This window comes from Melopsittacus undulatus, chromosome 3, assembly GCF_012275295.1.
Source record: "Melopsittacus undulatus isolate bMelUnd1 chromosome 3, bMelUnd1.mat.Z, whole genome shotgun sequence".
In the NCBI taxonomy this organism is placed as follows: Eukaryota; Metazoa; Chordata; class Aves; order Psittaciformes; family Psittaculidae; genus Melopsittacus; species Melopsittacus undulatus.
The window spans coordinates 4,018,482-4,149,210 of record NC_047529.1 but is presented as its reverse complement, the minus strand read 5'-3'; the positions used below and the strand labels follow the sequence as shown (position 1 = coordinate 4,149,210).

The following is a 130,729-nucleotide window of genomic DNA, read 5'->3' as shown; positions in this document are numbered from 1 at the left end:
CAACAAACAAACAAATAAATAATACAATCTATGACCTCTTATTATGATTGTCAAGGAATGTTTATGTCAAAATTATACAAAACAACTTCTGGTAGCTGAATCCTGAGGTGTGTTGTCCCCAAACACACTGCTTATAGTACAGAACCATAGAATGAATGGTTTGGGTTGGAAAGGACCTTAAGATCATCCAGTTCCAACCCCCCTGCCATGGGCACGGACACCTCACACTAAACCATGTCCCCCAAGGCTCTGTCCAACCTGGCCTTGAATATATAGCAAAGTCATTACAGATTATTAATTATAAATTTTATTTGGCTACCGTTCATCTGCAGCTGCTATCCCCTTACCCAGATCCCACCATCCCTGTACCTGACTGGTATCCCTGAGGGAGAATTGCCAGAGAGTGCAAGAATATGTATAAGCAGCATAAAAGTGTTTTAGACCATGTGGAAAATGTCCAAATGAGAATGTAAAAGCTGTAAGTACATTTTTATCAGTTGGAAGTCTTGATTGTAACAGTGCTATTTAAAATAAGTATGGGTCAATTCTGTCAAGTACAGTGCTACTCTGAAACAGTACTTGTATAGCAAACAGCCTCTGCTTACTGTGCAGAATTATACCATTTTCACATTCAAAGGCAACTTTACCCAGGAAAACCTTAACACTGCTTTATTCTTGGTAGTCCTATAGAGCAAGAATGGCCTAGGAAGAAAGACCTCTCTTTTTGTGCATGGACCAACAGAAGACAATGGTTCTATTCAGGTGTGAAGTTAAGCACTTGCATAAATACTCATCTCATTAAAGACTGCCTTCTACCAAATTACAGCTGATCAATCTTGCTTGGTGAAATAATTCATGTTACTGAGAGATGAGTTTGAGGAAAGTGACACCTATCATAACTGTGGATTTACAACTTTCATTAAAGTGACAATACACAATCAGGGAACAACCTGTCTGACTGTCAAGTGTCAGCTAAGCCTACAGGTATAGGAAAGTGAAGACACTTAACAGACATTACTGAGAGGTAGATACTGAAGCTTGTGCTGCTCTTTCTAGTGAGAGAATGAGCAATTACAATTAATGTCTTAGTGTCACCTTTTTTCCACCTGTCAAGAGAACCTTTATACCCAGGTTTTACACGCAGTGAAAATAATACCTCAATAGTATCAACATCCAGTGGCTTCTGAGTCCTCACTGTTGCATTAGGAGAGCCAGAATCATACACCAGCTCCACATATTGTAAGTGTTCAGGGAACAGATTCTCTCCTAATTTCAATTCTACATTGGGTGGGATATTTGTAATCCATTCTATAACACCTGTAAGAGAAAGCATAACAAATTATATTGCTTGACAGAAAAGAAGTCCATAGGTTCATTTCATAGGTGTTGACAACTGCATTGCTGGTTACCTTTGGTTACATTTCATATTATTTTGGCATTTTAAGCTAAAATACCAGCTCTCTTAAAGTCCCCTTATGTACACTGCAGAAGTGTATTGATGCGCTTTTAAAACCACACAATCCCACTTTTCCCAGTGTATTCCCACTCTGCAACAGTGTCTCCAGAATTAAAAACCTTGGCAAAATTTACACTGAATTTTCCACCATTTTCTGCAAATAACTTTTGGCTGCAAAACTTTTTTTCACATTTAGTGTGAGAGTGTAATCAAAATGTAATCAAAGTCAAGGAATGGAATCAAAATAAGCGAGAGGCTGGTCAGGATTATATGGGATCAGTGTCAGTATCATCCAAACACAAGGGTATTTCCTAATTCTTACTTGAACCTATCAAGTGTATAGAATTCAGTGTGAATCTGGATTCAAGCGTGTTGTAGTTTAAATGCTGACTTTGGTACAGAATGGTGAGTGTATGATCCTTCCTTTAATCTGTTCCTAGATGTACAGAACCCTGCAACATGAAAAATGCAGCCTAAGAATCAATTTTAATGTGGTTTCCTGAAACCATGCATGTAGGAACTGTTGTCTCCAATACATGGAAACTTGTTATTTGTAGTTATCATGATTCATATTGGACTCACTATCATTCCAGTAGTGAATGTACTACTTGTTTGGTTAAACACCAAATCAGTGTTTGGACGTGCATTTGAAATGGATTCTGTTAAGCCATCCAGTGTGGTGCTATGGGCGATTTCATTCAAGTTACCTCACTCATATTATCAACATACTTATGCTGATGAAACAACACTTACCTTCTCACAGAACACATTATCTGGATTGCACACCTGTAATCCTCTCTCCCTCTTTCCTGAACATCCCAAAGATTTTCCCCAAGCCTCAGGAAATTTGCTATCTGTATTTGTTTCTTATGCTACTGGGTTTGTACTCCATCACTATTAATTTAGACTAGTAAACCCGTTCTGTAACAGTCCCATCTCTGATGTTCACATACAGACTTGTGGTCTTGGTCCCCAAGTGCGTGAAGGGAGGGAACCTTGTCTTCTTCCAACAGCAGGGAGTGTCTGGAATGCTGTCAGCTACCAGCCCAAAGATACTGGTCTCTAATGACATGTAAGGAGAAAGTCCAGGCAAAGGGCAGTGAGCACAGAATAACTTGTCTGAGTGTTCCTGAAGGGAATGTTTTCACCATAACATTTAATGCCTTGCCTTACGTGATCATTGTGTATACACTTATAGAGAGGCAAGTCAAATCCTGGTTGCAGGGCTGTCTCTAGCAGTGTAGCCACAGACAGCCTGACCCTTTAGCTAACAATAGTAACTTCTCTGGTTAGTGCTGGGAGGAAAAGGAGGATGGAGTTATCCTCTGGACTTCTTTTGCAATGTAAATAACAAAACCACTTCTGCACTGAGCTTTCCAGCAGTCATTGGACTTCCCTCAGTGTGGGATTCAGCCTCCAAGGCACAATCACATTTTGCCAGCTAGGCTAAAGAAGGCTACAAAATGTGGGGATAAATTAATGTTAACCCTGTCAGGCTGCACAAATTAAATAATCATTAGAATAATACAGAGTGTGCTACGTTAACAAAGTGATGTAGGGCAGAAACTGCAAATACATTGACTGGCTAGCACTGATCCTGTAATTCCCTGCCCCGCAAGACTGCTTGTTCTGCTGCACTCCACCTGCTCCAACAGAACAAACAGTTGGCATTCAGATTGGCTCCAGTCTGGAGTGGAGCAAAGCTCTGGAGGCAGAGGAGGGCTGTGGTGGCACTGATTCCTCCTTATGTAGGAGGGAAGGAAGATGTCAGCTCTTGTGGACTGACTGGACAAGGTGAACTGTAGACATCAAAACTTTCTGCACTTGTTTCCTTTCCCTTTGCCTGCTCTGTCTGTTCAGGCACTGAGACCCTTGGATCAGGGAGTTTTGGGGCTTATATTTATTTGTTTGAATAGGACGTGGAGCAAGCTGCTCTAGTGGAAGGTGTCCCTGCCCATGGCATGGTGTTAGAACTGGATGAGCTCTAAGGTCCCTTCCAACCCAAACCATTCTATGATGACTGTGGCCAGCAGCATTCCATGATTCTCCTAATCAGTATGCCATATAAGCAGCTGCTGCATCCAGCCATGAAGCCTATTGTGAATTAATTAATAATACAGATTCATTATAAAATACACCAACTGTGTGAAGCATTGGTGTACGACAAACATTAGGGAGCAAATCAGACAGCTCTAGCATAGTATCATGATTTTTACCTGTAAATTCATCCAAAAAGCCTGTCAGTGTGAGCTCTGCAGGGACTGTGTCACAATCTATAGTTGTGATTCCTAAAGAGAAAAGGAAAAGTCATGTACAAACAACAGTGGGACTGGTGCCAGAAGTAGTGCAAGGTAAAAAAGCTTATGATTTATATAAAATCAGATGCACACAGATCAAATGAAGCTGAAAGACATCCATCATGGTGGCACCTTGACATGATTTCCAGGGTTTAATGCAATACATTACACAGAAATGGTAAACATCAGTGTCTTACACCCAATCTATCTTTGCCTGGAGAAGTCCTACAAAGAAGAACATCACAGCTTAAAAAGAGGATGTGGAAACGTCTGGCTGCAGAATTGTCCTTCCTTTGTACCCTGACCAGGCTGAAACTTGGAGTTGATTGCCTAACAATAATGAACCACTCTTGGTTCATTTCCTGCTGAACCATCCGTGGAAATCGTAATCGAAACTACTTTTGCACCCTGGCCTTGCAAGTGTTTTCTGCTCCCAAGAGCCCTGTAAACAGAAAGCTATTCATCACTGAAATGATAGCAAGAATCCGAGAGCTAAGGGTAAAGGCACAGAGACAGATTTAACTGAAATGTACTCTCCTTACAGTGTACAGAAGTTGGCACTTTGGAAATACAGGCTTTTTTCCTGGGAAGTGGCTTTCATACATGGACCATTGCACCTCAGTGTCCTCTCTCCACATTTTCTCTGTGACAAAAAGGGACTTTCCCCCTAGATCTGCTAACTCTAAACACAGAAATCCAGAAACACACCAGATTTTTCCTTCCTTCCCTGACCATAATTACTCAGCAAAGCTGCCATAGTGCAATCTGTGCTCTTATGGATACCTGTGCAACTTCCGCAGTCTCCTGTGGCTTTGCACCAATGCTGAGGGTGTCCCCACTCTTCTCCTTGCCCTCCTTACTGCATATTCAAAGCAGCAGTTGGTAAAACAAGTAGGGGGTTATTTTTACTTGGTTAAGCAGGTGCCTTCATGTTTGCATCACTCCATAGGACCTCATTTGTAAGTGAGCAGTGGACAGATCTGTACACAAGTGATGGAACAAAACCCTAGAGAATACTTTTATAGTCGACAGCTGCTGGTGATGGATCTAATTCACTGCATCCATCTTCGAGTGTTCAAAAGCTTACATTGAAAAGCAGGATTGTTAAAAAAGATGAATAAAAATGGGAAGTTGGGACTGGTTGGAATGTCACAATTAAATAAGGAAATTCAGTCATTAAATAAAACCCTTGTTGCTTTTTTCCCCAAAGAAAAGATTTCCCTCAGCCATTTCCTGGTGATCCTCTGAACCTATCACAGGCAAAGGGAATGCGCTTGAGCCTCTTCACTGTTATGAAGATCCTCTAGGAAGGCTGAAAGGCCAAAATGATATTAATGCCTCAAGTTTAGGAATGCAGATACCTTTCTACTCCCAGAATCAGCTGATGGATAGCACAGTGTTCACTTTTGGAAGAAGAACTTTTAATGGAGTTCTTACCACTCCAACAAATACCAGATGTAAAATTGCAACTAATCCAATGTAATTTAGCAGAATAACAGCAGCAAGGAATTCAAGTGATCCCAACTTTGAAACTGTAAAGCCTCAGACTCAACTATTTAGTGTCTGCTGCAGATATAAAACCACCGAACCTGAAAAAGTTCAAGGAGAACTTGTAAAACCCACTGTACATATAAGAGCAGTGGTTTTCAGCTTGTGATCAATGAGTCCCTCAAAATCCACAGATGACATCCATTGGCACTATATTGCTTGCTTAGATATTATTTTATCAGTCAACACATCAACATACTTCAATCTTCTAGGACTGTGATTTACATGAATTTAATAAATCTGTTCAATTTCAATAAAAGCAGGAACAGACTCACAAGCAGCTGTAATAATGACACTACTTACGTTGAGCGTCAAGACCGATGAACGTAATCCAAGTGATCAAAGCAAAAACCAGAGATACAGAAAGTGCCATGAATACTCCAGAAGAAATATCCTACTGAAAACAGGATGGTCACTTCTCATGTGTAACACTTGTAAAGGATCATTTCATCCGTCATATAAGTCTGTTGTTATCTTGATAAATGCTTCAGTGAGGACAAGGCAAAAGATTGGAATGAGCCTTCGACAGCAATCCACAAACTATATAACATGTTTATCATTTTCAGCTTGTGGGATCAAAGTCCTTTTGGGGCAATAAAAAGAGCCAACAAGGAAATACAACTTTTTATGCTATAGTGCAGATAAAGTCTATTTTTAATATTTAACATAATGATAATAAATAAATTAGCAGGGTGTCCTGACCAGTAGAAGAGAAACCTATATACTGCCTGGTAAAGGAAACTAAAAGGGTGTCAAAAGGCAAAGGGATCAGCATTGCCCCTTTTGATCTCATAAGGATGCAGAGAATCTTCTCGTAACTCTGTTCCACAAGAAATAAGTACAGAATTCCTGCTGCAAAACCAGCAGAGACTATTTGATGTAATGGAAACAAACACCTCTGAAGCATGCCTAGTATTTAACAGGTTGTATACACTGAAAATAGGTTTAGCAGGCAGTTAAAACGTTTTACTTCAATGAAGTTTCCTCACCAAAACCCAAAAGACACTAAAAGCTTGCAGAGACCTTACAAAGACTACAAATGATACTGCTTATCATGCAGCTTGTTTCAATCATTTAGAGGTAAATACACCTTTAATTCAAAAGAGCAACTGATGACACAGTAAGGCAGCTGCTGCCAGACCAAGGTCTTTTCATGTTTGTGCTAGCATGTTTTGTCACTATGGATACTAAAGTAATTACTACAGCTTGAATGAAAATGCGAACTATAATGAAATTGCATATAATAACTGAAAATTAAATTTTCATTGGCTTTCCCAGCCTTACGTTATTGAAATGGAAATGTGGGAGCAATTGAAGCAGAAGTGATTAAAAATGTATTAAAAGAAGTTCAATCACGAGCACCAGCTCTTTAGAACAAAGGCCACATCCAGCCAAGAGTATGCATCTGGTGGCATTACTACTAGAGGCAATTCAGGCTGTTATCTTTCCTCCCCTGTTTGATTGTTCCCTGTGTCCACAATGGCCAGGCCTTTGTAAGTTTATGTAGCAAAATACAGAAGAGAGATCCATGCACAATATACCTCCTGGGAAGAGGAAAAGGGAGAAGTTTCCTGATGTGCATCCTGAACAGCATCACACACCTCTGTGCTATCACAGCCAGGATAGAGGCTATATAAGCTGACATTTGTACCAAAAAGTTCTTCTAGCAACTAAGCCCCTTGACCACTGGAAATATTTATGTGCTGGAATCTTCATCCACTAATGAGGATCTACTTTTTTGGGTACTCCAATTCACAAGCAAAGCAGCTTCAACATTTTCTGGAACTTCTTTTAGCTGAAAGTGATAAGAAGTGGCATGAGACCTTAGAGGATAAAACTCCTTCGTTGTCTAAGTTCAGGCAGCCTAGAAGTTGAAGGAGACAGGCCATTAGTGTAGACAAACCCCAAACCAGATGTAAGTTAAAGATCACCTCCAGGCAGGTGTGGAATGAAAACTGCTGCTTGGATGCAACTTAATGCTGTTACCCACTCTTTATAAACTTCCATCTTTCTATTCTTCCTTCTGGCTTGGTTAGTGTTCTCAGGGATCAGCACTCCAAACCCAAAGACAAGCATCACAACAGTCTCAGCCATTGCCACCTGTGTCCCATAATGGAGTCAGGCCCAGAACAGAGTTCAGATGAAGTTAATTTGTTTTCTACACTTAGGAGACAGGGAAAGAGGAGAATGGAGGTGAGATGATCTGCAAAACCAGACGAGGTGTAGAACAGACAGGAGCACAACCCAGCAAGGTTGGGGTGGTGGAAACAGTGACTTTTTTCAACTGACACTGAACACCATTAATCAAAATATATCATCCCAGCCGTCAGCTGTATCACCAAGGACAGCATTGCTTGCTGAGCATGCAGGGCACAACAGTGGAAATCAGCAGGACACACACTTCTACAAGTGACAGGCATCTACTAAAGGCTCTGTGGGAGTGCACAGTCCTCCCCAGACTGGGGATGCTGCCCACTTGCAATAGCACATATCAAATCAGTATTCAAAGCTCTTGTCATTCCCAAAGTAGAGGAGCTCATGCAGTCCTGTGCAGCTGTCTGTTGCTGTAGCCTCCAGACTGGCTGATGGTTCCCCAGCAACCTTACCATCATGATGCTCAAAGACAGTATGAGATATTAACCTCAGGGGGACAGCCAGTCTGGGCTGTCACTTGGCCTGAAGCCTGGAAAAGCCTTTGGCTGGTTTTATTTATAGCTATAGCCACAAGGGGATTCAACAGTAAATCTATTTCTGTAGCGAGATAAATTTTACATAAGTGAAATCTTCTTTACTTCCTAATTAACAAGACATAGAGAAAAAAGCCCCTCAGAACATAGTGGTACAGCTCATACAGATTAGATTTCACCAAGAACAGCTGCAGGAGGAATGTCTTCAGTGTATGTTTATGCATACTGTTCTCTTGGATGTAAGTAGTAACTTAGGGTTTTAAATTTGCTTTGAGGGAAGTGCCTAAATGGAAAAAGGGAACTTCATGTATGGCTCAAGCATTTGATGCACAGAAGCAGTTTCCCAACACAACACAGTGTGTCCATACACTCAATAAGAAGAGAAAGCAATGCTTTTCAGAAAATTGATTCCCTTCTGGCAAAGGGAAGTGTCCTCTCAGGGACATCAAATATGCCCATGCTATTCATAGATTTATGTTTGCAGACTGGGGCAACTGTATTGTCATATTTCTCCTAACACATTGTCTCTTTCTCTTGGAGCTATTACTGAACTTAAGATTCCAGCTCTTTCTCCAAGATTTCTGGATACCAAGCAAACAGACACAGCTCCACTGTGCAGCAAGTGACAACAGGATGTCCAGTGTAGCCTTCCCAGCATACCAACTGCACATATACAGGACATCAATATAGCAATTTCTAGAAACAGAATCATGGAAACTAATCTTACTGATAGATTTAACAACTTGCTTAAATGGTATGATCAGCACTGTGGCAGTGGAAGGCAAAGTTAAACATGCTTTTAACATGGCTTAGTTTGGTATTTTGCATACTTGGGTCATCTGTAGGGCAGCTCACTCATGAACTTTTAATCCAGCTTCAAAACTCAATGCAGATAAAAATTCCTTTGAGATCTTGTAGATTTGGAGTAGCTCTGCATACAATATCCTGTCCTCGACAGGTAAAAAGCCTGCACTGTGATGCTGCAATTCAATCAGAAATACAGATGATTGAGACCAGAATCTGGACAATAGTACTGAGAAAACACTCACACACTTGTTAAATTAACAACATTTATTTCCATTAAACCAAGACAGATGTTCAAAATTAATACAAGATAAAAACTCAAGGTGGTTGGCAAGGCATGAGAAGAATGAACATCATGTATGTTACTTTTATATGCACAAAAATATTTCTGAATAAAACAATACTGGCACATTGAACTGGCACTTTCCCACAGAATAGAACCTGCAGAATTGTCCCTTCTCCTCTATTCAGTAGTTTTAGGCAAACTAAACACACACACACATGCAGGCTGTGACTTTCACAGCAAAGCTTACCATGGGAGTTTGGAACAATCCTCTATGAGAAGCCACAGAATGTAGCAAAACACTTGTTCTACTGCATTTTCATACCTGGTTGATGTTATAATACTTCTTCTTTCAACAAACAAGTTTTCCAGTGGTTACTGTAAGTGCTTAAAGCTGCATTACTACTTGCAAACAGGCCTGAGGTATTAATAAAGCCTTATCTGATAAAGATTAAAGCACTCCCGCGAAGTTACCACTCTCGTCCGAACTCAAAGCCATTGAAATGCAGCTTTGTCAATTGAGTTTGCTACAGCATTGGACAAAACACACAATAAACAACATTCATTTGTAATTGTTTCAATAAAACCCTTCTACCTTGGATGCTGTATTTTCAAGTATTGCTATCCTACGTCTTCTAATGCCTACTGAAAATCCTCAAGAAACAAGACAAAAAGAGCCTGAATGGAGAGAAGAGTGCATTTAAACAATGATCTCCCTCTCCTTACCCTATTGCCACCCTCCCACCCAGGATCTTGCTGACTTGATTCCAAACTCACAATTTATTGTACAGCTGTGGCCTGGAATAAGCTTTCCCTGAGCACTCTTTCTACCTGTTTCAAAAAGTCAGAATATGTTTACTTGAATTCAACCATTATTATTGCCATTATTGCCACTTTCTTTGCTAATGTGAAGTATTTTCTAGACGAGTTATTTCATTTTGGTAGCCTTGGATTTTACACATATACAAACTTGTATTCTATTGCTCCAAATACAGGACTTGAAAGTGCATCTGACTTCTAAACAGTATTATTCAGGCAGGTTTCAGAAAGTAACTAGACCCAAAAGATCTACATGCATAAGTCTTCATAATGAAACATCTCCATGGAAAGATGCAGAATTAACAGCATATCTGGTTGAAAATTTAGAGACATGGCATAATTAAAAGGGAGAGAACTGCTTCTTATCCTAGATATTAGAAGGAAACAACACATTGTATTGTGCAAGAGATATTGGATATGGAATGGGAATGAGTATTAATTTCACAAGCAAGTAAGCAAGCATTTCATGTGCAAGATGCAGTACTGCATCATCGTGGCATTTCTAGAATCTTTGGAGGTCTAGTCTCTACCTGCTACCCACCTTCACACCAATGGGAGTTGAGTGAGATACAGAAGGAAGCCTCAGAATTGCATTAAGATTTTGTTTAAACTACTCCAAGGTACTGTCACAGACTTTAAATGCAAATCCCCAGAGGGCTGATCTGAAATGTACCACCAAATACTACAGGATATAAATACATTAGGTAACTTGTGTTCATGCTGCTGACTGCATTCACAATTCAGTAGTCTTGCCTTTTTCCCTTTTCAGTATTTCTAGCATACTAAAAGAAATATTTATGTCTTCCCCCATAAATAAAGTTAGTCTGATAATTTAACTTTGTAGGTTTATAAAGTATTTTCTATGCAACTTAACACAAAACCCAAAAAAAGCAATTAAATTTAAGAAATAGTATATTTACAATTAAAATAAGTACAGACCTTATTGGATTTGCATTCATGTATCACACAAAATAATTTACAAGGCTTAAAGTAATAAATAAGTCACTGAAAAGCTTTCAAGGGTGTGCATTTCCCATACAGAGTGCAGTAGTTTCAGGAAGCAGTAATGAATTCTGGCCAAAGGTTGTTTCATGAGTCCTTATGTTGGGCGGCCTTGACCAAAACGGGATTTTGACCTGGATTAAGAACACATAAGAAACACATGGACATTATTACTGCTAGAATTGTAAGTTATTGTCCAGCCAGCCCCATCTAGTACAGTATTTGAATTTACTTTCACATTAAAATATTCTCATTTTCAAAATCTATTGCTGAGAAAGTTGCCTTTCTGCTGGGATTCCTGTATCCACAAACTACATATTCATACAGAGGTACACAGCTGAAAGAACTGTGATGTCAAATATCTTCTTTTGAAGTCACCAATTCTACAGAAACCAAGCCACATACTTTTTATTGACAGAAATAAGACCTGTGAGAAATTCCCCTGACATATTTGAAGCTTCCAGCCCATCCCTTAAAAGGTGGTCAGCAGCTCAAGAGGCTCACCTGCTAGCCAAATTGTGGCCACTTCTAGGCTCCACAACTGCATGAGATGTGCCAGCTTCTCAGTTAATTTTTGTGATACCCATTTAAGGCATAGCAAACCAATAGGCAGTCATGTAAGTTTTTTGGTGTTTGGAGTATTTTTAGGTTTGGTTTTTGGAAAAAAGGTAAAGAATAGGCTAAAGAATCTTGGCTAACATTTTTCCAGTTATCAATAATTCCAGTTATCCTTTTTATCAGTGACTGTAGTGACAAGTCGAAGAGTTTAAACTGAAACAGAAGTTGAAGTTGGAGATAAGGAAGGGTAGTGAGGGTAGTGAGAGCTGGCCACAGAGTGCCCAGAGAAGCTGTGGCTGCCCCACCCCTGGCAGTGTTCAAGGCCAGGCTGGACAGAGCCTTGGGTGACATAGCCTAGTGTGAGGCATCCCTGCCCATGCCAGTGGCTATAAAGCATTTCTGCCAGCATGGATGAAAGAGTTTCGTTGTCTCAGCTCTAGTTTAATTTGACAAAGGAAGCTTTCACATTATATATCTTTAACCTGCTAGAAGGGATGCTGATTCAAAAAAAGTGTATGAAACAAGACAGGTTTTTCTTTAAACACCCACCCCCAACCTGAAATCCATGTTTTGCTTTCTCAATTTAAAATCTTACCTGGCATTCTTCTCAGCATTGCTTTGTCGTGTGCTGACCTGTGCTGAGGCCTTTATCTGTGCTTCAAGTCTGGAATAAATGCCTCCTGCATACTGTAATCCACAAAAAACAAAACCAAATCAACAACAATCAAGTTTTGACACTAATCCAACGAATCAGTGACTCTTCATTAAAATAATTACTAATATTCAGCAGAACCTGTGGCATATTTTGTGTCATTATCACAACCCATCACTAAACCTTTTAAACCCATCCTGTTTTCCACACCCAGTTCTTAAAAGCAGTGAACTTTAACTATTAAATTATTTTCCCCAAAAAATATCATGCTTAGAACAAAGTGAAGACTGATAAAACTCAGTTTTGTAGCTTAAGTGTTGAATAGATGTTTTGTTAACAAAACAAGGCTTACTTCAATTCTGTAAACACTACATTGTGACAGGACAAATCTTACTTCTTTGCTGTCTTTTGACTTGGCTCGATCAAGGTCTCCCAGTCTCATTTTTATTAAGTGCCCTGTGATCTCAGACATTCTTCTCTGGTCTGTCAGAAATAAGAATATTTAGAACAGAGGTTTTCCTTGCTACTGAATACAAAGTCAGAAGAATGACAGGCACACTTTTGTGATGCTGTATTTCTAAAGTTAGCTTCCTTTTCAGTTCATATAGAAATCTTGAACAACCAAGGTCCTAGATCCTGACACAGACGGTAAATGCAAATGTTATTGGCAGATGGCAGAATGAGCCTGAGGCATTTCACTGAGATGAAAAATCTATGGTTTTCAAATCAGCAAAAATGAACAAGAGTCTCCTGAGAGATTAAAGAAGGTGGAACAAACTAATAGAATTCTCAATACTTTTAGTCAGAAAGACTGGGAAAGAAAGAAGTGAATGTTTATCTCTGTTTATCTGCACAGACAACATGGCACAGGGATGCAGGGAATGTTATTCGCATACTTATACAGTTATCAGATGACACAACTTCCATCTCTGCAGGTTATGTGCTGACATTACAAAGAAAGAACATAAACCACAAAAACATACACTTAGGATGCACATTTTCTTTTTCTCCTGCACATTTTGACCTCCTTTCCAGTGTTTTCCAAGAGATTAGGCTCAAAGCTGCCCATTTATTTTTCAATCTGTGTGCAAGACTACAATGTATAGTTTCATATGGTACCACAAATATTTTTTTCTCATGTAGAATAGATGAGATTGCTAATAAATGCCAATCAAGCACTAAAAGAACATTTTCAAAAGGAGCTCCTTGCTGTATGAATGTGCAGTTTGGAAGAGCCTGAGATTACTGTGTGGTTTGGATACAGATGATGAGTATTAACCTCGTCAAAATTTGTTCTATTCCAAATGAGGAGCAACTCTCAGTAAAAAAAGTAATAAAATACCCAAACCCCACTGCTATATCTGAGATTAAATTCAACCTAATGGTTTCTTAGTGGCTCTATTTTAAGCAAATTAGCCATTTCTTATATGAAAGAACCATTTTCTTTGCATAATATTAACTTTATGAAAGCTGAACTCATGCAAGAACAGACCATCTTCTCTTTGAGCATCTTGGTTGAATCTTAGTGACCTTGAGGCATCCCATTTGTTCTGCTGCATACTCACGCTGGTTAGAAAAGAAAGATGCACACCATGTTATCAGTCACAGTTTACAAAAAGGGATATACTTGAATATGTTCTCAAGGATTTTGAGAATTACTTACATGAATGGAGATGCATCTCGGGAACTTGACTATTGAGGAAAGAAAAGCCATGTTAAGTATGTTTCAAGGTCAAGTCCAAAACTTAAGAATAGACCTTGTTATTCAAGACAACCTTCACAGCTGTGATTTTACCTTGTCAGATGGCTTCTCTTTTTTCTGAACACTAGGTGAAGAAATCACTTTCTTTGGATGCTTGTAGGACTTCTTTAATTTCTCCTTTCTCCCTGCTAATTGAAAAAAACATCTACTCCTACCATCACAGACACTTGGAATTTCTCAGCTACACAAGGATTTTCCCCCCTCTCTTTTCCTTTACAGAATAAATGAACAGGCTGTTTTCCTTTTGTTGCTTGCAGGCAAGCTAATATACACAGATTGCTCAAACACTTTCCTATGAGAAGCATACAGGAGCTCAAGTACATATTTAAGATGCAGAGTGGTTACACTGTAAGTTTAAACGTACACATAGAAGCGACATCATCTTTGGATGCATTAATTCAATCACCAAGCTGAGTGATATGACACTAAACAAGTTTGATTCAAACTACAAAACACCAAAAATGTTCATTCTTATTTTAAACAAACTGGTACACTCCAAACCCTTTGAGTCAAGGCCAAACACAGAACTGCCTCTGTTCAAGTGACTCATTAGTAGGGTGGAAAGCAGAATCTAGGAGGCAGAAAAAGAACAATCTTTTGAGGTCATAGAGAGCTTATCTTCAAAGCAGACACAGTTCTAGCCACATTCACCATTCATTCCAGTATGTAACCAGAAAAGTATTCTGCAAAAACATCATTGTGTAGTTATGTGAAACTTCATAAAAGCACTTGATAGTGTTTCCTGCAAAATTCACCCTTAAGCTACTCTGAGGCCATCTGGGACATGAACAGTTGCAGCCTGCCTTGTTTGCCAGTGATTTTGATGGCATTGAGCAGTGGGGTAATTTGTATCCAAACATGGAAACACTAGAAACAAAAATCAAGTAACATTTCTTTCAAAAATGCCTTATGTTTAAGATCTGCTTCCAGAAGAATTCTGCTGCCTTGAATCCCTATCTCTAAACTTCCAGGGGGATGACTGGAGACACTTGCTGTACCTGGTTTCCTGCATATTTCTTCTTCATCTCCCACTTCATCCTCAGTGACCTCTGAGCCAGTGGTGTACTCCTCTTCTTCAGATAACAATGACTGCTGTTTCTAATTGACAGGAAGAGAGGGCCACAAATTATAAGTGACGCTTGATTCCTATTAAATTACACGTTAGATCTGTCTTGAAGGAGCAAACTTCCAGCACACTTAGGTCAGAGAATGTGATTCTCAAATGTTTAGAGGGTGCTTTCAAACCTTTGATTAGTATCATAGAATAGTTTGGGCTGGAAAAGAACTTAAGATCATCGAGTTCCAACCCCCTGCCATGGGCAGGGACACCTCACACTAGACCATGTCACCCAAGACTCTGTCCAACCTGGCCTTGAACACTGCCAGGGATGGATCATTTACCACTTCTTTGGGCAACCTATGCCAGCGCCTCACTTTTATTTATGTTTCTTCCAAGTAGTCAAACATTGGAAAAGGTGGCCCAGGGAGGCTGCACAATCTCCATCTTCAGATATTCAAGATTTGAGTGGATATAACACTAAGAAAAGTAGTATAGCTTTGAAGTTGAGTCTAACTTCAAAGCCCTGCTTTGATTTTGAGGGAATACTTAAGATGACCACCAGAGATCCCTTCCACCCTGTATTATTGTGTGAATCCGTGGTTAATACCCAATGCATTGCTGGCTATACTATTTCCCTAATTAATAAGAAAATTTCTGGTAGCAAATGTCTGAGCTAGCCACATATTCATAGAACACAGGAAACTACAAGTTTATGAAAGTAAGAAAATACATTTCCAACCCCAACTATTGTATGATTCTATGATTTTCCACCAAATCCACTAGAAAACAAGGCAAAAAAACCAAACTAGATCACTACTAAGTGCAGAAGAGCAAATATTTAAGAACAAAATATTTTACTAACCAGCTGTAAAGTCCAGTTCTTCAGAGAAAGAAACTGTAGTCACGGAGAGAGAAAGACACAGTAAGTTAAAGAACTAATAATAATCTGAATAGAAGAAAGTAACTGGAATTCTAAAAATAGGACTGGTGTGTTACAGTACAGCAAGCTACACTTGTAACCCTCAAAAGGCCTAATCCCATCTTTAACCAGGAATGTTGGTGGAATGACTAACCTCAATCAGGTTGTGAAACACTAACTGGTTAAATGCAGTGAATTCAGAGTCATGTTTTCATGTATCAAACCTTAGCACTAGAAATATTTACAGCTTGTTTTAATCCAAAAGCAGTCCAGGGCAGGGAGGGACAGTTATGTGCCAGACTGCCATGGAGCTCAAATTTAACAGCCTCCCACATTTGTTGCAGGAAAGCTTCAGATAGCCTGAAATTCTCATGGAATCAGCAGCGTTGTGCTACCATCCAGATAATTGAGCTATGATAGGTGGAGAACTTCAAGAACTTATGTTTGCATGAAAGCTCTCTTTAAACCAGAGGTAGTATTATAAACAGCCTTCTTAAACTTGCCTTAGAGAGTACCTCTGTTGATCTGATATACACATGTCAACATACAGGCATCATAGCTCTGGAAAGTAAAGTCTTTCACATCTTGTGGGGCAGGGAGAAACCAAATCCAAACCCAAAAAACCCAAACAACCAAAACACAATCCAAGTTACTGTTTCATTTATGGACTTGCAGGAGTCATGTGGACATCCCCAGCTACATCAGCAGACACAACAAAGGCAGCAATTATTTAAATATTGCCATGTGATGTATTTTAAAGCATGACTGAATCTTTTTTATCAAAAGCTGCCTAATGAATCCTTCAAAGTACCTTTGAAAGAATCCTAATTATTAAAAAAAAAGGGGGAAGGAAAAAAACCCCAACATTAGCACTCACAGCATTGATTTCTCCAGTTTTGGGACCCCACGGCGTGTTTGGTTCTACAAGCACATCACATTCAATGCTTTTTTCATCACCAAGACCAATCCCAGAATCACTTAAAGAGAAAGATGTGAAATCAAAACAAATCTTGCACTTTAGAATCAGTCTCTATTTACTCATCATGCATGAAAAGAGAAGACAGACCTCCAAGTTAGCCACAGAATATTCTTATAGCAATCCATTAAAATATAAAGAGAAGACTGAATGCTTATGGAGGATGAGTGACCAAAAGCCTGCATAACATGTCAACAGAAAAAATGTTTGTTCTTCTCTTCCCACTTTCTAACAAAGCAATCAAAACTAATTTACCTTTACAAAGCCCTATATCCTGTTTTAAAATAGGAGAGAAATCAAATGTGATGTGCATGTGTTAAGTGTTGAAGGCTGTTATTTCAGAAACACAACACAGTGTTCTTACCTATTCTCATCCTTAGTGAAAGGAACAACAATAACATCTCTATGTTGAAGCAGGTCATTCAATATTTTAGTAGTCTGAGATAGCAAAGCATCCCCATCTCCTTTTTCTGAAGGTAAATCAACCATGTGATCCCTCACTTTGCAGCCCTGCAATACACATACACATATACTTAATGGGAAGAACTGCTTTCATAAGTGCAATTAAAAGAAGTTCAGCTTTTTAACTCTTGCGTCCCAAGGTCCCAGCCTGCAACAATTTACAATGCTTATTTTGGAGAGGATCTATTTTCATAACACACAGTTTCCCCTCTCCCCTCCATGCCTTATGCTCTTTTCAAAGTGAATTAGTACTGAAGTACCTTTGGGAGAGTTGTAGGATCAAATCGAAGTACTTTTTGGTTACAACAGGGATATACTCCTGTCCCAGTTGAGCCCAGAGCGCTTGCTACACCTGGATAAAGAACTGACTGCGAATGGTACTGGCAATGGGAGAATTCAGTACACAGGAAAGACTGCATTAGAATAAAAGGAGAGATAAAGAGAGGTGAGATTACCTATGGAAGTCAGTTTTGCACTATAAAGAACATATACCAAGTTTTATTGCCATATATTTTCCAAACTGCTTTAGTCCCTGCCTCACCCCACACCAAACCATCCACAAACAAGTCAAAGTGGAAAATGTACTAACTTGGTTACATCTTGAGCAAGTCAACCAATTGACAGTCCCCCACAGCCGCCAGTAAACATCCCTCCAAGATTTCAATTCCTCATGAAGGCCAATTAAATACTCATGGACTTCCCAGGTTTTGTCTCTGAAAAAGCAAGAGGTCAGGTTGCATATGGAGTCATAACTCTGTTGTGAACCTGCATCAGAAAGGTGAGGTGGAAAAGGAACAGAACAACACGAGCTCCACTGGTGAATAGCAACAGAAGATTTTAGAATAGGAAGGATACAATGTGGGACAATCATTATTAAATTCACACCCTGACGAAGAGCCTAAATTGTTTGACAGCACCCTAAACTTACCAATAAGAAAAGAATTATAGCTTGATTCATCTCAAGCTCCATATACTGCAAATTTATAAGCTAAGATAAGTATTAAGCTTTTTGGAAATCAGGAGAACCCTTAAACCAGAGGAAAGCCCAACACAGAGAGTCAAAGATATCAAAATATGCACACACAGGCAAGTTCAGTCAAACTGCAGCTTTTTGTCTTTAAAGTAATAAATATGTTGTGCAGCAGAGGTAAAGTACTGCAATTTATATATTTTAAAAGCCAACATAACCTGTTTCTATGTACCTGCAACACAAAAGCAATTACTCAGTGAAGAAGTTTGAAAACACAAGACCAAGTCTTTTTGATAAATATATGTATCTGAGACTTCTAGTCTTAAATATATAGACTTTGTTCCTAGTGATTAAATGATACATGCTTCTTTGGAGAAGGTGCACTTGCACTGGTGCATATTATCTTCAGAAAGAGCAGAATCTCTTTTCCTACAGTTTTAAGCCCTGGCCTGAACTGATTTTTATTATACATACATCTATCCTAAGACAAAGCAAGCAGTACTTCCAATGGAATTTAGTTCCAGGCTCCACTAGAGGACCAATAAACATAAACCTACTTTCAGAATCATTAAAAATAGGCATGTATTAGCTCATAAGCCTGAATTCATTAGCGGCCAAAGTCACTTCATTCAAGAAATGGTAAAAGGATTCTGTGTAGAAAAGCAGTCACAAGTACCACAAGGCAAGCAATTAGAACTTAAATATTCCTCTGACTAACTTTAAACCCTGTATATTTATATGCTAGGCATTGAACAGCAGCTACATACAGTCAGCTTAACTGAAGTAATACAATTAATGACTTTTACGTGGATAATCACCAGTGATCCTGATAAGGCAGGGCAGGGCCACAAGATGTGGTTCTGTTTAGGCTGGTTAGGCAGAACTAAGTCCACACCTTGGAACTGCTGGTGGAGATAACACTAAATACATGTTACTTGGGGAGCTGATACTGAACTGTGCATTGTTCTGAATGAAATGGATCAGATTAAAAAGGTCTCTTGTTACTGATTTCCCCTCATCCTTCCTTAAAGGCGGTATGTAAGGACGGAGGGAACTGCAGCTGATCACACACTGATCTTTGTTAAGAAGAGAATCCAGCCGTTCACAAACATGGATCAAACAGAATTGAATTAAACACTTGTGCCAAGTGAATTTGCCATACATGCAGAATAGGTCCTTGAAAGCTTCTCTGACAAACACTTTAGAACTGGCAAAGTTTATTTATAGTAGTCTTCAAGCAGGCTGAGTATTTGATTTGACAGCATAAAATCAGTCTAGAAAGTACTCTCCAGCCTTTCTTTTGTGGCAGAGGTGGATCTCTCATTCAATAATAAGCCTTGCAGATATGCAGCCTTTAATTTAATTTATCTGTCATCAGTTACACATATTTTAAACCCCTTTGATGAAGGAATTAGCTGCGTATTTTCTGTTTAAGGCAGTACAATCTAAAACAGCCCTACCAGTAATCATGGCTGTAGTTTCTCCACTTCCATTCTATCTGTGACTTCCTTTTGTAATATATCTGGTAACTCCTAAACAGAGTTTTGTAAAGTCACACAGCAAAATCATAGAGTTGAAGAAACATGTTTTGCAATATACATTTATTCACTACCTTATATGAACATAGACAATATTCCCGTGTTGATCTATGTTGATTTTTCCTGGTACACAAGGAATTCTTCTTTCAGTTTCTTTAGTTAGCAGCTTTTTACATAAACAACACCTAGATTATAAAAAACAAAAGTAAGTGCTGGAGTAAGAGCAGGATTTCAAAAACATGGGGACTGCCTTTGCAACTGAAGTAGCAATATAAAAAGGCCTCACCTGTACAATGTTGCTGCATTGCCTCGAGAATCTGGATTTACATACTCTGGATCAAAGAGCCTCTCAATCTTCTTGCAGAAAAGTTTACTATTAATGACAGTAACACAGCTTACCCATTAGAAAACACTGAAGGTTGTCTTATGTAGAGTGAGACTAACAAATACATTCTGATGATAAGAAAAGTCACCATATTTCTCTCAGAATAATAATCTCTTTTAATACAATTTTCCTTTAAACTAATCTGTGTGGATAACTGGTTGCTGGCCTGTCATCTCCTATTTTCACACAGATGTGAAGAATAAGATCCCTTTTTTTCCTTTTATTATGTTGTTTGCCCATAAAAAATTGCCAGCTTCTACTTTAACTAAAAGACCTTTTATTAATGAATGTTTCTGTGAAATTACACTTAACTTTAATGCTAAAAATTATAATGTCTTTATCCCTGCTGATTAAAATAATTTCTTACTTTCACCTTGCTTGCCTGCCAGTCTGTGCTCCAAGAACTGGCCCTTACCTTGGTACTAAGCTGGAGCCCTTACATATGAAATAGTACACCGTCACAGCTACTCAGCCTTCCAGCCACCCTAAATTCTAAGTCTAAACATCAGGCTTCACTGGGTGCTGAAGCCAAACCATTCTCTACAAAATAGGAGCATGTCATCCCATAAAGAGTTCCTTACCCTAATCCTGGCTCCCATGCAAGAGTTCATGAATAATTTGTCCATGCCACACTCTTAGTGTGGCCTTTCCTTTTGCTCATAATTTTAATATGCAATTACAAAGTTACTTCAAAATACTGTGTGTATCACAGGGAAAATGTTACCTCTTAAATTTGTCTCTTTTGTCCTTCAGCTCTTCCACTTCATTGTGCGTGAAGAGATCAGCAATGTGAGTAACAAGATTAGCATTGATACAATTCATGTTGCATGGTGTGGCTACAATAGCATTCATATTTTTGTGACAATAATGAATACATTTTTCTACCTAGGAAAAATAGAAACATTATATCTAATGTTAAAGAATTCCAGATAAATCTCTCCCAGAAGGATTTACCAATTGCTTCAAGACTTTCAGGTTATAGAGTGTGGTGTTTTGGAAAACTATTTTAGTTCAATTTATACATAAGAAACAGATCTCAGGTTTGTCTAAAGGAAACTCTGAATTAACAGGACTCTGAGTTAGTTTATATTGTCCTCCAAAAGGTTTTTACAGACCAAAACACAACTCAACAAATGTTTCATCCTCAACAAGTGGCACTTTCCAACATCTTGCAAAGAGAGAAGCACAGCACACATCATATGTAGTATTGCCTGTATCTCAGCTATGTTTACTGTGTATTTAATTGTGGTTCACCCCAGTAAGAGAACTTCTGACAAACATTTTAACAAGCAAGTCAGTAGATATTACTTGTAGAGAGCTGGAGAACTAGATCCTAAAAGGCAGACATGTCTTCAGTGTGAAAAGGATATAACCCAAAAGTATTCACTGATTTAATAATCTTTTTTGATAGAACATATCAGAAGTCGGATACTGATGTGACTTTAGATCAGTCGTCAAAAAGCAAACCCAAGACCCACTCTCACATCTGGATACACATACAGTGTAAGTCTTTCTGCATTGAGAATCTGCAAATATCAGACTGCTGCACTTAACTAGAAAGGTAGTAGAAAAATCTGAAAATGTTCTCATTGCATCAACTCTTTCTGTAACAGCCAAAGCAAAAGAAACAAGTTCTTCAGATACCTCTTAATTAACTGTGTCCTTATGGCAGAGAATCTTTCTTAATACTTACTAATGAATCCATCTTCAAAAACTCAGAAGAAATAAGAATTGAGATGACATTTGATGGTTCTAAAAGCCAACAAAAAAAAAGGGGGGGGTTTACATTAGTTCTTTTGATAACTTCATATCACATCCCTCCCTCTGCATATTTAGTATCTGTTTTAAGTATTATTTTACTGATCAACCTGCCATTCCCACTATGTAGAGGATTTTCTATCTTAAGAAACATAGTTTTGGCTTGTCAATTTGGTGGCCAGAGTACAACTGTAGCAAATTGGAATTTATAAAAACTGTAAAAGGTGGTTCCATAAGTATATAATGACTAAACAATTACACTATTAGACTACCTTCCTTCTATAGCCATCATACCCAGCTAAGATTTTGCTTAACATGCCTTTTGCATTGCAAGGCGTAACTCTATTCTCATTTGTTTGTAAGCTTAAAAATAGTAGCAAAGGCTCCTAAAAAGATTTAAAACTTGCTTCAAACTCATAAAGGCAAAAGTCCTACCATGGTATCAGACTGCATTGAAATGTTAGACAATATTGCAACCGTATCAATGGGGAGCAGCAGGGAAACAAAACCAAACCCAACCATCACCAGTATTTTAAAACTGCTATTCTGTTGTTGTTCAGAAGAGGTCTAAAGAAGCTTAATTAAACCCTCACATCCCAAAACATATTAGACCTTTTTCACTGCTACAACTATCAGGATATTTCCTCAGAACTACCAGTGATGACAAGTTGGAGACATCTATTCTTATGACCAGAGGATCTCTGTTGCAACACTTCCCTAACAAAGGACAAGCTTCAGTGCAACAGTCAGAAAACAAATAGGCTGAGGCTGAACTGTACAAAAAACATTAATTTTCCATGACCTATACATTTCCTTTTACCTAAAGTGGGCATTTCATTAGCTTCAGAATCCTTAGTGTTCCTTTTAACGTATCTTATCAACCAGTCAAAGATGTGAACATCACAGTGCACTGAAATGTCCACCTCTTCCCAGCGTTGGGCATCCACAGACAGATATTCAGCAAAGTATTTCATTTCTGAAATCAAAAGGTCACGAGGACACACAAAATCTTCTTTGAGGTTTTTTGCTTCGTCACACACATGGATCACCATATTTGGCCTCAAAAAGAAAACAAACCACAAACCAAATTAGGACCATTAGCCAATTAGACCACCAAAACCCATCAACAAAGATCTCATCTCCAAATCTGTATCACACACTGCAACACTGATGTCACTAACAGGTTTTTTTAACAGAAGGAAAACAAATTACAGTTATTAACTACTAACACAAAATATTGACAGGAGCTTTGTCTGATGGCATTGTCAGGTGAAAAACACAGATGCATATCATCCGACACATAATCAGAGTGATTTAATTGTTAAGGGACCAGAGAAGGCAAATTTTCAGCTTTAAGCCCCAGTTTTGTCACCAGTTTGTTATGGGATACTACCTGAATTACATGGAGAATTTATTTGTTCCACCTTTTTAATTTTCCTGTGAAAAAAAGGCAGATATATATGCCTAAGTTACTGAGGTACCAAGGACAATAACAGCATACAATAGCAATTCACATCTGTGGCAATTAAAACTGTTTTATTGTATACTAAAATGCCTATTTCTTACAAAAAGGTCAAAGCTAGAATCAGTAAATGCTGTCTCTAGAGGAAGATGGTTACCATTAGGTTTCAAACACACACTTTATTCTATGTGTACTTGTATAATATGGAAACTAGGAACCTGATAGTATGAAAACCAGTGGTGTGCATCACTGCTATTTGAATTCATAGGAAAATATTTTATTTGCACTTTTCATTTTCAGCTTTCTTTTCCTGCCTTTATATGGGACAAATCCATGTTCAAAGAACATTTTTTTTAAATTAAAATGTTACTGAGCACCAATCTTGTTTCATTTCTTTTTTAAATCAGGTTATGTTTCCCATTCTCACAACAGCAGTGATCAATCACTCACAGGAACATTGTGGACAGATTTATAAATGAGTTCTCCCTATTGCACATAAGTAATTCCCAAACCAACCCCTAGTATTTCTGTAGCAATGCAAGGTTCCAAGATGTCTTACAGTGTTTATTAGGATGTTCCCAGCTGTTTTCTTTCTGGTAGTAGAAAAGTATGAGCAATTTAGACACCTTTCTGTCAATTCCATAACCCCCTAGATAAACACACATATCTTACCCCTGGCTTTCATCAGTGCTTTCTCCACCTTTATGCACGGGACCTTTCTCAGATTCTGATGAACAATTCCTTGTGGAGGCTGTGCTGGGCCTTCCTTAAATGTAAGGGGAAAAGGCACATTAGAACAAAAAATGCCTGACCTTTTTTAGTCCATCATCTTGGAAACGCAGCTGAAGTGCAGCTTTCATGGTGGAGCAATGTTACACAACAACAAATCTGCTACCATACAGGCTACTAAGCTAACCCAAATTCCCGCTCTGAATGCCATGCACTGGGAACTCAGACCAGCTGCATTGCCAGGTTGCCCAGACACTTGGCTGCAAACCCAGATTGGTTCTGTCTCAATACAGAGCAGTAAGATTCACTGAGTCTTCAGAATTTCCTTCCAGGACAGCAATCCATTCCTTTAGCTCTCCTTCTCTGCTTTATGGAATGTGGGTCTTGTGGGAAGCTTTGCCACCAGGATATAACAATTTGAGACTAACTCTGCTTCTTATCCATAGTGTTAGGTTTGGAAATCAATTGCTTCCAAACAGAAGCCTCTCAAGATGTGTTTTTGCCAAGTTTCTCAAACATGTGGCTTAAAGCAGAGTATATAAAACAATGCTCAAAGAAAGCAGACCATGGGATTTGTCTTGCCCTAGACATGTAACTTACTCTAGGAATAAAGGTCAGCTGTGCTTTAGTTCAAACAGGTTATCCTCACAAATGCACTACAAGCAGTACAACCTGGACACAAACCCCATTGAAGTCCAGGAGATCCAGTCACCAAATCCAGTGAGCTCTGGGTCAAGGGTTAAGACAATCCCAGCAGACATTTGAATAACTTTTCCAAGAGTAATGGATTACTGCAACCTGAAACACCAATAACCTTGCTTATAAAACACAAAGGTCATTATCTGTTTTAAATAATGGAAGGGCACATATTGTCTTCCATGATGAAAACCCGCAAGGTCATGATTTTCCATGATTACTTTCTACTCTCAGATTTATAGGGAAAAAGTTCCAGAAGCATTTTCTCCCTCTAGTGTAATGTACAAGGTTGTACTCTTCTGAAGAGGACTAAGATACACCTCTTCATCTTGTGGCTAAATAACTATATCAGACTGACACCAAAAATGATCTAGAAGCTGTGTACAGTTCAGAACACAGTAATTATACCCCTCAGGAAAGCAAAGCTATTACACTAGAAGCAGAAGAAACAAAACTTTCTCCTAAGGCATTAGAGATTTAAGCCTTAGTAAGGCCATAATAGCCGTAACACAGTTAATAAAGGGGATAGATTTACTAGAGGGACCCTAGAAAAACCTTGGAAGGGGCTGGGTCAGGCACAGCCTTCAGGGCAGCCATTTCATTGCAGGCAGATGACCCTTGCTAGAATTCAGATAGCCATAGTGGGAGATTTGAGCCAGAATCTGAATGTGAGATAAGGTGAGTATTTAAAAGGAAGGTGGAATAATGTATGAGAGAGTTCTGTCTGCAAATATTAAGGAGTTTACCTTGAACACGTTGAAGTTATTTATTAAAGAAAAAGAAATAATGCTGACAAGTGTGTGCAGCACAGCCAAACTAACAGGAGTGTCTGAAGTTCACCATACATTTTTTCCTATCATTTTTTGTTCCTTCCCCACAGAGAATATAAATTGCTTGACTTCTGGAATTAGGAATAAACACTTTGGGTAAAAGGCTATCCCATACACTTGTTTACTGCCATAATATGTATTCAGAGGTATTTAACAGCAGTTTGCCACATAATTAGCAAGTAATACATGAGCTTTTGTAACTCTGCCAAAACCAGAATCCAGCTCAAAATTCATTTGGTGTGATTGCTTTTTCTTGCTGTTACTGGTGTCTAGAAACAAATCCAAATGGGCCCAAATTTCTTGATCCTAACAATAAGCAGATGTGAATAAATCCACTAGGAAGTAATTAAACATAAAAAAACATTTACAAATAGGCTTTTCTCAAATCCCCAATTCTGAAAGATACAAGTACCTCACAAATATTCAGGTGAGTTCACTCAAGCCTGTCAGAAAAAGATTAATTATCCTAATTTCATATCAATAAATTACATATAAAAAGTGAAAATAATTTATCTAAAGCTACAAAGAAAACAGAACGAAATGTTAGGCCAGGATCTTGTAATAGGAAAGATTAGGGTACTTAAATACATTAATACTTGCTATATGTATTACACTGTTAAAGAGAAAACATGCACTAATTGTCTATGACAACTCAATTAGAGTTCTATGAGCAGAGTTAGCTTGTTAACTACCCACTGGGAAGCTACTAATCTTTTAAGTAGCCACCGGTGGGTGCAAGAGGCATTTATTCCACATCATGCATGTAACATTGCCATAACTGAAAGCTGATTGGAAGCATTTTCAGTCTAGATACTCCATATAGAGTTTTCAAACATCATCTCTTATTGAAAACGTTTTCCTTGCTCTCCAGCAAAGGTCAAACAGCTGGGTTTCTTCTGCAAAGAGAACAGTTACTAGGAAGCTGCAGCACTGTGAAGGACATTGAAACAGAACACTTAGTTTCACCACTTCACTGTCATTTTAACTTTTAACACAGAAACTGCTTACTCATTAATGAAGCAAATTTCTCATGCAACACGTTTATCAAGTCCTACAAGGAACTGAAAACATCTCACTCTACAATGAAAAATCAGAGAATAACTATGACACAGCGAATTACAACTGCTTACAGCAGAAGTACTTAAGGAAATGTTAACATTTAATTGTGCTGTGATTGAAATAAAGCTATTAGGGCTGCCCCTCTTCTGCCAGATTATTACTGGAACAGATAATTGACTGAGGCATATTATGTGTCATTGCAAGACTGTCTTGCAGCAAAAAGTAGCTACTCTATGTTCTCCTATGTAGTCATCTTGTCATCAAGCCACATGGCAAACACAGCTTTTAGCTGGGGGAGAAGGGTCAGACCTCAAGGGATCACCTTCTCAGCTTTCTGCAGATTTTCTACACAACTTTCTTGTTATTTTATTAACACAGCCCAATGTGATTGCAAATAGCTGTTAAGTATAGCAGTACAACACTGGGGATACAAAACAGGAGAGTAATTCTCTTCCCCACCAAAATACTAAGTCAGAGGATTCAGTGTAAGGATTTATGCCTTTGGGAAGGACAAACTATTAAAATGCCCAAACAAACATTGATTCTTAAGCTAAAGTAACTGAAAGTGACCTCATGTATGCAGTGTATTTATAATTGACTTTTTCAAAGATGAGTAACTCCTATTCCTGGGTGGACTTACCACTCAGGACACAAAAGCATGCACATACTGATTATAATCAAAGCCAACATAGTTCAGAATGACTAAAAAACATACCAGTTATAGTAATGGAATCCTGCCCAATAGCAGGCTCCTGAAACTCTGTCTGTGTATCGAGCAAGGAGGACTTGATGTATGTAGCTAAAGTTTCCACAGGACTCCCACCAGCAGCCATCAGGGGATTAAACTGGTTGTCAACAGGTGAACTTCCACTGCTTTTTAGTTCATCAAACCTTTTTGCACACTGTCACAAGATTAAATGATAGGACAATGAAGCAGTAGCTTTCAGTACATTTTTAATAACTATAACTTGATACAAATACTGTATTTCATGTCTTCTGCATGTGAAAAGTTACTGATACTAAACTTTCAATGCTTCCTACTTCATTAGTGGTGTCAGGAAAGTACAAAAATATACACTAGAATAAGTAATATTTACCCTTATTAAATACACTAACAGAAAGGGGAAAAAATAAGTTAGAACCTGTTTCAATCTGTACTTCCTTAAACCCTGTGAGTTTAAGCCTGATCTGTAAAGGGGAAAGTCATGGGGAGAGTTTCAATTCTCATTTTGTGAGTAGTTCTTTCACCATAAGCATTGTCAAATATTATTAAAAGTAGTTAAAGTAATTGGTTCATAATTGTTATTCTTTTTCTTTCCGACCTCCACTCTGATTTGGACAAAAGGGACTGGTGATTTCCACTGCACTTCTGTTAACTTCCCATTCCTTGTTTTGACGAACTAGGAAGTCTTCCAATTTTGTACATTTGAATTCATACAATGACAATCATGTCTTTGGTCCAGCAGAATCCTACACACAGCTAATTTACATATACAAGTAAATCTGCTTAATGCCATAGGTAACCCTCTTGTGACTCAGCTCATCAGGCTCCATTCAAGCAGCAGTTTTATGTACTTATTTTGGATTGAGCTAACTGATACTGCTGAATCCCACCTGCCCCTTTAGGAGAGGCACACACAGTGACATCCTCCTGATACTAATGCAGTGTCTCAGATTCGTTACCATGCCAGTCTTCTATATATAGCAGATACAAAAGCACAGGTATACATTTACTTAATTGCCTTAAACAGGGACTCCACATATGAGAGACACTTTGTTCTTTTAAAACAGAGTAATCAGACAGGTACTAAGCAATCACATTATCTTAATTAATATGAAAAGAGTGCTCACCAATATTTTTAGAGGTATTTATTTGCTTAATGTGCACAGCATTGTCTGCAAAATGAAATGTAAATAGTACAGATCCCTCCTTCAAGAGCTTTGCCAAGCAGTTGAAAGCCCTGTAACACTCCACAATGTTACATTTCTATTCCCAATCATTCACTTTTATGTTCTAAATACAAGGTTACACTGATGCCCAATAGCAATGTTATAAATGTGAGCTGACACATTTGATTATGTTTACAAGAATGTAAAGATCACTGGCTTGTTTGCTTCCAGCTTTGCTGAATCACAAGGGCAAAAGATATTTTCCTCTTACCTTACATCCCCTCAGAAATGAAAATCTAAAAATCATTATTAAAAATTACCAAATAAGCATTTCACCACGAAATTGAGCAATCCAGAAAGATTAAATACATGGAGGTACTAACCCTAGTTAACCTACAGTTAATTCCAACTCTATTTCAAACAAAGTAAACTCCACAACTTGCGGGACCAAGCAAGAAGCAACTGCACTTTTAGCTACTTAATGGAGATCTGTAACTCATGCTTCCTCAGGATTGTAATGACAAGCATAGAAAGTTATCAGGTTTGCTAGTAAGTGTACTACAATCTACATGAGGTTAGTGAGTACTGCTATCCTTGCCATGGAAATCCTATGTCATTTGAAGTATGTTAGCACAACTACTTTTTAATTCCACTTTTTAATTAGTATTTTCCAGTATTTTTTGTTCTTACTCTACATGAGTCCTAATGAAATAAAATGCAGAACATGTTTAACTTCATTGTTCAGGCTTTGAATTCTTTTATGAGTAACTTCACCTCTTTGGATGTATATCCTGGAACTAGCCTTGCCACACTGTCCCAGTTGATAGGCTGTGGAACACCAACGAGGGAACACAGGATCATGTCCAACACCATTTGATTGTTGTCATATGGAAAGTTGTTGTTTTCTGAAAATCCACGACTCATCTTTGGCTACTTAAGCCTAGAAAAGAAAAATGTTATTAGCAAGTCTCTCTTCATGCTTTGTTAAAGCTTCATCTATATTTACTGCAGCACTCCATAAATAACTATGGGAAAAGTTCACCACAGCATTACAGTCAAGTAGCAGTGCTTCACTTGACAGCATTTATGTACTCATATCTGCATCCTCAGAACCCTGGGGATGTGCAAAGCATACCAAAACCACTTAACAGCAGCAGGCATTACCCACCACCATTCATTCAAGCTGTTTGTTTCCAGGAGGGATTCACACCACTGAGCCCTCCAATACAACAAAAGGCCTCCCACAATCTCAGAATAAACAGCCAAACAGCCTAAGCTACCGGGGGACATTTTTTAAGGTCTCTTCCAACCCAAACCATTCTAGGATTCTAGGATTTTAATTTACATTTACTTACATTCAAGTACACTTATCTGTCCCCACAAACTTTCTAGTGCTCAGCTCTGGTCTCCTCTTGCTCTGCCTATTTGTTTTGCAGTCATGACATTCATTATAAAGAGCCAACCCAGGTAAGCGCCATCGATACTACTTTGGAGCCAGGTAACACAGCACTCAGTGTCTTTCAGCTCTCCTCCTAAAGACATGACTTTTGAGCTGTGCTAAGACACTCAGAACTCCTGATTAGCTGGGATTATCAGGTTAAAACCCCTTATTCTTTCAACTTGAAGTTCAACATCAGAGCAAAGCATATAATGACAGAAGTGAACACCTTAAAGAAAAAGAATCTGCAACTCTCTCAATTTGAGACAAGTTTGGGGTTTTTTTCCTTTTTCAAAATTGGTTTAATGCATAGCACCATGGAACACAGTAAAGGTTCACAGCCAAAGATCTTAGTAAGGTCTTGCCTTTGGAAAGCACCTTGGACCTTCTCCAAAGTACCTTGCACAAAGTATCTGGGAACAAAAATCCCAAGACCCACCAAGACAATTCTTAGGTTCCATATATTTATGAGATTAAAAGCAGAAAAAAGTCCACAAATAAAACACAGAAGACAAGTCCAATACAAAATGTCACACCATTTTAACAATCCTAAATGAACCCTATTGCAAAGCATTCTAAACATCTAGTTTTAAAGGACAAGGGTCCTTCACAGACAATACAAGACCAAATTTCCAGCTAAGATAGATGCCACTATGAGGTAAAGGCAGATCCGTCCCTGACCCTTCAATCCTCACCCTGACTGTACTTATCAAGTGGTGTCACTGTGGTTATTCAACAGTGGAGACATCTCACTGTCTGTGCACAGACAGATGTCAGCATTGATTACATCTGAGCACTGAACATCTACCATAACCGCTGCTATGAAGAGAAAGAACTGGGCCAGAACAGGTCAGCACTAGTGGCAAACCTGAGTAGTTATAAAATATGAAGCTGACTTCTTGTGCTAACTTGTATGCAAGCAGCAGCTGGTTTAAAACTGTGTCTAGTGAGTTAAGTTAATGGAGGAGTATCAGAATCCCCTGGTCTTGTACCATAAAATACACTTAATCAAAGTGAAATTACCAGTACTGTCAATATTCCATACATCACCATATTAAGGACTAGTTCTACAGTAATATTGAACTGAGCAATCAAAGAAAGAAAGAAAAGCAATTATTTTGGGATGAAGTCTGTAATTTCAAGGGAGATCTTTTGTTGTGAGCTGTCACAAACACATCAGCACTGTGGAGCATGAAGCAACCCAACCATGAAGGGATGACAAGTACTCTAAAATGCAATGACACGTTCTGAGACGGTGAAACCTTTGTCTCAAATATTATTTGCTTATTCTGTGCACTAAAATACAGTTCTATGTATGCTTATTCCTGCAAGGATAAATGAAGGCCACTCCTCTTTGTGGCTTTTCACATGATATTTAACATTTGCCTTTTTGTCCTTTAGGAAACCCTATCAGAACTATAAAGACACACAGAGGATTCAGTCCCATGCAAGAATGGTGCACCCCATCAGAAGAGCAATATACAGCCTTTAATAAATCATATTGTTAAGATGGAGAAGGCAACTTGTACAGATTCTCTCCAGTTTGTTACTGTAAGTAAAGCTCAGGTTAACCCTTTCCTTGGCTATGGAAACTGGATGGAAAAAAGTTACTTAATTCTGAATAACTCCTTTGAGAGGCACAATATGGAGATACATGACAATAGGATTTTTTATTAATACTTAAAATCCTAACTTAGAGTGATGCAAAATATTCTCAACACCTTAACATCTCATAAAACTGACGTGATTTAAATGAAGCGTTAATTCATTATGCAGGAAGTCGGTTACATTACGGAAACACGCCGCCTCACACAACACTGATTTATTTCTTCATTTAAAGTGAATAAACAGCCTGAAAACGAGGAATTGCCATCCCCTTGCAGGTGCATAACCTGCAGGAAGGTGAAGATGGTGGGATGGGCACGCGGTTTCATGCACAACCCTTAAATGCAAGGAAGTGATGGTGCAGAATAAGGTGGGGGAGAGGAACAGCACCAACTTTGTAGTTTCCCACATACAAGACAATAAACGTTAAAATGAGGTATTTCAGTAAAACAAATTCAACAATCAGCTCAGTTTGGGGGTAAGATGCTACAAGTGCAAGCAGCCCCCTCATGCAGCACCGTCCCGGCGGGAGCCCCCCTCAGCCATAGGGACAAGACAAGAGACAGCCCCCCGGCAGCTGCCGGGCACCCACCCCGGTCAGCGGCACCGGGGGGCCGGGGAGCGGAGGGGACACCCAGCACAGCGGCTGCAGGCAGCTCTCCCGCTACCCCCGGGCAGGGGTTACCTGGTGGGCTCCCAGGCGAGGGGCACAGCGGTGGGGCAGGCAGCGGCTCCTCCTCACGGCGTGGCGGCCGCCGGGGCAGGCAGCGGGACGGGACAAGCGCCCGGCGGAGCGGAGCGCGGCCGGTCCCGCTGAGGGACCCCGGCAGAGCCCACCCGGGTCTCCTGAGGGCGGCGGGACCCCCGGTCCGGTCCGGTCCGCCCCGTCCCTACCGCCGTGCCCGGAGCGCACTCACACACCGCCACCGCCCAGCACCACCCTCCCGGGGAGCGGCGTGAGGGGAGCGGCAGCCGCCAATCAGAGCCGGGCGTGTGCCGAAACCCCGCCCCCTCCCGGCGGGGACAGCCAATGGGAAGGCCGGGATGGCAGGGGGGTGATGCGGGCGCCAGCGCCGTGGTGCGGCGGCGGCCCCGCCTCGTCGCAGTGCAGCGGCGGCGCCGCGCCCCCTCCCGGCGTCCGGTAACCTAGCAACGCCCCGCGCGCGGGGCTGGCCCCGCCTCCGCGTGACGTGTCGTGACGTCAGGCTGCGCCTCGGCGACGTCACCGTGCGGTGACGTAAGCGAGCCTCCTCCTGTGCTCCAGTCCACACTGACTGGACGTGGGGAGGAATAAGGAACAAGAATGAGTCTCAAGATACAAGCACACCAAATAAATGAAGCAAAGATGGGGAGCCTTAATTTAAGCTTTCCCGAGGTTTTCAGCTGATCTAAACACCTGAAACAATAAAAGCGGTAATGGAATATCCAGCTTGGAGAGGATACACAACAGCCTCGCACCAGGCACTATCCCAGGCTCCTCCCAAACCAGCTGCAGTTATCCCAGGGAATTCTTCCTCTTTCAGCTGTGGTTGATCTGTTTACTACTTCTTCTGCTGCACAGAAGCTTCCCAAACATTTTAAACTTAGCTCCCTGCTAAGGACCAGCTTAGATGCCCTGTTTCTTGTGCAACATATAGCAATCCTCTACCCCATTCTTCTTGCTGCCTCTGGCTATATCACACTGCATCACATTAGGTAACTTAATCACAGAATAGTTTGGGCTGGAAGGGACCTTGAAGCTCATCCATTCCAACCCCTGCCACGGGCAGGGACCCCTTCCACTAGAGCAGGTTTCTCCAAGCCCCTGTGTCCGACCTGGCCTTGAGCACTGCCAGGGATGGGGCAGCCACAGCTTCTCTGGGCACTCTGTGCCAGCACCTCAGCACCCTCCCAGGGAAGCACTTTTTCCTTATATCTAACCTGAACTTCCCCTGTTTCAGTTTGAACCCATCACACTTGTCCTATCACTACAGTCCCTGATGAAGAGTCCCTCTCCAGCATCATTGTAGGCCCTCTTCAGATACTGGAAGCTGCTATGAGATCTCCACACCACTTCTCTTCTCCAGGCTGAACAGCTTGCTCCCCCTTTATATTTTAGCAGGAATCACTGAGATCATCACACCCACATGGATATTAACCATTTTCTTCCAAAAAAAAAGCCTACCCCTAAAGTCTGGAGTAACACAATGAGAACGCAACAACAAAAAAGCACACAAAAGGTGAGCAAAAGGATTGCACCAACCTAGATATGGGCACGAAATCTCACTTCTGTAAGGCAGTACAAAAGCTTTGTTTGGGTGTCAGCTAAAATAGAACACACCCCTGATTTCATGCTTTCCCACTGCAATCCCCAGACTATGCTACAGCTGATTATTAAGACATTAAGTTATTACACCATGAATGGAAGCTTGATGGTATGCCAGAGAACCGGCACTACTGTTTAACTAACCTGTGCTGTTAGGCAGAAATTCAGTCCCTCCCTTTTCATTTTTTTTAAATAATAAAAATACTAATAACAGTATTTGAGAAAAAAAATCAGTATCTCAGATTTTACTTATTTAACAGCCTAGACACTATCCTTGTGCAGTTCCCAGTAACTGGAAGGTAGCGCAACTACCTTCTTGCATACAAAGCATTTCACTTCCAACACCAAAAACCCTGTAAAGATACCCTTTGGCAGCACAAATAATCTGTGTCGTTTACTTGAGTCTTATAGTTTTGTGTGACTATTGTGAGATTCAGGGAATTTTAGAAACTCAACGTGGCATAAAACCTGTAGATAAGATCCAGGGATGCCATTGACATCACACCTATGTTATTAGTTGTTGTGGTTTAAGCACAGCCAGTAACTCAGAACCACAGCTGCTTGCTCACTCTCCCCTTCTTTCTTTCCATACTTCCGGAGGGATGGGGAGGAGAATTGAGGGAATGTAACTCCCATGAGCTGAGATAAGAGCAGTCCAGTAACTAAGGTTTACCACAGATCACTACTGCTACCACCAACAGTAATAATGATAAGAGAAATAACAAGGGAATACAACTGCTCACCACCCACTGACCGATACCCAGCCCAACCCAAGCAGTGATCTAGCCCTTCCGGGTAACTGCCCCCAGTTTATATACTGGGCATGACATGCTGTGGTATGGAATACCTCTCTGGTTAGTTTGGGTCAGGTGTCCTGTCTCTGCTTCCTCCCGGCTTCCCCTCCTCCCTGGCAGAGCATGAGACTGAGAAAGTCCTTGGTGAGAATAAACATTACTGAGCAACAACTAAAAACATTGGTGTTATCAGCATTGTTCTCAGGCTGAAAGTCAAAAACACAGCACTGCACCAGCTACTAAGAAGGAGAAAAAATGACTGCTATAGCAGAACCCAAGACACTAGTTAAACTGGTTATACAGGTACATGTGTTTCAAGAAGAGATTATACAGCTACTTAAAGGCTGTGTTCAGTATGGCTACAGAATCCAGAAGACAGATTTATGATCCCAAACTTGCTTCAAATCCATTTGCAGACAAGCCAGTCACAAAACACAAGGAGGAAAAAAAAATGGTTTCTCCTTACCTGTGAACACAGGCAATTACTACTGACCATTACAGGCCAAAACTCTTTGCCAATCCCAGCACATGGCCACATCTGCACGGATAAAAAACCTGGAAGGGGCTACTTAAAAACAGTTTACACTTCTTTTGGAAAATGTTAATTGCAAACAGATCAGATTTATAAGAAATTACTTCCTTTGTGTTTACCTCACTGGCAGATTTCACCAAGATCAATGAATAGGTCAGGACAATCTTACTAGCTCAGATGCGGTTTAGTTCCACAGAAGGAAGAGGTTTGAAGCTGTGCAAAAGAATAGTTTAAATTTATTATTCAGAAACTTGAACAAAGCTCTGAATGTGGGCATGCTCATGCAATGCTAGCATCCCAAGAACCAGGCAAAACTGGCATCAGCTGATAGTACTCAAGCATAAAATGGTTGGTATACGTAACAGTATCAGTAAGATTAAAGTAAGATTAAACTAAAGCCTTATATAAAGAAGTGCCATGGGTTTGTTACAGACTTCTACGTCTGCTACAAGTACATAAGTAGTTCCAAAGAATAAAATACAGGTAACTTCATAGTACAGACCTCAAGGTAAGAGTCAGTTGCCTAATGCAGAAGTTTAGCAGTATTTCAAAAGCATCTCTCTTCAGATCTTGTCTACATACTCCTGTTACAGCCACACAAGCTCCTTTTAGTCTTCTCACCTCTCTACACTTGGGCAAGTCTCAAGCAGTCTGTCAGCCAACCTCCCTTTTTCAACCAGCAGACATTTAGAGATTCTTTTTTTCTGTAGCCTGACATATAGACAGAAACATGAACAATGGAATTATAGGACTTACATTTTATCCCACAGTGAGTTTGGGCATTAAAAAACATAAAAGTCAAAATCTTAAAGCAAAGTATATATTTTACTTCAATGGATTTTAATACCCTTCTGCAATCAGTACAATTAACTGTGAGTTAAATAACTTCATTTCCCCAGAGCCTTCATTTCCCATTAATAGCAAGACTGAAAGGATCAAAAACTCTTGTCAAGATTTAGCAGATACAGTTATGACAGTGATTGGTAGACTAAGTCAAACTAGGATAAAGACAAGTCAGTTAAGTTATTAATAATCCATCTTCCTACTAAAAGAATTGCTTTCAAATTAATACTATCTGAAGCTGAAATTATACTCATCTTTCTAAAAAATTAGATTTAAAGACTGTAACAAACATGATACTGTCTTCTCAACTTGTTCTAAGCAGGGAAACAGAAGTTTACTTGAATGGATACTCTAAAGAAACTTAGGGGCTTAATTATTCATTCTTTTAAAAGACCCTTCCTCTTATTGAATCTTGCATTGACACAAGAGAGGCCGAGAGTCCATTAATTAAATCTTGCCATAGTAAATTAATTCCCTCCAGGAATACACACTGTAAGCAGAATTGTACACCTGATCCACTCCCTTTCTCCCCTCTATATATTTTACATTTCAGGATTGTTTGCTGGTTTTATTTCAACAACAAACTATCTATATTTTTATTTAAACACTTGTTGAAATAAAAATATAGATAATGTTCTTCAATACCCTGGTACACAGGGAAATGTCTCAGGAACATACTTTGTTTTAAGCCTAGTTCAAGTTCCTCATTTGCCCTTTAACTACTCTTTCCTTTCCCTCTGCATCTAAGGATCTAACAATCTAGCAAAAAGGATTCTTTGCACCATCTCCCAATACCTGAGCACAATTGATTAAATTCTTGCTGTAATTATTAACAGGCATTCAGAGATTACTTTAAAATCCAAGGTTGCAGCACAATATCTGTCTTTTCAGCCACTCTACCTGAATGAAACTGTGCTCACCCCAATTTTCCTTGTCAGAGTTTTGTCATGATGAAGAGAATTCTAAGACCTCAAGGTCAGCAAATGCAATTAAGGTATAAATACTGAAAGCTGTGCTACCACATGATGGGTGTTGAAGATCTCTGTAGAAACAGCCAAACTGAAACTACTGGATCAGTTAAGCAAAGGCACATGCCCTACTGTTCCTAATACTCTTAAGCAGCTTTAACATGAAAAAAGAAAAGCTATTTTAATGATTAAGACAAGCTTCACTTATTTTACCCATTGCTCTGACCTTCAGAAGCTAAAGATGCTACCTACTACTAGGAAAAAAGTGTTAATTATTCTCGCTTCATTAGAAAAAATAAACCCCAGTGGTATTTCAAGAGAGAATTCTCAAACACAAATGTGAAGAAAATACTAAATACTGTGAGCAGTCTCAATGTTTTTCTGGCTTTTGATAAACCAGAGCAACAGGTAGTTGCAAAATCTACCATCTGAAAGGCAGCATAAAGAGTTAACTCCAAGACCTTGGCTAACTGAGACAAGCAAGAAATGTTACTTCTTCTCTACCACTCAAATTACCTTAAACTTCATCCAACCCAGTGGTTTCCTACTGCACTAAAAGGCAGGATAGGTATTTTGACATTCATATAAAACCAATAAAGAACAGAAACAAGCTGAGATGAAGATGGCAGGTGATACACTATTAATAGGCAGTTATCAGGTTCAACATAAAATGGCTGCGAGTGATGCAAAGTTACTTTACCACGGAAAGAAATAACAATTACTAAGTGTACTGCAAGGTGCCTGGCTGTAGGATACCCTTTATTCTAATGTTCCTTTAATAAACAAAAGAGAATTGGTTAGAACTACTGCTGAAGCCTCACTGCTCTTCCTTTGTAAACCATATTTATCCTCCATGTCTCCGAAGTCCCATTTTAATAATAACTAAGGTCTTTATGACAGAAGCCCTGCTTCTTATAAAAAAGCATGGAACTCAAAATTTCTAATGATTCAGTTGTGTCTCTTGCAATTCTCCCTCCTTTCAGGGGGAAACAATGCACTATTACTATGTATGGTCCTCAGCATTCAGTTTTTGAGGACACCCTACAGAAATCTGTCTTCCCTCTGCACCTCTATTGGAGAGGCCTCTTGTCAAGCTAACATTCCAATGAAGACTGAATGTTAATCTCCAGATTTCACCTACAGTTTGTCTCCTTCACAAAAATAGGCCAGAAGTCTCTTTTTCTGTTTATTTGCTTTGTTATAAGCGCTTCAATTCTCCCTGTCTCAAGATCTTAAGAGTTGTTGCCAGGTGGTTTGGGTAGAATCACTAATGTACAGCCTTAGGTGAGTCAAAAATAAATACTATTAATTTGAGCAATCATTCCTCCACCCCTTCACCAGTCAGTAGCAGCAATAACTGGTACAGACCCATCAGTGTTCCACTACAATACAGACTTTCAACAAACTTTACATTTTAATCAATAAAGCACAGTCCACTTGCTTTGTTTATGAAAGTGCATTAGAGTTCCTGCTTCTCTCCACTAACCACTGTGGAGTCAGACGCAACAGGAACTTTATTACTTCCAGCAAAAACAGAATCAAAAGCAGCTTCCTGCTCCTCTAAAGTCACAGTGGCAGTGGATCCTCTAACTGATGTGCTGGGAAAGGCTTGCCGTTGCTCTGTAATCCTTTCCAGGTCCACTGTTTTCCTACCTCTTCTTTTGCCCAGGATTTTGATGTAATTAGCTGGCACAAGTCCTGTTGTTTGGCCATCATAACTAGCCAAAAGCCAACCACGGATTTTGGGTTGCTGTTCTGAAGAACAAAATGCAAATGCACAAAGTTACAAAACAATTCAAAACATACTACAGTTGAGGCACAAATATACCAGAAGGTAGATGACACAAGCGCTCATCATGGAGAGAAAATGACTCTGTGATAAAAGGCAAATTCAAATTACTGCACAATACTAAGATCTGCACTGGGGACGTGAGCTAAAGTGTGAAGTGCAGCTTGTTCTGAAATCAATGACACCGCTTTAACACAAATTCCTAGGGATTTTCACAGTTGTGCAGCAGTGTGAGGAAAAGGTAACCACAAGGGTAACCACAAAGCACTCCCTGAGTAACTTCAGGCTGTGCTGTATCTTAAGATACTCAAGTTTTATTACAGTGCAAATAATAACTTACAGGGAGGGAGAAATCAGTGTGGATAAGTTTAATCAAATGAAGTGGCGGGTTTTAACATTTTCAGGCTCTAACAATATGACTTTGCATGTGATCAGAAAATAAACTCAATTTAAAGTTTACCTTTGGGTGCTAATTTTAGCATATCACCAGCACGGAAAGAAATTTCTTCTTCTGAGAGAGCATTGAAGTCATATTCTGCTCTTCCAACTACATGATCATCTTCTCCGCTCGCCCAATTACTAGATACTGTTTCCAAAAAGAAATTAAAAGTTAACCTGCTGTGAATTACAGAGTTGGGTATTTTTTTAGAAGGAAAATGAAGGAAACACTTTAACTTCCTTGCTAAAATGTTTCCAATGGAGAATTAATAGAAGTAACAAAGCATGATTTGTTGAGTCAATCCAACCAATACTTTCCCACCCCTCCCCAGCTGCTACATCTAATGGAAAGGAAACAGAAAGGAACCATGACCTTGGAATGACACAAAAAGCTTACCATGAAACTGCAGCCTAACTCAACAACAAGCTACTACTGGCTATTACTTGCATCACAAGCCTAAAATGTGTATTGTATTCCAGTATCTATTAACTTCTATTACTGTAGTACAAGATTAATCACTATGCATATGCTAACAAAAAGAACAATATATGCCACATTTCGCTTGTGCTGCAGATCTTTACCTGTTTCTTCATCACTGTAAGTAGAAAGCAGTTTCCAAATGAGATAGGGACCTCCCATTATAACCGCAAAGAACAGGAAAATGGGCCAGGATTTTGCAGAGTTAGCTGCCTTGTCTTCAAGGCCAACACGAGCCACAGTCCCCTCACTTTCAGCCCACAGATCCTCATTCTCAGAGCTCTTCCGCAGACCTAGTAATCTCTGAAGGCGTTGGTAGAGATACTTTATAGTTCTCACTAAAGCAAAAGCTGAAAAGACCTTTGTGAAGTGTACTTTGAGGCGGGAGAAGTGATTGGCTACATCCAACACAGCTCTGAAACTGTTGTATACAGCTGAAAAGGTAGCATCCATCATCATGCTGACCGAGGCAAAGGCATGCACAATACTTTCAATGGACTGAAATGCACCTCTGCTGCTCTCTTCAGCCTGCTGAACAAACCTGCTGGGAGGAATATCATCTGTGCGAAAGCGGTTATAACCCAAACCACCATATCCGTAACTGTAAGGACTATAGTTTCCATAAAAAGAGGTTCCATATGAACCATAGCCTGGAGAAAAAGAACTACTATATGCTGGCCTGAAAGTGTTCAGGCTACTGCTGCTCGTTTGCTGTGATGGTCTTGGCAAAATAGGTGGAGGTATTCGCGCAACTGTGGGTGGTCCAGGTCTGGTCAGCAGATTGTCACCCAAGTCAGCAGACCTAAACAGATTCAGACAAACAAGATCAGTACTCAAAGTAAGTTTAGAGTTTCCTTTCCTCTACAGTTCTTGGCTAACTGTATAAATATGAAGGTATACACACTTTATAACAATATAAATATTAAAGCATATAACCATCTAAATCTCAGTAGTGCTAGGATAGGGAATCTGGTAGGCAAACACTCAGCACATTGCACAATGTTTGTGGGAAGTAAAAATTCCAGTCAGGAAATACAGGTCTTTAAGGAATAAAAAAAACAACATAAGAAATTCAGTGTAAATGTTTAACCACAGCATATCTGAAATGCACACGTGGAAAAACTTTCAGTCTATTTATTGTATTGACTAAGGAAGTATGGAATGTTATATGTGGATTCATCAAACCTCATGCTGTAACACACAGGTAATTTTTCTGCACATAAAAACCTTCCATGAGCACTCCCAAGAATATTTACAAATCTTTCAATCTGAATTGAAAACTTCAATTGCATTTCCAATACTTGTTCACAGCTCTTCTATACAATGAACCAGTGATACAGCAGGAAAGAAGTTTGAGAGCTCCTTTGAATCACCCTTAGAGAAAAGGGTGGTGTGACCTAATTGAGGATCTCAGTAATTATACAACATATACAAGGGCTTTGGTTCCCCAGTTTTCCCCTCTCCCTAAACTATCTAATTACCTTTATGTAGCATGTCAAGGGATTGAATCTATTACTGTTAACTGTTGTCAGAAAGAGGTATTATGAGTCACTTAATTGTTTTTAATTTAGTAAACTTTTATCCCTTTCTATTTGTATATTGTTCTATCCCACACATTTAAGTAATTTTATATATGCTCTTCATAATAACACTGCAAGTACTAGACTGGTATTTGAATTCTGTCAACCACCTGTCCAACTTCTGCTGCTTCATCAAAAAGCTAATCACATATTATCATCCTAAAAGTCAAAGATTTTTGTCATTTCTTATGTTTACTGCCTCATCCCGTAACTTTCCACTTCTGTAGTCCATTGAATTCACAGAAAAAAACCCCAATCAACCAAAAACCAAAAAAGCCAGAAGAAAAGTCAAGTTTGAATTACTATGAAGCTGCTTCTTTCTGCATTGCTTTCAATGTGATGCACACTTGCTATACTATATCTCTATGAGATAAAGAACAACTTCTCAGCAAAACTTACAGGTTTCCACAGTAAAGAATAATATTTATATCTTTATACTGCTTGGGTTTTTTCCCCCATCATAGACCTTAATTCTGTTAACAGTTAGAAACAGAAGCAAAAGTAAATTATTATCACAGAAAACAGAGGTACTACAGCCTAAGTCACACCACATTCCCCCTCCCCAATAGTTAACTTAGAACACCTCACTTTAAAGCTGCTTGAACTGATTTAAAATGAGGTAGATAACCTCACCAAGAAAAATGAACTTCAAATTTCTTGCTCAACAAGCTTCAGCTTGCAGCGAAAGCAAAGTTGTTGTGTTTAGTCTTGGCCCAACCTTTTGCCTGGTTTCAGCTCACTGTAATTGCAATCACTAGTACCAAATAAAAAACCCAAGGTAAACAAGCTTTCCTTGATTTCTAATTAAAAAAGGTGTTTACAAACACACTCTGTACATCACCTTCTCCATGAACAGGGTGGATTTTGTGGAAGAGCTCAGACTCCTGGGTGAACACACTCAACACAAACATATACATGCATCTTTTCCAACTCCTGAGGATGACACACAGCTTCTCCATTCCTACAGAGGCACACATGCTCACACAGCTGTACACTTCCCAGTAATGCACACCCACACTCTATCATAAATCACAGAATAGTTTGGGTTGGAAAGAAACTTAAGATCAGTTCCAACCCCTGCCACGGGCAGGGACACCTTCCACTGGAGCAGCTGCTCCAAGCCCCTGTGTCCAACCTGGCCTTGAGCACTGCCAGGGATGGGGCAGCCACAGCTTCTCTGGGCACCCTGTGCCAGCGCCTCAGCACCCTCACAGGGAAGAGCTTCTGCCTTAGATCTAACCTGAACTTCCCCTGTTTCAGTTTGAACCCATCACCCCTTGTCCTGTCACTGCAGTCCCTGATGAAGGGTCCATCTCCAGCATCCTTGTAGCTCCCTTCAGATACTGGAAGCTGCTATGAGGTCTCCACGCAGCCTTCTCTTCTCCAGGCTCAACAGCCCCAACTTTCTCAGCCTGTCCTCATACAGGAGGTGCTCCAGCCCCTGATCATCCTCGTGGCCTCCTCTGGACTTGTTCCAACAGTTCCATGTCCTTTTTATGTTGAGAATATCAGAACTGCACACAATGCTCCAAGTGAGGTCTCACAAGAGCAGAGTAGAGGGGCAGGATCACCTCCTTCAACCTGCTGTTCACACTCCTTTTGATGCAGCCCAGGATACGGTTGGTTTCTGGGCTGTAAGCACACACTGAGGTCGGCTCAGGTTGAGTTTCTTGTCTACCAAAGCCCCTCAGCCCTTCTCCTCATGGCTGCTCTGGATCATTCCTCCCAATCTATGGCTGTGCCTGCGATTACCCCGACCCTGCACTCGTACCAAGTACCCACTCATGACAACGAAGCATTTTCTTCGCCACATTAAACACGCAGCTTCCTACAGACACAAGCAGGGCTGGACAGCAGTGCCCTGCTCCCTCTCCCTACCAAGAACCGCGATCCACCACAGACCCTCCCCAGCGAGCCCACAACTGGATAACCTACCCCAGAACACCCCAACAGATCACTGCTCCTTCCCCAGGGCCGCCCAAACCGACCCCACCTCAAGCTCAGCCCAGCCCGGCTGGGCCCGACCTTTGAGCTCGCCTCAGGGCAGAAGGCCAAGGCGGGAGGCCCGAGGAGGGGAAAGCGCAAGCAGCCGCCCTGAGCGGGGAGCACCCATCCCGGCACAGGCCGCGGACACCCGGCGCACACACTCACTGAAAGGCCGGTGCCACGGCTCCTGCCAACCGCCGGTTCTCCCATGGCTTCGGCGGCGGCTGCGACGCCATCTCCGCCCGCCTGCGGGCCCCACTCTACCCCCGGTCCGGCTCGGCCCGGCCCGGCCCGGCCCGCCGCGCTCCTCCGCCCGCCCACTGCCAGGCACGGTTCGGGAGCGCCGAGCTATTCACCAGCCGCCGTTCCGCGGCACGGCTCATCGATGCGCTCTGCCTTGCCGCTGCACATGCCTGTGGCGCGACGGGGTAGGGGGGAGGCCCCGCACGGAGCGAGGGGAGCCGTGAGGTGATTGCTGCTCCCCGGGAGCCGGGCGGAGCGGGGCGGGCCGGGGGGTCGGTAGTCACTTGGAGCCCATCTGCGGTGCTTCTGGCCTCCTATGGGAGCGGGGCTGTGTGATGAGAGGTCCCCATTCACCTCTTTATCCCCTCGGTTCAGCCCGTGCGAGGGGGCTGTGACGGCTCTAACGGTCGGGAACGCGTTTCTCTGTGTGTGTGTGTGTTTATGGGGTCCTCTCACCGAGACCTGAGGTGCCGGGCCGGGAGCGGGGGTGCCTTGCGCCGCTGGGCCGCTCAGGGCTGGCCGGGTGGCTATCGCGACTCATGTCACGATAGTGGGTGGGGGGCTGCGGGGTGGTTTGTGTCGGGTGTCGGCTGGGAAAGCGGATCGGTGGGCACCGGTACCTGTTGTTTCGGCCGGGGTGCGGGCGTTCGGCACCAGCATTGAACCCTCGTGGAGGGGGAAGGTTTCTTACGGAGCTTCTCTCCTTAATTTCTTGGTAGCGTGAAACACAGTTGTGTTAAATATTAAACAATATTCAAGTCTTGTCAAGCAGAATCGAGCTAACTTACCTAAAAGTATACATTTTTTCTTTCTTAAAAGCAAGTTTGAACTTTTCTAGATAGTCTTTGTTTTTTACAGCTTACCGTAAATAATCCAAAGCTAAATTAATTGTATTATTAACTTTTCCCATGCTGTGAAAGTTTTCCATGGCTATTTCAGCACAAAGCACTCCAGAGTAGGACAGAGCATCAGAGGTGTAACACGTTGTGGCTAGTGGGGAGGACACCAGTATATCCTGCCTCTACACCAGCTCTTGCAATACAAAAACATCAAACAGGGAGTCACATCAAGTGTTGCTCACAGGGGCTAAGCCCCTAAATGAAATCGCGTGGTTCATCTGTCACTTGGTATTGTGGAGTTCCTTGACAAAGGATTTAGAAGCAAACCAGTTTCAAAGAGACACTGAAGGAGCAAAGGAAAGTGCTGTTCAGGTTTACCAACAGCCAAAGCATGCTAGGGCAGAGGAATCCCCCAGACCAGCAGTAACTGGAAGCAGAGAGCTCTTGGCAGAGGTACATGTCCTGGGCACACATCTTCCTGTGGCATCTGTTTATCCCTGCTTTGGGTGCCAGTGCACTAACGATTCTTAGGTCTGAACATCTGTGGTTATCTTACTGCCTCCTAAAGTTTCCTCGATACCCAGGAAGGGTGAGCACCTCACTGGGAATCTTTGTTTTTCAATAATTTTCAAAGTTCAGGGATCTATCCCGTTATTAAATTTTGGTCAAAGAAATTAGTCTGTTCTAAAGCTCTGGGCAAAGAGAATGACAGGAAGCTAAATTAGCCATCATCTTGTATGAGATAAAAGCATTATGAGATCTCTCACAAAAGCAGGAGTCCTCTATTTGAGATGGGAAATAAGAATCTTTAAAAACTGAAGTGGCTGAGGGATAGATAAGTCTTCCTTTGGCTTTGGGGATTTGTATGACCAAAGGTGATGGTATGTATTGGGGGCTTTTTTACTCCCTGTGATTTTAACACTGATTCTTTAATTGCTGCAATTTGGAAGGAATTTCCAGTTTACATTTGTCTTATTATGTCTTAGCTCCACCCTCCTTCTTCATTCAGTAACTAACACCATGTCATGTAGTGCATGTTATTAAAGATAAAACCCATGGCAAAAGCTCAGCACATCTTTGTCAGAATTCTGACTTCAGGTTTTTGTAGGAAGTATAGAAGCTTTTCCCTGAGTCTGTGGTCTTTTAGGGTTGGTCTTCTAATTCTGTTGTGCGTTTGATTTAAGAGAAATAGGTATCTTAAACTTCCTCTAGAGCACACACAAAATCCAATGATTCTAAATCTGGTGCAGTTAAGTGAGTCCTTTCATTGTTGAGTTGCTGAATTGTGTTTATTCTCTTTTCTATTTTAAGTTTTAGAATTCTCCAGCATGTCTTCCCTAACAGAAAAGGACAGACCAATTGTTCATCTGTTACTGAATGCTGGCACTTGCCCACGGTGTATTTTAAGGTTCTGCAGTGTGGGATCACAGATGCTTTATAGACGTCCATACAAGGTTAGTTCTTTGTGTTTCTAATTAGAATGTGTGAATGTATGAATCCAGTGTTCTCTGTGCTACCTTGAAGGAGAAGCTGGTTGTATTCTTGGACTCTTTGCCTCAGAGGAAAACGCTTTGTAAAAAGACTTATGGAAAAAGACTTCTGCTATGCTGTGCAACTGTGAGGAATCAGAAGAATCATAGAACACAGTGATTGTTTTGGGTTGAATGTTAAGCTTGACTGTGAAAGTTGCTGTGAATTCCCCAAACCTACCAGAAAACAGGCCATGTGAGCTTCGGCACAGTGTGGCTCCATCACTTTTAAAGCAGAGCATGTATAACTCTTCCCTTTGTTCTTTTTCCTTTAAGGTAATAGGTAGTAAAGGGCCTGTGGGCAGTGTAGCTGGTGGAAAGGAGGAACCGTCTGCTCCAAACTTACCTGATAATTCCTTCTTCTTTCAGTAGTATTCGTAGGGGGTTGTAACTGAAAAATTATGGAGCACAGAATAAATCTTTTTGATCAGTTAAACACAGTGTTAGTAGGTGTCCTTTTTAGCTGACCTTAATGCTGAAGTTCAGTGTTCATCAAATTTTTCCTAGCTGTGCAGAGTCTTTCTTGCCTTTGTTCTTGTAGTCGGTACTCCTCAACTTAGTTTTGACTTCTCCTCTATATTGGTTCCTTGAGACCTCTTATTGTAGGCCAAATAAGCATTTCCATCTACTTGGTCTAACCCCTCGTCTTTATGCTTCCATCTTCTCGTGTCTGTCTTGATTGTTTCACCTTTGGTCAAGTTTAGACTTCCCAGAATTCATTTTTAACATCTTGCTTCCTTATTGCTTTCCATTTTCTGTCAGTCTTTTGAGAAGTGTTCTTTCTGTATGCCATTCTTCATTCTTTTGCATCTCTTCCTGATTTTCCTCTGAGTTGCAATAAGACAGTAACTTCTTTGTTAGTGAAGACTTTTTAATAAATCTTTCTGAATTATGTCTTGCCTCTATCTCTCATCCTTCCTAAAATTCAGAGATATGCAGGTAATTTTTCTCTCTCCTCACCAGCACATCCTTTAATTTTTGTAGGCTTCTCCCTTCATATGAAATCCTTATTCTATGTATTTAATTTCACCTTCACCTGTACCTGTTCTCATTTTCTTCTCATACTATGCTAGCCAACTCTTTTCTTATTCATCTGGGCTAATGGAGGTGGAGGAATTAGATTCTAACATAATCTAAATGACAAAAAGGCAATAAACATCTATTTGCATTGAATAATAATGTGGCCCAAGATAAATACATTTCTGCAAGTGAGGTCTGTAAAATGTTTTCACTCCTCTTGAATGATAAAGAAATCTGTTCAGCAAGATTCAATTTCTCTGGATAACATTTTGAGAGAAATACAGCTTGGAGCTTTTTAATTGTGTAGGTGTCTTGGTAGACTCAAAGTTATCAATTGCATACACTAAGGCTAAGCTAGAATGATTAGTACTGCTAGTACTGCCTTTTGGAATTGTGTTTATATGTGCATTGGAGAAAAGAGATGAAAACCAAAATGTGATTCCTCTGTTTGTGTTAGGATTTGATGAAGGTTTTAAAAGAATTTCTGAGAAATGATCCCGAAAAAGAAGATACAGTTTGTTTTGATGTAGTTGATCCCCCATGTAAGAGAATCAGACTTGAACACCCTGAAGAAGGGCCTGAGGATCTGAACCACAATGGAGCGCTCCAGCAGATTCCTCAGGTTAATGATGAAAATACTGCAGTGGAGAACTCGGCTGTGAAGGTTTGCAATGTGTGTTTGGGAATTCTTCAAGAGTTCTGTGAGGCTGACTTTGTTAAAAAGGTAAATACCTGTTCTTAGTCTTTCTGTGTACTTTTCCTGGAGCTTGTGTATGCTGGAGCCTAAGGGGTAGAGCTGGTGATTAAAAACATCACAGAGTTAAACAATTGAAAGAAAGAGCAGAAAAGCAACTGAAATACCTATTTTGAATATTTGAATGTAGATGGCACCATTCAGCTACATACAGCTCACTGACAGTGTTTGCACACCTCCTGTGTAGCTGGGAAAGAAACTGTTGGTGTGACCATATTTTACCTAGGGCTTATAATAATGTAACTTGTTAAAAAAACAGCAGTGTAGGTGCAATGGAATCACTGCTGGGAGCACATTTTCCTAAGGAAAGGACTAACAGATACATGGTTACATGAATTTAGGAGATAATCTGAGGTTCAGCTACTTAGATTACAAGGAAAACCACACTGTAAATGATGACCTCCCTTCACTTTTTCTATGTGAAGGGAAAATGAGGAGGTGTCAACTGCTTCAGCTTAACTACACGTTCCAGATACAGCACAAGTCTGTCTTTACAATGCACTACTATTTAGAAAGCTACAGAGAAAGAAAATGTGTTGGTGATACAACAGATCTGTAGTTGTTGGAGAAAATATGAGCTAGGAGAGAATATGGGCATAATGAGTGTTGCAAACATCATCTTTGAGCCCTAAAATTGCTTATGTGACAAACTGAAATATCAGCTGGAAAAATCACACTTGTATGTATGTTTAACAGTTTTAATAGAAAATAATTTGGCTTAATAGCATGAATGTATCTAAAAAGGGGACTAAACAGAAAGTACAGTATATCATTTTTGTTGCTGCAGTGCATGATGTTTCTTTTTTGTTTCTGTTGGTAAATTATATGTATTTTTACAGAATCCACTTCTAAAACTTACGTCAGATTTAACTCTTGAGTAGCAGTGGAAAATCTGACAGCTTTTGCTACAGCTTCACACAAATGATTATTTCATAAGGAAATTCTCTTATCTGAGATGTTAAATTCACCTTGAAAGCTCAGAATTCATCTTTAGTGTTCACTAAATCACTGATGTTGTAGAAGACTTCTCCATGTGTGTTTGAGCTTACTTCTGTTAGGGACATCTAGTCATCAGCTCTTACCACCCTGCTTTAAAATGTTTAATACCTGTTTGGGTTCTTACTTTATTTCCAGTGACAAACACCACTTTTTTGCAATAAAGAAAGATTATTAATCAATCCTGTAGATTAGTGTTTGTTTTTGTCTTATCCCAGGATCTTAAACATTTATTGTCATAGAATTGTATCTCTACCATGAAGAAAGGCATTTCTGAACCAGCTGTTTCAGCTCTTGGTCACTGTGGTGTAATTCACTGCACTAAGATTTTGGTATACAACCAGTCTTAGTCTTAAAATAGCAGATTTAGTTGTTTCATAGCAATAAGGGTACAGTTTATTAGTTGCTTGCTTTTAACAGAACAAAAAAGCTTTTATTTTAATAAGTTGTTAGGGATTACTCTGGTTTGTGTGTTTAGCATCTCTCTGATGTGTATTAACATGGATTTACAGTGATTACAGTAGAAGAAAGAATATCCTAAAAGCTTCTCAACTCCGGTCCGTTGCTGTGCTTTAATATTAAAATCCTTCTGTTGCAGGTGTGCCAAAAGGTTAATTCTGCTGATTACCAATTCACTAGTTTTGTATTTTCTGTGTCACTACCCCCACAGCTGTCTGTTAGGGAGGTAAGTATTTACAGCTATTTCTTCATAACTTAAATACATATTAAAGAAAGTAACTATGGAATGTACAAGCTGGAGGTGGTTTGATTTTTAATTGCTATTGTCTAAAAAAAGCCAAAAACACATGCTGGAAGTGAAGCCTGCTCTCCCTTTCCTTTTGGTGAGTCTTATTTTAATTAAGAAAGTGCCTGAGTCGCTTGAGTTTTCAGTTAGCCCAGGAGTTACTTTACAGCTGAAAATCCAAAAGGAGTTTCTTGAAGCCCTTGGTGTATTGTTCCCTTTGGTACAGATGCTGGCTCTGCTTTGTGGATCTTCCTGGAGAAGGAAGTGCACAGCTGGTGCCTTTCCTGAAATAGATGATAATTGGTAGTGCGGAATACAAATGAAGGAATTTGAGGATGGACTCTTTAACTGTTCAGCATTTGAAATGGTGTGAAAGTGCACATTTTAATAGTCACCTGTCTCGGGCATTGTTAAAAGACTAGATTTGTAAAACTGAAGTTTGTGACAGTTGTAAAACTACTGATTTTGGTGACAGTTTTAATCAAATGGTTTACATTTCAGTCATTCAGTTATAGAGGCCAGTGATAATATGGAGGAGTGAATAACCCTGGTAATTTATTTGTTAAAAATAGAGGAAAAATAGTAAGTATAATATAACTTGATCAGTAAAGCAGCAATTTTTGCTTAGTTGTGAGACATTTCATGATGTTCCTCTGCTTTCTGATATAAAGTGATGCAAAACCTGTTCTAAATGGCAACATGTACACCTTTGTAATAGATGCCTGCTGTGGTAAGATCTAGCAGGAGCTTCAGCGAACATGGCAGAAAGAAATGGAGGTGGTCTTGGGTTTATATATAAACCTGTGGTTAAATCAATTCTCATCCCAGATGGTTTGATTGTTAAATAATCTGCTACACTTTTAGTGTTGATTTGTACTGTTAGTTCTAGCACCTCGGGCAGTGTCATGGCTGCATTGTGCTTAACATATACTCTACTTCTAAGTCTTTCTGAACATAAGATTCTCTACTTCCCATCTGAAGTTAAGCACAGTGTGTTTGCTTGAGCTGCTGCTGTGTCTGGTAAAATAATACCAGAAACAATTGTGCTTTCTGGCTGGATTAACTGCCCTTATTCCCATTTGATTTTGTGATTATCCAAAAAATGGGATACATCTAAAAAGCCCTTTCAAGTTAGGCAGGTATGTGGATGCATGCGTGTGTGCCTGCAGTGCTCTGTAAAACTCCAACTGTGGGTCAAACTTACTCCACCTTTATGCTCAGTGTAAGCTTAGGTGTTTAAATAAAGAGGAGCTTTATCATTTCTAGGGTACTATAGATCAGGTCTTTTCCATTTCCAGTCTCCCGTTACTAGTCATTACTGAGACTTCCCTTATGCTATTCATTATAGCCTCAGTGAACAAAAACCAAAGTGAGGCACAGAATCTTTTGGCTCAAGTCCCAGCTGCAATTCCCATGGTGTCAGGTTCTTAATACTTTTCCATTATGCATCTTAAGCTCGACAGCTATAGTTTATCTAACTTAAAAATAAATTTCTTTTATTCTTTTTTTGCATAGCATAGCCCTATAATGATGAGACAAGGGAAGTAAGATTTGATACTGCTGGTTTTCCTCACCCTCCCTGTGGGTCTTTGCCAGAATGCCTCGGTAGAGGGTGTTAGTGCACTGCTTTTCTAGCACTGTGATGTTCGCACACTAACGTGAGCAAGCAGGGGAAGTGTTTCTGCCGGCTTTTGAATCAGCCTTGGCTGTAAATGGAAGCAAAAAGTAATAGTTTGCTTCAGAGAGTTCGTCTAGCTGATGGAAATGTTAGTGATATGCTGAGACTGTGTGGACTGGCAAAACTAGATTGGCAGATGCAGTTTAGGTACCCAAATTTATTACTGTATAGTAACTTTGTCTTGTAAGTGCAATGAATTCTTAGTTTGATAAAAAGGATGAGGTGTAATTTTTAACCTGGCCATCTGCTTCATTCAAGCTATCTTGTCTTTATGTTCAAACAATACTATAGTACGTGGTACAATCAAGGCAATAAAAGTTGTGATGTCCAGAAATGGATAGGTGAAGTGAGAAGAATGAGTAGGAAGATCCAAAACCAGTTCTATTCTCTTTGTAAGCAGTTCTGGTTTGTCTGGGAGCAGGTCCACATTAGGAAGTTCCTGCTGTCCCTTCTATTCCGTCCCTTCAGTCTTGCCAAATGCTAAACCAGCTGTTTGTGTAGCTGTGCTCTAACTGAAGTGATGAAAATGGGTGATGGTGGAAAAAGAACCTCTTTAAAACCATGAGGTTTTATTTACTGCCTATCACCTGAAAAAAAAATAAATGGTAAAAACAGTCCCTGTTTTATGATTATAGAAAAGCAGCAAGTGATATGTCAAAACATCTCAAATATCTCAAAGTGCTTTGGTTTGAGAAGAGGTCTTTTGTTAAATTCTGCTTTTTATTCTTGGAACTGCACTTTACAAGAACATTAGGTAATTTTATCACAAAAGGACACCCCAAAGACAGCCTCCCTCCCATTGACCTTTTGTGTGACACACAATTTTCTCTGACTTCTTTTTAACCAAGAAACCCCCAGAAACTGCCTTCTAATATTGCCTTCAATTAATTTAGACAGTTGTCATCCTGCCAAGTCAAAAATGTACGATCAGAGCTGAAGAAGAGTGGGACATAAAATTTACATTTGCATAGTATTTGTATCTGTAATGCAGAGAAGCTATCACCTCTTTCCACAAGTAGGATATTTGATTAAAATAAATCATAAATACAGGAGTCCCAAGTTTATGTCAGACAACTATATTAGAATCTGAAGTGAGTCATGCCCTTCAAAAGGGTGACTGTTAACTCTCTCTGTATAGTCTCAGTTGTGATCCATCATCCTGGTTCTTGCTACAAGGACATTGATGCAAATAGCATCTGTAGTCATTACTCCCTGTAGGACTGTGTATACCTCATCATGGAATTCCCCATCCTGAAGCTCTTTTCTAATACAGTGAGAAAATGCTGTGGCTGGGATTGCACATGGTATTTCAACTGTTGCCACTGTGATCCCTCAGATAGCATTAGAATAATATCCTGCAGCTTGTAATCAATATAGTGCCTAAGCTAGTGTATTTCAGAAATATATGTGCTGTTAAGCATTGCCCTGCAGGCTTGAGCTCTGTAATGAGCATTTTTCATTTTCAAACCACTTCACAAACATAAAGTAATTATGAAGTAGAGGGATCTGATCCCCTGTTTCACATACAGCTGGGAAAGAGTAGAGGCCTTTGGCTGGCTTGGTGCTTGAATGTCATTTGGAATTTGGGATCTTTTGTCTTCTGTGCGCACACTATCCCAATCCATTGTTCACTCTTAATTGAAGGGGAAAAGTAATATCTTTAATTGTCTTTCAATTTTGAAGTCAAGACAGAGGAGATGAAATCTGACCTGTGGTCTCATTTTAGCAGAACTACTTCCATGCAGAAGTTTTCTTTGTTTTGTGATTGTACCCATAAAACAGGGGGAAGAAGTGAGGTTATCTACTTGATTGAATACCAAACCTACATGTGCTTTAAATTAAGGCATAGGAGGTGTTTTAAATTGGCATTTGTCAAGTGCATATTTCTAGACCCTGTTCTATGGTTGTCGTATTCTCTGCTTCAGAGTTATGTTCAAGGAATTTCAATTGGAAACTCTTTTTATTTATGATTTTATCTGGGTTATTATGCAAACAAGATTACAGTATACTTCATGGTGTTTTGTGCAGTAGTCTTACTCATACTGTCTGCATATGCAGGATAATGAATCACAGTGAATTTGAGTAAACAGCATTCCACCAATACAAGGATATTTATTTTATTCAGTAGTGTGTGGTTTGGTGTAGTGTGTATCTAACAAAGTTTGTGTCCTCTCTCCACCATCCCTCTTTCCCCTTAATATTTCTAGCATTGTTTTTAGGATTCCCTCATTCTATTAGATGTACCAAAGGAAGGATAATAGACCTGGGTTTTTTTTTTATTGAGTTCCTCTATCAGCATGTAAAAGAAATCTATGATGTGGTTCCTTCTGATATCAATGATAAGATGTTGTGATCCTGGCTCTGCTCCTTAAAATTTGATACATGTTTTCAAACCTCTGCATCAGACTTATTTCCTTGACAATAGACAGTAATTCTTTCGACAGGGTTTGGGGGGAAGTTACTCTTAAAGCACTGTATCTGAAGAAAGACAGGGAGAGATTTAAAGTTATGGAGAATTGAAATGGGTGTTGTTCACTGCTTTTGAAATACCAGTTCTTTTGGATATCTTGTATATATCTATGGTTGTATGACAAGTGTGTGGAGTCTCCTTTCTCTGACACATTGAAAACTACTAATTCTGATTTTTGTCTTTGTAATTGTTTCAAGGCAAACAACTTATTTTTCATCTTCAGTGAGGATGGTGAGACTAGCTGTCCAGACTGTGTATTGACAGTACAGGTTCTATTAGTAAGAGGTTATTCTGCCAGTCTTCATGTGTTATTTTGCTATTATTAGTAAAGGAAGAACTGAAAATGTTGTTGCTTTGTTATAGGAAGTTTGAGGGGAGTTTTTCTCTTCTTATTAATTGTTTTTGCACTGATAGGCACTCAGTTGAAATGGAAACATTGTACAGATCTTCTAAATACCTGTGTCCAACATCACTTTTTTCCACTTAATTAAAGACCTGATTCTAGTGAACTGTAATGCGCTTGAGTTTAGTAAGATATATTTTCATTGTGGTGCAGAGAACAGCAGCCACCCTTGACCCACACAGACGCAAAATCTAAAGCCTAAAGTGCTGAACAATTACTACACCGAAATGATAGGTGGTCTTGTAGAATCAATGCGTCAGTACAGAGAGAGGTGAATGAGGCTGCAAAGAGATGCGCCTCTCAAATCTTTGGCTCCCAGAGCAGAGTTTGGGAAAGATGCTTTGAGAAGCTTTTGGCATAAGCAATGTTTGGAATGTTTGGAAGTCTTAATTTCTTGATGGTGTTTGAATTTCCTCAAGTCTTTGGTGTTGCACTGCTTCGATGGCTGTTGCTCCTTTGTGCTTACTTTTGTGGTTTTCTATTGTCCCTTCATGCCACTGGCAATTTTAAGTCTGCTTTTGCCCTTTGTTATAACCATAGTTAATTCTGATACTGCTGAGTTCCATTTGTTGGCTGGGACACCTGAGTGATGGTTCGTGATCTGCTTTCCTGGGCAGTGCTGCATCTAAGGGACCTGCTACATTATGTTTCTTTAAACATATAAGGCTGCTAGATGAGAGGAGTAGAGTTTGAGGAGGTATTTGCAATGCACAGATTGAGGACAATTACATCTTTCAGCCATTCCTACCTATGCTGTGTGATTAAAAATTGTTAGTGAACTTCAGCATTTGTACTAAAAGCTCCCTCTGACCTGTAGAACCATTCTGTCTGTTCTTCAGCTTTCTCATATTCAGCCTGTGTCTCCTGAACTAAGTGGTGTGCTTTAAATAAGAGGGCAATCCTCAGGGAAAGGGTTTGGGATTACCATGAGACCAAGTGTGTCTTTTATTTCATGTTTTTTGTAATGGATGATAACTGAATTTGATTTATTTTTTCTTTATATGTCAGATCAGTTTCATAGACCATCCATTGAGACGCTTCTCTTTTACTCCTCATTTCTCTGTGTGGTAGATAACTGCTAGTTGCTCCTGACTTTGATAACAGCTAGTTGCTCTTGACTTAGGCTGTTGGTGTCTTTTGCTGGTTATAGTGTTAATAGCAACTTTCAAAGTATGTTGAATGTAGCCTGATCTTTCTTTTTTAAAGCCAGGTAGGATTTCAGGTGAACTGCAGAGTAATTTGTTAACAAACACCAATTCTGTCTTTCCACTTCTAAAGCAAAAATTAAATTACTAATAATTCCTTTTTGACCTGAGGTTTTTTAAAGTGTTTTTCCTTTTGACAGCCTCACAGTTGTTGGGAGTTTTGAGCCTTAATTTCACTTGTTTTTGGTGTTTCTCTCCCCCTCTCTTCTTCCTGGGCATGGCTGGTGACCTATAGCGTGCTGCTTGGCTGGTGTTAAAACAGGAAATGAGGTGAGTAATGTCTTTTGGCAACCCTCATACCACGTCTATTAGAGAGTTCTCCAGATTTAGAGAAAGGAGAGATACTCTTCCTGTAACATTTTTTCCAGCAGAGTAGAAATGAGAAACCACTTAATGCAGTGGATCTGCTAAGACATGTATGTTAAGAGAAAATTTTAACCAAACAATTAGAGCCATATTTTTGAGGTCAAGACAGTTGTTTTCATATAAAGGTACTTCTGCGAACAGTTGTGGAATATGTAGACTCACTTCCTATGTGCTTGGCCATGATTTTAACTTACTTAGTATCTTCAAGACTAACCATAAGGAAAATCAGAATTGGGATATGCTGTCATTTTATTTGTTTGGCTTCTCATTATTATTATTATTTTAACTTTTTATTGTCCATAGCATTTGTCTGTCTGTCTGATGAGAGCTCTTTTATGTAGACACTATTTGTCTATATAAATAAGTCTTGTCCAATTTACTTGTTGTTTACAAAGGATAAAATGGCACCTGGTTTTGTTTGGTGGTTTTTGGTTGTTTTGTGTTATTTTAGGTTTTCCTGAAACTGGTTTGACCTTATTTAGAAATTCTTATCTCTTTTGCCTCATAGTGTGATTATGAGGCCATGGCATTTCAACTGGGAGTGTAGGTTGTCTATCCAGCTGTACAGCTTTGCATTAACTTAATGGTCCTGAGAGGTGCCATGATGCCATGAGCCAGAATCTTGTACATGAAGACAGTGAAATACAGACCTCTTAATTTTGCCACCATATCAGGTTTAGCTTATATTAATAGTGAATGAAAATTGTCAGATAATAGTAAAAAGTGAATAGTGTAGCAAGAAAGACATTAGTGCACTGGGTGCAAGTTAGTTTTGACTCATCTTTTTTATACCTCAGGGTTTTGAAATAAATTTAAACATTTGATTCTTTATCTGCTCCAGGACATGCCTACTCCTGGCCAAATGAGAAAATATTAGAGCCCTTTTGAACAGATGAGTTGTCTTTGTGGGCAAGAGGAAAGAAATCCACTTATCTCAAAGTTAGATACTGGAGTAGTCTTTGATGGAATTCATGTTGGCTGGAAGTACCATTTCTAGATATTCATTGAAAGCCAGGTTAAAAGATGATGAACCACTTCCTACTTTGAGACTAATTTGAAAGCAATTGTTTCATTAAATTGCTTGAGAGAGGATGAGGCCCTGTAGGGCAAACATTGCCCACATAGCTCATCATTGGTGCCATCTGTATAGGAGGACATGGGCTTTGCTCTGTAAGTTCCCAAACAAGCGGTTTGAAGTCATATGCTGGCATCCTTACAGGCATCTGCTCCTTTTAGCTTTTCTCTCTGTAGGCAAAGAATAGTTGAGGCCTAGTCTTGTACCTGTTTAAATACTTTAAACAAAGGATTTTCATACATCTCTTTCTCAGCTCTTCTCCAGGTAGTCTCTGGAAAGACTTTTGCAGCTTTTGATTGACCATGGAGCTATGGCATGAGTTTCCTCAGTGCATGTTCTCTTACACTTAACAAAAAAGAGTCTATATTTAAATGTTAGGGAAAAATCCACTGATAGAAACAGGGCAGAACAAGACACTGCTTAGGCTGGAAGCTGGACAGGAAGCTCCTTGGCAAGTAGCACAAGTATTGCCCTGCAGGATCAGTTTACTTACACTGAAGTAGATGTTGATTTACTATCAGAAGGCTCTTGCTTCCATCTGCATGTACCTTCTGTCTTTCTTGTGTTAGCAGAAGTGCTTATGTGACTACTGGGAGAGCTGATCATCTCACTGATCTGGCTGAGAAAAATGTTTTTTGGTGGATTAGGGTTTGCTTTCAGTGGGATCAATGGACTGGTATTACTTACCATGCTGTGTAGCATCAGCATCCAAGTCTGGCAGGAAGGAGGAAACACAGTCTTTGAGTTTAAGCTGGTGTCAGCTACACCTTTAGCTACTCCCTGCCAAAGTTTATGTGTTATTGGGAAGCATCATACTTGGAATCGTGGTCTGGCCATATGTTTCCTTAACACTTTATTTGTTAATTTAATACAAAACTTAATGCTGTTACAGAGATTCTGGAACAGCCTTTCATTCTTTCATGCCATGGTATGTATGCTTAGTGCTTTAGTCCATTTTTATTTGTGCATCACTTGCTTACCTGCACTAGTTACTTAAGTTTGACTTGAAATATATGTGTCATGTATCTATGTTTGATAGACCCCTGTGCAAGTTATTGTTTCTTTGTTATTCAGAACTCTGGGCCTTTCCTTGGCAAAGGATGACATTGTTCAGCTGAAAGAAGCTTATAAGTGGATTATTCATCCCCAGTTGTCTGAAGAGTTGGGTGTTCCTGCTGATGGAAAGGTGTTGTATAAATAACACTTTTTCCTCTGTTTTTTTATCTCTTTTTTTTTGTATGTGTTTGTGTTTATACACTAAAATATATGCACACCTTATATGTATACACTTATATATAACGGGGGAAATATGTATGTTTTTCCCTTATTAACAGACAAACAAGTTGCCACTGCTCTTGCAGTCAGGGTAGGGGGAAACACAGGAGAAGTTGTTTTAACCAGAGATCTCTAAATCTCATACTGAGGGGCCCAATCTTCATTTTTGTACACATAGATCATTGCATCTTCTGCAACCATCACAGCCTTTTGCTGAGTATCTTGCTATAGGGCCGATATCCTCTTATGAATGAGACTTGTTCAGTTTTCTCATTTTTCAGGATCTCTGCTTTCCATAGGCTAAGGAATGTTCACAGGTTCCTTCTTTGCTCTCCTATTACTGCCAACACTGTTAACTGCTCAGGTTGTTACATTTTATCCCTAGAATTTAACTTGCTATTTCTGAAACATACTGAATGAGGAAAGACTGGTCCTTGTTCACTTCAATGAATACTAGAGATAGGCGTGTTGGAACCTGCAGTACCTGTAAGTAGGCAATAGAAATGTTTTTTCAGACCCTGTTTTCAGCTTCCAAATTCTGACTAATTGTAAAATGGTTCTGAATGCATTGACTGAACATGGCATTCATCTTGAAGGTAAAATTCCTGCTGACAAGGCAGTCTGCAGTTTTAACTTGTCCTCAGCCATAAAACTGACCCCAGGACTAGACTCATTTAGTCTTTAGGTTTATTTGTCAGCTTTCATTATAATTACAGATTGTCTTTTCCTGGGAGTGCTAATTGAAAACATGCCTTTTGTCTTAGTGAAGAAAGAAATGCTCAGTTATCCTGAAGATGATCCAAGAAGAAGCAAACTTCCTGCATACCAAGTTAGCTCCACAGTGCTTAGGCACTGAGCCACTCCAGACATCATTGTACCATAAAAGTTACTTGTGTAGTGCTCTTTATCTACAAGGCTCTTGAATATTAGCCAATCTTTTCAATAGCCCTCTTGAGGTATTCTGGTATCTGAATAACAGAAGTAATGAGTGTTGTTTGCCCAAGGCCAAAGAGGGAATTGGGGGTAGAACTGAGATTACACTAGAGTTTCTGGTCTAGCTGTCACTCCACTAGGACATGTTGCCTTTCTTTGCCCCAAGGCCATTCAGTCATTGCAAAACAAAGCCCCTGACAAAATTTTACAGTGGTGACTACTACAGGGTTTTATCTTTATTCCATGCTATGCACTGCTCTCCCTGAAGCTTTGTGAAGTTTAGTGACCGTAATAGGCTTTGAGCATACACTGCCTCTGACTCAGTTCCCCCTGCGCAGAATGGGGCCGCTGTCTGTGATGTGTAGGTCACTCATGGTTTTGAAGTGCTCTCAGGTAATCTTTGCTTACTTCAGAAATGCAAATGCTATTACGGCACACATAGAGGCTGTTGTAGAATAAATGGGTTACTTTCTCTTTTGCCTACCTCTTTACTGTTTTCCTAATCCTACAGTAAGGATGCTTGAGAATATCCTCCCTGTTTATGTAAAAACCTCTTAGCTTCTGCTTTTGTCTTTTGTGTTTTCAATTTAGAGTTTGTTTGAAGTTAGTGTGGTCTTCGCTCACCCAGAAACAGATGAGGAGTGCCATTTCCTGTAAGTTTTTACATAAATAACAAAAGATCTTTATCTAAATATTGTGCAACATTGTTGGTTCAGATTTGCTACAGATGAGAATATGCCGTGTTTATAAACTGCAATAGGGGCTGCATCTAAACTTCCTCATATTCAGATAGAATTAAAATGACACCATCTCTGGATAACTCTGTGCTTTAAAGCCAATAAACGAGTAATCCAGAATTTCAACTGGAAGGAGAACATTCAGGTAAGTTTTTCAGTTTCAGCCCTTTTCCATATAGCTGTGTCTTTTATAAAGATAAACTCAAACCATGCGGATGGGGAAATCTTTTGAGGTCTTTTGAGCAGGTTTTCCTGCTCTGGTACGAGACGTGCATGGGCAGGAAGTCCACAAGTGAGTTAATCCAATTTAGCTGGTTGAGGAAAACAGAAGTTCCCTGATTACTGCACATAGTTTTTGGTCTGGCCCAGCTGGGTATTTGCTACACACAAAGAAGCAAAATATTTCTGTGAATTTAGCTGCCATTTGATCTGATTTCTCAAACTCTGTAGTACATTCTGGATAATCAGGTTCACTCTTCCCATTTACTGATGCTTCTTGGAAAATCAAAGTTTCACTCAGTTTCATCACTTGTGCCCTACCGCAAGTTAAATCTTAGCATAGACAGAGGCTTGGCATAAACTTCTCTGTTGCATAGTAAATTCATCTCTTTGAGACTAGAGATTTCCTTTGCAACTTTTATATATTTCCCTGATTTTACCCCTTCTGGCAGTTTATGATCTTTGAATGCCCCATTTGCCACCTCCTTGGTTTTCAGCAATGATGTCATTAACTCGTCTTGGCTTGGGGGATGGAGGGAATGCATGCTTAGTGACAGACCAGGTATTTGGAGGAATGGATTACCAGTGTTTGCTGAGCATCTTTCCTTTCCAGCTTCTTCAAGTGTGCACAAAAGGGGGAGAAAGTATTGGGGCCAAACTACAATTCTAAATAATAGTACCTGCAATCTTGTGAAAATTCAAGTGTTTCTGGATCCTGCACCCTTCTGTTCTTATTTATTTCCTTTTACTTGATCAGCTCTTGTTTCCTGTAGTGCTTTTCCTTTCTCTGAAACCTCTCAGCTCTTGTTTTCAGCTCACCCATACTTCTTGTGCTGTTTCAAAAGTGCTCATGTGGAGCATGTCATGGTGCCAATGTGAGCACTCCAAGCGGAGTAGTTATAGCAGTGAAAGCGGTAAAGAAGTTCCATTCCAAATTCCAACTACTCAGCTTTATTCCATGTGACCTGACAATATCCCTTTATTTGCTTTCTCTTTGTAGCATACTTAAAGAGCAATTAAGGTTTTAATAGACATTTTTCTGAAGTAATAGCATGTTACCTAATTTAATTACATAGTAGCTTCTCAGGTGTCAATGCATTCTGCCTCTGAATGGCTGGCTCTGGGCATATTCTGCGGCAATGGTTTGGTTTCTTTTGTAAATAGGGTAAATTTGGCAATTGTCATGCTCTAGTAATGACAGTCATGTTTTTTGTGGAAGCAAAGTAGGATCTTGTTTCAAGCTGGAGAAGTCCTCCAGGTACGCTTTGGGGGTGAGGTTTCCAAGTATAGTGTGTGCAATTTCACATCTCTCAAGCTGTTCTTCCACAGTTATGTGTACATAGGTGTGCTGGGTTTGACATGGAAGATTGAATTGGCTCTTGATAATTTGTATTTGGAGATTTCTGATTAAAGATAAGGTGATATTGAAATAGTGGAAGAGGTAGTTTGGGATGCTTTGTGTCACAAACTGGTCAGGCAAATTCGCTGTACAAAAACCAAGAAGACAGGTCTGCTTCCTTATTGTCTAAAGTAGTTACAGAGGCTTTGAAAAGCACCAGCAAGACTTGATAAATTGTGTTGGAGGCTACAAATTATCTCTAACTGCATACATAGAAATCCACTAATAGGAACAGCAACTTCCTCTACAGTACTCAGAAAAAAGTGTTTCACTCACTTGGCTTTCACTTTCATGAAACAACCAATAGTTTGCTTTTGAAGAGGCAAAGCACAAATGGTATTGAGCACCTGGGGTTAGTAATGAATTTTCCTATCCAAAAGAAGCAGTTTGAACCTCTAGTTTGTAGTGTTCATTGTGTAAGGACAGCAAGTGTAGATTTCAGGATGTCAGCACATCTTGCATGGAACTTAAACATTGACTATGACCTTTGTTGAGAAGGCTTGGAACAGACTGACAGCTAAACTGCTTGTGTGCTTTTCCATCCCATCTCAAAGCTGAGACACATTTGTGTCAGAGCAAAAGAGGCTTACACAGGTTTGTCCATGCTTCTCTCTAGATCAGGCATCACACACCGTCTGCCGCTTGTGGTGTAGGATAAAGTTAATTGTAAAATCTGATCTGTGCTAAGCTGTGGAAGTGAAATACCGGACACATTGGTAAAAGACTGTGTATGTGCTGTGCTTTCAAGTCTGTTTATTTACCTCTTCTTCTGTAAGAGTACCAGCTAATTTTGATTTCTTTATTTAGAGCCACAGCCTGTCCAGACTGTTTCAAACCAGCAAAGAACAAACAGGTAGGATCTCATCATTGTTGTATTTCTTTTCTGACATTCAGAATTTCACAGCAGCAGCTACAATGAAGGACTAAGCTCGGTATTCAGTCAGTGTTAAATGTCTGGGTTTCCTTCATCAGAAATCTCTCTAGTTTTCTATTGTCTCAAAATAAAGTTGTCTCCTTTATTCACTTAACATTTCCCTGCTTAGGAAAACTAAGAGTTTGGTGGTTTTCTTTAGGTCATTCATTTTCCAGACTGTCTAAAAGCCATAATTTTAGGAATGTTCTCTGTAAATGCCTCCCTTAAGATCTAGGAACCTGATTGTCATGCATTAAAAGTAGCATGAAAGATGATCCTCAAGCTTTCTGTTCAGGTAAGTCACATTGTGAAGATGAGACTCCACAGCCAAAAGGAAAATGATCACACTGCAGTTTTCATGTCCTCTGACCTGAACGAAAGACACAATACATGCAGGATGGTTTTATCCTGTCTGCCTCTGCAGAAGGGCAGAGAAGAAAAGGGACCTTGCCACTTCTTGCAGACCCTGAGCATGCACACAATCATTGATGGAAAAGAGGATGTGTAAGAGTAAAAAAGCAGTTGGAGAGAAACTGATATAAGGGCAGTTGATGGGATCAGAGGGAGAGAAGTAACTTCTGTCAGAAGCCTCTGCAAGGCCTTTTATTCTTTCTGGTGAAGAGTCTCCTGACATTTGACAGAGGCAGTCTTACCCAGGAATGCTGCCTGCTCTACTCCACCTGACCGAGAAATGCAAGTCTTTTTTTAGAAGGATTGTATTGTTGTAACTCACTGCTTGCTGCATTGCTTTCCTTTAGAAGGGGGAAAATCCCAAACAGGGAGCTAAACCAGCAAGGCCTGGCTGTTAAAACCACACAGGCAACAAAATGCAGGGGAACTTAGAGCAAAAAATATCAGCTCTGAAGAGCCAGCAGAGGTTAATGGTTACACAGAAGCTGTGCTTAAAGCTTCAAGGGCTGTGTTAATCAGAGAAGTAGTATAAAAGCTGGGTTCTAAGTGAAAATTTCCGTGTCATCTGCTGTAGATAGTTATTTAAACATGCTGCTGCTTTAAGGGTTTTCCAGTTCATCTGTTCTGCGAGGAAAAGCAGTGCTATTATCTCTAATTTATGCTTAGAAGGAGAAAGACCAGCTATCCTGAAAGCATCCAGGAGCTGTGTATTAGAGCAAAGACTTAAATTGTCCCAAACAGGGACAATTTTTTCAGGGTTTTTTTTTTCCAAACCCCCAATCCAAATCAGAAATTCAGCAGATGGCCATGAAGTCAGGGGGCTGAAGCACATGCCCTGTGAGGAAAGGCTGAGGAACCTGGACTTCTTCAGCTTGGAGAAGTGAAAGTTTTAGGGAGGACCCAACTGAATCTCTTACCGTTAGAAGGATTATCAAGAACAGGGAGCCAGGCTGTTCATCACAGTGCATGGTGGAAGTAAGTTGAAATGAGAGGTTCAGAGTAGATATGAAAGCCATTTTTATCATGAGGACAGTTGGACAGTGGATCAGGTTGTGCAAATGGGGTGTGCAGTGTCCATCCTTGGAGGATTTCAAGACGTGACTGGCTAAAACCCTGGATAGCAGGGTTTGATCTCATAGCTGACCAAGAGACCTACTGCCCTCAGCCTTCCTAAAGCAGGATTCCACCTCACCTGTTACAACACTTGTTTCTCCTGCTCTAGAAACCTAAGTTCTGTGTTTTCTGCCTTAGCCTCACTTGAGATATCAACAGGAGCACCTGGCTATGCACAGAGGATGGTAGTTGTGACTCCTGCCATTACTGTACTATTATTACTACTTTGACTATCTGTTCACCACTGTGAATTGATGCAGCTTGGGAGTCTGAAGTTGCTTGCCTTCCACAGTTCAGGATCTGCTAAGCCCTACCATTCAGAGCCCTTAGTTCTGAGTATGAATGAACTTTTGAACTTCATAAACAGATACCTACTCAAGTCGTATCTGGGGAAGAGCTAGCTGCCTCTCTTACCAAGATAAAAGCTGGGGCTTAGGTATACTTAACTCTTGAGACTGGGAAAGCTTTTTTAGGTTTGTTTATATGTAAACCTTTTTTAGGTTTATGTTCATGGATTTAGGATTCTGGTTTTAATCTGTTTTGCAGATTTGGACCTCAGAACTTTTCTTGTTCTTACTTTTGTATATCTTCTGAAATAAGAGTTTCCAGAGATATGTGTAGTATTTTGTTCAGCTAACCAACAATCAGGCTTAGCAATTGAATATTCTCAGGAGTTGGAGTAGGTCTATTTGGAAGTATGTAGTATACAGTAACTATAGACAGAAGGTCTTGTTATATTTTCTGTGTAAAAGCAGTGAGTAAACATGTACTACAGTTTGTACCTGTCTTCTAGGAACAAAGGGGCAAATCTTAGTTGTACAACTAAATAACTTTTATGTTCCAATCTGTCAGCTCTATTAGTCGTATTGATTTCATGTTGTGAGTGAAGTGACTTGAATAGAATCTGGCAAAATTACCTGGTGCTGTTTGCCCTATTAAAATTAGGGTCAAGATCATGGTGAGTTCTTACTCATATGGAGTTGCTTTGAGGTTTAAGAAAACATAAAACACAAGTGAAAACACTATATTGTGAGAATCCTACAGTGTGCATGTTTTAGGGTTTTTTCTTCCTTAGCGTATCCTTTCTTAGCCTTAGTTCTTGACTCATTTTTTTATTTCATTGTGCAGTCTGTTTTCACTAGAATGGCAGTTATAAAAGCCCTAGAGAAGATAAAAGAAGAGGATTTTCTCAAGTAAGTATATACTGAAACTAGTTCTTAGTATTATGCTTTTGTATAGTTAGGATGGGGAGGAAAATATTAGGTGGGTAAGTAGTGGTAAGATGTCTATAAAAGAACTTATAATTGTTGAAATTCCCTAGTTTACTGGGTAAAATGTGTTGTGTTTTCTCTTCTTCTGGTAATAGAATGTCATTCCAGATCTTTTAATTAAGGGGTGATCTTAAAATGCTGAAGATACAGAGGATGGATATAACTGGACATGACACAAATGATGGGCTTTTTCCATTAGTAGAAGTGCCTTTCTGGTTGATTAACTCGGAAGGAGAAACTGTGAGTCAGAGAGCTGCAGTTCTGCTTGGTGCTTTTGGCAATACAGCACTGCAGACTTCTGGGCTGGCATGGGATTTAGAATGGTTAAAAATTAAAACGGTTTCTTGTAGTATTGCCAGTCATTTACATTTAAAAATCTTATATGTGTCCCCAAAACCACAAAAGAGATTTAGAAATCATGGAACTTCCTTCGTGTTTTGGACATTGTAGTTTACAAGGCAAGCTTCTCTTTACAAGAAAGGCTTTTTCCCATATTTCCAAAATGTTAGGAGTTCTAAGAAAACACCAAGTGCTGTAATATGGTAAAAATCACAAGCAGTGGGAAGACATCAACAGACTCTGTAGTTCACTGTGCTTAATTGCACAAAAATCAAATCTTTGCTTTGATTCCCAACTAAGATTTAGTAATAGGTCCTGAGGGTAGTTTTCATGCAGCGCTTAGTTTCATTATTGCTATAGCTGTAGTGTGGTGCATCATATTAACACACTTTGAAGTGTTATACTTTGAGAATGCTTGATGACAAATTGACAGAAGTATTTGCAATGCAGTGGTTTTGATTTGTTTAATGTTTATCCATTTCTTCTTCCACCTTTTAATGTGAATACTGAGTTTACACCATAGCTGTGTTTTGTCTAACCGAAGTCATCATCTTGCATGCCATTACTGCTGTGATGATGTTCCACCGTGTTCTGGTATAACTCTATTTTTAACTCTATCTTTTTCTATACAGGCAATTTCCATGTCCCCCAAGTTCACCAAAGAACCTCTGTGTTGCTCTGGAAATTCAGTGCAATAACGGTGCAGTTTTTGTGGCTGGTAAAGTGATCCATTTTATTTGCTGCTGTATTATCTTAAACATAACTTTGTAATACTGCAATGCGACCCAGAAGATTCTTGCTATTTGTTGATTCCTTTATTGAAGTATAAGGAGTATAAGCATAAGAAGTATATGTATATAGGACTATAAGTATAAAAAGTATAAGAAGAAGCAAATCTTGCTCTATCCAAGAGTGGACTTATTTGAATGGGGAAGAAATTAAACTTGCCTTTGCTGAAGACATGGTTTTGTCAGAAGTTAGAAATTACAGATAACAGGCTCAAATCAAAACTGTTTTTCTGCTCTTACACCGTGAATTTAGACTTAGAGATAGTCTGTGATGGAATGAGGTTGAAGAGGAGTGGGAGCTGCAGGCAGCTGGGCTAAGGTAGGGTTCCTGTGGTAGGAGCTGCAGGAGGGGAGCATGTCACTTGGGCTGCTCCCAGTGTGCACACACCTCCCTTCTGGATATTTTAGCAATATCCTGCTTTTCCTTGGCATTGATTTGCTTTGAGAGATGGAAGAGTTCTCTCTTCTAGAGACAGCATATGGTGATGTGAATACTTATAACAACTTTCTCTGCTCATTGAGTGGGTTTATCCAGAAGCAGGTTTGATTTGGATTTATCTGCATATTACTCCATCCAAAACTGCCAGTCTTAATGGGATTAATAAAGATTAAATTTTGGAAAGCTTAGCTCTTTCTAGATTTCACCCCTTGAAACCAAGACAGCATCTGAAATAATTGGGTGAGACAGGTACTGTAACAACACTTGCTGTCCCTGAGTTGAGATGATTCAACTGTTTTATTACCTGCTTGCAAGAGTATCTACCCTTCCCCTACTCCTCTATACAAACAGCCACTGATTCAAATATAAGCAAACAACTTATTTTTTTCTTGAAACCCTGCAGTTTAAATCCAACATACTATTTAAAAGGATAATACAAATCCTGAGTAAAGGAAAAAGCACAAAATGAAAACAAAAAATGCGAAAGTGAATATTCTAATGGCAGGCTAGCTGATGTTCTGTACCTACCTGTTTCTTATTTTTAATCACTGAGGGAACAGTTGAATGTACATCTGCATGAATCCAAGATATCCAGTGTCTCTTAGCCTTTTCCAAACACACTGGTTTAGGCTGCCTCATTGGATGGGTTGGTCAGAATTCATCTGTGTAGAGAGGGAGACCAAGACATAGCTTTCTGCATGTGATGTAATACTGGCTTTGTGATTTATAGTTTATAGCTTGCTCAAACAAAACCCCAAGCAGGATCTAATCCTTAATTTTTGAAGAATTAAATCCAGAATAAAATTTATTGAGTATGGTGGAGTTATTTTGCTATTATTAAAAGAGACGTGATCTTACTTTGCAAGCACAGTTTCACTGTTGGTATTGCCCTCTTGACCTTGTCTATGGGGTTTAGTGATGATTTCACCCCCCAAGGTTTATTTTAGGGGTTCAGAAAAAGCTGTCAAAGTGAGAAACACCTATTGTTTTTTTAACTCACTCTTCTTCAGCTCAAAACCAAAAATCATTAGAATGGGGAGTTGAGAGATAAAAAAATAATATTTTCCTTTTTCCGTTTTATGGAAAGAGAATTCAGCAGTGTGAAGCTGAGTGATTAGTCATAGTGCTTTCATTATATGCCCCTGTGAAACAGTATTAGTCAAATTCCCCCATTTGTTTGTGTGGGTTTTTCTGCAGATCAAAATGCAAGAAGGAAACCTTCTTAGAAATGGGAAAATATGATACCAAAACCCAAAAGAATTGAGGTGACAGAGGGACAGTATAATATGCACAGTTGCTTTGAACTTTATTTTGTATATGCAAGGTTTCAGATTGAAACTTGTTGTGCAGGGGTTTACTCATTGTTTTTTATGTTTGAGTTCCTTGTTTTGTGCATATTTTCATTTCTTATAAAACTTGTCAGTAAGAAAGCTCATCTTGGTCACCCATGTCAGACTGGGTCTTTAGTTATAGCAGTCTTTATGGCACAGGAGACAGCAGGGAGATAACATGAGACTATGACTGGAATTAGTCAGAGGATGGCAACTGCTTTGCATGGTAACTTTGCAAGGTTCTTGAAATTCATGCTGGTTTATTATGAAGACATTTTGCTCACATGGGTTTCCTTGTAATTAGCCAGAGCACTTCAGCTTGGGTTTCTTTTCCTAAACAACCAATGGCAGAACTTGGGTTGAAACTCAATACGAGAGTGAGGGGACTTCTTGGGGCATGTGTGCATTGGTGGACGGGCATATGTACAGCACTAGTTTGGCACACGGGAGGCTGGTTCAAGACCATGCTCTGATTAAAACCCCATTTCTTTCCATTCAGAATTGACTCAGACTAGGCATTGAACCTCTGGGGTTCATTCCTTTTTGTGTCAGGCTATGTACAGTTTGATTCTGTGGTTATGCCTGAAGGTATGACTGCAGCAGTGGGTGCTCCAAGTCTACCTTTAAGCTGGCCAAATTGGAGGCTGAAACTCCTGTAGGCACAGCAGGTTTAAGCCTCTAAATCTGTGTTCACAAGGCTCCAGTGAAAATGAAATGTGAAATACTGGAGCTTTGGTCCATTGGTTTAGAACGACTGCAGGTGACATAGTTGGTTTTTACAGGAAGGTACAACAAATACTCAAGGAATTTACCTCAGACTCCCTGGATTATTGATGGGGAGCGGAAGCTGGAATCCTCAGTGGAAGAGCTGATTTCAGAGCATCTAATGGCAGAATTCAAAGCAGATAGTAAGTATCTTCGACATGTTTTCTCATCATAAATATTTATCTTAGTAGCTACTCACTTAATACAAAAGTGTAATGGAAAAAAATGTTTCTTTATGCCACTTTTATCCTTCCAAGTCAAAACTTGGAAGCATTTTTATCTATGATCTATGAGGGACTAAGTGCAGTCTTTTATCCTACTAAAAGAGCTCCTCGGTTGATCTTATGATGGGAATATTATGGTTACAGTACTATGTAACACCTGATTCCAGCTTGCAGAGTTACCACAGTGGTAGTGCATGGGCAGTAATGTTGAGAAGAGACATAAACAAGTAGAAAGATGACTGCCAGTAGATCAAGGGAGGTGCCTTTTACTGGCACTTTACTCAGCACTGGGGAGGCATATCTGGAGTATTGGATCCAGTTCTGGGCTTCCCAGTACAGGAAAGATGGGGACATACCTAAGCGAGTCCCTCCCTCAGGCAAAGCTTGAAGGTGGAGGGGATATGGTGAAGGAAACTAAATACCCAACAATGCATTTTTTGTAGCTTGAAAGATGAAATAAACCCTAATACACAGAGGTCAATTTTCAGTTTGGACTTGAGTTTTCTTTCTCTTTTCTCCAGATATGTGACCAGCAGAAATTTCTCTGATATCTTTAGAAAGTATTGGGTATATTTAGGATAAAAGGTTGTGGTTTAGAGCAAGACAACTCAGTTTAATTTTATTCATAAACTTAAATTATCTGGATAAGAAATTAACACAATTAGTAAGTGGAATTCCTGTAGGATTGTACTGCTTTACTTTTGGACAGTTTCAAGGTTGGCATCAGTGAACAGTAACTGTCTCAGATTTGCTCTTGGGGTACAGGCTTCATTTTATAAAGATAGCTCTTTGAAGTAGATCAGCAAACAAGTTCAGGGGAACAGGGGAAGTTTAGATTGGATATAAGGAAGAAGTTCTTTACTGTGAGGGTTAGGGTGAGGCACTGGAATGGGTTGCCCAGGGAAGCTGTGAATGCTCCATCCCTGGCAGTGTTCAAGGCCAGGTTGCACAGAGCCTTGGGTGACATGGGTTAGTGTGAGGTGTCCCTGCCCATGCCAGGGGGTTGGAACTGGATGATCTTAAGCTCCTTTCCAATCCTAACCATTCTATGATTCAGAAAGAAAATATTTCACCTTTTAAAAGCTGTAGAGTGTTAAAAATGCAAAATGAAATCTCACCTGCTTTGTTCTGTTACAGGCTTTAATTTTTCTTCCTCTGGAAGAGAAGATGTGGATGTAAGAACACTAGGCAATGGTAAGGTTTGAAACATCCCATGTGAAACACAGAAACACACAAAATGGTCAGCTGAAGATACCCTAATAGCTCTGATGCTAAGTGCATAAGTGTGTGACTAGGCATGCTCCGAAATTTTATATCGGAAACATTCTAGTGATATCTATGTATTTATTCCCAAAGACTGAACCATTTCATAAATCCAGCTGAAAGAGAAGGCCTTTTTCAGTGTCTTGGCTGCACAAGTGTATGGAAATGCATAGCTTGTTGGGAGAATTTTATTCCTATTCTTAAGCCATTTGTATCAGACTGATTCCTGTCTTGTTTTCTCTTGAGTCCTACTTTGCCTCACTGACACTGGGGAGGGGAAGGCCTTATTTCCTTTTTGAGCTTGGGTCCTTTAGAAAGGTCAGTTGCTTTCCAGTATGCTGAAGCTGCTATAGCCAAAGGATGAGGGGAAAGAAAAAGTCAAAATTAACAATGATGTGTTCCAGTTGCTGTCTGATCTGTAATATAGTTCTTGGCATTCCTTATACTAGGGATCATCCCTGGCCCTGAGCACAGAAAGTGCAGCTACTGCAACAGATGTTTAGCTGAGGGAGCGGGATTTAACATCATCTTGCACCTGGGCATTGCTGTAGGTGACAGAAAATAAGCTAATTAACTTTTTTCTTATTTTATTTTTTAATTAGCACAGGCTTGTACAAGATGTCTTCTGGGAAGTTTTAATTTGCACTTATTGCTGATACTGGGGTTTAGTAGCCAAAAAAATGTCCCTCGTTTCTTTCCTTCTATCTGATGCTACATCCCTAAACCCGCAAGTCCTATCCCTGTTTGCATAACAGCAGACAATCCTCACACCTTCCAACCTTCCTGCATAAATTCCAACATTAATTTAGAACAACATGTTTTTATGTTTTATGACTCTGCATGTTGCCAGGAAGGCCCTTTGCAATTGAGCTTGTGAATCCTCATAGAATACATTTTACTGCTGAGGAAATGAAGAGGCTTCAGCAGGTAAATCATTTGCACCTCCTGGAACTCATAAAACATGTGTTTCTGCTCTAACTGAGCAGTTTTTCTAACTGATTCTTTTTTAAATATCACAGACAATTAATACCTCTTCAGACAAAATACAGGTTCGAGATTTACAGCTTGTCACCAGGTCAGTATTTATTATCACTGGCAAGGGATTTCAAAGTGATGCTGTGGGAGTTTTGCAGGCATTCTTGCTCACAGCATTATACAATTATGCTTATATTATGGGAGTAATTAATTTCTTTTGTTTAGAGAGGCAATTGGTCGTATGAAAGAAGGTGAAGAGGAGAAGACAAAGACCTACAGTGCCTTAATATGGACAGACAAAGCAATACAGAAAGAAGATATTGCATTTCTAGATGATATCAAGGTAGCTTTTTTTGCTAATTTATATAGTACCTCTCCTGGTGCCTTAGGGGAGAGTTTATGTGCACCCATAGGCCCTCTTTCTTTGGGTTTGGTGTTTTTATCATCAGGGTTTCTCTTGCTATAGAGACTCCCATACCTCCCTTCTCAGCCTTCCTTACTTCCCCATTGTCATGCTAGCAATACAGCTGGCTGGCTGTTAGCCAAGCCAACACATTACTGGATAATGTTGACCTTCCTGTAGACCAAATATGAAAATTAGCAAATGGGAGAGGGGGAAATCTGGCACCTGCACCCCTTTCTTTACCTTAGATAGTGTTTTGGAGCAGTGCAAGGAGCAGAGGAGGTCTTTAGTTCTGCAAGCTCCAAAGTCATTCTTCCACAGCTGCAGCAATAAGGCATTTGAGATGTCTATGGTAAATAATGCAAAGAGGCCTTATGAAGTGTTCGGTGTAAGCAGCATGCTGGGTCAATGGGAACTTTCTCTGAGGGTTGGTTAGGGAGATGCTGCTGATGGAGAAGGCCCTTCAGTTTTTGTTGTCTTGCACCGTTTCCTATGGGGCTTGGCCATGAAATCATTCTCAAAGTAAGGGCTTGAGCCATTACAGTTCAGGGAGACAACTGTTGTGAAGCTCTTTTCTTAGTGTGCCCACTCCCTGAGAAGTTGCCTCTCAGAATGCTGCATCTCATTTGGGAAAGGGGGTGGGGAATGAAGAGTGCTCAGAGATCTAATCTCATTTAGGCTTTTTCCCCTCCCTTTTATTTCTAGGGGCTTGGCTGGAGTTTAGACAAAGCATTTTGTGGGTGGGATTTTGTTAGTTTTTTGATTGCCTTGAGGCTCTCAGTGAGCTTCTAAATCCTGGAGTGGTTCCAGCAAAGGACTATGGAGATTTCAAGGTTATTCCTCTGTATTTGTGATTCCATTAGTTTGTGTTCATATGAGGCCTGCTCATTTAGCCTTTGAGATAGCTGTCCTTAGCTCCTTTGGTAAACACAGCAAAAATTAGCCTTGCCTCAGGATTACTCAGCTACAGTAGTACAGTATAAAAGAGATGTGGTTGCTTAACAATACACAACTGTTACAATATGTGTTGTGTGTTGCACATTTCCTTCCTCATTTATTTTGTTACCTCCTGTAACAGGAGTTGAAACTCGACCAGAAGACACCTCTGCGGGTGCTTCACAGGAGGCCTCTTGCTGTAAGATGTAGGATCATTCACACCATGAGGTCTGAGTACATAGACGAGCATCATTTTCGCCTGCACCTGAAGACTCAAGCAGGAACGTATCCTTAGAAGCTGTCACACAATGCTTACAGCTTGCTGAGGAGTCATTTGGGTAGTGGGAAGTTTCCTGCTTTTATCACTGTGGTGTTTCTAAGTCTCTGCTCTTCAACACTCATATGTTGCTGCTTAATCTTTGGTTTTATGTCAGGATTTCACATTCAGGCTTTCACTCCACAATACTATCTCCATGCATATGTATTTTTGTGATGACCACTTTGTTAAAGTACGTGATAACTATAAAAATATACTGGTTAAAGATAGATACTCTTAAGCTTTTTCTAATTTAACTGAAAACTTTTCACCTTAGAAAACAAGCTTTTCCACAATATTTAATGCACTGCAGATTGCTGCTACTTACAGATTAGCAATTTTTGCCATAAATGAGTTTTTATCACCAATCACTTTGGAATGAAATAGAAAATTTAAGTCCATAGTGCAGGTTTTGGCATCCTGAGTCAAAAGCCAAGAATGAGGAAGTGTTTTAAAGATGGATATGGCATTAACAGGATGTTTATTCACTGAAAATGGGTTTAGGAGTAGAAAAAAAGCACTGTTTTGATTTCTTTGTGGTAAATACACCTTTCCTTAGCCAGTATTTCTAGCTACATTAAAGAATTTGTGCATGGAGACTTTGGAAGAACAAAGCCCAATATTGGCTCCCTACTGAACAGAACTGCTGATATCCTGGAGCTGGATGTAGAAGTAAGTTGTCTGTTCTTTATCTTCCCTGGAAATTAGTCAGGCAGTTGCATTTGTGAGATGCTTTCAGTGGAATTATTCTAACCAAATCTACCTTCCTTACCACAGTTAATAGAAAAATTGCTGTTAATGCAAAAATAGTGGTTTGCACCCTGCTGGCACACAGGACAGGCTTCCTTGGCTTATTTCATGCAGGGAGGGATGGGAAGGCATCCTGTGAATTGATGACACTTGTGATTAGCAGCCACTGGAACAGAATTTAGCCATGTTACACATAGTGCATCACTTCTTTTCAAATTGAAAAATAGGGCAGATTTGAGTTCCTTTTCAATGCTGGTTCAAACACAGCAAGAAATTACATCTGCTCACTTGCTGGCATCAGATGAAAAGCCAGAATTTGTTTTGGTTAAAAGAATGTATGTAGAGATACAGATTTAACACTTAACCTCATGGTTTGGCAAGGTTCATTTAAAACACACGCTTTCATTTCAGATAGCCATTGATCAACACGCTTGTTCTCATGTACTTCAGGAGAGCTGCCCATGTGTTACATTTTGCATAACAGCCTTGCAGTTTTCTGCATATCTTTTGTAGGATAATACAGGAGAGCTTGCAGAGGGCACTTGGGTTAGTTTGGAAAGCAGGAACACCTGATGGGACTCAGGCTGATAAGGATCGCTTTCATACAGATAGGTGTCACTGCAGCTATTGGACATAACTGTGAAAGATGTTGAGGGACTTGATAATAGTCATCTTCCTAGTAATGCATTTTAGCTCAGCCTAAGAGCCTACTCCTTTGATGCAGTTGTAGATTAGCTGCGGAGTAGGTATGATTAATACAGGCAGTCTTGGAGCCAAGGTGGTTAATGTGCTGTGGGGCGATCCCTGCTTTGTGATTGCAAATGGTGATATTGTGGAAGCATTGGGTGTGCTGCTTTTGGAAGAAGGTGAGCAACAAGTTGATGCCCAGAGGGAACTGGAGATGTAGCCTCAGGGAAGCAAGACATGATCCAAGCTGTAGTAATTACGACATTTGCTTCTAGTAGTGTGTCAGACATGTGTTGTCTGTTTTAACTAACAGTCAGGATAACTGTTCACGATGTTGCCTAGATAACTCTTGCACATAATGCATGACAAGTTATTCCTTTAGTCTAGTTTTTCTTACTCAGGAGGCAGATTTGGGGACAGGCAATGGTTTTCTACTTGAGCCTTGCCTGCACTGCCCAATACCTGATTATTTTTGTGGCATCATTCCACAGGTTGTTTGTTTTCACAGCGTCATGACCCCTATGCAGGATGTGTAGAAGGTGGAGATGGTCCATGTTTCTAATTAACAGATCTGGACACTCTGTAAACGTAGCCCTCCATGAAATGATGCTGGACAGTAGTAGTATAAAGAGTTGTGATTCTGCTTGATGAAGAAAGCCCAGCTCCTAAAGCTCTCTCCAGACACACACAGAGCAACCAGAAGAAGCTGGCTGTTCCATGCCACTGGTTCCTGCCTGTCTTGTCCCACATCTCTTATCTTAGTGTCATTTATTTACTCTTTCTTTCCACTATAAACCTAGTGCTGACAAGCATAGAGTATGCTACTAAATCTCTTTATATATGTAAAATATCAAGTGTGTTGATTTTGCCTTTTTTCCCCTGCATTTCAGTCTGTTGACATTGACTGGCCTCCAGCCTTGGATAATTAACTTTTCAAGCTGGGACGAGGAAGAAGCAGCTCCGCTGTCAGCAGCTGGATACTGAGGACTGTACAGTATTAAAGCTTGGTTGCAAACTGATTTCTGTTGAACATTTGGATCATGTTGATCTGCCAAAGGATACTGTTACTTTGAATCAGCTTTAAACACTCTGAACAGGTAGTGTTGGTTCAATCTCTAGCCTTATTTTAATCGCCTCTGTGGACAAAGGGATTTTGGTAAGCTACTGTATTGATACTAAGTCTTTTTAAAGGAAAACAGTGTAACATGTGCAAAGGGCGTCCTCAGCAAGTACATCCAATGGCCATTCTGCAATAGATTGAAATGTTTTCATCAAAAACAACCCTCCCTCAAGCCAGATTGATTTATTTATTTTAAACTTGTTTTATATTGAGTGCTACAGCTTTTGTCATTCGGATGCAGGTAGCACAGGGTTACCTGAAACCCAGTCCTAACTTTTCCCAAGTACTGTTTATGCAGGAAATCCCCCAGATTAAGGAGACTGAAACCAACAGTGCCTGGGAGGGAGGTGGTGCCTCACTCTCTGCTAACTGCTTTTTGGGCTGTGCCTGTCAGTTTTGGAGAAGGGCAATCTGTCTCCCAGACAAAATACTTTTCAAAGGGAAAACCAGTTTTCAGAGGAAAAATGCACTTACACCCAAGTTTTCTCATTTAAAAACATCGGCAGGGCTTCCTAGAAAAAGAACAGATGAGGTACTTGAGGCCTCAGCAGCTCTCTGGCCTGGTTACAGTTCTCTTCAGGCATAGGATTTCCCCAGTTGAGTCACTATGTATAAAAAGATTGGGAACTCCTGGCAGAGGTACATAATGGAAATGTAAAGAAAAACAGGAATACCAGGAACCTCAAAGTGCAGGCAAATATAAAACATAGCGAAGAATGATGGTACTGAGAGAACAAGACAGAGAGAAAAAGCTTTGGTTTAGTAGCATAATACATTTCTTCTAGTATCAAACCTTGGATGGGTGCCTGTAACAGTTGAGCACTGCCTAGGAACTTCCTGGAATAAGGAAGATCTGAGGTTTTTTTCTATGCTTATTTTATGTTTCATGCAAAGCACCACCTACATCTTTAGGAAAAGCCACTTTTATGCCTGTGTCATGTTAATCCACTGGGAAGATGCTTCTGCTTACTTGAAGTACAGAAGAGAGTTAAACTCTCAACCAGAAATTAAGGTTTGGAATATAAGGGCTCTTCATTAATTAACATTTCATAAATCAAGGTGATATTTGCCAAGACAAACCACTGTTTGGGACTACTGAGATGTTTTACCTTCATTTCAGTGGTTGCCAGAACCTCATAACAGAACAGCTGCAGGATAACTTCAGCTGAAGGCTCAAAAAGGTATTAATAAATACACCTTCAAGGAGCTCCTAAAAACTAACACAAAAATAATAGGAACATGATTCAGAGAGCAGTATGTTTTTGTTTTCAGTCTTAAAGCTGTTATGAGCAACAGATTCCAGGCATAGTTGTCTCAGACAATGATCTGTACCCAGAAAGGAAGTGTCATGAATGATGGAAAACTTACACTGAATTTAGAAGACAGACAAAAGAGAATTGCAGTCTCCTATCAACAGGATTTCTTGAAACTCAAAGTGAGCTAAGATATGATTTATAAATTCCATAAACTAAAGGGGAAAAAATGTAAACAAGACTACACTGTGGACACAACAGGCATGAGAAGTGCTGTTCCAAGGGGAAATGGAGCTAACCAGACTGAGGCAGAAAGGACTCCTGCCCTAGTGCAGCTTTCTGCACCATGCTGTATGTTATCCTGGTGACAGTGGAGATCATGGTAACAATCCAAGTGTGGATAAACAAGGCTATAAAGGTTAAACTAAATGTGCTGGGTCTAACCTCTTCTCCATACAATGGGGAGAGATAGATACACTGAAAATTCCCAGATTGTTTATGATAAATGTGAAGCAACCAAATGAGAGGGAAAAGTCAGCTGATGAGGCAAAAATCTCTAAAGCTCTTTAAGTAGTTGTTGTTCAGTGACTATGTGAAAATATGAACATGAGAACTGTAATCTGGGGGTTTGAACTTCTGTTTAAATTCTGATGTTTCTAATACATTTTGAACTATCAGAAGCTCTAATGAATATTGCCTCAGTAATATTACTTATAGAATCATAGAATGCTTTGGGTTGGAAAGGACCTTAAAGCTCATCCAGTTCCAATCCCTGCCACAGCAGGGACACCTTCCACTAGAGCAGCTTGCTCCAGCCCTTGGACACTGCCAGGGATGGGGCAGCCACAGCCCCTCTGGGCACCCTGTGCCAGCGCCTCAGCACCCTCACAGGGAAGAACTTCTGCCTAATGTCTCGTCTCAGTCTCCCTTCTTCGAGCTTAAAGCCAAATGTTGTACTTTGAACAACTTTAATGTTAAATACCTACTTGCAAGTACTCAAATAGGATGTTTTGTGAGAAAGAAAACCTGTTCATTATGTGTGTGTGAGATGAAAAAGTGTCACATGAAAAACAGTGGAAAATTTTAGGTCCTTTTTTCCTTCAGCACCATCCTTCACACTGGAAGGACTCGGAATAAAGCTGTTGTATGTTGTACCAGCTCTAGCTGAGCATGGAAGTATTTGACCAAGAAGTCAATTGCTGTGCCACAGGAAGTGCAAGATGACCCCTTCCTGCACACACTGCTGAAGGTTTTGTCGTGGCCAGGAGTACCCATGAGCAGAACATCCTCTAGAAGGCAACTGATCACCTACCTTCCTGCCATTTCTGCTGTGGGGAGGGATGTCACGAATCTGAGGCTGCAGAAGCAGAGCACTTGGTATAACCAGTTTTTTAATTACCAAACTGACCCGTGTACAAAGGAAAACAGAACTTTGAAAATATTTAATTATACAGTAAAACCAAACTGTAACATAAAGGAGCTTTCTATGAAGTGAGGAAAATGTTTACATTTAATATACTTAAAATTGAGAACTTCAAACAACAGCAAAAAAGAACTGAATAAACACATTGCAAGCTTTCTTTGCATTTCTTTGGTCTTTCTATTACTTAGGACTGCAGAGGAGCTATGCAGAGGGGAGGGAAAATGGCTTTAAAACAGAGTGAATTCCTTGTGTCGTGTGCCTGGAGTTAGGGGAAGCAGTTTTCCAAACTTCATCTATCCTACATGTTGTCTAAGGAGCATATTCCATCAAACCCATGGAACTGGTGTAATGCATTCCAGAGGCAGCACCTTGTTGCTTTGAGTGCAATGAATTCCTGCAGTTAAGGAGTCATTGCTTTCCTATAAACCATGGGGGCCTTTTGGTGTTCTTTCTGCCTTGTGTACAGCTATTCACCTCAACAGTTGTGTGATTTGGGATTGGGGCTTGGGGGTTTTTATATATCATTGTGCTTTTTTTATTGCTTCTTTCCCTGGTGTGGTTTTACGTTGCCAAACAGTAACAGTGAGATTCTTAAGACTTAATTGCCATACCAAACAGCTGTATAAATTAAGAAATACTCAAGTATTTCTTGCTGTATTGATGCTTAAAAAATAATAATAGTATTAATAATAAACCAGCAAAGCCCTATGATGCAGAGTGTCTTACGTAGCCATTTACACCCATGTGAGCTGCCACTGAGCATCTCACAACTCAGGCTAAGAAGGAAGACTGGGAATCATGTGGAAGGCAGTAAGTTCTGGTTTCTGATGCATGGCAGAGAGGAGTGTTTGTACTTAGCGCAGGCTGCAATGGCTGTGAGTTGTTCCTAGGACTGCCTCCAGCTCTGCCCCAAAAGCTGTCTTGTGGTGGGGAGGCAGGATCTGAGCCTTCTTTTGAGGCAGTCACTTGCATAGCAGGAAACTGCCAGGATACCTGAGGAAAGAACAGGCAGATGCTTCGGCTCAGCAGATTTCCCCAGTTCAAAATGACAATGTGCACAAAAAAAACTTCCAGAGAAATACCAGCGTGCTCCATTCCTAAAGCAATGGGGTTTGTCGTGTAAAACAGTGCACTTGGGATGAAGTGCAGAGAAGTCCTCACTTGCTGTTCGTTCTTTTGTGCAGTGATTCATTTACAACAGAGCCAGACTGTTTAAAAAACTCAAACCTTCCGGTCTGTTAAAAATACATCTAACAATGACATAGTCATTAAAAAGATTTTAAGAGTAAATTTGCCTTCAAAGCAAATGGATTGTGGTGAGACTGTAAAAAACAAAAGGTCTAGATCAATGCATGATGATGGCTAGAGGAATATTTTGCATGGACGAGGGTAAGAAACCTAAACCTCTCAAGTTGAGTCCAACTTGAACAGGGTTAGTTGAGTCTCAACTTGAGTGCCCATGTGCAGGTTTTTTCCCTTAGTTTCTGTCCTAATAAAATTTAAATTCAATTTTCCTAGCAAAAATAAAATAGTTCTTTTTCAACCAATTTTAACCCTGTGAAGCGTTTGAAATCTTAACCCTTCTGAAGACACCAGCTTTTGCAATTCCCAAAGGTCAGAAAGATTGAAGTGTTAACAGTTCCCTTTTCCAACAGCGTAAAAATAGGTATACAAAGTATTTTTAAGGTACAGAACCCCAAACTCTCCTCCCACCTCTCTTTCTTTTATGGGCACCACTCTTTGGGCTGTGATTTATATATAAGGAAACTTGCAGAGCAACATTCTGAAAGAGAAAGCAGGGACTCCAGAAGGGTAAGTTACTCTTCTTCTCACAGCTAGGCACCTATGTACCCACTCAATGGTTAAAGCTCTGTAATATGCTATCAAATGGGAAAGAGGGATAGAACTCATCACCGTGGACAGCATCGGTGTCACAGTACTGGTTATCTGCAATGCTACTCTGTGGGTTTGGGATGGGGTTGGTGGAGAGTCTTGATTCACCCAACACTTCTTGTTCTATAAGGCCATAAAGCGCTGCGTCAGGTAAGTTAGGCTGCGGGTTGAAGGGCACACTGCCCGGGGCTGCTCCCGATGGGCAGGCAGGAGGCACGGTGTGGAGCTGCTGCCTGGGGCTGCTCGTGTTCAGCACGGGGTTGTACTTGTCAAAGTTCATGTTGTTGCAGGTCATGTCGTCGGTCTCCATGCTGACCATGGACGCGGTGGAGATGCTGGAGGGATGCCCTGCGTGCACGATGCTGTTACTGGATGCACTCTGCATGTCTGCCCCGGACACCGACACCGCTCCCAGCCCGTTCGTGCTGCCGAAGCTCCGGTAGAAGCCTGAATCCTTCCCATCAGACCAGGTCAGAGCGTTGTTGTGGAAAGCTGGGAGGGAGCTGCTGCCCTGAGCACCAGGCTGGGACACGTCTGCCCCAAAGCTGTTCTGTGTGTGTGTCCCGAGCAGGCTGCTGCCTGCATTCAGGTTGCTGCACAGTGGCCAGCATGAGGACAGCGTGTCTTGCTTCCCCGGCCCCACCTGCGCCAGCGCATGGGGCATCTGGTTGCACATAGGGTAGATCTGACTGGAGTTGTCCAAGGCTCCCAACCCTGGCATCAGCAGTGAGGAGGAAAACATGCTTGGTTCTATGGAAAGGAAAGATGTGACTGTTTTAATGCCACTTTTTATGGGGTTTTAAACTACAAGTGGTAAAAACAAACCCAGTGCTGTCTTAGTAAGACTAGACATGCTGTACTAGCCTAACTGCTCTACAGGGTGGACCCCAGGCTTCTGGGGAGAAAGAGAAGACAGACTTCTCTCCAGAGAAGAGATCTAAACCAGCAACCCATCTCACCCCCCATGGCAACCACCGGACGTGACAGCTACAGTTAAGAACGGATGGGTTTATTTTGTGTGGTCAAAAGTACCCATGGCTTAAAGGAAGAAATCCTCAAGAGAATATCAGAATTTAAAACCCAGAGGAGGGAAGGGCAGTGACTGTTATGCAGCCCTCATTGCAAGAGAGACATTGAGGTGATGGAGTGGGGCCAGAGAAGGGCAATGGAGCTGCCTGGAGCACAAGTGTGATGGGGAATGGCTGAGGGACCTGGGGGTTCAGTCTGGAGAAGAGAAGGCTCAGGGGGGACCTGATGGCTCCCTACAAGTGCCTGAGAGGAGGATGGAGCCAGGAGGGGCTGGGCTCTGCTCCCAAGGAACAAGGGATGGGACAAGAGGTAACAGCCTCAAGCTGCACCAGGGCAGGTTTAGATGGAGCTGAGGAACAATTCCTGCCCCACAGGGTGCTCAGGCATTGGAACAGGCTGCCCAGGGCAGGGCTGCAGGCACCGGCCCTGCAAGTGTTCACACCCCATGGAGATGAGGCCTCAGTGCCATGGGTTAGGGGTGGCCTTGGCAGTGCTGGGGTAATGGTTGGACTGGATGAGCTTGAAGGGCTTTTCCAGCCTCGCTGATTCTGTGACTCTATGACTGAGTGTTTGAAAGGTGGAACACAGAGACGAATGGGTCATTATCTAAACTAAGGCTGAACTTCAAGATGAAGGTGGTGCAGCCCTCTCCTGTGCAAAGGGGAAGCTGCAGCATGGCTGAGGCTTCGAGAAGCATCTGGAGAAGGGAGTAAGACAGGAACTGTCTTGGGAACTTCAGTGCCCCCCTGAAAATGCTCCAGCTTTCCCCACAGCCATCGGACATGACCAGTTTCAAAGCAAAACCCTACCTTTCTTAATCATCTTCCCTTCAGGAGAGACACCAGGGAACGGAGCGACTTTGGGCCTCTCTGTCACACCAGATCCTGCGATGGAAGAAAGCGCTGAGTCAACACTGGACATTTGCTTTTACATACAGTAACTATCTTGATGTGAGTTCACTCAACCAAGAAAAACCCCAATATTTTCCTTACCACAGTCCTTTATCAGCTTTTGCAAAGCCAGCGTTGATCTCTGCCTCTTTGCTTTGTTGCCATATGGATCTACAGAGAAAGGGAGGGAAAAGGGTTACATTTCTCTTTGATAACCTACTAGTAGCACCTAAGTGTAGTAAGATCTATTTAAAGATATATATTTCAGACATGACAGCATTAATGAACCGAGAAACTGCTTCAGGTAAAGGCAAACCCACTCTTGGGATTGCTTTTGCTCAGGGACCTGGATATACTTGTGGGTTCAAAGCCAGGCTGGATGGAGTCTTGGGTGACACGGTTTAGTGTGAGGTGTCCCCACCCATGGCAGGGGTTGGAAGTGGGTGATCTTAAGATCCTTTCCAACCCAAACCATCTATGATTCTTGATACTTTCATTGAAAAAGGAAACAAATTGGTTACTCTTACTTCTAAAACTCCAAAATCTACTTTTTAGAAGTAAGATTGTAGTATTTTTACTAATTAAGCTTACAACCAACACAAGGTCTACGCTGATTATGGCTGTTCAGAATCCCAGCTAAGTGGAGCCATACCCTTCTCATCCGGTAGGTATCTGAAATCCATGGGTTCACTGACTTCCTGGTCTGATGGTCTCCTCAGCTGCATCTTCACCGTGACGGGCTCGGTGATGTCCCTGAGGAACGGCGGTGTTCGGAACACAATCGCCACCTGACGGTGAACGTCAGCTTGGGAGAAGGAACCTTTGGCCTCCCAGTTGTCCAAGACGAATCTGACTTCGATATCATCTGGTCCATTAGAAACAGAAGGGGCTTGATAAGGTGAAGAACTGAAAACTTGCACAGGAAAAAAGGGAGAAGGGGAACACAGAACGGATGCAAAGCGAATGACTTTAAAGGCACTGAGGTGCCTTTGGACCTGAAAGCTAAGGTATGAAACCAAACCACCCAACCGAGAGTGTGCAGAAGGGCTTCGGTTCCCCAGCTAGAAAGTGGTAACCAGCCACGTGGGACAAAGGGAAAGGAAGAACCTCGTCAGGATTACCCTTCTGAACTTTGTCACACAGCAGAAATATCTCATCTCCTCCTTTCACGCTTCCACAGTTCTTGTTCACCCGGCAAATCCTCAGCTCTGCTGTGTTGGGAGCTCCTGGAAACAAACAGGCAAATTTGATGGTGAAGAATTACAGTAACTTGGTCACTGTTGAAGATGTGGTGCTGGGAGTTCAGGTGTAAGGAGGGAAGGCAAGAACTGGAGAGTGTGATACCCCAAAATCCACATGGAACATGTGCTCCATACAGGGAATGCAGAAGCGGGGCTTGATGTTTGATGACCCTATAGTGCTCAGCCTCTCATCTCTGTGCCACTGGCTCCTAAACTGCTCTACAGCAGTCTCAGAATGCTTCCCTGAATGATGTGGTTGTGCTCGGTGCTGCTGCCCTTCCAGCTGGAGCACTCAAAGCAGATCTCAGAGTGACGGATCACTTGTTACAGTCATGCTTCTCTGGGCTACCAAGTCAAAAACCCCCCCTCTCTGTGTATCTGGTTGTAGTTTTATTCACAGATGTACTTGGCCATCAAGGCGTCACCCTCTCAAGGTGTTCGAGAACAGGTCTATGAGCCCAGTTTTCATGCCTTTACTCAGGGTAGAAGGTTTTACCCCAAAACACTCCAGTTTCTGCTCCAGCTTGTGCTGTACATGGGCAGCACTCATGATAGCTGAGGATGGAGAGCTGCCCCATGCACAGTCTCTGGTATCATCGTACATCACAAGATATTAACCACCACTAAAGCTTGCACCAAACAACCCAACAGATATGAACAACTCATGTGGGACAGAGATGACCGCTGCCTGATGGCATCAGGCCCTGTTCAGTAGCAGCAGCAGCTTTCCTGCAGGGTAAATATAGACAGGGGATGACTGCAAGAAAGAACAGTGCCCTTGGAGCTTCATAGGCCCCAAGGAGCTTTGTGGGCTATGTTACAATTGATTTAGGAGGGCACTAATGTCACCATATAGTGATCCAGAAGTAACAAATAACGAAAGCCAGAATGGAAGAACTCTCTAGGATCTCAAGTTCACCCCCTGTGCCTATATGCTGTGTTGATACTATGAAGTACATAAGCACACACCAATCCTAAGACCCTGTTTTCATATAACATACAAAGTAACTAATGATCATATCAGCAGTGATATATGATGAAGGCAAATGCTCCATCCCTGGGGGTGTTGAAGGCCAGGTTGGACAGAGCCTTGGGTGCCATGGTTTAGTGTGAGTCATCCCTGCCCATGGCAGGGGGTCGGAACTGGATGATCTTAAGGTCCTTTCCAACCCAAACCATCCTGTGATTCTATAATTCTATATCAGTAGTGATATGTGACCACATCAGTAGTTTCCTACACCCTCTTCCCGCCTCCAATCCCAACAGAACAACACTACACTGTGCCATGATGTTCTCTCATCTTCTTATATCCAAGACATCAACTCCAAATGTATTTAAACCGCCTGTGAGGATCTGGCTGGTGCCACTTTGCCACCCAACCAATCCTTCTACTGCTACAGGACCCATGAGCTCCCTGTTCCAGGCACAGAGATCAAACACAAAACCAAAGCTCATGGTGTCACCCCCCAAACCCATCTACTTTAGGCACTCAGTTTGAGTCAATTCCTACCCTGTCTATCACAGTACTGTAGAACATCACTGAACATGCTTAGAACAGAGCTTCTTGGTAACCTCATCCAGGCCCCAGTTACGCAGTTACTATCTGCAGCTATTACTAATATTATCATTAGGAGAAGCGGGTGCTCCAGCCTCATTTACTACATGACACACACCATTGCTGAATGAATCGGAAACTCTGAAGGGAGGGGAAACAAAACAAGGCCAGAAATAGCACGGGGTCATATGAGTGACAGTATCACTGCATTCTTCATGGGAAGGGTAAATTAAGACTTACAAGGAGAAGCCTAATTTTACCTTTGTTTCACTTCCGTAGGCTTGAATGGCACTCGATGGCCTTTTAACAGGTTTTGGGGAAGCCTTCCTAGGCTGGAGGTTGTTCTGTGTTTAGATAAAGAATCCAGAAGGGAAGATAGAGGAAAGAGATGCGAATGCCACTAGAAGTGGATGTGCCATCCTCTGCTGTCAGCCCTGGTGCTGGGAGTTCAGCACCAGCCTCAAAGGGAGATGTTCCCAATGGGCTCTGTTGCTTCCCATCCCCTGAGCACACCCTCACCTCACCATCACCTCAACTCCTACCCAATTCCTGCTCCTTGCTCCCCAAAACCAACTCCCTGGTAGTAAATCCCTATAAAATGAGCTTCTCACCAAAAATCACATCACTTTGACAAGGGCACAGCGATGTGTTCTCCATACCCCATTCCTTAGAAACAATCAACTGCTTCATCTGACTGCCCAAGAGATCTCAGGGTGGTAAAAGACACAAGTTGGGAAGTTTCTTCCCAAAGCCAGTTAATACCATCAGCAATGGAAACCCAGCTGCCTGGAATTATGCATGTGCTGCCTCTGCTAATGTGGTTGCCTCTCTGCATTATTCTTGTCTATCTCTGCTATCCAAAGCAGGCTGAGACCCCAAAGCATTAAGTAAAGAGAACACTAACGTGTGCGAGCTGATTTTCAGACAAGCTCTGAACACCTCTTTGCTCCCAATGTGAACAGATCAGCAGCTCAAGGTTTAACCACCTCGGACTTGCAAGCCCCTTGTGCTGTTATTGTGTCTGTTACCTAAAGCCATAACCTGACTGCACCCAGCCCTGTACAACAGAGCAGGCTTAAAAGGGAGCATTTGTAAAAGCAATTCAGATCTGAAACTGCTCCAGGCACGAGCAGCATGATTTGTATGACTTGTGGTTGCTGTTATGCAGCTTTATGTACACCAGTGCTGTGTTATACAGAGGACTTTACATACATGGAGTGTATCAGAGGCTGCCCACACACACCCACAGTGAAAAGCCAAGCTTCCCCACCACACAGCTACCCATCACTGCAGCAGCTCAGCAAGCACTGACGTCAAGCAACGTTGAGGAGTAATCATGATTTGGCACATTTCTAAATGGCAGCTGAGACCGAGCTGCAAATCTTGTGCATCAGTTTTATCTCAACCCCAATCCATCCTACAAAGGCTCTCGCTAACACAGTGCCCAGGGTTCCAGCTTCCAGAAGAGACTCTGAAACCCACCTGAGTTCCTATGTTCACAAGGGCCTGTAGGGACAGGACAAGGGGGAATGGCTTTAACCTGATGGAACAGGGGAGACTGAGATTAGACACTAAGAGGTTCTTCACTATGAGAGTGCTGGCACAGGGTGCCCAGAGAAGCTGTGGCTGCCCCATCCCTGGCAGTGCTCAAGGCCAGGTTGAACATGGGCTTGGAGCAGCTGCTCCAGTGGAAGGGGTCCCTGCCCATGGCAGGGGTTGAAACTGGATGAGCTTTAAGGTCCCTTCCAACCCAAACCAGTCATAATTTAACATTATCATAGTGGATATGCCCACATCAGCACAATTCTAACAGTAACCTTATGAAATGCAGAAATCCATTTATTCAGCAGCTTCTGCTGCATTAATGACCTGAAGTGTTTAGCATGGAAATACTTGTGCTGCAGAAACAGAAACCACCACCAGGAAGTTTGAGGATTAAAAGCTTCTCTGCTGTTCTGCTCCAGGACAGAAGTCCAGCACACGCTGAGGGCTAAAGCCCTTGACTGCAGTGACCTGCTGCTTCTGAGGCAATATTTGGACTAACACAGTCCTGTGGTAACGGTTGGACTTGATGATCTTAAGGCTCTTTTCCAGCCTTGTTGATTCCATGTTGATTCTATATGCAAGTCCAGTTCTGTGGAATGTAGAAAACTGTGCCAAGAAGGGTGTTTCACATAGTTCTGCACCCTCCCAGGGCATGATCAAACACTCCCCTGTTCCCTACTCTACACTGAAATAGCAACAAAAGGGATCTATAAAAGCTTTAAGACAGTCTCCCACTGGGATAAATGCCTCAAGTCCTGTTCCAGAGCCCCTACAGGGCAAACACAAGATTCCTCATGGGTACAAACAGGCTTTAGAGGACATCCTGTGACAGCAGATCAGTCTTATGGCAGCCATCACCTCACTACCACCTCTTTTCAACAGACAATGCTTCCTCTTCACACTGGAATCATCTTTTGAGCCCATGCTCACTGGCCTGCCATGTGTCACACACCACGCATCCAGCAGGGCCAAGCCACAGCAGTGACCAGGAGGACCAGCACAGACCTCAGAAACTGGGCTGGCATTTTCCATCCCAAGTAAAAGAGAACAACAAAAGGAAGGGAAGATAAACCCAGGGACGGCTGGGTTGGTACTTACTGTTGTCATAGATGGGGTTGGAAATCAAAGGGGGAAGAGCTAAGGTGTAGTTGCCGTGTTCGTCGGGGAGGAAGGCTTGGAAGCAGAGGCGGACCACGTTGAGGTCGTACTCATCAATGTTGTGGAGCTGTTCTTCAGGCACTGAGCAGCAGGAGGAGAGACAAGGCCGAGGATTAGACACCAAACCCTGCAGTGATTCATTAACAACCCCCCAGTCAAAGAGATGGTGTTGCCAAGGCTGGCAAAAGGTGCCCATAGTCCCTGCTAGCTCCATAGGGGCTGCAGGAATAAACTCCTTCTATAGAACAGAAACAGAAGCCTTTAACACTTCATCAATCGAAGCTGAACTGTCCTAGTTCTCCAGCTGTTTCTTGCCTATGGTTTCCTCACCTTGCCTGCCAGACCAGTTTCATGTATCCATAGTTTGAAAGGCATTCCCTGGACATGTTTCTCTCCTGTTTGTGCATGATAAAATTGACCAAATGAATGCTGCTCCCAGAGAGAAATATTTCACCATGAAGAAGCCCTAGGACATAGGTGAACATTTACCACAGCAGAGCAAATAATAATATCATTGCTTTCCTCTAGAAATTGAGATGGAAAAATAACCAGAAAGACAGTTCTTGGGGCAAGAATGAAGCTGAAACAACACAAACCATCATCAACATCTGGGTCACCTCTGTACCTTTGAGAATAGCGATCAGTGCTGTCGTTACGATGCAATTTGCTAATACAACAAGCAAAAACCCTTGCTGGGAAGGATCCATTCCCTTAAATATACTGTGTAAACCACAGTAATGCATAACCCAAGCTCAGCACTTGAGTTTTGTTCACCCTTTCCCTTATTTTAGTCTCAAGACATTGGACCTGGTGTGTTATATTGAGCATTTCATGTACCCCTGGCTCCGTTCTGGGAAAAGCATCCTCTTGGAAGACGACACTTTCCTTAAGGTCTGACATCAAACTCTGACACTGATATTCAGTGCTGGCAAGATGAGAAACTGATTTAAGTTCATGGGAGCGGAAGCAGTGATCATTAAAACCATGTCAAGTGTCTCTCCCAGTCCAAGCACAGTGAGATGCTCCCTGCAATTACCCAAAGCGAACGTGTGCCAAGTCACCAGGTGACACCCGCACGAGTTCACTCCTCCCCTGCTCTTTGAGACACCTCTTACAACAAGAGAAGATTGAATGTGCCTGTGATAAGAAGTGTGGGGATCCCACTGCACTGATTACATTGCCCTGCTCTGACCTTTAGCGTTTATCACAGGCTTGGTCTCCACCTTACCACGAGTGGGATTCCACAGTGCCCACTCGAAGGATGTTCTACCTTTTGAAAGCATGAAATGTTGAGGGCACTGAGCCCAGAACACTTTCCCCTGGCATTTTCAGCTCTCAATAGCTCAGGTTCTCCTGGTCTCCACTGCAAAAAGGAATCAAGTCACCTTTCCCTTAATAAAAGAGGATCCTCAGGAAAGGGGTTTGGAACAGACACATTTGGCAGCCTCAGCACCACAACCACCTCTTGGTCCAGCCTGACTTAGAGAGTAAAGACAGACAAGTGTGTTCCCTGCACCGCTTGCAGAAGGGCTGGTCAGGATCTGAACACTGCTTTGCTCCCAGCAGCTTGGCTGGGTCTAATCCATACCAGAGCCCCATCCCTGGCAGTGTTCAAGGCCAGGTTGGACACAGGGGCTTGGAGCAGCTGCTCCAGTGGAAGGGGTCCCTGCCTGTGGCAGGGGCTGGAACTGGATGAGCTTTAAGGTCCCTTCCAACCCAAACCAGTCTATGATGATCATGGCAGGAAACTGGTTCCCATGGACACTCTGGCTTCTGTTCCCATGTTGTATTAGCCACTGGCAACCACACGGACCCAGCCAGAATGCCCAAGCAGTGGTCAAAGATCAAACCTCTTCAAAATGAAATGGAGCACAGAGATTCAACACCTTTGTCTAGGTCAGCTCCCTGCAGACAGAAGCCGAGCACAAAATCTGCATCTGGCTTTGCATTCTGAATCAAAAGTGGTTGCACAACCAAGTCTCTCATGTTAAAGCAGCACAAATAACAGCAGACCTAAAGCTTAAAGAGAACTCTGTAACTGCAAAAATACACCAGACACAGAGAAAATCAGTGCTGCTTCTGTGCAGATCACATCATATCCTATACTTGCCTATCCTATTGCAATTCCCAATCAATCTGTTTAACCACCTGCTACAGCAAAGTTGTGGGGTTCCCATAAGGAACCCCATAGTTAACCACAGCCTCTGCTTTTTAAATCCTATTGCCAGAATCCTGGCAGGACATCGTCATCCACAGGATCACTGCACACAGCTCACTGTGTTACAGCAAACCCACTGCTCCCACTTTGCATGCTTACACATGATCTTCAACTATAAACGTCAGTAGTTTGAAAGAGGAAGCGTTCAGTGGAGAGTGATTCCTCTTGGGCTATTTTTAACCAGATGAGAAGAACATAACAGGGCAGAAAAGGAGAACAAGACAGTTGCAACTCCACTGTGTGACGACAGCCTATAAAGACCAGGCTGGATTCCGCGTTCGCACGAAGCTTTCATCAATTCCAAAACATGGGACAATCCCCCAAGCAAAATACAACGTTGTTATTTTTAACAGACATCTAATCCTGCTCCCTCTGAAGTCGGTTTGAGAGCAGCCACTCACTTGAACGGCTGCTGCCTTACACCTTCAGGTTATTAAAAGCAAACAAAACCGGGGCAGACAAACACACTGAGTAATGCCTGGAGTATGGCTGGATGGAGGATGCTCGTGGCATTCAGTGCTATTTCACCAACTTCTGCACAGGAGCACAGCAGACAGGGTTAAACCTGACTAACCTGAACTTATTAAGGTTAAGAAACACTGTCGAGGAGGTTGGGAACAGTAAGTACTGGAGGAGGAGAAGAGTCACCGCTCCATTGCCCTGTGCAAGCTCCACTCAACCAGCTCTACTGAAACCAGTGACGTGCCACACGTGAAGTGAACAGCAGATATGGTAAGAGACGGGCTCAAACACAACGTATGAATAAAAGGAAGAAGTGCCCTGGCTTTGGCAAGGGTTCAGCTTCCTCTTCTGAGTGCATCTCGCTGTGTGGTACCACACCTTACTGGCTTCATCTGAATCCAACCAACAAGCTGGGTCTGCTCCTGGGATAGCCCCGTCTAATAAAGAGCTAGCCTTAACCTGGCAGAAATGCCTTTCCCACTGGTCTCTATGCAAACAGGAGGATATGAAGGGATGTTTCCAAGCACACCTCTTACAAGGGGAGGGAGAGCTTTTAAAAGTAACCCCCAGCAACTCAGACACATAGAAATTAAAGTGATATTTTCAAAGAATTTAAATTCTAATGTAAATATGGGGCAGGAGGCCAAAGAACAGCCACAAAAATACCACCAACACTATGGGAACAGAGAACCAACCCCGCTCACTGAGATCCTGGGAATAGGATTTCAAAAGCAATAGCTGGAGTTGCAGTCAAGCTTGGGCAGTATTAGCTGGTCTGCACCTCAAAGGGGCTACAACAGCTAGTAAATCCTGTCTTTATCAATACAACAGCTAGTAAATCCTGTCTTTATCAATCTGTGTACAACTGCTGAAGCAAACACTGATTCCCCAGCTTAAAGAAATGATTACCTTTGAGATTATTCCCTAATTCATTGGAATAATTCTCTAATCCATTATCTGCTAACATGGGAAGAGACTGACACAGTCCATGTGCAAGCAGGAGATGAAACCACCCAACCATGTACAATCCCGAACTGCTTCCACCAGCTTCAGGTTTGGGTTGTCCCCATGGCAGAGATTTTAGTCACTAAGGTCCAGAGATGCCCCACAATGATCTTCACCATCCAGAAAGGCCAATGAGATACCATTCACCTGGTGGTGCTACCAGGGCATCAAGTGTTTACTCATGAGGTGGTGCTACAGGGAAAGTGAAAGTTTATGGTGAACGCCAAAGAGAGATGATGAAGTGTTTGGGGTTTTTTGACTGATAACCCCATACCTGATTAAACAGCAGATTCCTCACCCTCCGCCCTACAGAATGAGGTCAGAGACCTCTGCAGTGGGTGGTGCTGGAGGCACTGCAGCATCTAAACTTAACCTGCATGGAAACTTCCAGCACAAGCGATGGGCTGTGACACACACAGAGGGCTCGGCTGTGAACTCCATCTGCCCTGCACAGGGACATCTTGTGACCTTCCCTTCTCAGTGAGGGGACACATGAGTCGTGGCAGGTCTCCAGCAAAGAGAATGACCTCCCACAGACAACAACAGTGCTTCACCAAGGAAACCTCTGTGGAACACACACCATTAATAACCACCGTGAGCTGGGCTCTGTCCTCGCTCTTACGCACACAATGGTTTTTAATTTAGGGGTATGCTGGGAGCTGGGTTTCATCTGAGAGATGACACAGACCTGGTTTGCCTCAAGCGCTTTGCTCCTGGAGCACAAAGATACCCCCTCAGCCCTGATACCAACTGATCACAGAACAGTTTAGGGTGGAAGGGACCACATCCAGCTCCAACCCCTGCCACAGGCTGGGACCCCTTCCACTGGAGCAGCTGCTCCAAGCCCCTGTGTCCAACCTGGCTTTGAACACTACCAGGGATGGGGCAGCCACAGCATCTCTGGGCACCCTGTGCCACTGTCCCACCACTCTCATAGTGAAGAACTTCTTAATGTCTAATCTCAGTCTCCCCTCAGGCAGGTTCAAGCCATTCCCCTTGGCCTGTCCCTACATCCCTTGTCCCAAGCCCCTCTCCAGCTTTCCTGCAGCCCCTTTAGGCACTGGAGCTGCTCTCAGGTCTCCCCTTCAGGAGCCTTCTCTTGTCCAGGCTGCCCCAGCCCAGCTCTCTCAGCCTGGCTCCAGAGCAGAGCTGCTCCAGCCCTTGCAGCAGCTCCATGGTCTCCCATAGACCCACTCAACAGCTCTAGCTCAGTTTAACTCAGTCTATACCAGAGGTTTTGCACTAAGGACCAGCTCTACCCAACCTTCCATTTCCAGCACTACTCATATGCTGGGCACATGTGGTGAGCTCCACCAAGCAACTGGCCTGGCTCTGAACTCACTTGCCAGCAGAAAAGAGGAAAAGCCTCTTGTTTTAGTCAGTCGGTTCCCATAATCACCAGTCTCGGTGCAGTGGAAGCAGAGGCAGTGGAAGGAAGGACTGACAACCTCTTGCATTGGTGGTGCTGATCTGTGCCAGGTTCAACCTGTCAGGTCCCTCTTGGTGCTTGGGAGGTAACATTTTGGGTGCAGTTTACTCCCCCCAGCCTACGTCCATGCACACTGGAGCCCAGGTATTTGACTGCTGTCCCCTGCAGATGAACTCCATGCAGCAGAAAAAGACCTCACCAGCCAGGTAATGCTACACGTGCTGCTTGTAAGGGAATTACCATCACCAAAGTACAGAGGAAAGAGCAGATGTGCCGGTGTGCTGTTTGTCCATCACTACCAGAAGCGGAATATGGTGCCCTCTTTGAACCTGGGCTTTAGCAACCGGACACATCCAGCAGCATAAACACCATCTATCAGCACCTGCAGAGAGGTTGGAGCTGGGAACAAGGGGAGGGAATGGCCATGACAGCGCTCTGTTCCTCCTCTAGATACACCCATGCTGGGTTTATGCCTCTGTGATCCATGAAGAGTAAAGTCACAATTCATTGTGCAGGGAAGAGAAACCCTTGCCCATACCCATGAACACAATATGTGTCAGCAGCGCTCAGTGATTCAAACAAAGCAAAAGCTTTGTTATTGGTGCAAATGACTGAAATCCTACAGTCAGCAAACACCTGAACTGCTGCGGACACATTCCCTTGTTTTATAGAAGAACACATGGAAGGTGGAGGGCCCAGCCTCATATAAAGGCCAAGAACTGGGAATACAAAAGAACACTTGCAAACCTCAGTCCTTGGTCTCAATAGACAATATTTGTGTGAATCTGGGCTCTTTTCCTGTTTGAAATTCAACCTGAGAGAGGTAAAACTGGGACAGATTTAAGCAAATACATACATCAGTCTGCAGAGATCTGCACCACAGCGTTCAGCAGATCCTGTTCATAGTACAAACACCACCAGTCAGCGTGTTTTGTGTCTCTACTTGGTAATTCTCACTTTTAACTGATGTGAAAAGGGGCCGTCCTTTAGCTTAATGCACACCTAACAGCAGGAAGTGTTTGCACCAGAGAACAAAGGGCTCTTCCAAAGGTGAAAGCTAAAGTCACCTTCGGATCAGGACATTCAGCTTTCCCAGTGGATTTGTTCTGTGCCTCTTCAAAAGTGACTCACTCATCCCAAGATTTTCAGCTTGGGAATTTAGGTGGGAGGTTACAAATTGTTTTAATTTAAGGACAGAAGTTAAAGGTTTCTCGTAACATCCCTACAAGTGCCTGCAGGAGGATGGAGCCAGGAGGGGCTGGGCTCTGCTCCCAAGGAACAAGGGATGGGACAAGAGGAACCGGCCTCAAGCTGCACCAGGGCAGGTTTAGATGGAGCTGAGGAACAATTCCTGCCCCAGAGGGTGCTCAGGCATTGGAACAGGCTGCCCAGGGCAGGGCTGCAGGCACCGGCCCTGCAAAGGTTCACACACTGGAGATGAGGCCTCAGTCCCATGGGTTAGGGGTGACCTTGGAAGTGCTGGGGAATGGTTGGACTGGATGAGCTTAAAGGGCTTTCCCAACCTGGCTGCTTCCATGACCTGAACCATTCCCTACAGAACGAGTGGCCCCATTGAACGTGTCCAAGGTGGGTGACTGCAGTCAGAGCACAGGAGCAAGGGAAGCTGCTGTTGCTGCTGCGGTGAGCGCAGGAAGCGAGTGTGGTGCTGAGCGCGGCAGAGGCGGTGCTGGGGGTGTTGTGGAGATGGTGACGAGCACAGAGCCCCCGCGGGTCAGCTGCTGGCGGGCGGAAAGGGGAAGCGGGGAAGGAAGGGGCTGCGGAGGCAGCTGGAAACAGCGCAGTGCTCATCAATGGGCTGGGTTGGAAAGGACCTCCAAGCTCATCCAGCTCCATCCCTTGCCATGGGCAGGGTTATTTACCCCCTCCCGATGCAATGCCTGAAATCCGACAGTTTCTCCAAGTCTTGGGAGCCAGGTTTTCCCTAGGAAAAAGTTGTTCCTCTGTCACTGCTAAATACAGTTTGCCCCCTACATTTAAAGGACTTTTCCTCATTGATAATTAACTCGGGTTGTTATTAATTCAATTGTTGTCTCTCTGTCAAGTCACACCCACCCACAAAAGCTCTTAACTGGAAACTGGCTCTTCTAATTGGAGTTGGCTGTACATCAGACAGTGCACGGGGATATGGCACAACTCAACAGCTACGAAAAAGAAAACAAACACCATAGAAAGCAGACGTGGACCAGCTCCACTGGAGGAGTAACTCTGCTCCTTCGATGCTATTTATATCATCACCATCATGACAAGGAGTCCTAGTTACTGTGCACCATCTCCATGGCGTGCTCAGGAATGAGAGGTAAGCAAGAGGTGTAGAATTGGTTAGCTTATTAAAGGACAAAGATACATGGATGGATGTATGGAATGGTAGCTATATGGATGTACTTTGTGAACACAACATCACAAACGCACCCAGTGTTAGTGTGGAACAGCAGCTCTCTCAAACAAGGCTAATCCCAGAGGGTCAACTTGAGTCCAAGTCATCCCACTTGCACCCTACTGAATGCACACACTCTGTAAAGCCTACACAGGAATTAAGGGGCAAGAGCTGCCAGCTGACTGTGGGGAATTCATTGTGGAACAGGCTTACAGGTATGGCTGCAGCGTGACTCAGATCAGACAGCTCCAGCAAGGGACACAGCATGGTCTGCATACACCAACTTCTGATCACCCAGGGGTTCACAAGCAGGCATCAGTTGTGTCAACAGCATAGGCAACACCACTGGAGAACATGACCTTAAATCCCACACATCTTGACCAAGCAACTTCCTAGTGTTGCTGATGATGACCCTTATTCAGTACATGTCCATACTGTATACTGGAAGGGATGACACCACCAGAAGATTTGCTCACTCTTCCTTTGCATCCCACTTGTCTTTGGCACCTGAGCCAAAGAAGATGACAGCCCCTTTCACAAGGAATGCAACCTTCTGGACCCACACCTTGCTCTTACTTCATCCCTCACTGACAAGTAATACCCATGCTGGCAGGCTGGAGGCATTTTGCATCTGTTAATAGGGTCAGCACTGAACCTCTGCCCTGGCGCAGGACAGAGACTGTTTGTTCTAGAAGGTGGGAAAGAAAAAGCAAAGGCAACCAACACAAAAACACCCCGAAGGCTGCTTTTGAGCTCCATGAAATTCCTTTGTGATGCTTATACAAGAAATGAGTAACACCAACTTGCGACCTGCTTCGAGGATGCACCTAACTCTGACATGTGTCTCCAGATGCCTTTCTGAGGACACACAAATAAAGCACAATGCAGGATGGATACCACACAGCCTGGAGAATGCAGTGATACTCTCCTGACCTTCAAAAACAAACTAAAGCTGTATATAAAGCTTTGAATCTTATCAAGCAGTGAACATTACAGTGACTGCTGCTAATGAAGCCCTGCTCTGATCAATTAAGTACACCTATATTCTTGTCACCAGTCCTGTTTTATTAGACCTTGGTCCTTGGCCTTTCTGGGCTCTGCTTTGCGTGGGACTGCCCTGGAGGCCATTCCCAAGCAGCTCTGCTTTGTGCTGACACGTTAGCAATGCCAAAAGGCAATTCCATAGGCTGGGGATTGCCAGCGGCCCCTTCCCAGCACAATCCCTGCCAAGAGCAGGGAGCTGCCCTATGTGTCACCCATGCGAGGCTCTCCCTGCTGCCAGGGCAGGGCTGTGGTCTCCACCACTGCAAGGCTGGTGGGAAGCAGCCCCAGGTCTGCCCTGATGCCTGTAGCAGCCCCAGAATGGTCAGTGCATTGGGAGTTATGTGCCAACCACTGTGAAAGTCTCCTGTCAGGTGGCTGTAGTGAAGTGTTTCCTCACTATTACACTCAGCAGTGCTAGGAACAGAGCGAGCTGTGTGGTGGCTGAAGTGTCTTTGGTGAAATACATGTACACAAAAGGATTTTATCACGTTCGTTCACTGCCCAGCATCAAGAGAGAATGTCAGTGCATGTTTTATTTGTGGAGGCAAAGAAAGCCAGGAGGGCTGAAGGGAAGAGTTCCCCTTTTCTGTCTGAAATCAATGTAGAGCTGGGTCAAGGTAACACGATTCAATCACTTCAACTGTTTTCGTTCTATTGATGACTGAACCCAAGTAACAAGGGGTTTTGACAGATGCTGTTTTGTGCTTACAATATCAAAACGAGGATTATTGTTCAGACGAACCATCAGCACCATCAGCCTGACTCCAAAAGGCTGCTCTACAATTAAGAAAACACCCACAACATTTCTCACTCTGTAATAACTTCACCAGGCTTCTTTTTGCCCCAATTCAGGGACAGGGGTTTTGAAGCAAGCCAGAAATCCAGCTCCCAGCTCTCTAAGAAGGGTCTTACCTGGATTCAGCAAGACATCTGTATTAAAAAGCATTTGGAAGATCATCAAGTTCCTGCACACTTAAGCTTAAGGACTGCCTTAGCTAACAGTCTGGGGGTATTTATGCTTTACATCCAATTCCTCCCAGTTGTGCCTGTGTGCTCCTCACCCCACCTCTGCACTGAACTTTGCAGTTATAAGGCTGTGGGATGAATTGGTTTAACAAGGTGATCAGAGGGGAAACCACTCTTTGTGAGCTGGTTTCCACTGGAGCAAGTTGCTGAGTCTGTGTAGCCTCACAGGCTCTGTGCAAGGTGTGAGGAAAGCAGTAGGAGTGTGTGAGCAGGGATGGAGGGAAGAGCAGGGTGACTCTGCAAGCAGCCCACAGATGAGCTGTCATGTACAGCTACAATGGGTAGAGCCTTACTGATGTGGCTCTGCAGCAGCACAGTGTGCCTCAGACTTGCTCAAGACCAATACTACCATGGAGCTCCTCACTGCTTCTACCAGCTCCTGTGCTCTAAAATCAAGTGAGGAGCAGCATTGAGGAGTCTGTGAGCTCCTCAAGTGCCTGGCTGAGGGCTCACAAACATCAGTGTGCAACCAACAGAAGAGATGGGACGGTGGCAGGCTGGATTTAGGCTGGTGTAAGCTGTTGCACAAGCGATGCTAATTCAGTCTTTCATTCTCACAGCTGCCTAAACTGGGGAAAACTGATTCCTGAGACACCTGCAGAAGTTTCCAGGGAAGGTTTCTGCTGCTACCCCATTGCTGCTGCCCAAGCAGCAACTCGCATTGCTGCTGGGGATAAAGAGAAGAGCAACTATCCAAAGAGATTCACCATGTTATGGCAATGAGGGAGGTCTGGGAGGGATACAGAAAGGGAGAAGACTGTTTCCCCCCCCAAAAAAAGACATTCCAGAAAAGATAAAGCTGCACCACAAAAGCAAAGGCAGGACAAGCAGAACCCACCACCCTCACAGTGACCCAGGTGATTCCCACTCACCATTGAAAGGGTTGATCTTCTTGGAGATCCGCAGAGAAATTGATTCCTTCAGGTCTTTCTTCTTCACACACTGAATGCCCAGGTTCTGAAAACTGAAGCACATGCAGCAGGGTTTCAGCAACGAGGGAAATCTTCATGGAGTTAATGGCAGTTAATACAAGAGCTATTTGTAACATCAAGCCATTCCACAATGAAGGTTACCACTGTGTGCTCTCACAGTGTGAGAAGTGGGAGAAACAGCTTATTGTGGGAAGGGTGCAGGATCTGGATGCTGCCTTTTCCAAAGTAAGAGCAGGAAAAATACTGAAATACAACTCTAAATATATATTCTTTATTAAATCTATATAAAAATACCTAAATATACATTCTTAAGACTATGTATTACTGTAGTAAAAGTGATACTCTGCAGTGAACCTACAGGGATTACACAGTTAAATAGGCGAGCTCGTGTAACTCATAGCGGCAATTACTTCTGTTATCAATAAACGCACTGATTTGCATTAGTTCAGGATTTTCTCTCTCCTGCTTTTGTACCAGGGAATGTAAATTTCAAACGCTGCTTTCAAGGGGTTTTTTTGAAACAAGTCAAAACAGGTCTTTAAACCTGGCATAGTTATGGAAAAGTTCTGAGGAGCTGCAGCTCTTCCTGCTTTGCATAAGAGCGCAGGTCACCCCGATGCAGGAGGTGGGGGGAGTCCCAGGCGAGTTCTCCTTCCCACATGGAAAAACCATGACATCATCAAAGCTGAGTGGATGTAAAGCAGGAAGTAAGAAAAAATGAACAGAGATCTCTGTGTTTCATGGGGCTACGAGGAGCGCGGAGGACGGGTCCTGCCAGCAGGCAGCTGTACCCAAGCACCAGCTATTTCCCTTCCTTTGATACTCCGTAAGAGCTCTTTGCTAAGCCTAAGTGCCTAAAAAACACTTTAATGCACCTAAAGGCACTCCTTAATGCACCTAAAGATACTTCTTTGTGCACCTAAACATACTGCTTGCGCCTGCCAACACTCTCAAGATTAGTTTTACGCTTCTCTGCTCTGAACAAGACTATCCTAGCATGATGTTCAGTTTAATTCCCTTAAACTCCCTTCCCTGTGCCAGGTTCATTCTGTCCAGAGGTTCCCACATCCTCTGCATTCAGGCTCCACTTCCAGAACCTTCATTCACTACTGGAATGTGTAAGCTTCCCTTTGAAACCCAACAGGATAACACAGAGAATAAAACGCAGGAGCATCTCATACCTCACTATAGCACTTTGGTTTTATATTGTGGCTACTGACATGCAAGATCTGTCCTGTACCTTGAGGAACAATTCTATTTCTGTCTCCTCTTGTGGGCAGTACTATTTTAGGGCTTGGTCACAGCACGTATTACTTTTTCTCCCCCAGAATACCCACTGTATTCCATAGATTCAGTCTGAAGCACACATCAAGGCTAAGAACAGGCTTAGCTCCATATCACATCCCCAGTCCCAGCCATCCACCATAAATTACAGATATCAAACAAGCACACGCACAGAACTGACCTTGAACTAAAGCCCTACCCAGCTACACCAGCCCTAAGAGCCATGACCCGGCATCATTTAATCACTGAACAAAGCCTCTCCTGAACAGCAACCAGGCCCCATCATTCTCAGGTTATAAATGGCTCCTCCACCATGTGCTGTCACAGCGAAAGTGTCTATTGAGCCATCAGTACAGAGGGCTGGATCAGAGGAGGAACTGTCAAGAACCTCAGCACAACCACGGGGTTTCACATAGCCCTGGCTGACAGGAAGCAAGCGAGATAATGAGAAGAGAGAGGGAGAAGTAGGAAGAGAGAAGAAACATGACAAACACTTAAGAGAAACCTATGATATCATGCATGCAGAGGGACAGCAACCGAGGAAGTAAGAATGTCAGTATACAGGCAGTCACACATGCTCCAACACCCTGATTTTGGCTTGATGTTTTGGCCAGGGAGGGCTCTGATCGAATTCGGGCAGCAGTACAAAGATCATCACACCACAGACAGAACTAAACACTGTTCAACCAGAACTAAAGAAGGAATGTTGAGCAAGCAGGAAGCAGAGTCATTTATACAGAGCAGCCCCAAATCTGGGATTAATAATTCCTCTTCTGCAGGGAAAAACCTCAAAAAACAAGGAATAAATTGGAGTTTTGCTCCATTTGGGATGCTCAGCAAGAGTAAACAGCCAGAATCACTTCCAAGAGACGACACCACCTGCTCACTAGTATTGTATGAGGCTTTTCTCCAACATGGACTCGAAGAGAAGAATGTGAAGACTGAGTCACCAGCCACAAAAAGGAAAATGACTTTAAACATCCAGATCCAATTACGGATCGCACTGGTCTTTCATCTCAAAGCAACCAATGATTTGTTAAAAATGAGTGTACCGATGCTGGAAACATTTCAAAGAGAATGTTTCGAGCCTCCTCCCATCAATGTCAGGCTCAATGGAAGCTGCAGCTTCACATTATCAATAAGGGGAACGTAGATCACTTACTGCTTTGTAAGAAACCAAGAGGTTTATAACCTAAGGATATTGAGAATCCATGGATATAGCAAACAATCACAAAGGTCTTAAAGGACGAGCCACAGAGTGATGACAAAGAACATGATCTGATGTACCATGAAATGAAATCAGTATTTGCAGAGCATCCCTGCACTTTTTGGCACTGCAGCCTCTCTACAGGCTTGCCTCATCCCTCCACACTCAGCCTTGTGCAACAGAACATCGAGAGGAAAAGCAATCAGTGTCTTCCTGTATCCGGTGAACGTAACGTAACCAGAAAAGGCATTGAGCAATCAGGCTTTTCTGCTTCAGATTAGAAGGCCCAGAGAGCAGGAAATGGGATGGGCCAGGACACAGACAACCTTTGACCTTGAGTGAGGAAGCTTGATTTGAGAGAAGAGAAAGAAGCTGGTGAATGGATGGTCAGAGGAAGGCGCAAGGTCCATTAACAGCTTGAGATATTCACAACTGCCTTTTAGACAAGGTGAAGGGAAGCTCTACTTGAAGGGAAGCTGATGAGGATGAGGTTGCAACAATAAAGGTGGAAGGTTTAAGTGCCTGAAGGGACAGCCCTACCTTTCTAGAGAGGTGTAACAGTAAGGGAAAAGTTACAGGAATGACATTTACTAATCCTTTTCTACCATTTGCCAAGCAGGATAACACTGTGAACTGAGCTAAAAACACTAAAGTAATAAAACTGTTAGCATGTGTAACAGCAAGAGATAGTACAGTCAACGTGCTACATGTCACCTGAATACATGACAGCACATCCATGATCACTTGAGCCTGGGCTGTACATTGAAGAAGCATCTCCTCTACTACAACTATTTATTTCACCATCAGGCAATCATCATCTTCAAACAGAGTGTGTCTTCAGTCCTTTAATAAGTGTTCTACTGACTAAACCCACATAAATGCGGAGTAATTTCACTAACATCAACAGAATCACATCAGCCTGAGAGCAGGGCGTAAGAGCTACTTACACACTGAAATATTTACCTCATTTTCTTTCCAGCTCAGTTACCTTTCCCCCAGAGCAATAGCCTACTTCCAGGTTTCCTGCATCACAAACTGGGAACCACAAACAGGTTGTCAATTCTCAGTTCCCCTCTCTGGCAAAGATCACTCGATATTTGTTGCAGTTTCCTCTGCTTTCACTGTATTACATGAGACTTGGAATGCTGATGGGAAATGCCATTGAAACACAACTGGACTTTAGATGTACTTAACATCCCTCTGAATAGCCCTGAGAAACACATCCCATACACAGCCTGAATCCTCCTTACTTCCTTCTCTTCCCTGCTTGCCCTCCAGAGCCAAGCCTGAGCAGTCTGTATGTTTACTCCAAGAACACCCCAACCCAACCAGCAACAACAGTGAGAGCTACTAACACGTTCCTAGATGTGTCACAACCAAATGACATGATAATCAGCCAGTACAAACTTTCTCCACCGGTTCCCAGAGCCCAAGTGTAATTCCCAGGGAAGATGAGAACTTCCGTAATCACCATGAATTCTGATGCTGTTGTTACCTGTTCTATTACTCATCACTTTCACATGCAGGAAACAATCATGCTCCAGAGTAGTAAATGTTACTGAAGAAGAACAGAAAAGCAAGTAAGTGGGAGAAAGGGAAAGGAGACAGGCATTGGGAGAGTGAACAAAGGAAAGGGTGAGAGGAAATGAATAGGACCAAAGAGGAGAGAACTGAAAAGGAAGTAAATACTTCAAAGAGGAGCTGCCCTCTCCCCAAGAGGGATTAATAAACTTCAGCAGAAACAGCATTCCAACAGCTCTTTTACTCACTGATCAGAGGTTTAAGACACAAGATTAGCCCAGATAATCAAAGTCCTAAGTAACATCACTACTCACGACAGGACTCGCCGCTCTGGTCCAAACTCTGCTTCATAGTAGCCATCTCTGCAGTCCTTCCCAACCAGGTCATGAGGATGAGGCTTGTAGGGCTCATTCTTCGTTACCAGCGTGGTTCTTATTTTGACTTTTCCAAAGTAGTTCAGAATCTGCAAGAAAATGGAGATATTTTCTAGATTACAGACATCAGGACTAGTAAAGTCCCCACATACAGGGACAGGTTCCATTATCATACCTAGCCTTGTGATGAAAGACACAAAATTCAGCATAGGCAACCATATACAAATGCTTTTTGAAGGATGAGGCATGAAGCAACTCCTGCCTGTGTTGAACTGGATGAGCTTTAAGATCCCTTCCAACCCAAACCATTCTATGATTGTATGGCAGGTCTAGCTGCAAAGACCTTATGAAAACAATCCTAAAGTCTCAGGGATGCAGATATTACCTGTGCATGGAATGCTAAAGAGTGAAAGAGGATCTTAACAGATACAGCATGACATAAGCCCCTGTGAAGGCTGGGGTTTTAATCAGTTCTCAGTTGGATATTCAACCCCCTATTCGAGAAGGAGGGCACTGAAATCTCAAGCTCCTCCTCGAGCTTTCACAGCAGTCATCAACCTAATTCAATGCGTGTTTCTCAGATGCATAAAGGTCTTTCCTCACGCTGACAGCTACCAGTGAAGTCACCAAGGGTGGTGTGGGTACGTGAAAAAACAAGAAAAGAAAAACAGTTTGGCCTAACTTGTTTGAAGCTTAACAACTGAAAACAAACGCAAGACTTGCCCAGGCACACGTCTGTGCAGAGCTCCCGTCCTCCACTTCCCCTGCCCTGTAACTAAGTGTTCCTCTCCTCTTTGAGCCCTTTCTTTCCTCCTCCAAGGATCCATCATGTATCCTTTCCAGCCAGCATCTCAAACCTTTGACTTGACCTGTGCTCTTCTAGCTTCCATTATGTTAGCTTCTTCAGCCTCCAATTTGGCTCCTTTCTCAGTGCTCATACAAGCCACCATTACTGTTCACCTTTAAAATCAAACTTCCATCACTCCTTCACCTTCCTCAACTATTACATCATTTCTCTCTCACTTCACACCCAGTCCCTTGAATCTGAAGCCTGATCTGACCACTTCTGATTCCCCAGTTCCTCCCTGATGATGTTCATCATAACCACACCACGAAATTTAATCTCTTCCTGGCCTCTCTGTTCTCATCCTCATTGATGTTTCTATCTCTAGAGGGGACTCCCCTAGCAACTTATCAGCACCAAAGCCTCCTACGGGCTTCAGGGAGGCAGGAATTCACCTAGAAACTACCTCCTATTGGTAACAATCAGCTCTGTCATCAACACTCGCCTCTGCCAGGACTGCATGGCCACCTACCCCTGTCCCATCTTCTCTATGGGATCAGGCTGACCTTCATGTGCAGCCCAGTCCAGGCAAAGGGGAATTAAGGGTTTATCTTGCCCATTCAACTTGTGCCTTGACACAGCCTTAGGCTGAGAGTCTGTGAAAGCATCTACTCATGCCAGCAGACTGTGTAGTTCAAGTGGTAGAGTGCTGCAAAAAAGAGAGTCTGGCAAGATCTCCATTTCCTGCATTCCATACCCAAATCTGGCACTGTGGCAGTCAAGGGGAGGTCCTTCTTGTTTGCTTCCTTCCTTTCATAGTGCTGGCTTCAGGCCTGGATCAGCTTCTACGGTTGCTTCATGCAGTAGAAGCTCAACACACAACTGCCAATACGATCTTTCTCAAATGCTCCCTCTTCTTAAATAACTTCTATGACTCAGCCTAAAACACCTCCTATTTTTCAGATTTCACATCCTCTCTATCTGGGTTTTTTTTGCTGTGATTCCAGGGACTCCATCTTTTGGCTCTACTTTGTATTCTACTTGCAGGCACTGCAAACAGACACAGCGCTTCTATTCCTGGGCACTGCAATATACTTCCAGACAGCAAGTTCACTTCCCATTTATGTTTGGGCTATCTCCTCTAATCTTGTCTCTGAAAGACTTTCTCCAAACTGGAAGAGATCAAGGAAGCACCAACAGCTTAAACTTCAAAGAGGTAACCAGAAATTCTTCTCCCTTACCCTACTTCTCCAGGGTCTCTGACACATTCCTTTGCCTCACATACAAAAGCTACTGCCAGAGTGCTTCTATTCCACCTTTACTGCCTGCACCTTGGTCCCTGCTTTGATCACAGCTGCTAGGGCCACTCTGAATCCCTTCATTCTGGATTTCCCAACCTCTCCATATGCAATCATAGAATCATAGAATGGTTTGGGTTGGAAAGGACCTTAAGATCATCTAGATCCAACCCCCCTGCCATGGGCAGGGACACCTCACACTAAACCATGGCACCCAAGGCTCTGTCCAACCTGGCCTTGAACACTGCCAGGGATGGAGCATTCACAACCTCCCTGGGCAACCCATTCCAGTGCCTCAGCACCCTCACAGTAAAGAACTTCTTCCTTATATCCAATCTAAACCTCTGCTGTTTAAGTTTTAACCTCATCTTCATTGTGGATGCTCTGATCACATAATTCCCCTTCTTAGCTCATTTTAAAACTTCTATCCCCTTCTAACTTCATCTCCTTCATGGTAGTTTCTTCTGCAGAGCCCGATCACCAAATCACTGGCTCCAAGTCACCTCTTTCTTTGCCCAACCTATCCAAAGCGCCTCCTTTCATGTTGTGCCCAGCAGCTTTTCAAAGCCTTCTCAAATTTGGAACGCAAACTCCTTCAAAGCTCTCCCAAAATTCATACCCAAGTCACATAACTAAGAAACCCAAACGCGCAGACAGCAAAAGCTAATAATGAAAGGTTCCCAGACAATGAGTAACTTCACCAAGTGCTCCCTCTTTACCAGCCCTTTGTAAGCTACCTCTACACATTCTCCTCTCTGTGTAAATCTGAACCCAAATCTTTTAATGACTCTTTTCCCACCCTGTTGCAACTCCATCTGCATGCCAAGGGAAGAGCAACAGAACATGACATTAGAACCATTGACTGCACCGAGACCAACACACAGCCACAGCACCATGCTCGCACGGGCAATGGTAGCTCATAGATCAAAGTGGTATTTACCTGTATGGAAGGGAAGGTCTTGTTGTTTTCAGTACTGTGTTCTCCTGGAATGCTGCCTGCTGATCTCCCCTCACATTTGTATCTGAAACGCATGCCCCTTTGCCTGGGTTGTTCGAATATTTCAATGTAGGGCTCAGGGCCACCTGAAAACCAAAGCATTTTCAATGTTAGCATACACTAGAGCTTAAAAGGCAGCAGAAGATGTAAGAATTACTGACATTACCATCTTTCCCCTTGGTCTACGTTCTCAGACAATCCACTCTTCTATTTAGGTACATGCACACATTGAAGGTGGGGAGCAAGGGGAGAGAACAGATTTAAATGAAGCCTCCGGGTATCACTGTCTTGTAAGTAATTAGCAAATGATGCCCACTCTCCCGTCTCACCTAGAACTTAGCTTCTTTCAGCTATTAGAGAATATGTGTGTGATGAAAGAAGATTGCTTTTCTGTTGTAGACAGTCTGTATTTTGAGGGAATAGTTGGTATTCTCAATTATAACACACTTTTAGGACTGGCTGACCTCTCAAAGCAGAGGCATTCTCAAAGCCAAGTACTACATTCGCTTAAATCTCCTCTGAAAGTGAAGATGTTGAATTCATTGATTTAGTTCCTATTATAGTGAAGCAGAAACTATGCAAATTATGCAAAACAAAAAAAACCCAACCCAAACCTGTGGCTTGAAAACCATCACTGTGAGCTCAGGAAATACCTCATTGCTGATACTGAATTCTGCATCCTGAGCTGCTCACCTCCCACAAGGCTAACTTCTAGTTCCAGTTATCTCCCTAGACAGCAAAACCTCAGTAAAAGCTATTGGGCAGTTGTCAAAGAGAGGTTTTCAGGAAGCACAAGTGATAACCAAGAAGAAACAACTGACCTCTTAAACAAGGGGGGTTAGAAAGACATTAACTTTGCCAGATGATGTTTTATTGCCAGACAGTAACAAGCTATTAAATATATCTCGCTGAGAACATCAAACAGGATAGTCAATCAAACGGTGACAACAGTGGGATGGCATGTGAAAAACAAACAACAGAGGGTAAGTAAATATTGTAGATGTTGAATCATCGTAGTGCTGCACGATCAGAAGAACGTAGCTTATGGAAATATCTACCGAGTTCTCTGTCATCTTCATATAATAGCATCCTACTCAAGCCGGGTTGAGCATCACAAACAAACATGACAGGCAACATCCTGCGGTAAAGCACTGAGAAAAAGTGCTTGGACTTCAACATAATAAGCAAAATAGTTATTAAATATATTGGAAGTGCTAAAAGGGTGAAAGATCCCCTACTTCCTTTTGCCCAAGGTCTATATGGGCTATGAGTCCATAGCGTATGAGCTTTGGCAAAGGGGCGGATTCCAGTCTTAACTCCACTTATTATGGAGGTTTATGGAGTTAAGCTTCTCTTTTGTTGCACCTCCAATGGTTTAGGTATACCTGCCAACACAAAGCCTGGGATTTGTTGATTGCAAAACACCTCCAGTGCTGCAGCAGTTCATACTCAAAGTAGGGAAGCACTATACCCTAAAAGATAAAGTAATTAGGAGAGAAGGGATGGAAATAACTACATCTCCAGGACATCATCTGCATCCAACTTGAATGCACGCTTCAAGTGTAACCTGCCTACGGCTGTGGGAAGGCAGCATGTGAAAGCAGCTCTTATGCTGGAATTGGCTCAACACCACGTGCCTTTGCAAAACCTGAATGCCTTTTAAAAAGGCACAATGCACTTCAACTCCAGGCTGTGTTTGGTGGCAAACACTCGAGATCTGTGGCTTAGGGCTCTATATCCCAGTCCAACACTTCATCAAATTGCAGTATGTAAACTGATCACCTCCCATCGAGTAGATTTTAGTGTGTTCCTGAATATAGACCATGAGTAGTCACGTTAAATACACCTTAGCCATTGCTCTAGGTTTACTTACAAGGATGGTCCCTTTCCTAGACGTTTCCCAGACGTTACCTAACCCTCCTTCAGATAAGCTTTGCATACTTCCTTTTCCTGGAAAATAAGCAAGTCCAACAAAAGGGGAAGGGGGAACAGGCACCGATAACAAAAACAAAGCCTAGAAATGGCATAAAGGTGGTTTCAACAAGAGAGCAGAACCCTGAGCTTCTCACAAAACCAAGCTCACCCACCAGTGTACGGCTATTTGACACGCAGATTTATATCTGCTATTGTATCTATCAGCACAACCCAGTGGCCCAAACAGAGGAGCTCTGCCAGCAGTGATGGGTGACTGTTGTGTATCAACTTCCCATTGCCACCAGGGAGGCAAGGAGGGAGAAGGATCTCTCCTTCCCATTCCTCCATAACATCGGACATCACAAATACAGACACAAACCCATACACTAAATTAAAAATCTACTTTGGAAGTCATAATGACCAAATCAGTGCCTACTAATCATCATATTTGGGAGATACACACACTTACATAGCTGCCAACCAGGCGCACAGGACACCCACATACATCACCTCTTTGTCAAAACCAGCCTCGCTGTTTGAAACTACTACAGAGCGTAATCACCTCGGGTCTTTAACTCTCTGCTTGAAACAATCATTTCCCTTCACGCTCTACTAATGCCTTATAGAGGGCTTTTTTCTCTCACCTATTAAGTTAAAACCCTGGCCTCAGTGATCTTTATGGGGCTGTGGTTGAAACAAATGGCATTGAAGGCAAACCCACTGCTTAACAGCAGGTGTGCTTGTGGGAAAGTAAAGCTCAGTGACGCGGTAGCCTCCAGAGATTAAACATTAAACTCGGGGTTACCTTGGCTCTCTCACTCTATTTAAGAATCACGCTATCATCTCCATTGAGACTATCACTGTCATCGTGTTTTGTGTGGAGAGGAAACACATTAAAGTGTTTGTGTGAACTGAAGGCATTATCAGCGCCCTGCAGCCAAGGGGAGGGCTGCTCAGGCTTCCCTATTTCTGTAAACCAGCAGCGTGCCTGTGAAGTGGCATGGCTTAACTGTTTCACAATCTCTGCTCACACACAGGGCTCTGTCAGTTCCACATGGTTGCTAAAGACCTGTCCTCTTCAGGTCGTGCTGCCTTTGTCAAACAAGGATGAGCAATGGCAAAGAACAAACTCAGTTTTGCTGCTTCTAGGAGAGAAATGCAGGGCCACTCACAGCACCCAGATGGCCACAACTACCCAAAGATGCATCTGAAATGGAAGGAAGGCAGAAATCGAGCTACTCCTTCAGCTAAGTGCTGAAGAGTTCAATTTGCATTTGTAATTAGTGATAATTGCCTACACACACGCTAGCAACAGACACACTGTGCTACGTATTACAACCTGCCTCTTGTTCTGTTTGTCATAGAACTGTTCATTCCCTCTGTGCCCCGAGTGCTAAACACTACACTGCATAAAATACAACTACACTACATAATTTAAGAGTATATAGGAGACCTATTGTTGCAATTACATACACAAGGAGGATGAGTAAAAGCAGGAACAGCTCCAAGAGTTCACTGACTTATGCTCATTGAAGAGCCAAAGGCTGTTTTCTTCTCATCTGTTTTGAGCAATACAAAAAGGACCAAAAGGACAATCCCAAAGCCTCCAGAGAACACTCCATCAGACCTCTCCATGCTGAGAAACCCAGGCTGGGTTAATGTTTAACACCGCCTGCGCATGAGGGAGGAGGTGCCAAGCAAAGCACCAGCAGGATCAAGGGTTGGGATGTTCGGTTTTGGGTCCTTCGCTCCAAGGAAGCAGGCTCTGGTTACACAGTGTGTAACCTTCTCACACATGCAGGAGGACCTGCGGGCAGGCTCCAGCACCATCAATGTGTGTGAAAGCAAAGGAGCTGTGGCTCTTTGTGGCAGATGTGAAAGTATCACCCGAAACAGTACAACCCGACACGCAGATGGGAGCAGCATTGCCCTTCAGCTCTGCTGTTGCTGTTGTATGGGTCACCGGTGACCCTGTCTCCTCCCCATAGCAACAGCCCTGCCTGAACAGCAAGATCAGACAATCTGCGTGCTTACAGCCTTCTGCAGCACCCCAGGCTAAAAAGAGACGACAGGGAACGATTTGTTACAGCACATTCCAGCTCTATCTGAAGTCACCGGAAGCATAAACATATTTGTTTTAGAAAGCAATGATCTACCCCGAATCTGCAGTTTCTGTTGTTGTAACAAACTGCTCCTGAACTTCCTCTTTACCAGCGTAACATTACAGAACAGCAACCAAAAGAGAGGCAAAAAAAGAAGCCAGCTACAAAAGCTGCCTTGTACCAGGAAGTTATGAACTTCCCCTACTGAAACATTCCTTATCTGGTTCCTAATTACACCAAAAACACATTAAGACATGAAGAAGGAAAAAAAAAGAAGTGTGATCTCTTGCTTTTGCCACTATAAAATACAACGTAACATTCAAAACAAGCCTCCATACAAACCAGCGCTGTCTCTCCCTGTTGATAGCTCACACACCTATGTATTTAGCCAGAGTGAAAGTTCATAGTTTGCTAAGCAATAACAGAGCACACACTGCTCAGTTCCAAGGCTGGAAAGCATCATTCCCTAGAGATACTACTCTAATGAACACTGTCAAGTCTTAAGTTTTGGGGCTGTTTTTAAACTCAAAGATACTACAGAGACACCTGAAAGGATGACAAATTCGGTTTAATTTAGCCTAAAGAAACTTAATTGTGCTTTTTGTTGTAATTACTCAGTGTATGATCTCTTATCTATATTACTTTGCATTTACATTATCTCTGTTTCTTGTTCATTTGCATTCTCACAGGCAAGTTCCTATGTGAACAGGATCCTGCCGAACATCACAGTCTTTGGACTACTTGAGTCCCTAAGCCCAGATACGAGCCCTGTGTTCTTATTTAACACCTAAACACGTTAACAGCACCGGTTTAAGACTTCAAGGCTCCATTCTGAAACACATCAGCCTCGTAAGATCTTGTCGCAACAACCCCGGGATGTTTCTTCATTAACTTTTTCCATCAGCCTACTTAGCAAGCTCCACGGAGGTGGGTTTAAAATCAAAAGCAGATGCTGGTGTGATGGGTAAGAGCACTGTCACCCTCTTTCGCACTGTTACTCACCTCCCTCCGACTGCCTACGGGCTTAAGTCAATGGTGGAAGCGCAGAAGCCAACCAGCCCTCCCAGCACAGAAACAACCAACACTCGGCCTCTCCCCTAGAGACGCGATCGTTCCTTTACCAACGCACTCGCAATAACGAAAGGAAGGGCGGAGGGATCCGGCTTCCCGCATCACGACGGGCGCAGCCCCAGGGGCACCGGGGCAAAACAGACCCGCTCCCACCAGTACCCCCATTAACACCAGTACCCCCCTCCCAGCACCACGTCCCCGCTGGCTCACCCGCCATGCTGACAGCCCCGGCCCCGCACTGCTCTCTCCGACGGACGGACACACAGACAGAGCCGAACCCTCCGACGGCTGCGCCCTTTTCAGGGGGAAATTCCCGTTGGGCGGGCGGACGTGCGCTGCTATGAACCGCCCCCCCCCTCCGCCTCCGCCGAGCCCCGCCCGGCGCTGGGGACGGAGCGGAGCGGGGGCCGAGCCCCATCGCCCCTCCCGGTACGGAGGAGGAGGAGGAGGTGAAGGTGAAGCGGAGGGAGGGCAGCGCCGCCCGCCCCGGAGCGGTTCGTCCGCAGGACCCTGCCTTGCGCACGGGATGGGCAGGGGGAAAGTTGTGGTTCCATTGAGGATCCTGTAAATGCGGAGCGCAGCAGAGCTGACGGGAGCACACAACCAGGCTGGGGTGGGAAAGACCTTCAGGATCAGCCAGTCCATTCCCCAGCACTGCCCAGGCCACCCCTAACCCATGGCACTGAGGCCTCGTCTCCACGGTGTGTGAACACTTGCAGGGCCGGTGCCTGCAGCCCTGCCCTGGGCAGCCTGTTCCAATGCCTGAGCACCCTGTGGGGCAGGAATTGTTCCTCAGCTCCATCTGAACCTGCCCTGGTGCAGCTTGAGGCCATTTCCTCTTGTCCTGTCACTTGCTCCTCGGATGAGGAGACCGATCCCCAACTCATGACAACCTCCTTTCAGGTAGTTGTAGAGCCATGATTCTTCCAAGCACCTACACGAGCTCATACTCCTGCTCAGCACTTTCCCAGCACCTAGAAGCCTTTGCAGCATCCCTACATAGAGTGGTTTGGGTTAGAAGGGACCTTGGAGCTCATCCAGTTCCAACCCCTGCCACAGGCAGGGACACCTTCCACTGGAGCAGCTGCTCCAAGCCCTGTGTCCAACCTGGCCTTGAGCACTGCCAGGGATGGGGCAGCCACAGCTTCTCTGGGCACCCTGTGCCAGCGCCTCAGCACCCTCACAGTGAACAGCTTCTGCCTAATGGATGATCTAAATCTCCCCTTTTTCAGTTTAAAACAATTCCCCCTTGTTCTGTCACTACACACCCTTGTAAAAGAACTCTCATCGTGTATCTTCCTCAGTCCCTTTAGATACTGAGGTTACATCACCTGTAACATCCCTCTTTCCCTCTCCATCAGCCCCTAGAGACCACGCTCTCCTGTTACCCCTGTTCTTCTCAGTTGCACAGGGCCTGGTGGTCACATACAGGCAGCAATAACAAAACTACACATGTATGGACAGACTAATATGGAAGGGAATGAAGAACTCATCACCTACAAGCTGATCAGGTCACAACACTCAGCTTAAGATCTACCTAACCTTGAGAGCATTCTGAATCCGAAATACAGCTCACAGCTTGGACCTGACACAGCAAAATCAAGTGAAGGAGATGAAAATGGTGGGATCCACCCTGCAGCCCCAAGCTGGGATCAGTTGGAGGGGTCAGTGACAAGGAGATGTAGGGGGATTTAAATACCTGTAAAGAGAGGAACACAAAGCAATGGCAAGCCCACACCTTGCTGTGGTTACAAGACTGCAGTTGGTTAGCAGTAAGACTTATATTTTTATCCTTAAATCTTTACTCTGGGAATGCAATGCACTGTCCTGTGTGAAAATATGGTGAAATAAATTGGTATCCTTGAAAAAGGTACATTAATAATAGCCTCAAAGTGCACTCCAGCAAGGTACATAACAGACAGCAGCTTTTTACTTCTCTTTTTCCTACTATCCTTTTTAAAAGCAAAGATTATTGGGATGTACAGGGATGAACCACAGCAGAAAACGCTGTTCTATAACCACAGAACCGAGCAAATCCATACCCTTAGCTAAGCAGAAGATAGTGCCCAATGCTTGTTAAGCTTCCAGCTCTACGCTCCATCTCAACAGGGCTTAATTTTGCCCAACCACCATCAGATTTCCTATAAACAGAAATTATCTTTCTTCCTTCCACAAGCAAAACTTCCCTTATTTAAGATGCAGTTTGTCCTACACTGGGGTTGTTATGTCCCTCTCTAATTTATACCTGAAGTCAGGATAGAAGGATCCTGGGGGGCACATGGGATAAACAACAAACCAACAGTGCCCTAAAACTATGAGAAACTAGGACTAGATCTTTATGTCCTCAGGGTTTTCTTGCATTCCCTGTAACTGATGATGTAGAACAAAGCAGGGAAGCAGTTCTCATACTCCAAATCAAACTTAGACTTTCTCTACATACACATACACACACAACCCCAAAGCAGGCATGGACAAAAGACCTCACATAAACATGCCTGCATCCAAACACATTGAACCTCATGCATGGTAAAGCATTAGAAGCTACTTCAGGTTTCTGAATGATCACCTGGCAGTTGGACAGCCTTCATTCACAAGCTGGAACAGCTTGGGAAATGCTTCCAGTGTGAGGGCATCCCTACAGGTCACGTGAGTGATCTGGATAGGATCTTGAAAGGGAAAAGGATGCTATTCCCTTCTGCTAGTTGAAGCTGGAAAAGCCCTGGGAGGTTATGACCCAGGAGCTGGAGTGTGGATGTGAGTTTTGGTTTGGGATGTGAAGCAAGTTCTCTGTACAGGCATATGAAGCAATTAAACACTTTTCCTTTCACATCTTCAGGCTGGTTTGCAGCATCTCAGGTAGTAAACTATTGCATGTCAGGAAATATGAATTTAGGAGCTTCCTCAAATACAGTTTATATCCCTGTTTCCCACCTACTTCTCAAGCCCATGACGCAGGGGGGTTGGAACTAGATGATCTTGAGGTCCTTTCCAATCCTAACTATTCTATGATTCTATTAAAGAGACACAGACCAAGGCACCTGGGACACTGCTTCAAAACAGAAGTATCTACTCATTTCTTCTCGAAGGGCACACAGTCTAAGCTGATGTGAAATCAAGGGCAATATTCCAGGCAATACAAATACCATGTTATGACTAAAACATCAATAAACATTCCCTACTTTTCCCCCATTCTTTTGAACTCTAACTCTTAGGGCTTGCAGGAACAGGCTACTCAGAGATAAACCTTAAGACTGCATGTTAGAAACCAAGGCATTATCTCACATACGCACCAGGGTCTGTGGTATAAATTGACTCTTCATATTGCATTTAAGAATGTGATGGGTGGGTTGCACTTTTTATAGCATCCCAAAAACTTTAACTCTATCCCTACCTCTTCCCTAACATGAAAACAACCTATAATGAAATCGGTGGAAAACCAACTGTATGAAGTGTTTCACTGTATGAGATCTACAAGATCCCATCATAGAATCATAGACTAGAATCATAGAACAGTTAGGGTTGGAAAGGACCTTAAGATCATCTAGTTCCAACCCCCCTGCCATGGGCAGGGACACCTCACACTAAACCATGGCACCCAAGACTAGATGTGGCTCAGGAGGTCCTTGAACAAAGTTACTGGAGGAAGCACTGTGAGAGGATGTATTTTCTGGACCATTATTCTCTCTCCAGCAGTAGTCATAAGCCAAAAGCACAATGATGTTTTAGGGACAAAATGATCTTTTAGTCTAAGCCCAGCGCGGCTCTTTCATAATAGGTTCATGCCCCTAAACTAAAGCAAAGTTCTACAGAAACAGAGAAGCCTTCCCAAGTCAAAAGCAAAACCCTAAGCACATTAAAGAGGCCTTACTCAACTTCATGCAAGCACACAGACAGATCCTGTAAAAAACCCCTCATGCAGATAAAAAGCCCCTATAAAGATAGAGTCCTGTGACTACTCCATATGTGATTCTTTCTGCTGTGATCCAAATGTATGGCATAGGGATTATCCCACAAGAGTGATGTCAGCTGGAGAACTGCAGTATAGCAATGGGAGTCACAAAAACCTGGTCAGCAAGTGGCATGAAGTGTAAAAACGTGTCATAACTATGGGCATATGCAGATCTTTGCAAAAAGCAGGAAGGAATTCCCCTCCCATGGCATTGCATAAGAAAAGCCAGGTGTATCCCTATTATTTTTGTCAGCTGACTTTGGCTACAGCCAGAGGCGTGATACCAGGATTCTTAGACCAGTTTGATCCAGTGCTTCACTTCCTGCCTCCCAGTTAAAGCGAGTGCTTTAAGATCCCATTTTTCTCCATTATCAAGTCCGAAGACAAGTCCTCCCTCCCTGCACTAGTACAGTTAACACCTAGCTTGCTGTAAGGAATTAAGCTTCCTCCTGTAGTAGGGAATGTCATGGGGCCAGAAAGAGGGGAAAAGGGAGAGAATAAACACACACCCCCCAACCAAAACTTCCCATGGCAAAAGATGGTATTTATCAAGCCCAGGATGATGGCTTTTTCACGGTGCTCAGCACAGGCATTGCCCAATGAAGTGTGCTAAAGCCTGCAGCAGCCACAAAAGCAGCACAGGCAAAGTGTTAAGCCTTTATTTCCTGTTCCCAGCTATCAGTCTTAGATCAAAGTGAAGCCGCTTGTCACTGGCCTGGTTAAGCTGCCAAGTAGGCACTAAGGTACTTTTAGAATATGGCTCTGCTCATGCTGGGAATAGAAGTAATAAAATCATTCACTTCTCCCCTTACGGACCAAAGGTAAGTCCTGTTTCCTTGTGCACTGTATCTCGAGCCTTGCATACTCTTCTGATTAGCAATTTGCAGTCCTCTATGCCTTAAGAAACCTCTCTATGCCTTAAGAAACCTCTTGTTGTTTGAAGTACATTCTTTTTAATCTCAAAGGCCTCTTACTTAAACATAAACACTGTCAGGCCTTTTGATGGTTAAAGCTTTTGTGCTTATTGGCCCTGAAGAAGGTTCTAATGCAGAAGCCATTCCAAGAAAAGTTATGGCTTCCAGATTAATGATAAACTCCAAGGTTATTCAAGCCATTCTGCTGGAAGCGTTCCTGTCCCATGCTTGGGGTTTGTTTGACATAGAACAATGCAACTCTGCCTCCTCTCAAAACAGGGTGGAGAGAAAGGAAATGCTAATAGAGAAAGGTTGGTCTTGTGGATAAGGCACAAGGCTGTGATTCAAGAGGCTGGAATTTGGCTCTTGGCAACTCAGCCTTTCTACTCTTAGGCAAGTCACTTAATTCGCTAAGCCTCAATTTCCCCAACAGAAATCAGGCGAGATACTTCCTTGCTCCCACACTTCTGTGCTATTCAATCATGATGCAACTTCTTCAGGGGATGAACTGCTCATTATAGGAAATGGCTCATTATAGGAAAGTGCCGAGCACAATAAAAATGACAGTTCCATGAGCACTTCACTGTGGCACTGTCAGAGGCAGTCTCCCCTCTTTCTCTCCTTACCTCCAAGCAACTCACCTATGCTGTTGCAAGCGACTCGGAAGCTTGCTTAAAAGTAACCTGGAGGAAACAAAAAGATTGGTTTTCTGCTGGTTCAGCTTTTACTGAGCCAGTTGTATGTACAAGCACAGAAATGACTGTGCCAGCAGCAAGCAGTGGGGTGGCACCAAGGCCAGAACAAGTTTCTCAAAGGCAGCTTTGGGCAGAGGTGCCTGTTTCCTGACATGCAGTCTGTAGCAGAACACTGTGTTTTTACTTTGAGGAACTGCTTAAGTCTCTCTGAAGTTTCTAATTCACAGTGCATCCTTTCAGCCTTCCTTCCCAGAGGTAGTTTTCAGACCCATTCTCAGGCACCTTCTCCTTCACCTCCCTCAGGTGTTTCCTAATCCTTTCTTTGCGCTCCAGTGCTTTGAACACACACCAGAGTCTGGGAGCTGCATTGTTTTAATATAGAAAAACCTTTCACATTTATTGGCAAGCAAAGTAAAGAATATGAGTGTTTTCTTTTTGCACTGTGCCATATGAAAGCCTCATATGACAGTGAAGCTGATCTAATAGACAAACTACAAACTTCATCCTTACGCCACAACTATGATCAATCTGATGCAGTAGTGCTGTAGGGAGAGGACTTTGGGAAGAGATGAGCTCAGGCTGAGCATAAGGAGCTAAATCAACCAAAACCAGCCTTTTTCTACCCAAAATCTATTTTTCAAATAGATTAGCTCTACAAGCCAGATCACTCCTGGTGGTACAAAGGGAAGCAATAGAATTGCTCTAGCTGCAGCCACAAAAGAACAGGGAGGCAGAAGGAAGGATGGGAATCACCCCTTTGCTATTAGCATACCTTAGAGTACTATTAGAGTACCTATGTTGTAACATGAAAACTACATACTGAAAAAAGATAGGCAACATATGTTCAGATTAATTCTTCTGCTCCCCAAAACCCCAGCACATACCAGCCAGCCATTATGCACTGGATCCACCAACAGAGGATAAGAATTGCTCATCCAGGTTCTTATTACAAGACTTGCCTATTTCCTCAGAGCTCACACAGAATGTAGGCTACTTACCATCACCCTGATCTTCAAGAGTCTCAGAAGACCATTACTAAAGAGATAAAAAGGCACATTCTTTCAGTACAGCCCCACCAGATAGATCTCCTTTTAATCTGAAGTCTTACACCTGATTTTTAACTCTCCAGCCCAATGGCTCACATAGTTCTGACTTGTACAGTTAAAGGATTACACCCAGGAGCAGCCGAAAGTGACACCACTCTTCAGGCTGTACATAAATACATAACACTTTCTGGGACCAGTTATTGCATAAAGTCCTCCTACGTATGCAAAGCATAGCTGCAGTTTGTGAATTAGGCAGCTACTCCTCTTATCTGGACGGGCATTAGCCCTTTCTACACAGTGCCTGGGGCTGTGTGTCATAGTGCTACCTACCTCACCAAGCAGCGATACCTGATCAACACCGCTGCTTCACCCCACCTGAACAGTTACGTCTCCAGCTGTGTCTGTTTGGACTGTGTGTGCATATATACCCAATTTACTAGTATGCTGCAATAATACAGATTTACTATAAAGGGCAACATCCTAGTAAGGGTATAATTATTAGTCTGAGCTTTCTTAATGACAAGGTTGAGAGCCCTTGCTTTCTCACGCCAAGCAGTGATGGGTTTTGTTATTTCATAGTCTTGTTCATTTGGCAGTTGCAGCATGACTTGCAATTTGGCTTTTAGGGCTCTGGGGAAAGTTCAACGTCCTTTTTGTAATCAATGTAGTGGTGAACCTCTCATAAACAATACATTTGATAAATACTCGTTCATCTGCATTCCACTCGTGAAGCACAGCATTGCTAAAAATAGATGGAGTCCAAACATCCTCCATGTTTTCAGTGTGGAACACTGTGCCTTAGGTATTGTAAACATATCAACCACCATGAGACTCAACACATTCAGATGCCTGGAAGAAGCCCTTTCCTCTATGCAAGTAAAGAATATACATGTCAATCTTCTGACTTTCATTTTTGGTTAAAAGGAACAACGGGCCAGGAAGAATAATAACCTATTGCACAATATACATTGAAAGGATTGAACAGTGTTTTTGCCCTGTGGAGTGGAAAAAACAAATTCAGACACATAGCCTGCTGAAGGGAAACAAAACAGGGATGAAGGGAGAACTGCCACCACAAGCTGCTTCTGGCAAGTCAATGCAGGAACCAGAGGCAGGAGAAGGCCTAACCCAAGGAAGAGATGACAAAGGAAGAGATGACAGAAATGAGCTCATGGCAAGAAGGATTAATTAGAAGAAGGCCTAGAGTTGGCTAGAAGGGCAATGTCAGGTATAAAGCTGAATATAAAGAAAAGGTAACCACTTAATGGAAACATTCCTTAATGTGCAGATGTAGAAAACATAAACTATATATAGTAAATCCACCAATGTTGTAGTTCCATTTCTGATCAGTCTCCAGTGAGATTCTGTGGTGCAAGCCAGGTAAGTACTGCTGAAAATCAACCTCTTGAATGATCTGTTTCACTAAGGCTGAGACAGGTAGCCACTAGCTAAATTTTTCCATTGCACTAGCCCCATATAGAAGATAAGCATCACACCCAGTATCAAAAGGGTAAGAAGTAAGAGGGAGGTGATCTGGACTAAAGTGCCTGATTACTGTTCTAGTGATCTTACTCCTGGCAGTCACAACAGCTTGTCCTTTAAGGGCCTTGATGCCACTCCCTTAATGATCATGAGTAATACAGTTGGTTTTGTGGTGTCTTAATGAAAATGCCCCCTCGTGGTCACAATAATGATTTCCTGAAAGGGCATGCAAACTACTGCCTTCCCAGTAAATCTGGCTACATCTGCTTCTAGCAGCTTGTCATACTTGTGTGGTTTCATGCTCCTCCCAGCACAAGAGGGTAAAGGATTTTCATGCATGAAGCTTTAGTCTCTGTAGCGTTTTGAGCTCTCATCACCAAGAAGTCTTGCCAAAGACCAGTTGGCTGTGCCTTTTCCAGCAGTTTCCATTCTATATGATCTGCAGAACAGAAAATGAACTGAAAGCAAAGTTCCCATGTGAATTTGCAAAGGATTTCTGTGACTCAACATAATAATTTGCTTAAAAGAAAAAATAAAGCAGACAAAAAAGCTAAATCTATACATAGGTCTGTTACTTTCTAAAACACACCTATTTCAGGTTTTGTTATCACCTTCTCTTACCCTGTATAAGCAAAAACCAGTGAGTAAACCTGAGATTTAATACCAATTCAAAGCCTGTGAGACTCATAGTTTAATAAGTGAGCTACAAAATCTGCATGGATGCTGCATGGTCCAGTAAGAAGTCCAGCTTCACAAGAAGTGAAGGCCAGTAAGGAGTGAATTCTGCAGTGGGCTGGTTCCAGGAGACTCAAACATGGTAATGGCAGAGAGATTTCCACCTGCATTACTTTATATTCATTATGGTCCACACCCACTGATAATCAGTTTGACGAGAGTCTGTTGCAATTCAGACATGGGTACTGAGACCTGATTCACTTCCAGATACTTTTACTGCTGCAAGTCTTTCAAACCTATAAGGCCAAGTGAGACTAGAGGTCCTAGGAGAAAGGTCTTGCTGCAAGAAAAGCCTGAATTACAGCTTTCTTTACAGACAGTGATCAGCTTGTTGAGAGATGCTGTCTTGAACATCGCTGGTACTACCTGTTTCATCATCTTTACCTGTTTGCTTACTCTATTTTTCAGCCCCTAGGGCTTTGGGGCAGTTTTGGGGGATTTACCATCCTGCCTGCACAGCATAAGAAGTGGTCTAAGGCTACAGCTCTTGGGCTGTGTGGCAGCCCCATGGTCAACCTAATCTCTTGTTTAGGCAATTGCACATGGTAACATTTACATATTGTTATACAATCCCTCTACTTCACAGCAAGTATATATTGTGTTTATCATATAATTTAACAACCAGCTGTACAGGCCAGGAGACGTTTGTTTGTTTCACAGGGATTTATCCAGTGGTGCATTGATTTCTTTCTGGGGGACCCTTTGCTCTGTTATACTTCTGCTACTAGTTCTCTTCCTCCAACAGTGGGCAATGGCAATGCTCTCAGGGTGCAAAAAGCCCCTTAAGAAGTAAACCTGGAGTAATTACAGTGTTTCTTCAAAAATCCACATCATTCCCTTGCTGGATTTTTTACACCTGGAATTTATATTCCTTTGACATATCTTAATTACACACGGCATTGTTTCTGCTTCCTGAATAGGCATCTTTAGGCTCCAATGTCAACACAAACACTGGTAGAAGGATGCAATTATGGCACTTTTGCCTCTGCTAATATTCCCATGACTTACGTCACACAGAACCTCTGTGGCAGGTGACCCAGTTACTACAGACTTGGTCAGTTCAGGCCTTCACTCTTGCAACACGGTTAAAACCATCATTTGCAACAGAGCCCTGCAACTGGTCAAGTGGAAGGCATGTGACCTGGTGTGGCTTTAATTGTAATGCAGACAGGACTTCTCATTCACATAGCCCAGGACTAACACATACCTCTGCTGCAATGCCAGAGGACACCAGAAACGTAGGAAGTTGAAAAAGGAAAGAAGGCTGCTTGGATAATTTACTCAGACAATTACTGTCTCATCATTACTATTCCTGCTTGGAAGAATGTTTACTACTGCCCCTAGAAAAAGAATGGCAAGAGAAAATTAAATATACAGCTGAATGGAACCACAGAATAAATTATATTTAGCATAGCAATTAGAGTTTCTTCCAGACTATATGTATTATGAACAACCTACATTTGTGTGGTCAACAACCCTGCCTCATAAACATCTCTGTAATTAATTTGAAATAACAAAAACCAGGGGGAAATAATGCAGTGTTATTTTTGCTCCCTTTAACAGAGTGTTTGGCTCCTGTGCTATATGCAGAGAGTTGATTCACCACAACTGATGAAGACTCGAGCTAGGAAAGAAGAGGAGGACTCAAGGATACTGGAGATGAAGATGGTGGCAAAAACCTCCTAAAGTGATAAAAAACAAGTTGGTTATGGTTTACAAAAACAATAAACAGCAAAGTAGCCACTGCTTAACAGTCTAAAGGTTGGGCTTATCTATAACTAAGGGGAAGGGTCCCCTTAACAGCAACCATAGGCACTCTATTCTCTAGAAGTCCTGTCCCATTCTCCTTTTGCAATATCCTCCCCTCCATAAGCCTCTAACCCACAATTCTTTCAACTTTTGCAAATGACACTGGCTGTCTTCCAACCCAGAGCTTCCTTATGTAGTGCTTTATGAGCAGATGTTTGGTATCTTCATAAATTCCTGTTCTGGCTGAGTAAGAGGGAGGGGGGCCAGAATTCTCTGCTGCTCCTACAAGAGTGTCTCCATCTCTGCTCGAAACATGCTCAAAGAGCAGAGACTGGGCAGTTATTCCCTTTGTCCCTTTATCTTGGAGGATTCACACCCCTAAAGCAGGGCAGAAAGGCTATGTCAGCTTCCCTCAGCTGAGTGCTTCTTCAACTTGTATTTAAGTGGCTTTAAGCAACTCATTAAGCAATAGCACATTCTTTGGCTATGAAGACACACTTACTGAGCTTGTTCACTACTTCGGTTACAGGAATAAGTTTATTAATTCAGGGCCATGCAGTTAATACATTCATAGCAGTACAGTTAAGAGTCAAGAACCCCATCACGCACCTCTTACAGGCAAAGCTTCCATTTGGTTGACTGGAATTTTGGCTGAGTGATAAAAATACGCAGCCCTGCAAACACAACATTCATTTAAGTATTGTAAGGGAGATGGCTACCAGCAACTTGCTGTAAACTCTGTCATTCATTCAGAAAGACAGACTATACCAGTCCACATACATCACATTCATTATTCAACCGACTCAACTCAGTAGCTACAACCCTTTCCTAAATAAAAGGGTCTGGCTTCTACTAAAGCCAAGAGCATTTTTTAATGGTGGGTCTAAAGGAGGATAACTTCAGGCCTAAAATGCATGATAATAGAGTCTGATAATATGACTGTGAATTGGAGGCAAACCCAAGGCAACACTGAGGTCCTATGCTGCTCAGTCCTGCAATACCAAGCAACAGAGCCTCTCAGGTTCATGCAGTTCAACATTACTTTGTGATACTTAAGGCCTTTGTGGCTTTAACACATGACCTTAAGCATGGAGCCTCCTATGCTGAAATGGTATCATGGAATATCCAATTTTTCACAACAGCTGACATCATACTTTTGCAAAGATTTACTCAGTCACTTCAGAGATACATTCATCTTCCACGTAGGAACTCTGGTGAGATGCTGCAGCAACTCTTCAGCAGCAGAAAAAGGTCTTACCAATAAACTTAATGAAGACTATCTAAAAAGTCACTTGTTAATTCAGACAAAACTCTGGTACGTTTGCCTTTTTCCTTTTATTTAGGATGTACTTTTAGCATCCATTCATTTACTGTGGATACTGATAGTAAATCCTTAGAAAGCATGTCACTATGTTGTTGGGTTTCTTGTTTGTTTTTACAATTCTACTATCAGGAATCACTGGGCATCCCCCTTTGACCAACCTCACCCACCCCCCTCAACTATAAGACATCAGAACTTACCCAAGTGTTAACTTGGATCTGACACTCCTATGGTTTGTATTCTCAGCCACACTTTAGTGGAGAACCAAAACCAAGCAAGAAACAGACGTGATCATTTTTGTCTTCTTAAGAAGGTAATCAAGATCTGAAAGGAAAAGGTGTTTAATTTGCAAACTTAGGAAAAAAAATATATAGGTTTTATAGTAGCCAAAATAGTGGGCTATCATATATGTAGTGGCTTAAAAATCAGCAGTTGTTTTCACTTATAGTCTCTAGAGACAGTTACAACAGTCCTTAGCTAGATGCAGTGAGTTATGTACTGGGAATCCCCACTGCAAGCATGGGCAATGTGACTCTCAAGAAGAAGGGACAAACACCACAATCTCACACATTCAGAGAATTTGGCTTCAGTTTCTGGTATCAGCCACAAAATTTCTGTCTGGCCCTTTGCTAATGTCCATGCATTAGACTCCTCATGTATTAAAACAGGTATTTTAAAAGCCTTCTCAGGAACTGTTAAGTGTTGAAAAAGAATTTGAGGCAGTGTCAGGGAAAGCCTTGGAAAAAGGCGCACAATGGTACCTAAACTTAATACAAATAAGGAACTTATGGTGGGCACCTTGGCTTGTCCTCTGTCCAGTTATTTCAGGTAAGAAGTCATCTTAAACATTGGTGTTAGAGGCATCTAATACTTAAGAAATTTAAGATCATAGAATAATAGAATCATAGAATAGTTAGGGTTGGAAAGGACCTTAAGATCATCCAGTTCCAACCCCCCTGCCATGGGCAGGGACACCTCACACTAAACCATGGCACCCAAGGCTTCATCCAACCTGGCCTTGAACACCACCAGGGATGGAGTATTCACAACCTCCCTGGGCAACCCATTCCAGTGCCTCACCACCCTAACAGGAAAGAATTTCTTCCTTATATCCAATCTAAACCTCTGCTGTTTAAGTTTCAACCTGTTACCCCTTGTCCTATCACTACAGTCCCTAATGAATAGCCCTTCCCCAGCATCCCTATAGTCCCCCTTCAGATACTGGAAGGCTGCTCTGAGGTCTCCACACAGCCTTCTCTTCTCCAGGCTGAACAGCCCCAACTTTCTCAGCCTGTCTTCATACAGGAGGTGCTCCAGTCCCTGATCATCCTTGTGGCCTCCTCTGGACTTGTTCCAACAGTTCCATGTCCTTTTTATGTTGAGGACACCAGAACTGCACACAATGCTCCAGGTGAGGTCTCACAAGAGCAGAGTAGAGGGGCAGGATCACCTCCTTTGACCTGCTGGTCACGCTCCTCTTGATGCAGCCCAGGATACGGTTGCTTTCTGGGCTGCAAGCACACACTGCAGCCAGCTCATGTTCATTTTCTCATCGACCAACACCCCCAAGTCCTTCTCTACCATGTTTCTCAATAAAAGCTCTCCCCAGTAAGTAGCTGAAAGACACCACAGTCTGAGCTCAACGAACAGTGACTGAGAGGAGACCATTCAAGCAGGACCTGATTAAATAAATCACTTTTGCTTATCAGTCAGTAAGAAACTGTGGTTAGTTTCTATACCAAAGCCTTTTCTAAGCAGCTGCTTTGCTTCTATTTGATGTTTCTAGACCTTTGCAGAAAGACAAACAGAAGTGCAGCAGGGTTTCCCCACTGACATCACAGCCACTGAGACTGGGGATGACCTTTAAGGGTGAGCACACACAAGATTTGAGTCTGAATATATGAACCTCTACTCAAGCTCCACAGCCGGGCTTTTGGCCAGTCCATCTCAGCTTACTTGTTACTGAAAGGTGAACTGAAAACAACTTAAAATAAGCACAATCTGGAGAAAACTGACATATTACCTTTACTGAATTTCCCCCATGTGAAGTGACAGCATGTAAGAACAGGAGAGAAAATGAACACGCTGCTGATGACTTATTTCTGTAGGAGGAATATCATTAAACAGATTGATCATTTTACAGCATATGCCAAACATTTACCCTGAATTGCAGAAAAGCAAACATCTCTGTACTGCGCAACTTACCATTTGGTGTGACCCGTGATTTATTTAGTGGGTGAATAGGGGAACAGAAACTGGGGATTCCCTTGCCTTCTCATTGCTAGGACTCGGCTGTTTGTAAGTCATTTTCCTCAAAATGCTACTCCCAGAGGTATATTTTTGTCCCATTTCTTAACTAAATTACCACAAACAATCACTAGAGAGAAAATACTCTATCCATGATTTTCCTATTGCCCATGATTTGACAAAATGGATCTTTATTTTATTCACGAGTGCATCGAACAAAACCTACTGCTTGCTGTACAGGCTCTCCCAACAGCTGCCATTCTACATAGCATAAAAGGTATCAGGAAAGACCTGTAGAAACACTCAGAATGAGTCAGGGAAACTAACTTGATGCTATACTATCTAGTAAAAAACAGAAGTGAATGTAATGACCAACTATAAGTCTTGCAAGAAACACTTAAAGACTTCAAGTTTCGTATAGATTATTCAGAAGCAGGGCCAACTTTCAGTTTCCTGACGGTCTAAAGCCTGCCTCATTTGAGAGCAGAAAATAACTTAAAATAGCTATTCCTTCTTTAGCTTAGTTATTAGAAATCTCACAGTGACAGGTTTATGCCCTTCTGCTCAAGCAGTAGAAAAGGCTGCACAGAACGAAACGTGAATCTGGTATCAAAGCAGTAAGAGAGGAAAATCAATCTGATAAAACTCACAACAATCACACTAACACAGTGCTGAAGGCATAGAGCCAAGCACTGATACACCAAGTGATTCACCAAACCTCAGCTTTTCTTCTCTGTGTGCATGCACTCGTATAGAGACTATGATGCGTTTCTGTTCTGCCCTAGTGACCACAGAGGAAAAATGGAGTGGGATTAAAACTGCATGGAAAAAATACATTCTAGCATCTCCAGCTTTAGTTGAGTAGTTTAGTAAGTAGGTACTATGTTTTATTTTTGTAACATTACCATCAATGCACTTCGGTGGTTGTGGGTAGTCAACACTTCCCATTTTAAGGTCACATTTTCAGCTACTCCCAGTTTGTCAAAAACATTTCTTTGGACTATGAGCACATATACTGTGCCTCCACCTGATTTTTTAGGAAAACCAGACCAAAACTGACTCAGTCGTTTCTAAGAAGGATCCTGGGGAATAGAAATACATTCAAAGAATTCTTAATGCTTTTATTAAGAAACTCTTCTTCACATTTGGAAAACAGGGCCATGAAATTTCACCCAGGGGCTGTGCTGGTGTCGCTTTTGGACTTTTTGCTTTTCCTTTGAAAAAACACACCTATCTGAGCATGTGTTGAACTTTTGAAAGGGTTGAACTTACACACGCTAGCCGGGCTTGTTTAGTAGCCAGTTTCCAGCTTTCTCTCCATTGCACACACTGCAGAGTGAGTGGGATGGTCCCTGCAGCAGGCAGCTGACTGCCAGGCTGCCACACACTAAAACTGAAACAGGGGAGGTTATTTGTCCTCTTGGTTCAGGACTCCTGGGATATTTCCCTCTATCAACACAGAATAAAGTACCATCCAGTTCAAATGCAGAGGAAGTGAAAATGGATTTAGGTGAGAAACGAAGATCTATTGGAGAGACAGGAAGACAGGCAAGGACTCAAGATCAGATGGAATGAGGAGATGAAGCATGAATAAGAAACGAGGTTAGATGAAAAGAGCAGGGTGATTCAGACAGGATCTTCCCAGCAAAGAGGAACTGCCCAAGAATGCACAGTCCCACTCTGATTTTCTATTAATTTCCTGAAGGTCACAGAGCTGAGAGGCAAATAGGCTTTATGTTGAAAGAGAAAACCCAGCCCCCAGGCTGCTCTTTGGCCAAGATCCCCTCCAGAAAGAAATACACAAAGTCCTGCAGCCTGGAGCCCTGAGCCATATTCAGAGGTATAGATGATGGCTACAACGTCAGAGCACAGCAGCCTTCAGCACACTGCAGTGGTGCAGTTGCATGTCAGCACCATCACAGCACACGCAGCTCAGCCCCCAGCCTGCCTCCACTACAGGGCTTGGGGCAGGAAACCATCCCCAGCGTGGGAAGCCCAGGCCACAGCTCCCTTCACCCTGCTGGGGAAAGGGCACACAGTACTCATAGTGCAGTGGGGGCATGGAGGGACACAGCAGCACCCACTGGTGTGGTGCTCAGGAGAGGAACACGCCTGTTTTCACAGTAGGAGGTTACTGCTCAGATGAGGATGAATCAGCCATGTGATCCCCACTGGAGACAGGGCATGAATGCTTCCAGCATGAAGGGGTTCTTTGCAGCTGAGGGGCTCAGATATGTAACACACTACACATACATAACGCATACCTAACACACTACAGGCCTAGGCTTTCATTTACTGGAATAAAGCATAGGACCAGCCTCTTTATAAGAAGTGTGATGAGGTAATTGCAAAAATACAGCTAGGAATTTTTGCTTGTGTTTTTTAGGCTAAACAGCTTATGTCACCAAGTACTACATAAAGCCAGGACAATAAGCCCCCTCCCTCACAAAGTCAAGATAAACAGTTTCAAGATAACTTCTTTTTCCCCCCATTTGCTTTTTACTCATTAAAGCAAAAAGTATTACTTTCTCTCTCTGTTTCTACAGGGACATCCACTGCAAGAGCAGAAGTGTAGGTGACTTCACATTAACTGTTTCTTTGCTTGTACCTAACAAGTGAAACCACAGGAAATGTTAATTTCTGCAACAGAATTTCTTGTTTAAAGTTACTAATCATACACAATTTCAGTACAGAACTGCTCCTCTTTAAGGAGATTGACTCTGCATCCCTCTGGCTGATTCCATCCTCCAAGCCACACACACACAGAGCAACCAGCTAAGAGAGCAGACAGAAAACAGCAAAGTTTGCAGGAAGTCTGATATCAAAGAGCCTCCCCTCACTGAGTCTTATTGCATAAGTAACTTTCAGTGACTCTAACAGAGAACTTGCTCTATAAACAAAGAAAAACATTTAAGGTTAATTGTCAAAGTGTCTTTATTTAAAATAGCTGAAAACTAATCTGCATAATCTGAGAGTAGTAACACACTTCTGCCACATCCAGGGAAACTCCAGAACACTGATGTCACTCTGCACTGGGCCAAGTAGTGAGTCAGGAAGTAGCAAGATATAGAGTGTAATCTCATGTATGCTGAATCAAGTCCGAGAAACTAGTAATCTAAATTCTTCCTAAAAATTCTTCTGAAAATCCTAAGAGTGAGGGAAATAAAAAGTAAGAGCAATTAGAAGGTAACTGCAAAGCAAGAGTGAAAAAAGATCTAGGTAAAGGCATATACTTTCTATCTATTTAGCTAGGTTAGTAGGAGACTAATTGCATAAATGCACATGCTGACATAGAGGTTGAGGGCAAAAGAGCCCATAACAGTCTTGGAATACTCAAGTGGAAGAAGCAGTTTAAAAGCATGGTAATATTACAGGGTTGTAGGCTATTTATAACACTTACTTTCCATATTTGCTCTGCTGTTTCTCTCATTGCCTACTTCAGCTTTAATTCCTTCAAATTCATGTCAGATTTTTATTTACACAGGTGCTGAAGTTGTATATACATAGTCTAGTACACAGGCTGGTCAATATTTCAATACCTTAGTTTAAATACAGGTCACAAAACCAGTTTATAAACTGGTTCTGCTAAAGGCCACTGAAGTAACATGGGTATTGTTTCTTAATTTTAACCTGTGAGTAAACTTAGGCTGCAAGGCCTAAGTTTGGGGTATTTTTTTGGAGGGAAGAGGGAAGAATAAGACCTCTCAAATCCACTAAGGCCAAGAGATAAGTTGCATTTGAAGCAAGCTGGAAATCAGAAGCAACAAGGAAAAAAAACCCAAGTATATTGTGATAAATATCACTTTCTCCACACATTTGGAATACTAGCCATAGGAGAAATGACAGAGAATGAAGACCTTGCAAGATACATGCCTCCTTCTATGCCTCTGTAGTCTTGTCACTAGGGTTTTTTGGTGCATGTTGAAGATTAGATTAGAACTCAGAGTTACTCTTTAAGCCAAGCAACTCACTTTCTGTTGTCCACAGAGCTAACTGGGACCTCACCTGTCAAGGCAGTTCTCAAACTGCACTATTCAGAGGGCAGGAATTCAAAACCTGGAAAGACTAGAAGCAGGGAAGCAGTGCTCCTGGTCTCCTCATTTACTTTAGCATGACATTATTTTGTGGGATGTGTTTTTTGTGGCACTGCTCCCCCTTACACAGGCCTTACATTTGGTTGAGCTGCTTGGGTTTTTTAAGCAGATCCCATCTACATTGAAAAAAAGAGGCTGAAGATTTTAAATTTCTCTTTGAAAGATATTATTTTACAGCACATACAAAAATACTCTGGAAAAAACATACAGCATCTACAAAACCACCAAATTACAAAGAACTCCCAAGAGAGACAGCATAACATTTGTTTCTTAAGATCAGAATTTCTCCCCACCCCTCAAAAACCCTGATGCACTAACTGAGTAAGCAGTGTTAGCAGTTTACAGAACCAGACTACTACAAGTTTTCATGTACCCATTAAGAACAGCTTTTAGGGTTTATCTGAAGCCACTTTCTGCATGCCATGTGCTTTCAAGACTGCAGCTTGTAGGTAGGTAGTAGTGTCACAACAGCCTCAGCTGTGCATCTTTAGCTGTGTGTTCCAACTTTAGCTTTACTACCCATTGACAATAAAAAGACCCATCAAGTTTCACACTGGAGCAGTCTTAAGGATAAAAATCAGATAACATGGCTTGAGACACATCCATCATCTCTACACCTGGGTACCATCCTCTGCTGCCTTTCCTCCAGTAGAGGTATTTATGGGCCTCCATGGGAGGCAATACTTGTGTAGTGCATGGCTGTGCTAGACAGTGGAAAGCTACTACCTGAGGAAGCTGAGCACCATTGTGACAGATGCGCAGGAGTGAATGTGCCAAATGGGAAAATAATTTAAGATAAGAACAATGGATGCACATGACCTAGGAAAGCACAGATAAATACAAGCACATTCATATACACTTGAACTCAGAATGTGGTTGCAGTGACTAGTTAACCAGCTCTGCTTACATACATTCTGAATCCCAAGACACAGGACAGGTCACTTTTTGTGGCTTTTTCCAAAGCTGTTTCAGCTGGTGACAATTAAGACTTTTTAAAAGACTAGTAAGTATAAACTGTTACAAGAACATGCAAAGAGTAGGTCAAAGCATTGAACAATGCTATAAAACAAAACCATGATTGTAACTGGCCAGTTGCAGTATGGCAAGAGTGACCTTCCATAGTCTTGTTTGTAACTACAATACATGTTGATAATATGGATCTCTAAAGTGCTTTCCATCTTTACCCGAAGAGAAACCGATTACCCATTAAGGGTAAGTTTGATGGATCTTTTAATAATACGAATGCTATTTGTTGGAACAGGAGATGAAGAATCTGGTAGTTCTTTACTGGAAAGCCTCTAAAACACACAAAAAGATGCCACAAAACAGAAAAGAAAAAAAAAATAAGTTTTGAATTCGTTAATTCAGAAGTAGCAGCAGATAAACCCTTTCCTAGCTGAATATAACATTCTTTATGTACCAAAACACTATGGCCCAAACCCAAATATTTCTACAAGGATTTTTGTTTACCACACCACTTGTTATCACCAGTTTGCAGAGGAAAAGCATCTTTCCCCTGCACATTTCTTTCCCACCATCAACTGAGATAATTATATTCCCGAGGAGGGGGAATAAGTTGCAGATTGCATAAAAGCATAAGAGGAAGCCACCATTCTTCTCAGAGCCATGGATCAGGACTGTCTCTACTAGCCACTTTTATGCTTCAAAGCTTCCAAGTCTTGTCACAGAAATCAGTATACAATAATTTAGATAGTAAGAGCTCCTTATAGGAGACCTGCAAGGAGTACAGACCTTTTTGCTCATGAGAAACAGAAATGAGGAAATAAACTGTGCCAGTGATTGAGAGCAAGGAAAGGTGGTTTTCAGAGTTCAATAACTTGGAAGCTTTGGCTTCACTTTTGCGAGTATACCTGGAAGGTCATTGTTCAGCTATTCAGTCTGGTGGAAGCACGACAGGCAAAAGTTTATCAACTACTTTGAACCCCCAAGTTTACAGGGATGAATAGCATTTAAGTCTTTATAGGAAGAAAAGAAAATTCTACTTTTGATTTACCTATGAATATGTAGACACAATATATAATACCTGTGATCTTGTTGTCTTGATGACTGGAGTAAGCATGGCTTTTCCTCCAAAGAAGTTCTAGAAAAAAGACAGAAGAGATTTATCAGGCAGTATTTTAAGCCCTATAAACACAAAT

General features: G+C 42.1%; 4 protein-coding genes across 4 annotated transcripts; 1 reads left to right on the top strand and 3 right to left on the bottom strand.

The window, feature by feature from the left end:
* Window positions 1–9,044: 9,044 nt before the first annotated feature.
* Window positions 9,045–32,521, bottom strand: SANBR (SANT and BTB domain regulator of CSR). Its single transcript, XM_034061202.1, has 21 exons — window positions 32,331–32,521; window positions 29,377–29,542; window positions 27,428–27,614; window positions 24,071–24,164; window positions 22,757–22,995; window positions 21,872–21,930; window positions 20,903–21,063; window positions 20,080–20,166; window positions 19,868–19,978; window positions 17,875–17,998; window positions 17,546–17,698; window positions 17,188–17,333; window positions 16,725–16,824; window positions 15,791–15,823; window positions 14,867–14,966; window positions 13,902–13,993; window positions 13,770–13,798; window positions 13,599–13,672; window positions 12,501–12,589; window positions 12,050–12,141; window positions 9,045–11,030 (listed from the first exon to the last, which is right to left on the bottom strand). Exons 2-21 carry the CDS (start codon window positions 29,524–29,526, stop codon window positions 10,994–10,996), a joined length of 2,157 nt encoding a protein of 718 aa, XP_033917093.1. The 5' UTR covers window positions 29,527–29,542; window positions 32,331–32,521; the 3' UTR covers window positions 9,045–10,993.
* Window positions 32,522–35,492: 2,971 nt separating this feature from the next.
* Window positions 35,493–43,642, bottom strand: PEX13 (peroxisomal biogenesis factor 13). The gene is made up of 4 exons (XM_034061108.1): window positions 43,524–43,642; window positions 39,897–40,594; window positions 39,337–39,462; window positions 35,493–38,842 (listed from the first exon to the last, which is right to left on the bottom strand). The coding sequence occupies exons 1-4, from the start codon at window positions 43,592–43,594 to the stop codon at window positions 38,547–38,549; spliced, it is 1,191 nt and encodes a 396-aa protein (XP_033916999.1). The 5' UTR covers window positions 43,595–43,642; the 3' UTR covers window positions 35,493–38,546.
* Window positions 43,643–43,778: 136 nt separating this feature from the next.
* On the top strand, window positions 43,779–77,992 carry PUS10 (pseudouridine synthase 10). Its single transcript, XM_034060641.1, has 18 exons — window positions 43,779–43,826; window positions 45,752–45,894; window positions 47,447–47,713; window positions 49,338–49,424; window positions 55,476–55,510; window positions 57,756–57,867; window positions 59,481–59,542; window positions 62,052–62,097; window positions 64,810–64,874; window positions 65,924–66,009; window positions 68,632–68,757; window positions 69,976–70,032; window positions 70,952–71,028; window positions 71,121–71,176; window positions 71,302–71,419; window positions 72,558–72,700; window positions 73,304–73,403; window positions 75,059–77,992. Exons 2-18 carry the CDS (start codon window positions 45,769–45,771, stop codon window positions 75,095–75,097), a joined length of 1,602 nt encoding a protein of 533 aa, XP_033916532.1. The 5' UTR covers window positions 43,779–43,826; window positions 45,752–45,768; the 3' UTR covers window positions 75,098–77,992.
* Window positions 77,993–78,218: 226 nt separating this feature from the next.
* REL (REL proto-oncogene, NF-kB subunit) lies at window positions 78,219–110,670 on the bottom strand. The gene is made up of 10 exons (XM_005143793.3): window positions 110,549–110,670; window positions 105,195–105,337; window positions 102,113–102,261; window positions 97,727–97,818; window positions 87,216–87,356; window positions 82,898–83,002; window positions 82,429–82,641; window positions 81,879–81,947; window positions 81,696–81,770; window positions 78,219–80,607 (listed from the first exon to the last, which is right to left on the bottom strand). Exons 1-10 carry the CDS (start codon window positions 110,553–110,555, stop codon window positions 79,820–79,822), a joined length of 1,782 nt encoding a protein of 593 aa, XP_005143850.3. The 5' UTR covers window positions 110,556–110,670; the 3' UTR covers window positions 78,219–79,819.
* Window positions 110,671–130,729: the final 20,059 nt, after the last annotated feature.

Coding starts and splice junctions, on each gene's coding strand:
- SANBR (XM_034061202.1), bottom strand. CDS start 29,526: ATGAGTCGTGGATTTTCAGAAAACAACAACTTTCCATATGACAACAAT. Junction 17,334..17,545: donor ATCCTACAACTCTCCCAAAG/GTACTTCAGTAC, acceptor TGTGTATTGCAG/GGCTGCAAAGTGAGGGATCA. Junction 15,824..16,724: donor AAACTGGAGAAATCAATGCT/GTGAGTGCTAAT, acceptor CCGTGACTACAG/TTTCTTTCTCTGAAGAACTG.
- PEX13 (XM_034061108.1), bottom strand. CDS start 43,594: ATGGCGTCGCAGCCGCCGCCGAAGCCATGGGAGAACCGGCGGTTGGCA. Junction 40,595..43,523: donor GCCGTGGCACCGGCCTTTCA/GTGAGTGTGTGC, acceptor GAATCTGTTTAG/GTCTGCTGACTTGGGTGACA. Junction 39,463..39,896: donor TTACAGTGATGAAGAAACAG/GTAAAGATCTGC, acceptor TTTTGGAAACAG/TATCTAGTAATTGGGCGAGC.
- PUS10 (XM_034060641.1), top strand. CDS start 45,769: ATGTCTTCCCTAACAGAAAAGGACAGACCAATTGTTCATCTGTTACTG. Junction 71,177..71,301: donor GATTTACAGCTTGTCACCAG/GTCAGTATTTAT, acceptor TCTTTTGTTTAG/AGAGGCAATTGGTCGTATGA. Junction 73,404..75,058: donor TCCTGGAGCTGGATGTAGAA/GTAAGTTGTCTG, acceptor CCTGCATTTCAG/TCTGTTGACATTGACTGGCC.
- REL (XM_005143793.3), bottom strand. Junction 102,262..105,194: donor AGACCTTCCCTTCCATACAG/GTAAATACCACT, acceptor ATTTTCTTGCAG/ATTCTGAACTACTTTGGAAA. Junction 83,003..87,215: donor CAACCCCATCTATGACAACA/GTAAGTACCAAC, acceptor GTTTGTTTCCAG/GAGCTCCCAACACAGCAGAG.